This window comes from Trachurus trachurus (genome assembly GCF_905171665.1).
Source record: "Trachurus trachurus genome assembly, chromosome: 14".
Taxonomy (NCBI): domain Eukaryota; kingdom Metazoa; phylum Chordata; class Actinopteri; order Carangiformes; family Carangidae; genus Trachurus; species Trachurus trachurus.
In genome coordinates, this window is record NC_139903.1 from 7877929 (window position 1) to 8007361 (window position 129433).

The 129433-nt window shown below is 40.8% G+C and overlaps 9 protein-coding genes across 12 annotated transcripts in view; 2 read left to right on the forward strand and 7 right to left on the reverse strand.

Moving 5' to 3' along the window:
- Positions 1 to 9553, reverse strand: part of LOC310997337 (uncharacterized protein) — a gene marked incomplete at its 3' end in the record, with an annotated part of 36743 nt that extends 27190 nt beyond the window's left edge. The window contains exon 1 of the mRNA XM_083987012.1: positions 9471 to 9553. Coding sequence (XP_083843138.1) covers positions 9471 to 9494 — 24 coding nt within the window. The 5' untranslated portion in view covers positions 9495 to 9553. The remainder of the gene's footprint in view (positions 1 to 9470) is intronic.
- An 8746-nt stretch (positions 9554 to 18299) lies between these two features.
- On the reverse strand, positions 18300 to 42678 carry LOC310996856 (hexokinase-4-like). The gene is made up of 11 exons (XM_083986358.1): positions 42615 to 42678; positions 40338 to 40451; positions 31926 to 32088; positions 30591 to 30739; positions 29253 to 29372; positions 29074 to 29169; positions 28321 to 28420; positions 27672 to 27855; positions 25438 to 25593; positions 22503 to 22736; positions 18300 to 18962 (listed from the first exon to the last, which is right to left on the reverse strand). The coding sequence occupies exons 2-11, from the start codon at positions 40449 to 40451 to the stop codon at positions 18761 to 18763; spliced, it is 1518 nt and encodes a 505-aa protein (XP_083842484.1). The 5' UTR covers positions 42615 to 42678; the 3' UTR covers positions 18300 to 18760.
- A 4586-nt stretch (positions 42679 to 47264) lies between these two features.
- On the reverse strand, positions 47265 to 67357 carry uimc1 (ubiquitin interaction motif containing 1). Of its 3 annotated transcripts, none has more exons than XM_083986240.1 (23): positions 67300 to 67357; positions 66876 to 66982; positions 65849 to 65991; positions 65042 to 65126; positions 64793 to 64911; positions 63563 to 63746; positions 63248 to 63411; positions 61896 to 62552; positions 60958 to 61021; positions 60746 to 60855; positions 60524 to 60618; positions 58760 to 59042; positions 57276 to 57380; positions 57026 to 57081; positions 56664 to 56887; positions 55933 to 56006; positions 55049 to 55205; positions 54238 to 54525; positions 52070 to 52136; positions 51839 to 51974; positions 51629 to 51677; positions 50648 to 50681; positions 47265 to 48253 (listed from the first exon to the last, which is right to left on the reverse strand). In XM_083986240.1, exons 3-23 carry the CDS (start codon positions 65969 to 65971, stop codon positions 48046 to 48048), a joined length of 3282 nt encoding a protein of 1093 aa, XP_083842366.1. In that variant the 5' UTR covers positions 65972 to 65991; positions 66876 to 66982; positions 67300 to 67357; the 3' UTR covers positions 47265 to 48045. The 3 variants fall into 3 exon arrangements, with proteins under 3 accessions (XP_083842366.1, XP_083842367.1, XP_083842365.1); XM_083986241.1 differs by having other exon boundaries at positions 51869 to 51974; positions 66867 to 66982; XM_083986239.1 differs by having other exon boundaries at positions 66867 to 66982.
- A 3072-nt stretch (positions 67358 to 70429) lies between these two features.
- Positions 70430 to 73097, forward strand: LOC310996784 (15-hydroxyprostaglandin dehydrogenase [NAD(+)]-like). The gene is made up of 7 exons (XM_083986257.1): positions 70430 to 70608; positions 70730 to 70853; positions 71544 to 71650; positions 71721 to 71817; positions 72423 to 72499; positions 72604 to 72761; positions 72855 to 73097. Exons 1-7 carry the CDS (start codon positions 70516 to 70518, stop codon positions 72970 to 72972), a joined length of 774 nt encoding a protein of 257 aa, XP_083842383.1. The 5' UTR covers positions 70430 to 70515; the 3' UTR covers positions 72973 to 73097.
- Positions 73098 to 73885: 788 nt separating this feature from the next.
- On the reverse strand, positions 73886 to 76500 carry LOC310996627 (dispanin subfamily A member 2b-like). Its single transcript, XM_083986057.1, has 3 exons — positions 76378 to 76500; positions 74366 to 74586; positions 73886 to 74277 (listed from the first exon to the last, which is right to left on the reverse strand). The coding sequence occupies exons 2-3, from the start codon at positions 74576 to 74578 to the stop codon at positions 74092 to 74094; spliced, it is 399 nt and encodes a 132-aa protein (XP_083842183.1). The 5' UTR covers positions 74579 to 74586; positions 76378 to 76500; the 3' UTR covers positions 73886 to 74091.
- Positions 76501 to 79403: 2903 nt separating this feature from the next.
- On the reverse strand, positions 79404 to 80850 carry LOC310997338 (dispanin subfamily A member 2b-like; the record flags this gene model as incomplete). The annotated part of the gene is made up of 3 exons (XM_083987013.1): positions 79404 to 79589; positions 79681 to 79901; positions 80751 to 80850. The coding sequence occupies 3 exons, from the start codon at positions 80848 to 80850 to the stop codon at positions 79404 to 79406; spliced, it is 507 nt and encodes a 168-aa protein (XP_083843139.1).
- An 8523-nt stretch (positions 80851 to 89373) lies between these two features.
- On the reverse strand, positions 89374 to 95638 carry LOC310997339 (dispanin subfamily A member 2b-like; the record flags this gene model as incomplete). The annotated part of the gene is made up of 3 exons (XM_083987014.1): positions 95596 to 95638; positions 89650 to 89870; positions 89374 to 89559 (listed from the first exon to the last, which is right to left on the reverse strand). Exons 2-3 carry the CDS (start codon positions 89860 to 89862, stop codon positions 89374 to 89376), a joined length of 399 nt encoding a protein of 132 aa, XP_083843140.1. The 5' UTR covers positions 89863 to 89870; positions 95596 to 95638.
- A 9414-nt stretch (positions 95639 to 105052) lies between these two features.
- On the reverse strand, positions 105053 to 108457 carry LOC310997340 (dispanin subfamily A member 2b-like; the record flags this gene model as incomplete). The annotated part of the gene is made up of 3 exons (XM_083987015.1): positions 108398 to 108457; positions 105324 to 105547; positions 105053 to 105238 (listed from the first exon to the last, which is right to left on the reverse strand). Exons 2-3 carry the CDS (start codon positions 105537 to 105539, stop codon positions 105053 to 105055), a joined length of 402 nt encoding a protein of 133 aa, XP_083843141.1. The 5' UTR covers positions 105540 to 105547; positions 108398 to 108457.
- Positions 108458 to 112339: 3882 nt separating this feature from the next.
- On the forward strand, positions 112340 to 121349 carry spns3 (SPNS lysolipid transporter 3, sphingosine-1-phosphate (putative)). 2 transcript variants are annotated; one of them, XM_083987412.1, is made up of 13 exons: positions 112340 to 112442; positions 113429 to 113699; positions 113812 to 113877; positions 114143 to 114279; positions 114921 to 115072; positions 116166 to 116232; positions 116323 to 116465; positions 117200 to 117352; positions 117449 to 117638; positions 118536 to 118601; positions 118698 to 118796; positions 118920 to 119103; positions 120908 to 121349. In XM_083987412.1, the coding sequence occupies exons 2-13, from the start codon at positions 113450 to 113452 to the stop codon at positions 120982 to 120984; spliced, it is 1584 nt and encodes a 527-aa protein (XP_083843538.1). In that variant the 5' UTR covers positions 112340 to 112442; positions 113429 to 113449; the 3' UTR covers positions 120985 to 121349. The 2 variants fall into 2 exon arrangements, with proteins under 2 accessions (XP_083843538.1, XP_083843539.1); XM_083987413.1 differs by having other exon boundaries at positions 120911 to 121349.
- Positions 121350 to 129433: the final 8084 nt, after the last annotated feature.

Here is a 129433-nt window from a genome sequence, read left to right on the forward strand (position 1 = left end):
TGTCAACAAATCCTATTAAAAAAACAACTAAATAATTCATAATAACATCTTTAGAGCTTTAACAGAAACATAGAAGTCAACTTTTCTGCTCTTTCTCTTTCTCTCTCTTAATTACTTTCATTTCTTTTAAAAAAGTCACTAATTCAATGTCGTTTTTGACAAATCAATGAGAGGAAACGGTTCATTTGTTGGGAACTATTTTCAGCTGGAGGTTCGTCCACGTCACCCGGTGCAACAGTGAAACAGAGCAGCTCAGTTTTCAATCATTTTTGGGAACAATGGAGTTTCAGTTTCTGAGGCCGATGTATGTGACTCCTCTGCTGCCATGTTGGTTTGAGCCTCTCTATGAAATTTAGACCAAACGACAGAAACCAGACACTTTATTATGTGTTTGGACTTTTCATTCACACCTAGATGGGTTTTTTTGGTCCTTTAAACAATTGGATGAAACTCCTTCTTTGTAGTTAGACTTTTAAAAACAATGTTTTCACAAAGGAAAATAGAGTTTTTGGTTGGACAGGGGGGTTTGGACCGGGGGGAGGGAGCTGCTGCTGCTGGTAGAGACACCAGGCAGCGTGTTGCTGCAGGAGAAGCCGGTCCATGCAGCTGATTGGTTCATTCTGATCACATGACATGCAGTGCTTGCTTGCTAATATCCTAGAGCCTGTCCATACGGATACAGGTTTCAGTGAATATACAGGTACATGAGTTTGTTTTTTATCGTTTTAACATTTTGGGAGGGGGTGAAACTGTATTTTTTGGTCCCATCTCATTCTATTGTTTCCATGTAGGACCTCCTTCCTCTTATATTCTGTTTTAACATATTAACATTTTACATTTTAACATCTGTCCAGGGACTCAAGATGAAAAGATGGCCTTGTCGGCTAACTATGGTGCATCTACAGCAACGCTTATTGGTGTCCACTGTCCCTAAATGAATGAACAAATAAAATATAGCTAATAAATGAATAAATAAATAAAAATAGTGGTAAAATCTGAAAACACCGCTCCAGCGTTTACATGTAGACATCTAAAACTGATCTTTTGAGAAACGATGATGTCATAGGCTACTCCCGACCGCTCTAACCTGTAACCTGAGCCACAACGCTACACGTTACAGTCTATGGACGTAACAACAACACTGCGGCTGAATCTCTCCTGTTAAATCATCATCACGACTCCCAACATTTAACCCACTTCTAGCCAGGAAGCTTTCTGTCTTCTTCTCTGTTTCTGGTGTTGAAACAGGTGTGTGGCAGCGTTACAGCGCCACACACAGGCCTGGAGGACCTATACAGCACCAGAGTAAATATTGGACTCGTTTTTCACAAGACGCGTCTCTTCTGAACATTTTGACACTGAAATGGACAAATTTCAGACAAATGAACTTTGTTCCAGATCTGTCTCTGTTTCAACCAGCACAGCGTTTTCATTGCGTTATAGACAGAGATTTTAGATTTTAGAAACATGTGGCCTCAGTAAGAATAAAAGGAAAAAGACGAACATCATTGAACTCGCTCTTTAACACAGGTGTTTTTTCACCCTCGTGTTCATCCACCGGGATAAACTGCACACATGCAGCAGTTGTGTGTGTGTCCAGCGGAGCAGAGACAGGCTGAGCCGCTCTCCACAGCCCTGCCATTATAAACACTGCTCTGACACCGACTCCATCACTCTGATCCCTCTGTTTTGGAGCTACAGGCGAGAAAAAGACTGAATTACAACCGGGCTTCATGTGAAACACAATCTGCAGACGCACAGCTGCAACACACGAGCTGCAGAACCAGCCACAATGTTCAACAAACACGTCTCAGTGACTTAAAAACCCAGAGACCGGCCACTTTTTTATCATTAATATCACTGCTACATCTGCACAGGATTGAAACCAACAGTTTGTTCACTATCAAATAATCTGCCAATTAAGAGTCTGGTGACGACCGACCCACATCCCAACAGGAAATATTCTATTTTACTGCAAATTCCTGACTTAAGGAAACAGGAAAGTGAAAGATTTGGCTTTCAAAATGTTAAATTATTCATTGATTTAGAAATAAGCACTCAACAATCACAACCCAGAGCACAAACTATCAACATCTTTATGAAACTAGTTTGATTATTTCCACTGATAATCAATCCTGTTTGATTCACTATAGGCTTATACCTCATCGTATTGATTGATTGAAGTCCAAGTTATAGGAGGGGAATATTCAAATATCTGAGAAGATTAAACTTTAAACTATTATTCAATAGTTCTAGATTTAATTTTTGTTCATTAATAAAGCTCTTATGGAGTAACAAGGGAACAAACACACAAACAGAAACATGTTGTGAAACGATTATATCAGAACAGTTCCTGTTTAATGTTTGTTTCAATCAGCTGATTATTTTCGTGCATTTTTAAAGTGCACGACGACAGATCAGATTTTTCATATTAGCAGCAAAGAGGAGGAGGAGGAGGAGGAGGAGGAGGAGGAGGAGGAGGAGGAGTCACGTCACATTCGCAGGCTTGTTATCCATAGGAAATAAAAGGAGCCCAGTGTGTATAGCTACGGCTCAGGGTGGGGCCGCGATGCAGCTGTTACCCATTTACTCCTGATAGATGGCTCGTGAAGATTCACTAAATAAAATGCATATACAGTGTCTCTGCACCCCTCAACCCCCCCCCCCAAACTCCCCCACCACATCCCCAACTCCACCAAAGCCCCCCTCCCTCCCCTCCCCTCCCCTCAGTGTCACTCTGCATGCAGCTGCTGTGATGTTGCAGCAGCTTCACCTCCACTCAGAATATACAGTGGGTACGGAAAGTATTCAGACCCCTTTACATTTTTCACTCTTTGTTTCATTGCAGCCATTTGTTAAAATCAAAAAAGTTCATTTTATTTCTCATTAATGTACACTCAGCACCCCATCTTGACTGAAAAAAACAGAAATGTAGAAATTTTTGCAAATTTATTAAAAAAGAAAAACTGAAATATCACATGGTCATAAGTATTCAGACCCCTTTAAATTTTTCACTTTGCAGCCATTTGCTAAAATCAAAAAAGTTCATTTTATTTCTCATTAATGTACACTCAGCACCCCAGCTTGACAGAAAAAAACAGAAATGTAGAAATTTTTGCAAATTTATTAAAAAAGAAAAACTGAAATATCACATGGTCATTAAGTAACCCTTTGCTGTGACACTCATATTTAACTCGCATGCTGTCCATTTCTTCTGATCCTCCTTGAGATGGTTCTACTCCTTCATTGGAGGTTACAAAAGAACTTCTGCAGCACTCAAGGTTCCTAAGAGCACAGTGGCCTCCATAATCCTTAAATGGAAGAAGTTTGGGACGACCAGAACTCTTCCTAGACCTGGCCGTCCAGCCAAACTGAGCAATCGTGGGAGAAGAGCCTTGGTGAGAGAGGTAAAGAAGAACCCAAAGATCACTGTGGCTGAGCTCCAGAGATGCAGTGGGGAGATGGGAAAAAGTTCCACAAAGTCAACTATCACTGCAGCCCTTTGTATTGGGCAGGTGATGAGCAGTGCCTGGTTTTCTCCACACATACCGCTTAGAATTAATTGCAAAAAGTTCAATCTTTGTCTCATCAGACCAGAGAATCATATTTCTCATAGCCTGGGAGTCCTTCATGTGTTTTTTGGCAAACTCTATGCGGGCTTTCATATGTCTTGCACTGAGGAGAGGCTTCCGTCGGGCCACTCTGCCATAAAGCCCCGACTGGTGGAGGGCTGCAGTGATAGTTGACCATCTGGAACTTTCTCCCATCTCCCCACTGCATCTCTGGAGCTCAGCCACAGTGATATTTGGGTTCTTCTTTACCTCTCTCACCAAGGCTCTTCTCCCACGATTGCTCAGTTTGGCTGGACGGCCAGGTCTAGGAAGAGTTCTGGTCGTCCCAAACTTCTTCCATTTAAGGATTATGGAGGCCACTGTGCTCTTAGGAACCTTGAGTGCTGCAGAAATTCTTTTGTAACCTCCAATGAAGGAGTAGAACCATCTCAAGGAGGATCAGAAGAAATGGACAGCATGCGAGTTAAATATGAGTGTCACAGCAAAGGGTTACTTATGACCATGTGATATTTCAGTTTTTCTTTTTTAATAAATTTGCAAAAAATTCTACATTTCTGTTTTTTTCTGTCAAGATGGGGTGCTAAGTGTACATTAATGAGAAATAAAATGAACTTTTTTGATTTTAGCAAATGGCTGCAAAGTGAAAAATATAAAGGGGTCTGAATACTTATGACCATGTGATATTTCAGTTTTTCTTTTTTAATAAATTTGCAAAAAATTCTACATTTCTGTTTTTTTCTGTCAAGATGGGGTGCTGAGTGTACATTAATGAGAAATAAAATGAACTTTTTTGATTTTAGCAAATGGCTGCAATGAAATAAAGAGTGAAAAATCGGAATGGGTCTGAATACTTTCCGTACCCAGTGTACCTCAAAATTTCACTCCTGCGTTTATACGACATCCATACCCCCCCCCCCCCCCCCCCCCCCCCCACTCTTCCTCCTCCTCCTCCTCCCCAATACCCATAACCCACCACCACCTCCCTCCCTCCCCTCCCCCACCAGCAGCTCTGTAGCTCTGCAGACCAGCTGCAGCAGGCCCAGGATCAATTTTTAGACAGATACAGAATAAATATCACACCGCAGAAAATATGTACGCATCAGCCACATACACACACACACACACACACACACACACACACACACACACACACATAGACAGCAGGGTATTTTTAAAAAGCCACAGTATAATAATAATATTAATATACATACTATACTAATAATAAAAACGCAGAGACATTAAATCACTCATGGCGTCACCGTGGAGTGGAGGATCAAACACACACAGACACACACTCTGCATGGTCCTGTGGGGACAACAAAACTACACACACACACACACACACACACACACACACACACACACTAATGAAAAACAACATGAAGCTCAGCACCACGATGATGGTGAGCAGAAAAAAAAATGCCACTAATTTAGACAAGGTCACTGTTGAATGTCAAACACGCTGCTCCACATCCGGCCACCAGAGCTGCTGCTGCTGCTGCTGCTGTTAGTCAAGTCTCTGTGATGCAGCCAGAATAAAAACTACACAATAATATAAATATATATATATATAATAGGCCTAATAATAAAATATTATAAATAAATGAATAAAAAAAACACAAGAGTGACACAAGGTCTTTAACCAAACGCCTGTGCAGGAACATCACAAACACACCACAAGGTTAAATCATCATGAAGGAGAACGTTTCAACGATATATATACGTATAGGCCTATATATAAGATATCTGCTGTGAATATAAAGGTGAGAGTGTCAGTCTGAGTCTGAAACAGGACGGAGGAGAAGATCAGGTTTATAAGAAACAAACTCAGCCAGCCTGCGGCCGCTCCAGCTCCACGTTATGACATTATAGAGGTTTAATGTGGTTTATTAAACTCTGCAACACAGAACTCAGTGTGAATACGAAGCCACGCAGACACTCGTGGAACATTAAAACTGTTATTTATAAGTGTAATAAACTTATTTTGATCAAGTTTCAAGTTACACAGATGGGTTTTACCCACTAACTGAACGATTATTGTCATAATATTCAATATTATACGACACGATGAGGCTCTACAGACACCACAGGGATGTTATTATAGATGCATTTAAAGGACATCGTCGTGGTAACATATACAGTATAAGCAGCAGGAACAAGTGAGAGATCAGTGACGTGCACAGACACGTTAGTAACCACTGCAGGAAAGTCACAGATCGTTTTTTTTTTTTTATGGGATATTATTTTGGAGGAAAATCAGATGAAGCCTCTCCCACGATATGATGAGATTATTTATGGATTTGTGAACTTGATATCGGTTTAAAACACAAAGAGATCTGATTAAAGGCTGCGTGCGGACACAGTAGATATTAAACAGTTGGACACTGAGCTCCTGATACCCTCAATACATTATCACTTAATTACCCTGCAGAGACGCACTTTACATTTTAATTTATCGGTGCGTCACATACTGACCTGTTTTTAAGTGTCATTATTATCATTATTATTATTATTATAGTCACATAATGATATGATATGAGGAAAGATCATAGTAATAATGAGTAAAGGAAGATTAAATCATCCACAAGCAGCAACGCCATCAGCCCCTGGAGTTATAATAGAGATATCAAGAGGAATATTGAAAAGATTGACCTCAATATAATCAATATAATATAAGAATTAACAGAGCTGCAACTTCTGGTAATGATTAATGTGACAATCAACTTCTCAACCGATCATTAGATGTGTAAGATATTTAAATTATATATAGGCTATGTATAAATGGACAGATTTAATCTAACCAGTTTAAGATCTGGTCACTTTTCTGTTATCAATTGATCTATTGATCCTTGGAGCTTTACTATTTGTAGCCTATAAGAAAAAGTTGGGACAAACTATGACAGCAGAGTGAGATATAGTAGTTAATGAACATGTTTGCCTAGAAATGACAAATCAGTTATCAAAAAAAAAAAGTTGCCAATTGCTTTCCTTTCAACTTACTAATCAATCAAACTCCCTTTTATAGCTCTAATATCTGATCAGAAAGTCAAAGGAAACAGGTCACACACGAAAGACAGCAGCTGAGAAGCCTGCACCAAAAAAAAAAGATCAATCTTCTGTAATAAAAGCAGTTTCTGATTTGTGTTGTCAGTGTTTGAACAACTAAATCCACGACTGTTTCACAAACTTAGACCAAAAACTCTGAGACATTATTAAAAAAGCACTTATCAACAATCGGTGGAGATTTACCGTACTCTCTGACAATCAACTGATCAATTAATCTGGTTTCTGTTCTGGTAGGAGGTCAAAGAGATTGAGAACTAAGTAATTGATCGATTGTTTAGGAAACATTTATGAAACTAGAATCACATAACTTGGACATTTTAACATTCAAAACTTATTTATCAACCATCACAGGTGTCACATAGACTGATCACGCAACCAATCAACCCCTTTGATCTCCACATATAGATGCAATTTCACTAAAATATGAGAAGTTATAACCGGAGAACTTTGACCTAAATTCGCCATTTCACTGAAAAACTTTGACTTCAAACTATTATTTGATTACGGATTGATGTTGTGTCGACTGAGTTATCAATATTAAACATTTATAGGTTCAGATATTAGTTTGTATAAGAGCAGAGGAAACATGGAAACTATACAACAAAGTGAGATAAATGAGCTCTGCAGCCTCACAACCAGATCCACACACGTTTAACTTCATCACAGTGAGAATATTTGATAAATACGACTGTCACGTCAGCACAGAGTGTAATAAACATGTTATATGCGTGCTATAGGCGTGTTATATGATTTGTGTGTGTGTGTGTGTGTGTGTGTGTGTGTGTGTGTGTGTGCAGGCCCTGGGGGAGGGCCAGTTGAAGCTGTGTGCTCCAGCCTAGTGGTGGAAATGAGGCAGGGCTGAGCAGGCAGGAAAATAAAAGCCACATAATATAATCTGAGCACTGAGAGGCAGCCCTCTGTCTAAAACACACACACTGACACACACACACATACACACACACACACACACACACACACACACACAAGAATTTAAAATGGAAACCCTTAATCTGCACCCTGCCTACGTCAGTTCTCGTGATATTTCTGGGAATAATGCAGCGAGATATTTCTCTACACAGTCATTTTTTTCAGCACAGGAAGAGGAAAAAAAAAACTGTGGATGATGAATATTAATAATAAAATGTCTCCTGCTTTTGGACAATACGTAAATAAATAAACAAATAAACAGGGTAATGACCTTGGCTATATCCTGTTATTCAATAGAAAAAGAAAAAAAAAGGAAGTTTAAACAAAAAAAAACAATGAATGGTGCAATAAATTAATATTTAAACAGAGACATTATGAAAACATACAACCACCAGTGGAATATTAAATAACCTCCTTTAGCCACACATGGAGGATTTCTGTCAAAATAAATGGACTTTATCGGTTTTATTACTAAAAATCATTCAAAAATACTGCCTTGCTTATAGATATACATATGTCCTCTACATGTTTCTGTTTCCTGGATTTTTTTTTTTAAGGCAGCACTGATCCTTCGCTATTTCAAGTACAAAAACTCCGCATTTACCCTTCAAACACCAACACACACACACACACACACACAATATTAACATTCCTCCTTTAACTGTGGTAATTACGCCGGAGACAAAATGTCGGGGGGGTGGAGGGGGGGTTGGGTCGGAGAGGTAGGGGTGGTTGGGTGGTGTTGAGGAGAGAGAGGGAGGGGGGGGGGGGGGTATTTGATAATAATATCAATATGCTTCCTATAAAAGCAACAGCAGCACCACCACCACTGCTGCTGCTGCTGCTCCACCTCGAGCTCAGTATGTGTATTTGTGTGTTTTTTATGTGTGTTTGTGCTAAAATATGAACGATCGGAGTCAGAAATAAATATATAAAATAAAAATGTCGATGTCAGTGCTTTTTTTCCTTCATTTTGGTGGCTGCTGCTGTTGTTGAAAAAAGAAAATGTGGAGCAGCTCGAAAAGTTTCCTGATTTCTTTTTTTTTCTTTTTTTGTCGTCCTCTAGCCAGGCAGCCGGCCAATTTTTTTTTTCTTTAATTTCATTTAGCTCCATATTATTATTCTTATTATTAGCCTACTGTGGCTCTGTCTGTCTGTCTGTCGTTGTTGCTGCTTGGTTTTAGGTTTTAGGTTTTAGGTTCTGGTGGCAGCGGGTGTGGGGGTTGGTAGAGCCGGGGAGAGGTAAAAGAAAAAGAGCAGAAGAATTAGCAGAAGAAGCAGAAACAGCAGCAGTAGAAACCCCCGAGACTGTTGTCGACTCGACACGACACACAAAGAAATTAATCATTAACACCGCCCGAAAATATCAGAAATATTAAACTGTTTAATGGCTGAAGCTCCGGTGATAATATAGCTCGGTGTTGTCACCGATAGAGACAGACACAGACCGACCGTTTCCCCCCTTCCCTTCCTTCCGCCGAAAAAACACGAATATCTGCGGTTTATTTTCCACAAAAAAAAAAAGAAGAGGAGGAAGGGAGACGGTGGTTAAAAAAAATAAATAATAAAATCAATGAAATGAAATAAAAATAACGATAATAAAAGTTGAGCCCTGGTTGAATACTAAAAGTTGTCGGAGCAACTCTGGTATCCGTATGGGAAAACAATCAATAGCCTACATGGGAGCAAAAGTAGAAAAAAAAAATGAAATAGGGCTACAAAATAACGAAATCCCGGATCGTTTTCACGGCGACACACGGTGAGGATAAAATATTCAACCACACACACACACACACATAACACACACACACCGTCAACAGGTCGGCGCGACATTGTAACAAAACGACATTAATGTAGAAATTATATCGGCTCTTTTTTTTTTTTTCTTTTTTTTTTTTTTTTTACCTGTATTATTGCATTGTGCTCCATTGCAGTCCTGCATTCCCTCTGTGAGGCCCCTCTCTCCGGTTACACACCGCCGGGACTCGCCGACACACAAACAAACGCACCAGTTTCAGAGAGAGAGAGAAAAAAAAAAAAAAAAAAAAATAAAAGCCTGCCCTTTTTTTCTCTCAGTGTATGTGTGTGTGTGTGTGTGTGTGTGTGTGTGTGTGTGCTGAAATGGGACAGGATCTAGGTGTGGCCAAAGTTTGCCACAGAGTCTCCAACTTAATGCTAAAGTCACAGAGAAACGGCAGTTGGAGGAGCATCTTTAACTTCGGTAGACGTGACGTACTTCCGCCTGAAACGGAATACGAGGGGCGGGGCTTAACCACATACAGAGGCGGAAGTAACCTAATAATACTAATACTTTACTAAAAAAAATATATATATTTCCACAAAAAAAATGCTTCCACACAGTGATTAGCAGTACTCAGCTGTACTCATACAATAAAAGTATATCAGCATCAGATTACACTGAAACTACCAAAATAAAAGCCCCTCCCTCACTCACTCTGCTATTCATCCATTATAGTTACTGTGTTTAATGTAAACATTACTGTCTCTCTTTTTTTCTAACTAAAGTGTTGTTTATATTTTAAATTATTAATTTGAAACTGCACACTTAATGAATTAATGGATAAACATACAAATAAATCCTACCTTAAAGTAGCCTACCTTAAATTGTCAGATTATAGCCTATAGCCTATAGGCTACTTATATAAAAGTACCAGTGAAGTTATATGCCTACATATATATATATATATATATATATATATATATATATATATATATATAACTTCACTGGTACTTGTATGTGTATGTATATATATACAATTACATCACTTATTATAGGTAATTTCAACACTCCAGAAACAATTCAAACTTGTTAATCCTGTCTCATTGTACATTATGATTCATTAGTTTATGTATTTGTTGGTATATTTTGTATAATTAAAAAAAAATGGAAGTAGATAAATAACGTCGCTCACAAACCTGAGTAAATTCTTTCTGTTACATTCCTCCACTGGTAAGATAATAGGGAAAAAAGAAAGCAAAAATAGAGAGGAATGTGGCCATAGAGGCTATTTGTCATATAGTTAACAACTGATAAAACAGAATAAGAACTTGGAAAATATATTTCGTTTCAGTGAATGATTGATGAGAGGAATAAATGTGTGATTATGGACAAATTAATAAACATAACTACATAAAAACAGGTGCAACACTTCTATATTAACTAAATAGAAGTTTACTGTTAATCATTATAATGAAACATCATCATGGCAACTGATTAAAACAATAATCCTGTGAGCAGTTTTATGTTTGCATGTTTAGTGAACATGAACAAAGAGATGGACCACAACTGTTTTATGCAAAAAAAAAACATAAAAAAAACATATAATATATTATAAATATAAAGTCAATTCAACATAAAACTGAGTTGAATCACATTTCTCATTCTAGTGGAAACTTCTCATTCAGTGCAGTCACATGACAGTTGTGTTTCCACTCCTGTGTCACATGACTGCAGTTTTTTTCCCCCTGCCAGTTTAATACAATATATTTTCAACCACATGATGGAATAATTCGTTTTAATATCAATATCCTGCACCGTAATAAATGGGGGTATGTTTGTGGATGCAGTGACGACTGTGCAGTGTCTTTTTATTTCTAAAATAGCTGATAAGCTTTCATTTAATATGTAACTATGCAAAACAGACGCACTGTTCATTGTTTTATAAGTTACATTTTTATCCAGTCTTTGATTCACATGTGTGATAAAAAAAGGGCTTAAAACGTGTTGTTCTTCGATTAACAGTCGCTATACTTCCATTATATCTTAACTTAACCTTATTATTTGAAGAGTCGTACACCTCTAAACAGTTAAACAGAAAACATCCATGTTCACATGTTAATTCATCTGACAGGAAGGAAGTCACTACTTCTTTATGTAAAGTTAAAAGATGGATCCAACATCTATAACCCGAGACCAAACCAAAGTGACCATTTCCAAGTCCATCACTGTATCAAGTCCTAGTCCTCATAATAACCACGTGTCTTGATATTTACATTATTCCTCCTCAGTTTAAAAAGAAAAGATGATTTGATCTAAAATCTAAACCTTGTTTAATGTAAACAAAGTTTGTATTGAATAGAAGAACACAGCACAGAAGCTGCTGAAGTCTCCTCCCACTGTCGACACTGGTGACACTGAGTTGTTCAGGTGGTTTAACACAAGCAGATACTTCAGTAGGCTATTTGAATTATCTGGAACTTATTGAATTACATCACAGAAACCAAAAGCGAGACAGTGACGGAGAGACAAGACCGGTCTGGAGTACCACAACACAACACTAGTTTTGAGTTCTATAGTGGCACAATAAGAACATTCATACAACATTTACATATTAGCTTTACTCTGTGTGGTAGAAATATACTTCATTAATTCATTCATAATCAAAAAAGTAGAGATTGCAAAGGAGCGTTTGAACCACAAAGCTGAATAAAAGCAACATATATAATCCACAATGGTAGAAAACACATGGGTCTACATACGATGACCTGCAGAAGACGTGAAGGCAGCATGACCGCCTGACCTCTGATTGGACCTTTCTCTTGTCTTGTATAGTCCAATCAAAACCAGGTGTCGAAAAAAGAAAAAGAAAAGCAGGGTGTAAATCTGTTCTGGTGACTTCAGTCTCTCATTTTGTGGGAAGTCTGTGCTGAGTTTTCTGCAGTTTTCTGCTCTGTATCCGTTGTCTTTTTTTGTAAACCTCACCACTAAACTTCCTGTGCACACATTTTTCGAACCATTTAACAAATGCAAATCTGAGTGACTCATTTATCTTTGAATATGACTCCACAAGCTCAAAATCACCTGACCGATATCTGACCCTGCACAAACTGAACTGGAGAAAATGTCTACTGTCTCAGTCAGACATGTGGCATCGTGGTTGTGCATCTGTTGAATCACAGAGGTTTGAAGATTTTTAGGTGAATGTGGAAGATTATTTGCGTGAAAAATACTGAGTCTCTATTTGTTCATTTGTGGGGATCCCCATTCACTGTGCTCTAAAGTCAAGCAGTAACATTTAAAACATACATTTACAATCATGACATGAATAAGACAAGTCAGCAAAAAACATACACAAAATCTTTACAATACATATAGGCTAAATTACCATCCTAAATAACTTTAATTTTATTTTAGCCTATTATTATCATCATTATTATTATGATGATTCCTAAGTAAAACAACTTGTACCAACTTGAACGCCAATAATGTCTCAGATGCCAGAGCTATATTCTGCCGCTGTTTTAACAATGTTTGTCCCACTGTGGCTAATAGAATAGAATAGAATAGAATAGAATAGAATAGAACTTTATTAATCCTTTGCAGAAAATTATTGTGTCACAGCAGCTCCAATAGAATAGAATAAGATGATACAGATACAGATGAGATAATTAGGAGAATAAATAACTTATATAGCAGGCTATAGCAGTAATATTAATGAAACAGTAACAAAAATCTGTACAAAATTATAAGGAGACATAAAACATATTTACAGTAATTCAGTTAGTGCAGGGCGAACAATTGTGTAATGTAACGTATAAAGTGCAAGTGTGCAACTCTTTAATAACTATTATTTTTCTGTATTAAAGAGTCTGATGGCAGGAAAGACTCCCTGCTCCTTTCAGACCTGAACCTTGGTGGTATCAGTTATATATTCATATCTTTAAAAAAAAATTTTCATTCAGAGTCTGCAGCACTATGATTATTACTCACTATTGATTTGATTGCTAGATTTCTTAATCATTTATAATGTATAAACATTTAATCTACAGTTTAGTAGTCGTCACTATGATGCAGCTGTGATGTGGTGAGGAAGTGAACTGCTGTTACCGGCTCTCTCCAGTAGGGGGAGGAAGCACGTGTCTCTTTAAACTTACACAAAGCTGAAGTGAATCCCCCCTCTCCCCCCTCTCCCTCCTCTCCTCTCCCTCTCTCTCTCTCCCACCATGAGGCTCCTCCAGCAGCCTGACATTCATGTAGTGGCAGGCCCAGACTGGAGCACCGGGGCCGGGCCTTTGTGGTGTGAAGAGCGAGGCTGAGAGAACCAGCAGCTCAGTCAGTAATGAGCCTCTCTGTCTCTCTCTTGTTTTGATTGTGTTGAAAAATCCCAAGGTCAGAATAAACACAGGCCGGTGGGAAACAAAAGAAGCAACGTCAGCTGTTATTAAGGAGGATTTCAGATTAGGCAGACGATGCAGAGGAAGTTAAAAAAAAAGAAAGAAAGAAAAAAAAGTACATATATGACTGTGGAAATCCTTTATCTAAAGTTTAAAGTTATGTAACACAGCAGACCAGAAGTAAACAAATGTACAGGGAACATTTCATTGTTTAAATGTGTGCTGTAGCCTATAATGTGTGATGACGAAAACCTAAGACAGTTTAATAACACTGTATCATATTTTATTTAATTTTACAAAAAATGATCACAGTTTTTAATTCAAACTTTATCTGCAGCTTTCAGAGAAATGTAGGCTAGTGTTGTAAGAAACTTTAAGGCACATTTACATGAAAACTGAAATGAAATACTCACTACTTTGATAAAAGTAAAGAAGAAAATCAGTAAAATGGTTTTAAAGTATTAGAAATAAAAGTAAATAGGAACTAGTCACAAGATATTTTTACATCTCTGGACCTAAAATTACTGAAACAAAGTTCACAGGGAAAAAACAGTTTCGTTAAAAAGGTTTATTCTCTCTCATATAGGTGAGTTACAAGTACAAATTTGTAGTAAATGTATAGCAATAGCTCTTTTCTATCTGCTGTTATATATAGTGATTGTGTAAATGTGCAAGAATTTTACAGTCAAAGTTAGATTTCATTGTATGAACCAGTACAACAGTATCTGATACTTCAATAAGGAAATGGAGCCTGAGGAGGAAAAACACCATGAAACTCCATGACTGTGACCTAGTTTTCAAATTAAGGGCAGGAAACTACAATGACACTGGAGTTAAAAGGGAAATCACACTCACTCTTTGCTGTGATTGTACAGTTTTTTTGTTCTCTGATTCTTTTCACAGCCACATGAATGTTTCACAATAAAAGCCTTCACTGGGAAGTAAGAGGGGAACCACTGGGAGGCTTTTATTGTGAAAGTACAGTAACAGATGTGGTGGCGTTAAGTTTCACATTCACTGCAACAAAAACTTAACGTGAGAAATTATTCAGAAGTAAAGACCCGATTCTGTCTTAAAGTGACAGTTCAGTAAATTTACAGTATCTCAAGAGTCATAGTGCCAAAAACAATCAATCAAACAGCAACATTTCACAACAGCTTATTATTTACAGGGTAATAATTTTGTTTTTTGGTTAATCGACTCGAGGGAAAGAGGAACGAGGGAAGAGGAACTGAACATTTTAGACAAAAAGAGAAATAAATTATAGTCAAAGTCAGAGACTGCAAGGTAGATGTTTCTATTAAAGCTCCTTCAGAATAAAGGTAGATGTTTCTATTAAAGCTCCTTCAGAATAAAGGTAGATGTTTCTATTAAAGCTCCATACAGTATAAAGGTAGATGTTTCTATTAAAGCTCCTTCAGAATAAAGGTAGACGTTTGTGTTAAAGCTCCATACGGTATAGGTAGATGTTTGTATTAAAGCTCCATACGATATAGATGTTTGTATTAAAGCTCCTTCAGAATAAAGGTAGACGTTTGTGTTAAAGCTCCATACGATATAGATGTTTGTATTAAAGCTCCTTCAGAATAAAGGTAGACGTTTGTGTTAAAGCTCCATACAGTATAAAGGTAGATGTTTGTGTTAAAGCTCCTTCAGTATAAAGGTAGATGTTTGTGTTAAAGCTCCTTCAGAATAAAGGTAGATGTTTGTGTTAAAGCTCCATACAGTGTAAAGCTAGATGTCCATGTTTAGTGTGATTATAAAGCAGCTCTAGGTCCAGGTTAATACTGTGAAAGTATCAAAGCCTCAGTCCACAGAGAAATGCACACAGCCTGTATTCAGAAACTGAGCCTTAAAACCAGCCGTCAGGACTTCCTGTCACTTTGTGATGTCACAACAAAGCCCCACCCCCTCACCACCTGGATCCACCATCCATCCATCCAACAACTTCCAGGATTTGGTTCCTCTGAGTGTTTTATTCTCAGAAACCAGTCAGCCAATCAGAAGAGAGGAGGAGGCTCTGAACCTCTCTTCTGATTGGCTGTCACCTGTTGTCACTAGAGCTCCAGAGAGAAGCTGAGAGAGGAGATGGAAAACTACACAGAGATGTTTCTTATTTCTTCTCATGGATTTCAACATTTTGAATAAATTGATAATAATAAAATTAAATAAAGTATAAATTATAAAGACCTGAAAGAATAAAGTAATTATGATTTGCCACTAAAAACTGTCGACGTCGCTACATTAAGGGAATGAGACGAGCTTCAGCAGCGTTTCTCAGAGCTTCTCGATTATTGAAGAACATATAAAATATGTGTGTTGTGCTGCAGTCACAGTGGCTCCTGCACAGCAGCGGTGTAGTTATGGGATGTGAACCTCAGCTCTCTTCAATCATTCAAAGGAGCATGGCAACGTCCTGGTAACAGGGAAATAACAGGTTAAACAGGAGCACGTTGCAAAAGGCAGCTTCAACCTGACTGCAGTAAAATAACATCAGTGTGTGTGTGTGTGTGTGTGTGTGTGTGTGTGTGTGTGTGTGTGTGTGTGTGTGTGTGTGTGTGTGTGTGTGTGTGTGTGTGTGTGTTTTCTGCAGGATTCAAGCATTGATTAAAACCATTAAACCCCAGTTATGTTTTCCTGTGTGTGCACAGTCTTTACCAAAACATATTTCTCACGTCCTATAGACCGTCAAGCTGTTCCTCCCTCGTTCCCCATAATCTGATTTTCTCTCCACTGCATTAAAGCAGCAGCAGGAAACACACACACACACACACACACCCCATACACACAGTTTTATCAGCAGTTCATCATACACAGCAATTGCACAGTGAAAAATCACAGGTTGTGTGTTTTTTTTTTTTTAAGTGTTATTGTTGCTTGTTGTGTGTTTATTTTTATCAGCAAGAGAGGATAATTATTCATCCACATCTCCTGTTCCACATATTCACATTTTAACATTTTAACACTTTGGGGTTTTTGCAGCTTCATCATTTCTCTGTTAAACGCTGCAGCAGTGGAGCGGGTTTTGTCTGCAGAGAGGCGACGCATTAATAAATATGACTCTGCTCTGGCACCGAGCCGCCAGAGAGAGAGCCTCTTGACTTTCACAAAAATATAAAAAAAATAAAAATTAAAAATTACCCCCCATGTGGCCGGAGCAGGCTGCAGCAGCAGAGTGTCTGCAGCAGCAGCACAGAGGTGTAGTAGTGTCGTAGTAGTAGTATAGTAGAAAAACAGCAACCACACAGGCTTCAGGCTGCAGCTGCCATTCGTCCTCTGTGTGTCAGAGAGCTGCAGCAACACAACACAACACAGCAGCTGTCTGCATTGAACAGGGGGGAATAATCACTGAAATCACTGAATATTTAATACTTATCGCATTTCTCAAGTTTTAATTGTGTTTATTTCACCGTATTTATCCAGTTTAGACTCTTTATTGTCCATTTTCACTGTTGCTCAGTGTTAAGTTTTCTTCCCTTTCAGGTGTTATGTGTAATATTTCAGGGTGACAATAAATCTTCTTGAATCTTAAAATTAATGTCTGATGTACGGTGGCCCTGAGGACTCAACTCAAGTCATAAATGCATTTCAAATCTTCATCAGTGTGACAGCACACGCTGCAGCTGCAAGAACTCTCAAACACAACAGGAGTGTTTCTGGGGACGCTAAATGGTGACGGACCAAACTACAGGCTGATGATAAAGTAACAACAAGGATGGAAAAGGACTTGTTTTGTTTTTTTGTAAAACTTGTTTTATTTTTGGGAAAATTTCACATGCATAAAAGAAAATGGACTAACAGCAAACCAAACTTCACTTTTTTTTTTACAAGAACTTTATCAATACAGCACCATTATAAACGGACTGCTAAACCCAAAGGCACTAAAACCTAATTTTATTTAGGAAAAAAATATTTTTAATAAAATATTCCTTTTTTATTATGTTTTTATATTGATTGTCTTTTTTATGTCTATGTATGTATATATGTATTTGTATATATAAGTATAGATATATGATTTTTTAATTTACTTTCTATGGCTATGTATATTTATTTTTTGATATGATTTACCCTTGGCTAAACAGTTTTGTTATGTATACATAACAAAACTGTTTAGCCAAGGGTAAATCATATCAAAAAATAAATATACATTTATATTTATTTGTTTTTTTAACAAACTTTATTATATAAATATAATAAAGTTTGTTAAAAAAAATAAAAAAAATAAAGTAACAACATGTATCCGAGTCATGTGATATTGATATTGTTATAATTAATAAACCAAACCAACTCAGGTTATTTTCAAACACCACCAACTGAACTTCTAAAAGAAGCATTGAACATCAGACCCAAACAGATCCGTCATTTTTTCCTCTTTTTTTTTGTGTTTCCCCGGAAAAAAGTTTTGTTGTATCGTAGAGATGTCGCAGCTCATGTGTTGTAGCACGTTATTTATACCAGAGATTATAGACGGATGTGAAACAGAGTCAGAGGGAGCGATATAATCGATCAGGAGGTTGTTTGTGATCAATCACATCAAGAGCTGAGAGTTTTAATCCAAAGATCTGAAGTTGTTCTGGATTCTGAAAGAACTTTGTCATTTTTGTAAAGATTAAACAATTAGGATTCAACAACCACTTCCCCCCAGGTTGATGAACACAGGACAATTATGTTCATATTTAAAATACGAAATTTATTCAAAGAGACTGACAAACACTTAATCAATCAATCAATCAAACAAATCTCAGCTGCTTTTTCAACACTTTTCAATACTCCGCCTCCTTTCCCAACACATTCTGTCTGTTTTTTAGTGCTAACAGCTTAAATGTATGAGCGACAGCAGATAAATCTCATCAGGTCAATGTTAAATACACAAAGTCTATAAACTATTATTTCTCCCTTAATTCATTCATTCACTAACCGACACTGTTGTAGTTTTGAATTAACTTTATGTGCAGTAACAAACTCAACACGAGACAAAGTATAAACTGAACTCGTGTTAAAAGGACGTAACATGAAAATATAATAAACAAAACAAAACAATACTCTGATACTGTGTCTCATTAATCTTCCTCTTCCTCGTCTTCCTCCTCTTCCTCATCCTCGCCGTCGCTGTCCTCCAACAGCCTGGACTGGAGAGCCAGCCGCTGGGCCACAGCCGTTACCATGGCAGCACCCTTCCCGCTGCCGTCTTCCGAGACCAGGAAGGTGATGGTGCACTTGGGGGCGAGGAGGCGCACCGTCTCCTGGAGCTCCTCGCTGAAACTACAGGAGGGAAGAGGAGGAGAAAATGTTTCAACATCAAACTGCATCACATTTACTCTTAAAGGAATAGTTCACCAAAAAAAGTACAGTAATTCAGTGATGAACACTCCGGAGAAGTTTTTTATTCCTCAAAGTGCATCTGGAGACTAACGAAACAAAATCCTTATATGAGTCAATAACATCAGACACAAAAAGTCCATAAAACTACACAAAAATATATATATTTCAAGGTTTTTGTGCAGTATTATGGACGTTTTTGTGTCGGACACTATTGACTCTCATATAAAGTTTTCTTTTTTGGACTACGGACCGGCCTCCCGGGTCTCCAGATGCACTTTGAGGAATAAAAGAACTACTCCAGAGTTTTCATCAGCATGAGAGTGAGTCAATAATTAATTTAATGGTGAGTCAATAATGAATTTCATTTTTTTGGTGAACTATTCCTTTAAATATGTTTGTTTGTTGTTTTTGTTTTTTTTCAAGCAAAAAGAGTAATTGATTGTACATCAGGGGTATCAAACGTGCGGCCCCCGGTCCAATCCGGCCCTCAGGATGAATTTACCAAGTGTGAAAATTACATTGAAGACAGAAGAGGAATATTATGGTTGAAATTACACAAGAAATTTAAGGTTATTCATAACATGTTTTGTTAAAGGACAGTTCATTAACTGTAAACATCTTAATAATGAACTAAAACAAAGGGAGAAATTCAAAGTTCTTTGTATTAACAGGTTATAATGCTGTTATTATACTGGAATAACAGTGATTTTACTGGAGATCAAATTGCGCTGTTTGTGGCCCCTGAACTAAAATGAGTTTGACACAACCATAGACTGTAAAAAGAATGGACGTAGCGTCCGTGACGTCACCCATTGGTTTTGGGGAGTCGTTTTTGTGACTCAAATATGGCGGCCTGGACAGCGCCATGTTGGATTGGCCCGCCGAGAACCGCCGAGAACCCGCCCACTGGCCTCGAAGCAGCTGTCCACGGAGCTGCTCGGGCCTGTCACTCAACGTTTCCGCGCCCTAATTGGCCAGAGTTTTAACCTAATAACAGTAAAACGGTAGAGTTTAAAAAAAATTCACCCCCCTCAGAGTGTGTGCGGGGGTAGAAACTATCGATTGAGAAAAAAAAACGTTCTGACACCAGGCTTTTAACATGTTTACTGAGGATGTAAAATCGGCGATTTTAACATGGGGGTCTATGGGGAATGCTCCCTTCTGACACCAGCCCCCAGAGGAAGCCGGGGGGATTGCAGTTTTTTGAACGCGGAAGTGAGCTTCACTTCTCAGATCCACAACTGCCCCCTTGGACACAACCAGGGGGACTCGGACCCCTAGTGGTACTTGGTGTAATTGCAAGGGCTAGTTAAAACGATGAAATGTTTTGGGTTTTTTTTGAGTAGCCTAACTCTTACAGTCATTCATCATTTTACTAAAATAGTGATCGGAGCCGTTATTATTGCCTAAACTGCAGAAGCTCAGTTTAGCTAATTGGCATTTTCCGCCCAATTCTTTATGCTTTTGTGGGAAACTGGTCATATTTTAGTAAGAAGCCACATTTTGATGGTTTTGATTCCTCAAATATGAACCCCCCTCCTCCCCCTCCCCTAGTGTTTCACTGGGCATTCTCCATTCATTTTCTTAATTCGGCTTTTATTGTGAAATATTGCACAGGAAGATGGTGTGAAATGTTCAGTGTATTTTTGAAATCGCATATTTGCCTTCAGAACCGTTAATAAATATGCAATGCAACAAACAGCTATTTCTATTTCTGTCAAATTGGTTTGGGACTTTTTTTTTGCAGCTGGATGATTGACTGCAGTTGACTGGATCTTTCAAAATAAGAGCCTCGTCGTTGCCAAACAGCATTCCTTTAGATTGATTAATATAAAAAAAGTGTGTTAATGTGAGAGGAGACAATACTGGAGGAAACAGAAGTTGCAGGACTTTTATTTGCTCAACATGCTGTTCTCCTCACAAAGACAGGAAGTGTCAACACCCAAAACTGTCTCCGGCCTGCAACACACACACTCACACACGCGAGTATGATTTGATATCTTCCCCAATATTCACCTATAAAGACCAAGAACTCCTCCTTATTCATTTAGACTTTGAGCTCAAAGACGATTTGACTTTAGAAAATGATTCAACGTGGATATAAACTGTTATTTGTGCTCCGACCGTCCAAACTACCCATCGACCAATCACATCACACCTTTGCCACTGCTCCAAAGATATTCAATAAATGGAAAGATACTCCATGAGAGGCTGCTCCAAAGATATACAGTAAATGGTTTCACTTCCTGTCTCTCTAAATGGGCGTGGCCAACCGTCACCCCACCTCGTCTGTGAACGTGTGTGTGGATTTATACAATTTGTAGGTAGATGAAAGTGAGATATTTATATTTTCTTATGATAACATTAAATATTTACACTACTAACAGTCATATTTAGCATGACAAAAATAATTTAAATCATTTTCACGGGAGTTCGCGGCCGTTTGTTTGACGTTGCCTAGGAGATCTGTGCCAAATCTGGCGAGAGTGTGTCGTATAGAGACAGAGACAGGTCTGGAACAAAGTGGATTTTCTCCTGATGTGTCCGTCTGAAAATTGCCATTTTGGTGTCAAACTGTTCAGAAGAGATGCGGCTTGTGAAAAATGAGTCCAAAATTTACTTCAGTGACTGTGGGGAGAAAGACTCGACCATAATCGGTGTTCACGTTCAATTTTCCCATACACTCCAGGCTGCCTCTGGTCTCCCTAAAGGGGCGTGGCTGTGCAGAAGCCCACGTGACATCATCAGGGCCGTTGTATAGGGGAGAAAGGTGGTGATGATTCTAGGGGCCCAGCGCCCATAAAAAACCCCAGTAGTCTAATCTTTGTATGACTGATTTATTCTGCGTAAGACCCTGACTGATACTCATAGTACACTGTAAAAATTCTACATCTTTCCAAGAATATTTGTCTTATTTCTTGTCCAAATGTCTCATTTCTAGTCAAAACTAATCTCTTTCCACTTAAAATAAGACTGATCACCTAAAAATTTACTTGTTTTTAGATCATTTTCACTTAAATTCACAATAAATAGAAAAATCTGCCAGTGAAAGTAAGTTTTTTGTGCTTGTAATAAGGAAGAAAAACTTGCTCCACTATCAGATTTTTTCTACTTATTCCAAGTGAAAATCTGCTTGAAAGAAGTAAAAAGTGTCTAAAAACAAGCTGCTTTAAATATGATGTGTCTTATTTTGAGTATAATTTGATTTGTTTTGACTAGAAATTACATTTTGACTAGAAATAAGACAAATATTCTTGCTAAGATACTTGAGTTTTTGAACAAACAAAAACAAAGAAGGCTAAATAAAAACCGATAATACATACGTAGTCTAAGAAAAAAAAAGGAAAAGCCAGGGGGAGGGGCCCACTTTAGTATTCTTTAAAGGGGCCCAGAATTCCTAGCAACGGCCCTGGACATCATACAGGAAGCTGACTCGTCATGGAAGGTCTTGGTTTATAAACCGTCTTTGACTGCTCTTACTTTGGGTGTTTCCTGTACACGGTCCCGTCCACCCCCACGGTCGTCTTCAGGTGGGTCAGCCCGCGGTTGACTCGGATCCTGTTGGCGATGGTTGCCAGGGCGGCGGCACAGAGACGGGCGGAGCGCGAGGACACGGTGTCGCAGACCAGACGCACCACGTGGACGTCGACCAGGTCCCACTTCAGACCCAGCTGGGTCAGGATGTTCTTGCCGTTCTGCACACCCGTGTCCTCCCTGAAGAAGCACAGACACATCAACACCACAAAACACAATAAAATAATGTTTCTAAACTCATTAAATGGCAAAAAAACAACGGTTAATAGGATGAATTGTGCAGGTTCTTCACTTGTTTGTTCATAAAACGGCTCCAGATGTTCAAGCAGATGTGTCTTTACCGTCTGTGTCCTATCATGAATCATACTGGCGAAAGTGAACTCAGTGGTTTGTTCGGTCTCGCCTCCATGAAAATGTGTTGATTGAATGTTGTTGTTTAAAGCAGAAGTAAGCAGAATATTTGTGTTAATATAAGTCTTAAATAGTTGTATCTTCCGACAGCAATCACTTACATAGATGTAAGATGTTTGGTCCGAAACACGGGTCAGTCAGTCACTCTGCTGTGCTGTAAGCCGAGGAGAAAACTTCTTGTATACTTCCTTGTATCCTACAACCTTTATCCAATGAGGAGAGAGAACGGCATGAAGGGCTGTGTGTGCAGCCAAGGGATGCGCGTGAATGTGGTGACGTAGGGACAAGGACCAATAGATTCATGACGAGGGCGGGGACTGCCAACTCCATCGGCTGACAAGAAGTTAGCCAAAACGACCGGATCGCTTACTTCTGCTTTAAAGGAGACATATTATGCTGTTGCATATTTTATATATCATCCTTACAATGTTATAATGTCATGTGTCCATGCTGAACCTCTGCAAAGTTGCACAACATGAACTGTAGCGGTCCTGCCGCCCGTGATCCACCACTGAGATTTCACCTGGTTTCCAGTCTCTCTTAACGCTTGGTAACGAGATCTACGCAACATTTGTGCAAAACCTGACGTCAGGTTTTACCATCCAATCAGGACGAATCCCCAAACTGCAAAGGATTTGCACAAAACACACCCACGACACCCGCCCCCAACTAGCATCTATACAGAAAACGAAGCCAAAACGAAGCGTTTCAGGAAGTGGCTGCAGAGCGGATGAAATCAGGATTTTTCTTGACATCCGTACGAAACAACTAAGTAGTTTTTGGAGCTGAACTACTCTGTAGATGTTCAATGGTCAGGAAAAGAAGTGAAATATGCAGACTATGTCTCCTTTAATTCAGTGGTTTTCAAAGTGGGGGCTGCGGCCCACTGGGAGGCCACCAGGGGGCGCTAAGGGGGACCTCAGCAAAATTGTGGGAAAATTAGAAAAAAATGCAAGTAACAAAATAAAATCTGACTATAATTAATTAATATAAAATATAATGTAATGTATCAAAATCTACTTTTCCATGCTTATATTTCTAATCATCTTCCAGTTAAAACATCATTCATAAACTGTGGTTTGCACCTGACATCAAGCTGCTCTGCTCCTCAAACTAACAGGTAGAAAACAGAAATAGACAGAAAGGACAACAGACCAACAGCCCTGCCGTCCAAGACTCTGCTGCAAATTATAATTTATATACTGTAATGCAATATGATAATGATTGTTGCATTAATAAAAGTAATAAAATACGTTCAAAAGTGAATGTTTCTTTACATGGTTGGTGGTATTGGTGGTGGGTTTGCAAAGGGGAACCCCCTGGTTTAATGGACAGCACAGGATGTAATATAATATAATATAATATAATATAATCAGACGCTCTGGTTTTAAACTCCTTTTAAACGAGACACTGAGCTGAGGGACAATCGTCTTCACCCGAGGGTCAACGAGAGCTAACGAGTCCTGACATCGTCTGTGGAGCCGCATGTGACTCACAGATTGGAAGTGGCAGGAGGAAACATTTAGACGTTAGTGAGAGGATGAAGCTGCTCTCTCTCTGGCTGCTCGTGTGTTTTCTGCTGTGATGATGATGATGCACAGTGATAAACCACATCAGGGTGTTTTAAGGTAGTAGTCTGTGAGATAATGAGCTCATCTACAACAATTACAAGGTCATTAGCACCGACTGACTTTGAACGACACACCGTCTGCTCTCCTTTTCTATTGAAATGTAGGCTACATTGCTTTACTGGGTTTTGTCAATTTTAGTGGATCTTTCTTTTATTATATCTATACAGGTCAGGAACCACTGCGATACGCTGGGTTGTGTGTGGTCGCAGACTGTGCCCACAGTCCTGTATCCGTTTTAATGTTACTTCAGTGCATGCAGAGTTTGTTAAAGGAATAGTTCACCAAAAGATGAAATTCACCCTCATGCTGATGAATACTCCGGAGCAGATTTGTATTCCTCAAAGTGCATCTGGAGAAGCAAAAACGTCTATAAAACTACACAAAAACCGCATTTAATATTCCTCCACACTGCTCGTCCACTGCAATCCAAGTGTCCTGAAGGGAGATAGTCCAGAGTTTACTCGAAACGACGTCATTTAGGACATTTTTACAGCCTATACAGTCCTGTATTGATGCACGTGGGCGTGACCGGACTTGCCTAAATGACGTTGTTTCGGGTAAACTCGGGACTATATCCCTTCAGGACACTTGGATTGCAGCGGACGAGCAGTGTGGAGGAATATTAAATGGTTTTTGTGTAGTTTTATGGACGTTTTTGTGTCGGTCGCTATTGACTCTCATATAAAGTTTTCATTGGACTACGAACCGGCCTCCCGGGTCTCCAGATGCACTTTGAGGAATAAAAAACCAGAGTATTCATCAGCATGAGGGTGACTGAATTTCATTTTTTGGTGAACTATTCCTTTAAAGACATTTTGAATCCAAATATTAACACTCACTCCTCGATCTCAGAGATGAACCTGGTCTCGAACCGACCCGGGGACTGCAGGGCCTCCGACTTCTGTCCGTTAAACAGCAGCTTGTCCTCCGTCAGCTTCACCAGCACCAGACGAACCACCTCGCCCAGGTACATGCCGCTGATCATCTTCTCGAAGCTGCAGGAGGAATAACGTGGAAAAACATTGGTGTATTGGTAAATTATATCAAAGAAATGAGGGGGGAAGATTATAAAGCCTATACTGTTGTTTTGCAATGAACTATAATATCTTCAAACACTTGGTTATTTATATCACAACTGAGTGTCCACATTCAGTAACTCTGCAAATAGTTTCTCCAATAAAAACAAAAACACATTATATTATAGGAGCAGTTTTGCCTTGAATATGTGCAACAACAAAAAAAAAGAAGAACTGGAGATTTTAGCATCAACAAAAGTGCCCCCTCATATTCAGTCACAAAAGACACAGATTTAACATAGATTATTGTATTAGTATATGTTATATATGATAGAGAATTAAATAAACCTCAAACTGTTCCTTTAAGAGGAGATTAAACACATAAAACATTGAAGTGAGAGGCCTTGGGAGTGAATCAGGGGATTTGTCCATGAGACCTTGAGCAAAAAATAGTCTTTTTAAACAAAAGAAATAAAATCTGAAACACTTTGTAGTTCAGCTGTTTATTTACTGAAATCAAGAGGCTGAGTGAATGTTTTCTGAGCTGTTCATCAGGCGATCAAGGACCTCAACGATTGTGTGTGTGGATGAGCCAGGATTTTAAATCTGGCAGTACAAACCACACAACAAAGCAGTTTCCTCAGAGTACAAATAATAAACATGATCCGTGAAATGACATGTTACCGTCCTTGCAGTGCTTTGCTTGTTCCACTAAAGCTGTCAAATAAATGTAGTGGAGTCGTAAATGTTCTCAAAATTGTTATGAATTCGTCAATATGTTCGGTTTTTCTTTGTTTTTCATGGGACTGTTAAGCCTGAACTTAAATTGATGGAGCTTTTCACAGCTTATTAACAGTAGTTGTTGTGACTCTGGTTATAAAGAGATATTTTATTGTATAGCTGAACTTTCTATGCATACATAAAGCACACCTATTGTATATGAGACATCTTTTCAGTAAACTTCAAGTATTATTTAAGTAAGAGCCAGCCGAGTGTCCTCTTTTTTGGAAATCAAAATATGGTCACCCTATATAACATTAGTCAGAAACTAGCTACCATTAAAAGATTAAGTGTTACACTGGTTACCATTAGTTGGCTAAACTGTACATTTATGGTTATGCTATATTATATTAGTGAAATAAATGACATATTATGGCTGAAGTGGGACATTAGTTAACAGTTATTATATATATATAACAATTATATATATAACAATTATGAGGCTAAAGTTAGAAACTAGATCACATTAGATAATCTAAACTACAACTAAAGGCCTAAATCAGTGTTGTCAAACGTGTGGCCCGTGGACCAAAACCAGCCCGGCCGAGGGTCCAATCCGGTCCTCAGTGTGGAAATTTGAAATTGCACGTATTTTTATCAAGAAATTCAGGTTCTTCATAATATGTTTTGTGTATAGATAGTCTATTAAAGGGACAACGAGGAGTTTTGGAAAAGCAAAGCGTTTTCACACTACATTTATGAGCCTCCGCGCGCACCGTGAAATCCTTTGACCGGCGCAAGACAGACTCATGTTTTCATTCATCATCAATAATTAAAGTCAGAGGTTCGAAGACGATGACGATCACATACCGTCGTAGTTCCGACCTTAAACGGCGATTCGGCTGCGTTATTCTCATGACTCGCCACGAAACCGAAAGTAAAGAAACGCTGGTCGGCTCGACCAGCATCTCCGCCACCACTAATAATAACAAAATAACGATAGAGACAGAACGATATATTTATCGAAAATGGGCCCATTAACAAGTGTGGGTAGCGTAGTTTCATCCACATTAACGTGATACTTTTTTTTATAACCAAATAGAAACTCCTCGTTGGCCCTTTAACTGTGAATATCTTTATAATGTACTAAAAGATTTCTCCATGTAACTCTCCATATTTGTTCTATTACTACATATATAGTATATAGTTTTATGCTCTGTAAGGTGACCTTGGGTGTCAAGAAAGGCGCCTCTAAATTAAATGTATTATTATTATTAAATGTATTATAGTATATATACATATATATATAAAAACACTGTATCGATGGTCAAACATACGTGTGGACGCCAGGGTTGATGGAGTCCTTGTCTACAACTACATCAAACTCTGTCTGGATGTCGCTCAGGACGCCGTCGTCTCCAAAGCCGCCCCACTCCGTGTTGATGCACATCCGTCCGTCCTCGCCCTCCACTCGCTTCACGTTCTTCATCTCCTCCATGTAGCAGGCGTTCGTCCCCGTTCCTGTGGAGGACGAATGAGAGCGTTCGGTTTGATTCGTACATGGACGTTTCTGGATCTTGTTGTGGTTGTTTTTGATGTTATATAGTTGTATTGTATTTCTGTCTCTTTGTTGTAATTTTTTCGGTCTTTCTTGTTGTTTTCTGTCTCTTTGTTATTGTTTTGTGACACTTCGGTGTAATTTTTTCGGTCTTTGTTGTATTTTTGTGTCCCTTTATTGATCTTTTTTTCTGTCTTTCTTGTTGTTTTCTGTCTCTTTGTTGTCAACATGAATTATTAACATCACTTCATACAGAAGTTCTAGTCTTTGATCTTGGATATTCAGTGATCTAATGAGTCAACTATCTCTCTCTCTCTGGTGGGGGGCAGATTTTATGGAGGTAACCTGTACTTTTACCCCACATCCCATATTCCCCCTATATTACAACGTCCTGAAGCTCTTTACTCATTCAACATTTCTCTCATTACCGATGATCATGCCGATCTCACAGCTCTGGTCTCTGTATCCACAGCTCATCATCGTCCCCACTGTGTCGTTCACCATGGCAACTGAGCCTATATCATAATCCTGCAGAGAGAGAGAGAGAGAGAGAGAGGAAGAGAGAGAGAGAGAGAGAGACAGAGGGAGAAAGACAGGTGTGTTTATGTCTTTCCTATTTATAATCTGACTGCCAGATAAGCCGCACACCTACACACCTATCTATCTATCTATCTATCTATCTATCTATCTATCTATCTATCTATCTATCTATCTATCTATCTATCTATCTATCTATCTATCTATCTATCTATCTATCTATCTATCTATCTATATATCTATCTATCTATCTATCTATCTTAAACATGAAACCTCACATATGGTTTTGTCTTGAATCACGTCATGATCTATAATCTATAATTTATAACATGGAAGCTCTTGAGTTAAAGACAAGTTCCAAAAATTTATTGAGAGTTTCACAATTTCTCTTTGGTTCAGAAAAAAAACATGACTAGGCTGTTTATTAATAACTAATCATTATTCATTATAGGTCATTATTATTTTCATAATCAACTTATGAACCTATTTATGAATCGATTAAACGTTTTGCCTATAAAATATCAGATGATGAGAAATAAAAGGCATCAAAGTCTCACATCTCAGAGGATGATAAACCAGATGGTTCAAAGATAACCGTATAACTGATCAATATATAATATATATCCTTGTTATCGAGCACTGACCCCTCTCCGGTGAATGGCCTCCTTCAGCAGCTGCACCACATCTCTGCCCTCCACACCGGAGCAGTTGAAGCCTTTGGTCCAGCGGATCAGGATGCTCTGTGAGGACAGGTTGTTAAAAACACACACAAACACACACAGAGACACACAAACAGCCTCTACAGTGTGTGTGTGTGTGAGACCTTGTCGATCTCCTTCTGTTCGCAGGGGAAGGAGAAGGTGAAGCCCAGAGGGAGAGTTTGTCCCTTTAGTTCCTGAGATTCGAGGAACTCGCTGAGGCAGGCGGCGATGTGGTCGAACAGCTGGACACACACACACACACACAGATATTTTCAACTTTGACATCTGGAACATCTCAGAATATAAAGCTGCATCAAGGTTTGCTGTACGGTGGCCCTGAGAGCTCAAGACACTGCAACTTAAGAAAACACATGCAGGGGGAGAGTACACAGAAAAGAGACGGACCTGGTTAAAGACTAATACTAAGATATTAGTAGTAGGTATTAATATTAATATCTTAATCATGTGGTATTGACATTATAATAAAACAAACTTATTTTCATTCACCACTAACAGATATCTGTCCTGACAAACTTCTAGAGCCACGGAGCTTTTATTTGGACTGAAGTGCATTGATCCAAATCACTTCCTGTTGTGTTTGTGAGTTTCTGCAGCTCATGTGTCGTCACACTGAGGAAGTTGTTTTGTCTGAATTTGTAGCTTGTTTGTGTCTTTCAATGTGTTTTTATTAAATGGCAGTGAGTAAGTGACAGTTTGGCACCACAAATAATAATATACAGTATATGGGTGCAAAGTTCATCTAAACTGTTTGTTTGTTTTATATATAGTATATCCTATATTTTTTTCTCTGCCAGATATTTCTCTTAACAAGACCAAAGTTATTTGCATTTACTGTCGATGTGGGTAATACACAGTGTTTAGGAGCTTTGTTTTGAACTTTGGCTCCCAGTGCGATGCTTTTGGGTAGTAGATAGTTGGACCTCGATCCGTTTAAACTGCCTGGTGTAAGTGGTGCACCACAAGTCACGTTGTCAGATGTGGCGTCTTTTGCATTACTTTCAATGCGGACGAACATCACGTGCGCTTACAACCCAAAGTGATTCTGTAGCGGAAAGTGGCTGAAAATCACAGGACATGTCTGTTCTGATGATACAAGTTCGCAGTGTAAAATTCAAGCATGTGGGAGCCTCCTTTCATATTTATTAGAGTTGGGGAGCGGTATCTAACAGTAATATTCTCAGCTATCAGTGTATGTGCTTGTTTCAGGTTGTTGCAATAATAATAAACACACATTTACATAAAGCAAAGACATTTATCCACTACCATGTTGATAAGAGTATGAGACACTTGAGTAATATCCCTCTTAAGGTGCATTTTGAATTTAATGATGGAAAATTATGCGATTATTCGCGATTAAATATTTTAATCAATTGACAACCCTAATATACTATACATACATCTACACACATTTATATATTTATATTGCTGGTGTGTGTCACCTGATCTCCCGTCCCCAGCATCATCTCCTGGGGGATGGCACAGATCTGACTGTCCATCTTCAGCACCTTCTGCTCCTCCTCCACCACTCGCACATGAAGCACTCGAAAGTTTGTTCCTCCCAGGTCCAACGCCAGGAAGTCGCCTTTTTCTGAAACACATCAAACACATGATATTAATCCACAAACCATAAATAACAAAGACGTTGTTGTTGTTTGGTGGAAGAAACAGAAGATGCTCAAAGTCATTTTCAGCTTTGTTTACACAGGAAGTGTTTCATTATCACAGATCTATGATGTATTTTTGAGTTTTGCCGTTTTATCTTTGATGTTGAAAAAACAGGATCACAGAGTTTTTTTGGTTCTTTTTTTTTACAGCCCTGAGTTTTGTCTGCAGGCGTAATGAACATAAAAGTCTGAACTCTGAACTGTGCGTTCTGTAACGAGAAACACCTGGTTGAAACAGATGCACTCAGGCATGGTGCATGCTGGGAAATCTGCTGAGGCTGTTGTGTAATTTTGATGTGATGAAATGAAGTTGCACAACAGGAGGAAAGAAGTCGAAACGCCAAAGTTTGATATAAATGACAATCACAACGTCCTGATTATATTATATTATTGATTTTAAAGGGATAGTTCAACATTTTGGCAAATTGGCCCATTGCCATAATCCCTATAGTCATAGCAGTAGGTTTGTTACCTTTATTTGTCGGTGTAAGCTATTTTTAGAACGGAGGAGCGGAGCGGCAGGCTGCTCAGAGCTACACTATGGAGGCTAATGGAATTTCTTGGTTTCCCTCATCAAACTCATCAAATACAAAATCCCAAAACTCCAAAACGCTTTCGTGGACAAGTTGTGAGCTGCACATTCACCACGCTATGAGATAATAATAGAACGTTACGAGACAGAGTTGTTTTAGAGGTAAATTCATGCAAAACCGCTGATGCGCGTTGCGTTCAGGGACAGTTTTTCAGCAAGCAGACTCTGCATTTACCTCGAAAACGGCTCCGTTTCGTAACGTTCCATTATTATCTCATAGCGTGGTGATTGTGCAGGTCACAACTTGTCCACGAAAGCGTTTTGGAGTTTTGGGATTTTGTATTTGATGAGTTTGATGAGGGAAACCAAGAAATTCCATTAGCCTCCATAGTGTAGCTCTGAACAGCCTGCCGCTCCGCTCCTCCGTTCTAAAAATAGCTTACACCGACAAATAAAGGTAACGAACCTACTGCTATGACTATAGCGATTATGGCAATGGGCCAATTTGCCAAAATGTTGAACTATCCCTTTAAGTAACTGATGAAGCTTATTGATCAGCAGCAGCTTCGTCCTCTCACCCGTCCCGTCTGGCGTCGCCCTGACGAAGGTGGGCAGCATCTTGACCGCCGCCCGGTGGTGGGAGTGTTTCCCCAGACCTCGGCCCATGGCTCGCTTCAGCCGGGCGGAGATGTCCTGCAGCTTCTCCAGGGACAGATGGAAACTCTGCAGGTACTGCTCCACCTGCACGCACACACACACATAGAGATAAATATAACTCTGAGTGTATCTGTGCAGTCAGACTGATCAGCATCTAAAACCAGGTGATAATCAAACATTGCATGATGCAAAAAAACAAATAAACTGAAGTTGACTTTCAGTTTGGAGATGCATTTATTTCTACATCTTTGTATTGCCTCCTGTATTTCTTTTTATGTCTTGTATTTATCCTTAATATCTTAATTATATTCCTTATTGTTCCTTTATTTTCATGCTTGTTTTTATAGGTTTCCATTGCTACTTCTTATAGATGTTTTTACCTTTTGTCTTATCCAACAACTTTGTAAAAATTATTTTGTCTCAGTCTGTATTTTATGTTGTTTTAGTGCTTATTCCTTCCTTTGGGTTCTTGTGTCGTTCTTGTAAACTATTGTTTTTGAAGGCGTATAAATACAGGAATTAGTAATGATTACTTTTTTCCCCACTGATGAACAGAAAATATTAATGTTGTCTTAGTTTTGTAGTTTATAAAGTAAAGTAGAAAATCCCAGAGGTCACATGTTTGTCCACAAGATGGCAGCATTTCCTCACAGTCCAGACGCACATGCACACGCAAAGGTCAAGCTGAGTGAAATGTTTTTGCCTGTGTGTGTGTGAGTTAATGACTTCTACTAACTTAATTGAACAACATTTGAAAATCACACCAGTTTGTTCATTTTCTTTCATTTAATTAACAGTTTCTAAATCAGCTCAGCTCAGCGTTAACACTAAACATCTACACAGCCTAACTCTGGTTTGAACTAATTAAAAGTCTAAAACTCAGTCATTAACTCTTTATTTTGTTAGTTAAGTGTAGCTGCCCGTTAACTAGCTGTTTGCAGCTGCAGTGAACGCACCGAGCTCCTGTGTGCATTCAAATTCCTAATAAAGGCGTGTGTTGCTGAATTAAATGTGTGAGAGGAGGACGGTGACGGTGGTGCAGGAAGAAGCCGCCTGGTGCAGCAGGTTGAGTGTAACGATCCTCTGGAGATGCCAGCAACTATTCACATTCAACTTCCCGTTTCCTGTCAGAGCTGGAAAAAACACTGAACACTGATCTTTATCGAGGCCGAGGCTGATGAGTGCAGTACAGTGGATAGATACAGTGGGCGTGGTGCGTTCGAGTGCACTCGGGTCAACCTTAACTTATAAGTTCAGACATGTGATTGTGATTGTTGTTGCTATGGAAAAGGTTTCCTCTTTTTGTTGAGGCTCATGTTCCTGATGAGCGTTGTAGAGCTGTGGTGTTGTTAGCGCCATGTGTTTCTGGTTGTTGTGTTGTGTTGTGTTGTGTTGTGTTGTGTTGTGTTGTGTTGTGTTGACCCCCCCCCCCCCCCCCCCCGACACACACACACACACTCCACCCTGCCTTTCCTCCAGTTTCCTCTGGCTCATCAGGGCCTGGATGGAGGAGGAGGAGGAGGAGCACTTTTTGACTGCAATGAAACTGGTTTTGAACAAAGTTTTTTTGCATTGTAAAGGAACTGACACACCCTGCACAGGTAGGTGTCGGTAAAGGTGTAGGTGTGTGTGTGTGTGTGTGTGTGTGTGTGTGTGTGTGTGTGTGTGTGTGTGTGTGTGTGTGTGTGTGTGTGTGTGTGTGTGTGTGTGTGTGTCTGAACCAGTCACATTACCAGGACAACAAACCTGACTTTACAACTGTGTCCGGATGACACGTCCTATTTAGAGACTATAAATTAAACTAGTATTGAATCTAAAGCTCATAAAGTAGTTTGTTTTTTGTTTTTTTTGGCAGAGGTGGGGAGTCATAAACTTTAGGACATACTGTTAAAGGAATAGTTCACCCAAAATTCAAATTGTAGTTTCAGAGTCAGTGCGATTACTGACGCCGACGCAAATCGGGTGAGATTTGGACGGACCAGGAAGAAGAGCTTCCGCTACAAATAAGCTTGAAATATAGACTTATTTAATTTTTTTTCGGAACAATTTCGCATTTCGGGGCTTCAATACAAGACGGACATTACATACATACGCAGCATGGAGGTATTTGGATGTTTTTTGGTGTGTCTTTTTGTTACGAAGACAGTTGGTATCCATTTGCAATCGTTATATGGACATGCACTGCTACGCCGAGACCCCCTGTAACTCAGAGAAGCCACGGAGGACTCTGAAACTTCTCCCAGCCCTTAGTCGACATGAGGGTGAGTAGATAATGAGCGCAATTTGAATTTTGGGTGAACTATCCCTTTAAATATGTGTAATAATTCTGTACTTCTACTTTGCTCTGCACCAAAGATTACAATTCAGATTCATTAAATGTCACGATCACATAATAAATAAATAATAAATAATAATAAATTGTGTTTACAAGGATTAAAGCCGAGGCTCTGAGTTTCACCCAAAGAGCAGGAATACTTCAATAAGAAAAAAAAATCCAAGTTAGATCTGAAAATATGAAATAATGTAACCTGATGATTTTACATCAGAGGACAACATTTCAACATGTTGAGACAGTGTCCCTGAATGCACCGCAGCACAATGAGCCTGTGTTGAGACAGCGATTGTTTTGTTTGGTTGCTATTTCTCCACCGTGTTCGGTCTGACAGAGACGAGTTTCAACAGCCACCGGCTCCTCCACAGTCAGGTTCATTACATCTGATCGGGACAAGTCGATCAAACGACCAGAAAGAGACGCAGACTGCCTAAAACAACATGGCCGATCAACAAAGCAAAGTGTGCTGGAGGTGGAGGTGGAGCCACACAGCAGCTGGATGCACATCTGGACCAGATGTGTGGTGGAGCCTACAGGTTTGTGTTTATATAAACAGACACAGCTGCAAAACGGCCACAATGAGACAAATCTCCTCATTTTTACTCCATTATAGATAGATAGATAGATAGATATAACTTTATAGATATAACTTTTCATCCCGAAGGAAATTATTCGGCCAGGCCGCTCCAGAGGAAAAGTTAGGGAAAAATAAATAGAATACAAAGAGGAAAATATATGATAAAATATATCCAATGTCTAGACAACGAATATAAACGACAAAGGAGCAACCTAGATATAAGTTAAAATACTGTTAATTGGTTGTATGTATGTCATAATTTTCATTATCGTAACATTTTCAATTTTTCAATTCCTCTTATTTTTGCTCGTATGATCTTGTATAATCTTTTTATATTAAATGTAACAACACCTGAAGTTTTAGTATCAGTTTTACTGTTATTATCATTATATTGGTGCTGTAAAGACACTGTGCAATAATTAAGGCGTAATACCAGGATCAGGATCAGGATCAGGATCAGATCCAGGATCAGGACCAGTGTCTGCATGTTTGCACAACCCAGCATAAAAGTGTTAATACCCACGCCCTCCTCTCTGTCCTCCTCCTTTCCTCCTCTTCTTCTCTTTCTTTCCTGTACTTTTCCACAGACGTGTTTGTTTCCAGACTCATTTTTTTATTCCCCCACTCTTTCCTCACTCCCGTCTTGTTGCTACACGCTTGTTGGAGGAGGAGGAGTCACGACTTCATTCCTGCATCATGACGCTTCACTATTAAAAAGACTATTTTAAACTGACTTGAACCCTTTCTGCAGCAACAATATATACAACTGTGTGAGTGTGTGTGAGCAGCAACAATAGGCAGCAATTCAACACACTTCAACTAAAGTAAATGAAAAAGCTAAAAAGCTAAAAAAATATATATATATATTTTATACATGTTTAATGTTTAAAAGAAATGTTTAAATGTTTAAATTCTTCTGTAACAAATATTAACTGTTTTCTTGTTTTGGTTTTAGTCATTTTCAAAGTTAAAAAAAAGGAAATACCAGTGCTTCCTGTTTCTGATTGAGGATCAGATTTGTTTCTTTGTAACCTGATTATTTTTTGGATTTTATAACGAGAATTATTTTTCTTCTGATTTTAAAGACAGTTTAATCTGATCAAAGAAATAACTGGCAGATTAACAGATAAAATAATCACTCTCATCATTTTATTTGTGAGCTGCAGATGGGATCAATCATTTGAATCATTGATCATCTGATCCATTCCAGTCATAAAGAACTAAAGAGGCTTCAAACCTCTTGTTTTTATTTCTATTTTAGGTTTTCCTCATTACTGCAGACAGGAAGTGCTAATGCCTTGCTCCTGCAACTTTAAATGTGGACGACATGTAAAAAAAGAAAAAAGAAAAGAAAAGAGAAACATGCAGGAGTGAAGGAGGGAAGTTGTTGGGTGTGACTTCTCTGTTTTGTCCTGCTGAGGCAAACGTGACAAACTTCACATTATGAGGATAAAAAAATCCAAAAGTCTTTCATTACAACATCATGAGTAACATCTCATCACGGTTCACGTTGTCCCGTCCTGTGCATGAATCACACTCTGACATAAACTCTGTGATTTCCTAATCCGAGCCTCCTCCAACAGTCACTTCCCACCAGAGACAGTTTGTTCCCACAGAGTTGAACAGGATGGAAATTTTTCTTACACAATCACACTAACTCAGTCACTTCTATGTCACCACATACTTGGATGGATTGATGATTATTATTATATGACCATGACATCATCAATCAGCCTCCACATCTACAGCTCCCAACAGAAACACTTTAAAGGTATAGTATGTAGGAATTCCCCCCATCTAGCGGTGTGGTTGCATATCTGAACGTATTCTTGATGTTGCATTCACGTGAAATCGGGCAGATGTCAGACAGACAACAGACGCTGCATGTAACAGGATAAACAAGCCTCTATGTAAACAAGTGGTCCGCCAGCACGAGGCAAAACAATATACAGGCCTGACAATATGTTGTCATGGCGATGTCATAGTGTTTACCTGACCCACGTTTTACCGTCTTTCTCTCGTTGAGTAAAATGACATCCGGTTGGTTTGCCGACGGCCGTCTGCCTGACTGCACCTGAATACAACATCAGCGCCTCCGTCCTTCCTCACACTACACAGTGGTGACAGTTTTAACAGGCCGAGCCCACAGCTCCGCTGAGTTTCCATGGTTACCTATGGTCACGCTGCCACTGAACGTAAAAAATGGCGATGCAACATGGCCGCCTCGGTTCGGTGCATCGCCCACTTATGTATTTGTAACTACTTGTAACAACTCATTCTAAGGTACGAGAAAGCTTTCATTTGTATGCGGGTGTGATTCGACTTCAGTGAAATACGGATTTATGAAAGACATATTTGATTTTTGCTAATAAAAAGCCAAATAAGTTACATGGGGCTTTAAAGGAGCATTATCGCAAATCCAAATTCTTAATTCGGCCACTAGATGGAGCCAGGCGGAGCTTATCAGATATAAACAAGTGGGCAGCTGTCAGAGAGAGAGAGCAGCCTCGTTTAGTCCCCCCCCGACCCCTTCCTCCTCCCTCCTCCCCCCTTCCCCCTCCTCCTCCCTCACCAGGCTGAATGAACGTGCAATCGCGGGAAAAAGAAAACTCGCTAGTGGAAGCGGCAGCTCTACGTCCCGCACAACCACAACAACGACAACAACAGTTCTGCAACTTCCTCCTCCTTAATAACGCTGAGAGGACAGCTGAAGAAAGACACAGGGACGTGGAGACAAAGTGTTCTACCAGCGATTCAGTGACTGTAAGCAGCCTGACACTGCTCCATTACTATTTACTGTTGCATTTTTCCGGTTCGGAGGTCGGATTTGCGAGTTCCGAGTGCAATTGAACGCAGCAAGCGCCGGGCCGGCTTGGATCATAACAAAGACAAATTCTGCATTTGCCCCACGGACACTATACTGTTGGCGATTTTTTTTGTAAATTTAGTTATGGCTCCCCCCGACCCATCTTTTGCATATTTCAGCTTATTTTATGCTATTACTGCTGTATTTGCGATAATGCTCCTTTAAGTAAATAAATGAAAACATCAAATCTTTTGGCCACCAACACGTTAAGAGATTTCTTCAAGGTGTTTGAGATAAACTCATGTTTTGTGAGGTCACTGACTGTTACTCTGACATACTGAGTGTCTACTCAGTTCATTCTTGAGGCCAGGAGTCTAAGTTTAGTTTTGTGCGTAAACAGCAAATTTTAAGTTTCAACTTCAACACATGACTGTGGTTTCACTTTCACAAGGCCACGATGTGTTTTCGTGAGGTTACATGAACTGGACAACATGAAAACGACCTGGCCCCAGCTAATGGTCATAAAAAAGTATATGAACAATGAAATATGAATAATAAATATTGATATAGTATGTATTCATTAATTCTAAAAAATGTTTACTATTTGCTGTCAAATCAAGCAGTTTCCTGATTTTTGCATAATCTTTTGGTCACTTTCAATAATTAGTTTTTGACGTTGATTATTGGTCTTTTGTTATTCATTAGTTTCTATATGTTTTTTTTTTTGGTAATCTGGCAATGTACTTTAGTTAAGTTTGGTTATTTATGAAGTTAGACTGGTTTAGAACCAGCATGCACCTGGGCAGGCCTGGGGTTGTTTACCAGAGCAGGAGAAGCATCAGGAAACATGATCACTTTGTTCCTTTGTTGTTGGGGTGAGTAAATTATGAAGGAAACACAATGGCATCTTTGTACAGTGAATTATTTTTGCCTGCATAAACCACGTACCCAGTGCCGGCCCAAGCCTCCATGGGGCCCTGAGCAAAATTTGATAATCAGAACAGACATGTCCTGAGATTTTCAGCTTTCTATGATTATATTGTCAGCCTATAGCCTAAGCCAACCCTTTATTCTACAGCATCTGCTCTATCTGATGATACAAGTCAGGGTCCTGAAATGTGTGTTTATCATATGATAAACATTCTAGATTCCCATTCAGAGTTTGCAGACACACACACACACACCTGTTGCTATGTCGTCTGTCTCTCTGTCTCTGAGGAGGGTATTACCATATAAAGTAGAACCACCACTGCATGTGCTGACAGAGATATGATAAGTATTTTCTTTGTTTCATTTGTGGTTGAGACACAGTCACAATCTTGAGAACATTTACTGCACGACTCCCCTCAAAAAAAGGCACATGTTTCCATGGACAACGGTTCTCACACATTTTCAGGCAGCTAAACAACATCCAGTAAGTAAAACTGAAAGTAAAATTGAAATAGTTCACATCAAAGTGATACGTGACTTACACAGTCAACCACCAACCGACTAGCATTCACGACACAGCCGTTCTACTGAAATGCAACATAACAGTCTTCAGATCTCTCTAACCCTGTCTAAACGTTAGTGATTCAGGACAGGATGGCCAACCAATCGTAAGTGTTACCAGATCTCTCGTCGATTTCATATAAGTCATAAAAAAAATTGTTTTAGTTGCAGCTATGCATAAGACATAATGATCAGTATAATACAGTCCAGTACAGAAGCACCTTAAATATGACCCAAATAAGCCATATAAACTAGGGGTGGGAATCTTTGAGTGTCTCACGATTCGATTCAAAATCGATTCTCGATTCAAAACGATTCTCGATTTTTTTTTGTTGCAATTTTTAGTTTGCTTTTTTAACACCAGACCATGAAAATGTTGAATGATGATGATGTCCACAGACTATTATAATATCAGGAGCCATATTTCTATTCATATTTCTTTTTTCAAAAGCCTGGACTGAAGATGTGAATCTTTGGATGTCTCTATCCGACTTCTCAACAGGTAACTCCCACCATAACTTTTTCTATTAACCTGTTTTTAACTAATTTTATTTTTATATGTGTCCTTTTTAACCTTTGTTGCGAGTACTTGTACTTATGTGTGGTATGTAGGAATGTGCGATATTATTGTGTTGGGTATGTATGTCTGTGGTAGGGATGTGTGGATTATTGTGTTGCTGCTCCTGCACTGTTGATGTCCCCCTCAAAATTAAATCCATCAGCCATTAGATTTAAACAGAAAGTACATCAGCAGCAGCACTCTGTTGACATTAAATTGTGGTTTTTGTACAATAATAGGCTATATCTTTGCTCATATAGAAATCATTACTTATACATGCAGGGGCCCTAAGAAGGCGTTTAGTTCGCTTATGCCTTGCATGGGCCGGCTCTGCACCCATGATGCATCAGTGACCTCTTGATTTACTGAATTGAGGACAACTACAACCGTTATAAATTAAAAACTAGTTGTTGTGAGGATTTTGAAAGTTTTGACCATTTTTCCATAGACCTAATAACTATTACTGCTCCCAATACTGAAATCTTACACAGAAATAATGAATGTTGTGGGAATAACAGTGGGTCTCTCAACACAGGAAGTAAGTGTGACCTCTGCAGGTGACTCGTACCTGTCTGAGTGTGTCCGAGGGGATCCCGTCCACGTGCAGGTGGGTCGTCTCTCCACTCAACCTGGGCTTCTTGGAACCCTGACTGATGCTCTCGCCGTTTTCTATAGTGCTCATCTGTGCAGACAAAATTAACATGTCAAATATAAGAAAATTATATTTTCAATTGGCTCCACCAACAATAATTTAACACAACACAGCTGAACAATGGGAATGTCGTTAGGCTGGTTTACAGGTAGGTAGGCTATAGAGGCCTATAAAGTGTCATGTAAAAGTTTCTGTTAACAGTTCATCAGGTGGAAGACAGGGCCTAAAGGTAAACATGAAACACTCTTTTGCAATATTTTAAGCAATATCAGTTCTGTTTTCTACCGTTTTAGGGTAAAAAGGGGAAACAAAGCAGCAGCCTGCAAAAATAATGGGAAATCCAGGAGACTTGAGCTCTCAGATAACTTGACCAAGGTATCAGACAAGATATAGCCTAGTAGCCTACTATTTACACTCGATAGTTTCCAAAGGGGGGGCTAACTATGCAGGGGGGCCAACCTTTGCTGAGGGACATTTTCCTTTTCTGTAAAACATGATAATAAAAATAAAAATTGTATTGTTTAAAATGCAAAGTGAATGTGTCATATGTAACTTTAAGTCTTTTGGAGATCATTTCATCCTCCACTTGCTGAACTGTTTTCTTTTAGCATGTTAATAGCCTATTTTCAAATGAGTGCTTAAATCGTCAAAGCTTAAGCCAGTTGCTGTAGCCTACATTTTGTCAAAGTTTAGGTAAAGTCAGACTTTCTTGCTATCTGGTTTTTACATATCAATATTACACAGGAAAAACATTGTTATAAAATAGCAGTAGGCTATTACAGGTTAGTACAGCATGCTACTTAGCTTGTAGCTTGTGTGCTAAAATGCTAATCTAAAGATCAGAATTTAAAGTTTAAAAGCTGGAAGTAGATTTATTGGAGTTTGTTTTTTTTAACCTAAAACTGGTAAGTAAATGTTCTTGGTGCTAAAATTAACAGGAATGATTAACATGTTTAAGTTAGCAACTTGTCGCCTAGCCTACAGACATGCTAGCCATCAAAACCTATGGGCAAGTAGAAGCTAAGTGCTAAAAATATATATGAGTTCATATTAGTATTAATATTTAGTATCAGTAATTTAATTTATTTATTAGTGTAAATGACAACTGACTGGGGGCAAAGCAAAAATAAGCAGCAACATGCTAATTAAGCTAATTCAAAACATAGGCAGTCTACCACAGCCTGCGGTAAAAACTAACATGACAAATTTCAACACGGGTCAGTTACTTGGCTAAATAAAATCCAAACATGAGAAATAAAATAAATCAAATTTTGATATTAACATTGCATTGAAAAAGAAAAAAATTAGCATGTTTTTTCCAGCTCTAGCAGTGATAGCAAACCAAACCAATCCCAACTAATAGGAAAAGTGAACAATTCTAACTTCTTATTCAAAATTATACCTTTTAATTGATTGATAGACTTTTAAGTGGCAGTCATTCAGATCATCTCAACTATGAAAAAAAAAAGCCCTGAGGAAACACAGAGGTCGTGACACCTCTTTAAAGATCAAGTTACAGGAACCAGTGCGGTTTGATGAGATGAGACCACGAGACTCCGCCCACAGGTGACGTCACAGGATTCCTGAATGCAACACACCTGGATGCACCTACAGGCTTAGTGTAAAGGCCACGCCCCTGGCAGACACACCTGGGCTGAGACAGGAGGACACAGCCCATGCGTTGCTTCACACAGGTTTTAACGCAAAACCCAGACCATCACAACCACAGACTCGAGCCGTCACCTGAGACCCAGGTGTGTCCACCCGGCTTGGGACCCTCTGACCAGTCTGACCCATTTAAAACAAAGAAAACAAACACAGAAACACAACTAACATGTTTGACTGATCTGATCTGAAGTTGACTGACAGCAAACACACCAGACCAGTCGGTCATGTGCCTCCATTACTACAACTAGCTACAGTAATAATGTGAGGTAACACACAGCAGCTAATGTATGTTGTGTGTGTTTGCCTAGGGGTCCTTTAAATAGGAAGCAGAGGGTCCCTGTTTCCTGCAGCTGTAATAAAGTTCAGCAGCTTCTCACTGAAACCTGCACCCAGACTCAACAGTAAAAAGTTTTAATAAATAAATAAATAAAAACTAAGTAAAAGAATAGACTGAGTTTCTATTAGTTTAAAGATCAAACAATAGCAGGAAATAAGAAACTGTCAGAAGAAGTTGTTGTTACTCACCTTTAAAAAGTCCTGCTGCTGCCGCTGCTGCTGCTGAAACTGACAGGAGGCGACTTCCTCACCGACTGAGACTGTGAGAGTGTGTGTGTGTGTGCGTGGAGCCGCTATGCAAGTGTGTGTGTGTTTACACCATGGTTTACACCCACTTCATCATTAAATGTCGCAACATGTGGAGATGCGCTTCGCTTCGCTTCGCCGAGCGGAGGAAGAAGACGCGGACGCGGAAGCGGCAGCGCTTTTTACGATCAGAAACGGAAACTACCGATCACACGAACGCCGGGTTTAACTTCATCTAACGCTGTCATATGGTGTTAGTTTGTCTAAAAGAAAAACAAACACACAAAAAAATGAATAAAACATAGCTAAATAAACTGTTGTCACGCGCTCTGACTCCAACTTTTACTCCCCTCAAAAACCATGATGACACATGACAATAACGTGATTATTACACGACTTCACAATAAACGATAGACTGGAAACCACGTGAAACTGATGACACTTGGCCAACATTAGATAACAATAATTGATAATATAAGAGAAAAGTCAAAGGCGTTATCATGTCATCCTCTGGGGACCTGTCTCAGTTTTTTTTATGATTGGATGTAAGTGTTTTATGAACTGATGGACAAATATGACTGTTCATGTTTATTATGTTTATATAGTAGGCTAGGCTACTGAACGTGGGATAAAAGATTTAACAGGTGGGAAACACTCACATGTAGTTTTATTATGAGCTATTCTGGGCTTTCAGTCATGATCTTCATCAGCAGAGTGTTTGATCATCAGTTTTTAATCAGATTAACATGTTTTCTTTAATTCATTTTTTACTAGAACCGGTGGAGGAGAAGAGGACATCAGACAGAGCACTGTTCACTCTGACACATTGTGATCTGTCTGTTAAAAAATCTAAAATCCACCCAACAATACTATAGGACACAGCTTAAAGTTTGATAATAATTTAGAGGCTAAATTTGTGGCTAAGGTGTGGAGGCTGATGCACACCTAAAAAATCTTGAAAAACAGGTGCGTTGGAGCATAGGATAGGAGTGAACAAAGGAATAAAGGGGCTAAATTTGTGGCTGAATTGTGTCAAAAGCAGAAGTAAAAAGAACAGTAAGTATGCAGGGGTGGCCGGAGCCTTAGGTGTTTAAAAACAAAGTTAAGAAGGATTAAGACCGCATCATCCACCCCTCTTTTACTCCTATATGCAAATTGTAGGGGGTCTAAAATGTCCTCCACAGCCTCCACCAACTCTCTTTTGATGATCTTTTCGAATAGCTTCATAACCAATGAGATCAGGGCGATAGGTCTGATGGACTTTGGTGATTTAACTTTAGCCTGCTGCTCTAAGGAGCTCTTGAATATGTGGTGGAAAATAAAAGACAGTTGATCTGAACAGTGACCTGAGATGTTATCATCAGGAACTGGGCTTTTGTTAGTTTTAGTTTTACTAAATAAAATCCTCACATCTTCAACATCAAAATCAAGATTAAAATCAGGCAGTGTGTTAGAGGCAGTGTCTGTCAAACCTCGTCTGATCTGCTCTGCCTTCAAGATCATCCGTGTCAAACCTAAGGTGAAAATGATTAAAATTATCGGCTAGCTCTTTGTCTGAGTTAAAACCATCTAATCTTACTTTACTATTCTTCAACTTTTGAGTGCCTGTCATGGTTGACATGCCATTCCAGACACTTTTAAGATCCTTACTGTTGCATTTTTGTTCGATTTTGTCCTTATAATTAAAGTTTAGCTTTTTTAATTTCTGCTCTGACCACCCTTTTTGCCTCTCTGTGCTCCTCAGCAGTTTCCTTCTTATTGTTTCCTTTAAAGACTTATTTATCCCATGGCTTATTATTTGGGTAGATTTTAATCTGCCGTGTAGGAATACAGGACTCCTCACAGAAAGTTACATTAACTACACACAGTATAGAGGTTAATTCATGTATGCCCATGCATGCCCAAAGTACCTTTAAAAGCAAGTACTTTTTTACTCTTACTCGAGTAACATGTCGACTGAGCTACTTTTACTTGTAACGGAGTAAATTTTGACCAGTAGTATTTGTACTCTTACTCAAGTACTGGGGTCAATTACTTTGTCCATCTCTGGTATCCAACAAAAAATTGTCTGAAACAGATGACCAACTAGTGACACAACATATGCCACAGAGATCGGGACAATTACATGAATAATACAGACGAAAAAAGACTTATTAGACTCACAACAGTAAGCACGCTCACTTTCACCCTCCTGCCGGTCGCTACACGAGCAGCGCCCTCAGTCTGCTTGGTCAGCATTGAGGGGAAATCTTAAAGGCAACAGTGTCGTCCCAATTAAACACAGAGGATACATTGAATTTTGTCCTTGAGTTTCCTTGAAATGTTCACTGAATTAAAGTTGTTTTTTTGCTTGTTTAAATTTCAGGAATCACTTACAGACACATAAACACCTTAATTTCAAAGTTAAGGGATAGTTTAGATAAAAAACGGTTGCACAAAACACTTTAATCTTCTCCTTAACATGTTTGACTACTATTATTTCAGCAAAGTCTCTGTTTCCTGAGCAGCGGCTCCATCAGCTGATCAGAAACTGAACCTAGTGTCAGACTTAAGTGAAAAGGTCAAGTGAAGTTGTTCTGTTTCTGGACTGTAAACCTGCTTCTCAACCTGCTTCTTCAGAAAGCCTCTGGTAAAACTGTGGTGAAACTCAACCTTGTGACACTTGAGTCTTACAAAACAACAAGCTGCCGTTCACAGTGCAACAGGAAACACAAACCTCAACCGTTTGAAACACAGAGAAGCAGCGGCAACAAGAACAACGGCGGTGGCGGTGGCAGCAGCACAGTGGTCATTTCTCTGGAGGACAAAGAATTAAAGTGAAGTTGATGGTTTCAGATGTGAAAACAAGAGGCCGACAACATGTGTTCAGTGCATCACAGTGACTTTTTTTTACTTCTGCTAATTCAAACAAGCTGCAAACGGCCCTAAGAGTCTAAAGTGCTGATACAGTGTCGAGGCCACAGATGAAGAGGAGGGAGAGAGAGGAACGGAGGAAGGAGGAGCAGGTGGAGTTGTTTTTTTTTGTTTTTTTTTTATCAGTTCAGTGTCGATGCAGAAAATACTTTAATATAAAACTGGCCCACAGTGAAAAAAAAACAAACAAACAAACAAACAGCTGAGTTAAGGCTTGGCTCAAGTCTGTTCAGCTTCCAGTGGCAGAAAAACTACAAACCTGCCAGGTGACGGGAAACTTGAGATTCTCAGTTCGCAGGAGGACGACGACAAGCAGAAACTAAACACAAGACTCAACAGAACAGAAACCTTCAGTGTCGCCGACTCGTCGCCATCGTCGTCTCTGATCCAGTTCTGCAGCTGCCGGCTCAAACCGGTGGAGAAGTGAGAGAGTTTCTCTGTGTCTTGGTGTAAATAAACATTTTAAGTGCAGCAATGAATCTTAAGGGATAGTTCAACATTTTGGCAAATTGGCCCATTGCCATAATCCCTATAGTCATAGCAGTAGGTTCGTTACCTTTAATTGTTGGTGTAAGATGTTTTTAGAACGGTGGAGCAGAGACACGAGCTGCTCAGAGCTACGCTACGGAGGCTAATGGGATTTCTTGGTTTCCCTCATCAAACTCATCAAATACACAATCCAACAACTCCAAAACGCTCTGGTGGACAAGTTGTGACCTGCACATTCACCACGCTATGAGATAATAACAGAACGTTACCAGACAGAGTTGTTTTAGAGGTAAATACAGAGACTGCTTGACCAAAAACTGTCCCTGAAGGCAACACGCATCAGCGTTTTTTTCCCTCTAAAACAACGATGTCTGGTAACGTTCTGTTATTATCTCATAGCGTGGTGAATGTGCAGGTCACAACTTGTCCACCAGAGCGTTTTGGAGTTGTTGGATTGTGTATTTGATGAGTTTGATGAGGGAAACCAAGAAATCCCATTAGCCTCCGTAGCGTAGCTCTGAGCAGCTCGCGGCTCTGCTCCGCCGTTCTAAAAATAGCTTGCACCGTCAATTAAAGGTAACGAACCTACTGCTAAGACTATAGGGATTACGGCAATGGGCCAATTTGCCAAAATGTTGAACTATCCCTTTAAAGAACCTGGTTCACTGGATCCAGTTTCTCTAAGGTTCACTGGGGTTAAAGGAGGCGTTTACACTAAAACATCAGGGATTAACAGAATTACAACATTTTAAATATAAAGATGATTCATCAAGATCCACGTTTGTTCGTTGCACCGACACAGGAGGAAGCTGACGGACGTCCTCGTCCGTTTCTAATCTGGTTGATGATGAAATCGACTCCAGTAATTTATTACAAGAGATGTTGAGGAATCGTTCAGATTGACTCAGATCTGCATCCAGACTTTGACACAATGACTGTTTTCATTGGCTACCGCACTTTATTTAGCTTGTCTGGTGGTTTAAAAGTTAAATTTTATCTGTAAATGCACAAAAATGACCATTAATGGAAACTAATCTGTATTTATCACATATAATCAGTATTTATATATATTACAACACACTAGAATGTAGCTGTGAGAGGATCCAAGTGTTTATTAATGTATTAATGCTATAAATAGACAATAAATAAATAGTGAAACACTGCTGGGATTATTTAATAAATTTTAATGTGACGCCAGAGTTGTTAACAAAATAAAAATGTCTTAGTATCTTATTTATTTAATTTTTTTTTTTAACTCTGTCAAATCTGGTGAATCCAATTTATCAACTAAATGATTGCAGCTTTAATTTGCTCACAGCTCCATTATAGTGTGTTACAAACTAAATGTGCTAAATGTTTCTACACCGATTATAGCTGATAAATCTAAAATGATTTAATTTAGGATGTTTAATGTTTAGCTGCTTCGTTTGGCATCGACATGTTAACAAGTGTCTTTTACAGACGAGGCTGAAATCAGTCGGTAGCTTCTGCTTTTTTTATATATATATATATAAAAAAAAAAACAATTAAACAAAACAACGACAGAAAAAGAAAGCAGCACAGTGATCCGTCCACTGGCTGTTGAGATATTTATGATGTCAGTGGTTTTGTTCCCACAGCGACGGTGACACCACTGCCACCTCGTTGTTCAAATGTCGAAGCGAAGCTACAGTAACGAAGACGAGACGCTTCAACGCGCGTGTGTGTGTGTGTGTGTGTGTGTGTGTGTAGAGGTAGAGACTGAAACATCTGAGACGTCCACAAAAACGTAAATATATAAAACCTACAGAGGCACGGGACCAGGTTTCCTCTGCACCTGAGTTTGAACCTCAGCTCGAGTTTGTTCACCTGCACGAACGTCCAGAAGCGACGACCAACTGCCTCGTCGTTTCTGACCCGTTCTCCGTCCGTTAAGGCTCTGGTTTCTGTTCTTTTTTCTTTTTCTTTTCTTTTCTCCGTTTCTTCCTCGTCGTCATCTTCGTCTTTGGTTCGGCCTCTTCGTTCGCTGCTGTGGCGGCTGCTTCCTGAAGTCGACGAGGCAGTCGGTCGCCTCGGAGATCGGCGTGAACGACCTGATGGGGGAGTTGCTGATCCTGAACGTCGGGACGCTGCCGCTGCCGCCCGCCTCTTCACCGTCATCGTCGTCGTCATCGTCATCGTCCCGCAGATCGATCACCTCGCTACAGGTGGAGGAACGGACAGACGACAACATGAATCTGTTACTCAAACGCCCTTTGGACAGGAAGTTACCAGTTACCTTTCAGAATAAGAATAAGAATAAGTGTGTGGCTCTAACCCACGAAAGTTTTGGAAGACAGTTAAAGACATGGAGGGTAAAACTGCACCATCCCAACTTCCTTCCTCTCTCATGTGGGATGGAAACATTGTATCTGATAACAAACGTATGATTGACATTTTTAACCAGCATTTTGTTCAAATTTCCACTCCACCTGTTTCTGTAACACCTCAGGACCCCTCCCCTAAACTCTCTCCTCTGAGCTCTCCTGACCTAGTCCCCGCCCACAGCTTCTCCCTGCAGGATGTCTCTGTGAGGGAGGTTTTTGAAACCCTGAGCAAGCTTGACCCCAAAAAACCATCTGGGCCGGACGGTCTGGACCCCTTTTTTCTTAAAGCTGCAGCCCCTATTATTGCAGAACCCATCACCTATCTTTGCAACTTATCCATACAGTCAGCTGAACTTCCATCTGCCTGGAAGACGGCCTCAGTACGCCCCCTATTTAAAGGCGGAGATCAAGCTGACCCCAACTGCTACCGTCCTATTTCTATTTTACCATGCATAGCAAAAGTACTGGAGAGACTGATCTGCAAACAGCTGGTTCGCTTCCTGAACACCAACAATATCTTGTCTGATTTTCAATCTGGGTTTCGTGCAGGCCACAGCTGTGAGACTGCGACGCTCAAAGTACTTAATGACATCATCAGTGCTCTGGACTCCAAGCAATACTGTGTGGCCGTCTTCATCGACCTGGCTAAGGCCTTTGACAACGTTGTACATAAACACCTGTTGGTTCGCCTCAACTCCATCGGTGCTTCAAACAGCTCGTTAGCCTGGTTCGAGAACTATCTCACTGGACGCACCCAATTTGTGAAATCTGACTGTATTTCTTCACAACCCCTGTCTATCTTAAAAGGTGTTCCACAGGGCTCAATCTTAGCCCCAGTCCTTTTCTCAATTTACATCAATGATATAGTTAAATCAGCTGCCAAGTCATCTATTCACTTGTATGCCGACGACACAGTGCTCTATGCCACCGGCCCCTCCCATGCAAGCGCCCTGGAAACACTCCAACAGAGCTTCCAAGCCGTACAGTCTGGTTTCTCTGCCCTCGGCCTATCCATAAACTCCAGCAAAACCAAGGTCATGTGGTTTGGTCGTAAGCACGCTGTCCAAGATGGTACCATTCTGGCCGCTGACGGCCATAAACTTGACCTGGTATCCTCTTATAAATATCTGGGAGTCTGGATAGATAGCAGCCTGTCATTCGCTGAGCACTTATCCTCTCTGCAGTCAAAAGTGAAAGCCAGACTCAGCTTTCTTTACCGTAACCGCTCTTCGTTCACTGCCACTGCCAAACGCTCCTTGGTCCAGCTTACTGTACTTCCACTTTTTGATTACGGTGACGTCATATATAGATCTGCCTGCAAAGGGGCACTGGAACGGCTCAACGTGCTATACCACTCCGCCATTCGATTTGCTACCAACGCCCCGTACAGGACCCATCACTGTGACCTCTACACCCTGGCAAACTGGCCCCCCTTGGAAACCAGGCGCAACATTCACTGGCTGATGCTGGTATTCAAAACCCTCCTAGGTCTTACTCCTCCCTACCTAACCCAGCTTGTGCATCTGCGCCCTCCCCCTACACACAACACCCGTTCTGCCCCTCTCATCCTGTTAAATGCCCCAAGGGCGCACTCTTCCCTGGGCCGTTCCTCCTTCCAGGTTGCTGCCGCCGACAGCTGGAATCAACTCCAAAAATCCCTACAGTTACAAACTCTTACTTCTGTCAACTCCTTCAAACAAGTCATAACTAAATCCATAAAGTTTACCTGCAGCTGTCCCAGCCAGAGCTCTCTCTGATCCTGTCACCTCACTAACCTCACTAACACCGTCTGTTACTGTTGTTGTTTTGTTACTGTCTCATTTATGGTTGTCTAGTATCACTGTTTTTACTTTTAATGTCTCTGTCCTTACATAACTGGTTGTATGTCACTGTACGTCAAACTAACTGTCATTTTGTGGTATGTCATTGCATTATGTTGGCTTATTGTCTTTAGTCTTTCGTCTTCTGTGTCACTGTTGTTGTATGTGCTTTTATTGTCTATATTTTAATGTTACTCCCCCTCTCCCTTCCCCTTAGGAGGTCTTTCACCTCCTACCAGGCCATTGCCTTAATAAGAATGTATTCTTAGCAATTCTTGCCTGGTAAAATAAAGGTTTACTACTACTACATAAGATTTTACTCATTTTATCATATTTTTTTGATGGATTAATGTTCAGAGATACAAAATAAAAACATGATGCAAGTTAAAACAGTTAAATCCTGTCTTACTGTTGCGTTACTCTGGATCCTGATGGTCCGGCCTCTGTGAACAGAGCAACATGTCACGACAATCAATCAATCAATCAATCAATCAATCAATCAATCAATCAATCAATCGATCTATCAATCTCACCGACAGTTTAATACAGGCAAGAGGAACTTTGTGGTAAATTTTACTGCAGTTAACATTCACTTGAGTCCAGTGTTGAGTATGTTACTTTTAAAATTCAACTGTATGTAATGAAACTCAACACTGAATATGTTAAATGAATGAAATTGACGCTTATTAGAATAAATCATTATTATTATTATATCTATCTATCTGCATTGATGTGGGACAATGCAACAGACACCTATCAAATTCAGTGTTACAGATGTGTGAGTCAAGTACAGTAATGGCGCCGAGTAACAACACATTTCATTGTCAGTAATGGTAACGGCGTTATAACGGGGGAGCAGAAACTGATTTGATTTGATTTGACAGTAGCACCGTTACGGCGTGTTCACACTGGGCGCGAGGCGAATTTTTCACGCGATAAGCTTACATACAAAGTCAATGTACGGACGCGAATTTGTGCCGGCGGCGCGAATTACGCGAATGGCGCGACGCAAATGCAGCGAAATTCACCCGTTCGCACGAGTTCAAGATATTGAACTCAAGCGAAATATTTGCGCGAATGCCGCGAGTAAAAACAAATATTCCAGCAGGCAAACTCGAGCGAGTAGAGCGAGGCGAATATTTTACTTGCGCCCAGTGTGAACGCACCGTTAGTAATGCTGTTTATTTCTAACGCTGTTTAATTTCTAACGCTGTTATTTCCATCCCTGTACGGCAAAAAAACTGACTCTAAATATTTCAGTGGATATTATACACCAGTATGTTCTTATATAGTTTTGTATTTAATCAAATTGTGACTAAAATAACCCGTATAAAGGAGGACGGGTGGTCTAACAGGGACTGTTTCTTAGTAGTTGCAGTGAAAGACTCACCTGAGTCTCTGTTTTCAGTATGTTCCAGAGCCGACAGCAGGTTTCCTCTCTGCACACGGAGAGAACAGTTATTATATTAATTATACTTCATATATTATGATTAAATACATATCCGTCATTAACAGAAAGTTTTAAAATAACAAGAAATGTTGTACTTCTTTATCGTTTTGTATGAAATGTTTCTCTCAGTTTTTCAAAATAAAAGCTCACAGATGTGGCGGTGCTGTTTCTCAGACGTACGGCGTTGCTCTTGGACGGTCGTTGGCGGCGGATGCAGAGCTCGGTGTGTCGGCTGTAGTCTCTGAGAGGAACGGCTTTCTGACACACGTAACACTTCTCCTGGTTCCTGTGGAGACGACAACGGGGCCAAAGTTAGAGAGTCAAACGCAGGTGTAAAAACACGTGCAGGTGAAAACATGGCGGCTTCTTGGAGTTTCTTACTCGTCGACCGTCTCCTCGGCCGCTCCCTCTGGTCTCCTCGGTCTCTTCCTGCGGAGCCGCTGTGACACTGTGACGTAGAGAGAGAGAGAGCAGGGAGTCATCATGGTAAGCAACGACTGTAAATTCTCAAATAAAAGCAGAGTCTCAGTTAGAAGTCGGGTCTGTTTCTATTTTCTACAAGTTCTTGTGAATGTACTAAACCTCTCAAAGCCCACGATCGCCCGTTTGAGCACTTTCTAAACTGCTTCATTCCTGCTACAGTTCTCAACGGGACCGAAAATCATGAATGTTTTCGTGCTGAACCCAGAGCTCCTGGCCGTGTTGTTCGGCCCATTGAGAACGGTTTAACTGGTGCAGATTAGTGGCGTGCAACTTCACTGGCCACACAATTCACTCTAAAGCCGTTTTCCCACTAAAATTAGCGGGTCGACGCGGGTTTTTTAAACGCGGGTCGACCCGCTAACAATCGGCATTTGGCCCCTTTCCCATTGACCAAAATGAGCCGAGTCTGCCCCCCCGCTGGGGGATCAGACAGAGCATAAACCAGTCGCCCCGCTCTCATCCGCGGTGCAAGAGACACACACAGTCATGCCACAGCCGCCCGCCGCGGAGTGTCCGTCCGCCGAGGCAGACTCTCTGGCTGGCTGACCTGGAGCACCAGGACCGCGGAGGACAGAGAGTCTGCTGCGGCCGGATGACGGACCTCCGCGGCACAACACGTCAGTTAAACAGACTGTTGCTTCTTTTCTTTTCTTTTTTTCTATCGTTTTTGGTCAGTGTTCTCTGATGTTTTGATCCCAGTCTCGGATGAGAGCAGAGCGGAGCAGAGCTTTGTTTTGGTACGTGATATGAGACGCGACCGGCGCGATGACGTAGCGTCACGTAACGTTCAGTGTCATCACGTAAATTAGCGGGTTGACGCGGGTCTGGCGTTCCCACTGCAAGCCAAGCCGAGCCGAGCCGATTAAAGGCGATTTTAACCCGCGTCGCTTGCCGAGTCGTTTGACCCGCGTCGACGCGGGTCAACGCGGCTCGGTGCGCCTTTCCCACTGCCACCAAAAGCCGATTGTTAGCGGGTTTAAACGGGTTTTTTGGCCAGTGGGAAAGGGGTATAAGATTCGGTTCGATTAGATTAGATGATATGATGCATTTCGATGCATAACATCCTCAATTTTCTCTGTTGCCACACAGTCAGATACATATGATAACTTTTTATTTCCATACAATTAAATAGAGAGCAACAGGAGGAAAAGGCTGGAAAAAGGAAAAAGGAAATGTCCTCCAGAGATTAACGGATGCAACAAAGATTTAATGGTCCATCAAACAACAAAAAAGTGCAACCATGGTGATAAAATAAAATAAAGAAACAAAAATAAGTAAGATTATTTAAGAATAAGTTATTTTATTTTATCACCATGGTTGCACTTTTTTGTTGGACCAATAAATCTTTGTTGCATCCGTTAATCTCTGGTGGACATTGCCGTTTTTGATCAGTGTGTGAGCCTTTTCCTCCTGTTGCTCTCAAAAGTTTGTTGGCCTACGCACCTGAAAATAGGATTTTTTTTGGACAGTGAGCAAGAGCGCAAACACCTTTTCTCCTTTTTTTTCATTAAATTAAATAGAAAATATAATTTAAATGCATTTCCACAATACAGCAGCTTCCTTGGGAGTCTGAACACACAAAGAAGGGCCAGTCTACTTAAAGGTGCACTTGTTAACTTCTCAAAAACAAAACGTAAATCTTGGCATTGTGCTTTAAAATAAAATAAATCACTGTGAAGTCTCTGTGTGTGAACGACATCATCAAACTTGAATGAATTATTTGAATTCAAAAAAATCGATTATGTGACATAACTGCATCGATTCAGAACCGTCCCATTATGAAACTCGATGCATCTTCGAAACGATTATTTTCGGCGCCTCTAGTGCTGATTAAACTAGTAAATGACTATTTTAAACGGGAACAACAGAACCAGTGGAGAGGAGTTTCATCTTCACTGAGCAGAAGATTTGTTCTAAATTAAATAAAAGCCTGTCTCTGATAGAAGACGCGTCAGTTCGGTTCAGTTGATGCAAATAAAAGCCTGAGCTGCTATTGGAGGATTTACTGTATCTAAATTTCATGGTCACCCTGATGAGCAGCAGGTGTCAAAATAAAAGCCTCTCACCGTCCGGCTGCCTCTCGTCCACCATCGCCACCTCTCCGTCGCAGTACGCGGCGTGCAGCTCGATCTTGGTCGCGGGGAACGAGCCCTGACAGATGGGACAGTCCACCTGGGGCTCGGGGCTCGGAGCGACGGCCGCCGAGTCCGGAGAAGTCGACCTTGGAGGTTGCCCGTGTTTTATCTCCTCCACGTCTGGATCCTCCCTGTGAGCCGCTCCTCCTCCTCCTCCCGCCTCCTCCTCCATTCGATCACACATCGGGGCGTCGCCATCCGACTTTCCACCCGCTGTAGCTGCAAACAATCACACACTCAGTTTTCAGCCACATTTTCAGCTGCTACAGTCTGACGGACATTAGTTTTCACGCCATACACTGATTCATTCCCCGTCCCATTCATGCAATCAGTTTGTTTCCATGTTTATTCCTCTCTCTCATTCTCTCTCCCAGAAATCTGATTTAAAAATGTGCAGTCTATGGCTCTAATTTATGAAATAATCTCTTAAATGTTTAGAAATTATGACAAATTTATCATAGAACAGCAGAAACATTTTTTTTTTTTTGGAAACGTAATCTTTAGAAGGGTCTGAAAAAGTCAAATGGAGCTCTGGTAGCTGTGATAAATCATTTTCCAGGACAACTCAAGCTTTTCCAGGACATTTGACTTTTTTTTCTCATTTTCCATGTGTTTTCCATGACTGGAAAATTGGTGAACCATTTTCCAAGTTTTCCGGATTTTCCAGGACGCGTGGGAACCCTGAGTTTTCTATGTGTTATTGACTAAAATAGGAGATTTTTTTTTAAGTGTGCAGCCTCACCATCCACATTCTCGTCCACCTCCATCTTCTCCTCCTCCTCCTCCTCCTCCTCCTGCTGTGGTTGCGGCTGCGGCTGCTGCGGCTGCTGCTCGGCCTCTGGGGGAGGATCTCGGAGAATCAGCGTCACCTCAGGGAGACGTGGAGCATCAGGACGGAGCTGTGAAGAGACCAGAGCGACAAATACCAGACCGATGACACCGATGTGACCTCAGATTATCCGTCCATCTTCATCTTGGTGGTGCTGCTCTTCAAAATGAGATATTCGGTGAACGCATGTCTAATTATCATCAGTTCTCAGGTTATATTATATATAGTGTACATCAGTAGTAGACTAGTAGATCGATTTTTATATAATCTATTGTCTGATTCTTCTCTGCTGATTTGTTGTGTGTATGTGTCCTCTTCCTCGTTACATCAACCTGCTACAGATGGAAATCAGTTTGGGGCTACAATCTGGCATATTTACATTTAAATGTCCATAAATATGCATTGTCCCTTCTTTCCTAAATAAATAGAAATTGAAATAGCAGGAGCAGCGGTGATTAAAATAGTAGTAATGGTCTGCTGCATAATTATAAAGTATGTTAATTGACTCAATCACTGATGTTTATATTAAATAAATAAATTATATTCACCTGCTTGAACTTATAAGGTGTTAATATTGATGTATTGACATATCTAATATAAACATCCCATATTAATCTGATGTTTTCTCATGTTATTGATATCAATGGATCTGATTTTTTCTTTTAAATGGCAGAGACCATCGTGTTGGCGCCCCCTGGTGTTGTTACAGAAACAATGCTTGAGTGCAGCCACACACAAACAGCCAAGTTTAGTTTTTGGTCATAAAACTAATTTTTTCCCAGGATTCATGAACTCACCTCGTCTGCAGCGTCAGTGACCATGGTCAGATCTTGTGTGTCATCGTCATCATCGTGGTTGCTCAGTTGAGTTTCTGTTATTAGAAAAATAAGGAAAACATACATGATCAGACTATTGTCAGTTCAACCTGTAACAGAGTTTTTTTTTTACATCAGTATCATTAATTATTAATATACATGTCAAAATCTGATCAAGAAAATAAAATGACAAATGTTTGGTCCAAGTTCAATCACACAAGTGCATCACAAAATAATTTAGTCATGGAAATGTTTTGTTTTATTCATTACAAATAGCCTTTTTTTATTTTAATTTGGGTCATTGTGACTGACAGCTGATGAAAAAAATAAAAATCCAGTCATGGTAAATGAAAACATTTAAAAAGTTTCACTTTTTGAGTAAAAAAAAACAACTATTTCAAGCTATTTTTTCATTTATTTAAGTTTTTGAGGTGCATCTGTTTGTAAATTAGAAAAAAGCTAGATTTTAAAAACGTACAAGACTGGAACGTATGCACTGTTTTATTTTGAAAACGCAGCAAAACAACAGCGGGAAAACTAGATTCAGAGTGACATGTGATCTTTAACGGTACAAAATAAACATGAGATAATTCTGTATGTTGTTTAGGGTATCCTGGGAAATGTAGTTTTTTCCTGCAGCAAAAAGCAGAAAACATCTCCTGGAATAAAATGAAATTATAAGACAAATGTAGAAAAGTGAGAAGCTTCAGTACCTGGACAAACCTCACAGTCATCACTTTCAATCTGTCCGTCATTCTTCTCCTCTTCGACCTTGTCCTCCTTCACTCCCTCGCTCTTCTCCTCCTCCTCCACCACTTCCTCCACATCCTCCTCCTCTCCTCTGTCCTTCTTCTCTTCCTCCTCATCTTCCTCCTCAGCAGCTGGAGAAGCATCAGCTGGTTCACACAGTTTGTTTCTTCTCAGCCGGAGACCTCGTCTGAAAAGGCGTTGCGATAAATAAAAGGTTCAATAGGAAAACAGTTCAGCTGATAGTTAAGTTAATTAAATACATCACAGTAACATTTTACAGGTAGGAGATGTTGATGGGGTTCTTTAACCTCTTTTAAAGTTTTACCTGCGTGTCACCTGGTGTGGAGGAGATTCAGCTGCTGGCTCAGGTGAAGGGGATTTCTGAGAAAAATAAAAATCATAATTGCTTAGTTAGTTCAGTGATAAACTTTCAAACAAATGTGTGAGTTTTGGGGGTTTAAAAGTTTATTTTGTCCAGTGCAGTTGTGTCTCTCTGGAGCTAAATATCATACAGAGACACAACGTCAGATTTCAGACTTGACGCTTTAGTTTTCATCCTGAACCCGTTGCGTTACCTCCGGCTGCGGCAGGACGGGCTCCCCCCACAGGCTCTTCCTCAGCAGACGCCTCTGAGCCTGTTTCACGCTCCGGTCATACACCTGCATCTGCGCCAGTATCACCTGAGATGAGCACACATACACAAACACACACACACACACACACACACACACACACACACACACACACACACACACACACACACACACACACACACACACACACACACACACACACACACACACACACACACACACACACACACACACACACACACACACACACACACACACACACACACAGATTAGACTCTGACCTCAGTTAGAGATAAATTACGTCTCACACAATAGCTGTGTTTCTATTCACCCCTAGAAATGCATAAAACCAAAACATCACAAAAAAAAACAAAAAACAGGTAATGGAAACACCTAAGTTTCTAAAAACCTCTCAAATATCACCGAAACATTTTTACGCACTTTTTTCTCATTTTCCCAGATGTGTCGATATCAAAATGTATCGCAAAAGTGTAATGGAAACACTTTTTTAAATTCGCATTTACACATCATTTACACGCAAGACGATGACGACACACCGAAAAAACTTTGTTGATAGCTTGTCGATCCAACATGGCGGCAGATGCTTTAGTGTTCGATGCAGCATTAGAAAGTGTTTTAAAGTAGTTTAGACCGCAAGTTTATTTTGAAAAAAGGTTTAGCATTTTTTTCCTCATCGGATTTCTGTCGCTCTACATACCTCATCGGGTATGCTTGATACGATTGGCTAGACACATTTGATAGACAATCGTAGCGCCCAATAAACAGCTTTGGGCTTTCGTAAACCACGCCTCAAATACGAAAAAATGAATGAAATGATCGAAAAAATGAATCTCAATCTACATTGAGATGAGGTCTGGTTCCGTTTCCCTTCGCTCTCCCTCTCCACCGCCTGTGTTGAGAACAAGGGGTAGACAATATAAGTTTGCTTCTTTCTGCCCCCTTTCATTCAAGAGTTACAGTATTGTCATTATTTTTTATGAGTTTTATTTTATTTTTTGTTTTTATGCTCGATAAATGAATGAAATAAATAAATAGGAGTTGTCCCGTCACGTAACCACAGTTGTTAAATCACTAAACGCAAAATGTTTTGAACGTCCATCTTTCTTATAATCGAGTCTGACGGGTCGTGATGTTATGAGAGTTATGGGATCTTGCTGTTAAAAGTCTGTTCTTCGTTCACACTTTATAGCGTTTCTATTTTGATTAACATAATCAAAATTTTGATAAAATATGTGAGGTTCAGTCTGATAACTGTCCGTCATGTCCCTGTGAATAACCAAACAATAGCTCCTTCTGCTGTACAGAATTACGGCTCATTCGCATAAACACCTTTCAATGGAAAAAAAACTGCAAATAGAAATTTTACTCCTTCGAAATTTTAGAAATATCGCTTTTATTTCGTGAATATTTGTAATGGAGACCGAGCTACTGAGACAACAACTCACCTGAGTGTAGGCGTCGGGGTCGAGGCCGCGGGGGCAGAAGGGAACGCCCCAGTAGTAGTGAACCGTCGGCCCGTTCCCAGGCTCCCCGGGCGGGGCCGACGTCCTGCCGGCGGCGGCGGCGGCATCTTCCTGACTGCTGCTGCCGGCGGCCGGTGGTTTGAGACCAGAGGTGGAAGGGTGAGACTTGGAGGTGGACGCAGGCGAGGAAGAGGAAGCAGCAGCAGAGGAGGAGGAAGGTCCGAGTGAGACGGAGCGTTGGTTTGAGTCGTTCGACGAGACGAGACTGGAAACAAAAAAACACAAATGTTCAAATGTGATTTACATTTTCATGTTTGTTGCTGTTTCTGTTCCTGGTCTTGCACGGCTCCAGTTTGCCCCTAACGTTTGAGTATGTGCAACCAGTCAATTTAATGGGTTTTTTGTTTAACACCCATTGAAACGAGGAAGAGGCGACTCAGATAATCTGGAATCTGTCATTACAGGTGTCAGACCGATGTGTGTGAGGATCATAAATGAAAAGGAAATGTGAAGACTGCAAATTATGTCTTATATGCATCACATTTTCCCATTTGTTGTGGCAATGTTGAATGTATCGTCCCTGTTAAATAAACATTAAAATAAAAATAAAATAAAATATTTGCTTTGAAAGTCGATTTATTGTGTGTGCCCCCTAAATTTTCTGCTTGTGCTCCTAAAATTTGAAGTTAGGGGGCCACTGTGCTCCTAGTAAAACAAGCCCTGTCTTGAAACTGTAGTTTATGTGTAACTGTTATGAATAAATGTTAAATAATAACATTAGGATACAGCTAATGTGTTCGTTAATTAGAGACTGCAAACACCTCAGGACGCTTTACGGCAGCACAGAGAGAGAGATGTGGCAGTGAGAAGCCTCTGTACAAAACAGTGAAGAATAGTGGAGCTACACTGTGTTGCAAACAGTTGTGATTCATTTGAGATCTGCAGATTTCATTTTAACAGCTGTATTATTATTATATTATTATTATTTTTTTTTAACTTTGTTGTGAATGAGAGGTTTATTAAGCTTTATTCTGGCTTTCATCTGTCAGTGTGAGTGAGCGGTGTAGGCAGCATCAGAAACATCTGTCAACTTCAGGTTTTAACTTTCATTCCACATGGCAGTTCAAATGTGTTTGATGTTTATCTTATTTATTTTTTTATTTATTTCCTTTTTTTTCTTCCCTTCTTCTTTATCATTCTAATATTTCACTGTATTTTGTCTTACTGTACTTTAATTATTCACTCATGTTGCTATGTCACAGTCACACTTAGTTGTTTACTGTGACTACATCTGACATTGGTTGTCAGTAGGGAGAGTGGGATTCATGTCGGGGTTTTCTTTCACTCCAATGCAGACGCTCTGATGTAATGTCAAACTCATGTACTTTTCTGTACCGTTGCACAAACTGAATAAAGACATTTTGGGAAAAAAATCCTCAAGCAATTGACAGCTGTCTTGACCACACAGTCTGTTTTATCCTACCTCGTTTGAATGCACTTGAATGCACTTTGTCTCTGTATGCACTTGGAAATTAATTACTCTGCCCAATATGTGTTCTTATGTGTTGCTTTATGTGCTGTTTTTCCTAACAGAGGTTGATTGCTCTGTGTGTGTGTTTTATGTGTATTGGTATTGTATGTTTTTATGTATTTTGGACATCCTGGCTGCAAATCAATTTCCCAACCGGGACAATAAAGATAACTTTGAACTTTGAACTCAGCTTTGTTTTGTTTTTTTTCTTTTACCTGCAGTTGGAGCGAGTCGTAGTCACGTGGTTCAGACGGTCGGCCTGAGGAGGAGCTTTCTCCTCCGGGAAGACGGGGCTGGGAGAACCGGCCGGCTGCAACAGACGGAGGCAGGAACGGTGAGGACACGGAGACTGGTGCAACGTTTATTAGGAGGAAACACAAAGAAACAATGTAGAATATATGATCAGGGATTAAAACTCTTGTCGTGGCTCTCTGTACCGTGACGTCCTCGTCCTCTTCGGACCAGTGCAGCGTCATGTCGCTGGTCAGCTCCGCCTGCGACAAGTTCCACTCCTTAGATGTTGTTTCATGGAGATCCTGAGTTTCATCTATAACAATAAAACAGGAACCAGAGCCAGAGAATCAGAGTCAGCGATGTGACCTCTGACGTCAAAAGGCAAAAAGCAGCAGTGAGTTAGGATCGACGGTACCTGACTGAGAAGAAGAGGCGACGTTGTTCCACCTGCTGTCTGGTTTCTGCTCGGCCTCATCGTCCTAGAGCAGAGACAACAGAAGAAAAACAGGTTCAACTCTTCAACTACGAGTTTTATTAGAGTTTAAACTCCAACATAATTAAAAGTGGGGGCGGGACTAGATAAGCTTTTGCTTCTCCCGCTTTCCCTTTCGGCCATGTGTGACATGCATGTGAAATAAACAAATAAATAAATAAAGAGTTTGAAATCACAGTAAACTTGTGACAACAAACTGATTCAATCGTTGAAATAAAATAACTAAACCTAAACAATCGATGAAAAGAGAGAAATAATGCTTGATTGATTTATTAAAAAAACAAACATTTTCTGCTTTGCATTTATCATAAAAATTATTGTAATAACCTTTATTTATACACTAATGGTCAGAGGTTTTAGAAACCCCAACATTTTTCCAGTTTTTTAATTGAAACTCAAGGAGTTCAAGTCCAATGAAGAGCTTGAAATGGTACAAAAGTGAAAAGTGGTGAACTGCCAGAGGTTTTTTTTTTTTTTTTTTTTTTAAAAGGTTAAGTTACCCAAAACTGAATGTGGAAAAAAATAATTATAATAATAAAGAAAAAAGGGGCATGTCTGGGCCATGACACCCCACCAATGGACTACAGAAGACTTGGATTTTCATTAGTTCGTCCCATACTGAGCTGTGGCGTTTTCTTCCTGCAGCTTTAGACATCTCTATGAAAACTACAACTAATAAGCTGATGTTATCTGACTCTACTTTAGTTTTAATTAGTTTAGCATTGTTCATTTTTTATTTAGTTCTCGTTTTTGGAAAAAAAATTGTAATTTCTATTTTTATTTCCGTTAACCAAATCATTTTTTCACTGCGAGTCTTAGTTTTAGTTTACTGTAATAACCCCCGAGACACCTGAACTCACCTGCTTCAGACTCTGAGGATCCTGCAGCTCTGTGGCTGCAGGAGGGTTAGGGTTAGGGTCCTGGTCCAGATGAGTCCTCGGTGGTGTCGATGTCTGCGGGGGGTCGGGGTTCTTTGGTGGGGGGGCGGCGGGGCTCTGTGGGAAGACGGGGCTCTGCGGCCGACAGGACGAGGACCTGACGGAGGTTGAACTGTCCTGAGAGGAGGACGTGAACCCCGAGTGGGATTTACAGGCACTTGAAGCCGCGTCGCGCTGAGTCCTGTCGAACACGGGACTTTTCAAATACTCAGGACCCAGATCCGTCTCCTCCTCCTCCTCGTCCCCCTGATCCTGATCCCGATCCTGATCCCGATCCTGATCCTGATCCCGATCCTGATCCCGATCCTGATCCTGATCCGCCTCAGAGAGGACCGGACTTTTGGGACACGACGTGGGGTTACTTCTGGGAAAAGTCGGGCTCTTTGGTTGAGCGGGAGGCGACACCTGAGTGGAGGAGGCCCACGTGTCCTGAGAGCAGCGCACGAAGCCCGAGGACCTGCAGGTCTCCAACACGTCCTGGCTCAACCGAGGGACCTGGACCTCGGCTCTGCAGCCGGTCAGAGGGAAGACGGGGGATTTAGGGGGGTCGCCGTCGTCGATCTGGGTCGAATCAGAGCTCTGGTTCATGGAGGAGAAAAGAAATATACACATAACATAGTCAATAAATGTATCAACTGTTCATTAGAAAGATTTATAATCGCAAAAGTAAAACATTTCCAGCTTTTAAAACAAGGATTTGATGCTTTTTGTCACACAATCTTGTCAAACTTTATCAATTTTTGAATGCTGTGCTTATATTTTTAATAATTTTCTATAATCAGCACCTGTTCTTCTGCCACAAACAAGTTTGAAATATAGACTTTTCGGGGCTTCAATACAAGACGGACATTACATACGAGCAGCATGGAGGTATTTGGATGTTTTTTGGTGTGTCTTTTTGTTACGAAGAAAAGTGGTATCCATTTGCAACCGTTATATGGACATGCACTGCTACGCCGAGACCCCCTGTAACTCAGAGAAGCCACGGATAACTCTGAAACTTCTCCCAGCCCTTAGTCGACATGAGGGTGAGTAGATAATGAGTGCAATTTGAATTTTGGGTGAACTATCCTTTTAAGGACAAATGTCAAAGGGTTTGCTTCTTTTCTCTGTTAAATATCGTCATTAGCACGATCACAATGGACTATTTTTGACTGGCGAACACCGTGTAAAGAATCAACTGACTGATCAATGACAATAATAACCATTAGAGTGTGAAGCAGAGAGCCGTGGCAGATGTTTCAGATGTTTCAGATGTTTCAAATGTTTCAGACCTGTGGAGAGTCCAGACGCAGGGACAGAACCTCGGAGCTGCACGGCGACGCCTGAGACGGTTTCTGAGTCTGGGACATGTCCGGCATCTCCAGCAGAGGACTTAGTTCTTTCCTTTTCCGCTTTTTATTCCAGATATTATTTTCATCTCCGCTTCCTTTTACTCCTGGGGGAAAAAAACAAAAAACACACAGCCATGTTTTTTAATGGGAGCTTCATCATGTTTGGTTCCTTGCCGTGGATTGACATTGATTTATCTCCTTCTCGAACTTCTTTGATGTGTTTTCCTTTTAAACAACAACACACACACGACTCACCTCGGCTCAGGTCCGTCTCAGACGTGCAGACGTCCTGCGACGCTCGCTGATCAACGGTCGGCAACGCCGGCCTCCCGTTGGGGTAGAGGAGCTTCCGTCGAGAGCAGAGCCTGAGTGAGGCGTCACCGTCACCGAGGAGGCTCTGACTCTGAGAAGCAGGGCACGACTCAGACTGACCGACCATCTGAAAGAGAACAACAACAACAACATGAGAAAGATGCTTTTCTCCAGCTGCTTTCATAAAGCTGCTGTAATCCAAGAACTTTCATCTTGAAATGTTTTCCTTTATTAAGGTTGCATCTAGGGGTGGGCGATATGGCAAAAATATCATATCACGATTTTTAAAAAATAAAATCACGATTTCAATTTTATCACGATCTAAAATCGTCACATCGCCCACCCCTAGTTGCATCCAACTTTGGATGTTCTTTTTTTGCTGCTGTAAAATCTCAGATAATTTTAAAAACATTGTAGACACAACTACACTCCATACAGATCAGGGTTCCCACTCTTTTCTTGAAATAATTATCCAGGACATTTTCAGCTGCTACAATCTGACAGACATGTTATCACACCAAACACTAACACATCCCCCGCCCCATTCATGCTTTGGAGAAGTTCTCTTTAGACAGTTTTACGTTATTTTTGGAACAACACAGTAATGAGTTCATTTAATGTATATTTCACATTAACTCTCTGGGATCCGTCATCACGCAGACGTTATCAGATCACATGACGTCTTCAGTCGAAAGTGCAGTTTTGAAACTCTCTCCCAGTTTTTGTTTGACTTGGCTAGACCATGTAAAACCGGAGATACGTATCATGGTTTTAATTTGATGGCACAAAACATATTTATCCAGGGAATGGGATGGGAGCGGCAGCCGTCGCATTTCTTTCCATATATCTGGGAAAAGGTGGTCGAATCAGCCGATGAATACAACAGAAACGTCTGACGTGGATCGTTAATAAAGTCGGTTAAAAGGAAAAAATAATAATCAGATCATTATAGATGGCATGTTAAACACTTTTTTATGTGGTTTATAAAGCCAAAAATCCAAACTATTCAAAAACTAAATAGGCTCAGATTCCTAAGGGTTTTAATATGTACATTTATTGCAGCAGCGATTATAAAGGACAGCATTAATCCATCTACATGTAAGAGGTTCTCAACCCGGCCTCGACCTCTGTTCTGAAGAAATAAATATCATGATACCGTGACTCTGTACTCACGCTCTCCTGAATGGCTTTCATCATGGCTTCTTCTTCCTGCTGCAGTCTGAGCTCCCTGTCGCTGGCTTCCTGTTCGCTCAGACGCAGGGCCAAGTCCATCATCTCCTCCTCTGTCATCTCTGAAAACAACAACAGAGACACTGTCAGTCAGGCAGAAGTACTCTGGGTCGTTTTAACTGTCTGTGTGATCTTGTTCTGACATTTAACAGCACAAAATAAATAAAAATTCTGGTTTTGTGAGCTGCGTACCTTTCTCTTTGGACTGGTTTTCCCTCTCTCTCTTGCGTTTGTGTCGCACTGCAGAAGGTGACAGAAGCGATGACGAGAACTCATCCTGAAGAAACAAACAAACAAAAGGTAAAGACACACGCAAAAACCGTTGTTTTTTTAAAATTAAACTATAGGAAATCCTGCAGAAACTAAATTCACTCTTCATTTAAAGCAGAAGTAAGCGATCTGGTCGTTTTGGCTAATGCTGCGATCCAGGCAGGCTTTTGAAACCGTAAATTACAGCTTCAAGTCACGACTTACGACTTTGTAGCGTTCCAGGCAACCCACTCGTGTTTTACCTGTGAAAGTCACTATAACGGCCACTCGTACCAGATCGAACTGGTACGACTTCACAGGTCGGAAAAACACGAGTTACGAGTTGCCTTGAACGCACCATGACTTCTTGTCAGCCGATGGAGGTAGCAGTCCCCGCCCTCGTCATGGATCTATTGGTCCTCGTACCTACGTCACCACATTCAGGCGCATCCCTTGGCTGCACACACAGCCCTTCATGCCGTTCTCTCTCCTCATTGGATAAAACTTGTAGGATACAAGAAAAGTTTTCTCCTCGGCTCAGAGCAGAGCAGAGTGACTGACAGACCCGTGTTTCGGTCCAAACACTCTATGTAAGTGATTGCTGTCGGAAGATATAACTATTTAAGACTTATATTAACACAAAAATATCGCTTACTTCTGCTTTAACTACTAGTTTGAAATTTAGGACAATGTGGCAAATCACTGAGCTACAAGTCCGATACGCCCTTAGAGCAAACGCAGGTCGTCTACCTTGTTGTCTTCGTCATCGACAGCTTCGTGCTCCTGTGTGTTGCTGTTGTTGTTGTTGTATTGTTGGCTTTCAGAGGGAATAATGTCGCTCTCATCCTGGGTGACTTGCTTCCTCAGAGGCATCCTGGTCTTTCCCTGAGGGACTTTAAACCCACAGAGACACAACAAAAGATTCATGAGTCACATTTTAAACCCAAAAAAGAGCAAATTTCTGATGTTTTTTCCCCATCTTGCATCAATAATTCTGACACCTACTGTACTATGCCACTGGCGCATAATTGTGAAGTGGAAGGAAAATGATACATGTGTTCAAGATTTTTTTTTACAAATAAAAATCTAAAAAGTGTGGGATGCATATGTATTCAGCCACCTCCCCCGAGTCAATACTTTGTTGAACCACCTTTCGCTGCAGTTACAGCTGCAAGTCTTTTGGGGTGTGTCTCTACCAGCTTTGCACATCTACACACTGCAGTTGTTGCCCATTCTTCTATGTAAAATAGCTCCAGTTCAGTCAGATTGGCTGGAGAGTGTCTGTGAACAGCAGTTTTCTCAAGTCTCGCCATAGACTCTCAACAGGATTTAGGTCTGTAGGGCTTATCTCATAGCGTGGTGAATGTGCAGGCCACAACTTGTCCACGAGAGCGTTTTAGAGTTGTTAGATTGTGTATTTGATGAGTTCGGTGAGGGGAAAGGCGAAAATACCATTCACCTCCATTGTATTCGCTGAGCAGCTCGTGTCTCCGCCCCGCGGATCTCAAAACAACATGCACCAATAATTAAAGGTAATGAACCTACTGCTATGATTATAGGGGTTATGGTGAGAGGAGGATCTCACTACATGTTGAACTATCCCTTTAATGTTTGTATCTGTAAAGTGGTAAAATGTGGATAAATTCAAGGGGTACGAATACTTGTGCAAGGCACTGTACATCAGTAGTTCACAGAGGACTTCTACCAGAATAGTTATCATTAAACAGTTAAATTAACAGGTGCCATGGTTACTCTCAGCAGTAGTTACCTTGGTTACCTGGGCGGTGTAGATGATGATGATGGTAATGATGACGCAGCCTGTCCTCCTCTTCCTCTCATCTGCCCGGCGGCTGAAGAAGTGTGGGAACCAAAACAAACTCACCTCTGTGTTACAAAGTAAAAGGAGAGAGAGAGAGAGAGAGAGAAAAAAAGAGCTTAATCTGGTGATTAAACCAAATAACCACAAGTCCAGCTCACATTTAGAGTCTCAATCTCACGTTGGACTGAACCAAAACAGCGCGAAAACATCGAAACAAACTGCTACGAGTCACTTAAAAACTGTGACAAACATCCGTTTTTTTTTTTTACTGAAGTGTTTTAATAACCACATCGGTAACGAAAAGACAACGTCGTGTGTTTGGTTTAATGATTTCACCGGCAGCTACAAACAAAAACAAAATTTAGAGATTATAAACACTCACGTTGAAGGTTTTGCTCAATTTCGCGGCGCCATGTTTGTTTCTCTTCACGCAAACACGTGACGACGACGTAAAATACGTAACGACTACGCGCCGCCTTCACAGGCGGTCGGTTAAAGGAAACGTGTGGTGTGGTGCCTTCACAGACTGCAGAAAAAAGAACTCCCCGTCGGGGAATCGAACCCCGGTCTTCCGCGTGACAGGCGGAGATACTGTCCACTATACTAACGAGGAAGGCGAAAAGTACAGTAAGACATGTACAGTCCAATTCTGTCACTGCTGATCTACTGATCGATCGATTATTCAACGAGTGGATTGGAAAAGAACGATTTTCACCTCCTGACCTGAACGTTTCAACGTCTGAACTTTCGTTGGACGCGCACTTGGATGAAATTAAACCAAATCTTCTTCTTTTTTTTTTATTATAGGTCAATATTTTTGCAGTGTAACTTGATACTACAGAAACACAAGTAGTGTTTAACGAGCTTTATTCAACCAAAGCATTTAAAACATTTGCAAATAATATTTTTTTTTAAAAAAGGACAAATTTGCTAAAATAAATACTACTCACTGCAGAGTCTGTCCTGCCTCAGGTCTATTAATTAACGTGTTGAAACCATGGATGTATTATATTAACTGGTTGAAACCGGTTGAAACGTGCCTCTGAGCAGAGATGGAGCAGGTCGGACAAGACAAAAATTGGCTGTCAAGTTGTTGTCGGTGCAGACCGGGGAAGAGTCAACGGAGGACGGCATCGCTCTGCAGCCTAGTACGGTTAGTAGCAGCAGCAGCAGCAGCAGCAGAAGTTTCAGTCGTCATGTCAATTAGCTGGGTAGTCCTATAGAAATATTATGTGAGTGATACTCAGAGAGGCTTTGAACACGTTAATGAACAAAGAATCTCAAAAAACTTGCAATACATTTTTTGTTTGTCTTAATGTTCAACTAAGTAATTTTCATGGTGATATCTAAAGGTAAAAATGTTATCCTATTCACGTTATATTTTTGATTCTTCGGGGGCTTTTTTTCCTTCAGGACATGCTGAGGATACAAAATCAGTTGCGTTTGCTTCTGTTGCAATTTGTTCAACCTTTTTTCATAAAATGACTGGACTAATAGGCCCGACTTACGTTTGACATTTTGTTGTTGTTGTTAAAATTGTTAGTTGTTGGTAAAATATATCGGATGATCACTTTCTTCGATGCTGGCGCTGCTCTCTCACTCTTCACCCTGTATTTGTAAGGGAGTCACTCTTACCAAAATGTGGAAACAGCGCCCCCAAAACCCGCTTGTGGCCAAAAATATATTACATCCGTAGTGATAAGAACTACCATAGAGAATTAATGATAAAAGTTAAGAGAGTTAAGCTCTACTGTTCCTGGTCCTCGACAGCAGGTTGGCAGTAAATGCTCTTTATTAGGGTTAGTTAGGGTTTGTCATAAAACAGAGGGGGAAAAAAAAAAAAGTTCTCCCCGTCGGGGAATCGAACCCCGGTCTTCCGCGTGACAGGCGGAGATACTGTCCACTATACTAACGAGGAAGGGATGAAACAAGCAACTGCAATTACCCTTTTAAACACTAGGCGGCACAATTTTGAAATCATTTTTATTTAATTATATATATACGGTAATTAGGTATTTTATTTTTGTTTATGTGTTTTTTATTTTTATTTGTTATTATTAATCATAGGAAATATTACGAATCATACCGAATTTTTAATCTGACCTGTCAACTGAGGTGATTGAGATGATTCATTCATTAATGATTCATCTGATCCTGGCTGCGAAGTTAGTAGGGGGTAATTTTGACCTCACGGTGGCGCTGTTGGCCCGTGGATTACAGGTTAGTGGTTGTAGTGACATATTTGACAGCAGCAGCTGGGCTGTGTAAAATAACACTGTAAACATAAAACACACACCAGTCTGTTCACTCTAAGGGCAGATAATGCAGTATTACCTCATTCATAATGCAACACACACGTGATTAAACTTTCCTGCTGCCTGGTTTCTTTTAATTCTTTTAAACTAATGTCATGCTCCTCTAGAGTTAGGCCCAATCCCATTTCTCTTTTTTACCCCTACCCCTTCCCCTACCCCTTGCCCCTCGCCCCTTGAAACGGAGCTACAAGGGGTAGGGGTAGAAAGTCAACCCCTCCGAATTGGGACACCCCTTCAACAATCACATACGTCATCACGTAGTCTCACTGGCTTTAACGTAAGCTGATGCAGCGGGCTTTTGCCAGAAATCAAATAGCGTGTTCCATATAACTTAATAAAATAAGATAAAACTTAATGCAGACTGATCGGTTCATTGTAAAACATTTATTTACTGATGTAAATGTGGTGATTTCTGTACACAGAGCCCAGAGGCAGCGCTGCCTGCTCCTCTGACTGGTACACACATGAAGCTTCACTTTTCATCCAAATAAACTAATGCTACTGCCACAATTGTCAGATTTCATCAATGAGACCAACATTTAAATGCTGAAAAGAATTTAACATGCTGGTGGTAAACCTCTAAAAACCCGCGGATAAGTTAATTAACGACCGCCTTCTCTCCCGGCGGGACCGGGACGAGGACGTAATTTGGCCGGTGGAGCAGCGCTGCAGACCGGCTGCTGTCTCTGTGAGGAGCCGCTCCTCCTGGAGCTTCACTTCTCCGAAAAATCGTCGGAGCAAACTTCTAACCCGCCGTCATTTGGATAAACTAACCGCACATTTGGGACCTAAACAGTTACTTTCTCGCAAGAAAAAATATTAAAACTTAATAAAGTGACGTAATAACCGCGCTACAGTGAGAAATAAAACAGCTTTTCGTTTTACAGCCACCGCTGCCGGCTGCCGCAAGATGCATTCTGGGAAACTTTCATACCCCTCCGTTTAGTGTGCCTCTGAAAAATCTCCGTTTGGAGGGCTATGTAGCCCTACCACTTCCCCCTACCCCTCTGTCCTAACGGGGATTGGGACACCCCTACCCCTACACGTGAACGCGCAAAACGGAGGGGTAGGGGTAAGTGGTAGGGCCAAGGGGTGAAATGGGATTGGGCCTTAATGCCATGCTCTTTGGCCTCAATGGAAGGAAATCAATGACAACATTTCATGAAGTTAATATTTAACTGTGTCTGTAAATGCACAACATCTGATCTCAATTCAACACTTTTCTGTCTCTCACAGCAGGAATCTCACAGCTGACCTCCTCCTCTTTTCTTTGAACAACTGAAATGTCTTTAAATGGGAGAGTCGCTGTGGTGACCGGAGCAGCACTGGGAATAGGAAAAGCAATAACGGAGATACTAATGCAAAATGGTGCCAAGGTGAAAGTATTGCCTGCTGTTATGCTATGCAACAACACTGTCATGACATGTTGTGTGTTTTGCTGCACAATAGCTTGTACCATGTTCTAGCTGTTGACAAACCTTCACCTGGCTGTTACAGGTAATGATCCTGGATGTGAATGAAATCACAGGGAAGAGTTTGAAGTCAGCCCTCGACAAACAGTATGGACCAGAACGAAGCGCGTTCCTGAAGTGTGATGTTGAGTCTGAGGAGCAGGTCAAAGGTGAGATAAAGAGATGTTAGAAAAATGATCTTCAGGAAAAACACATTTATAAATAACTACAGCAGTGTTAGAACCATTTTGTATATTGCGGATAAGGTGATAAATAATTTTGATTTGTTGTATTTATCCTGATTTCATATATTGAGGTTATACGAATGCCTATTAGTTAATAATAACTGCTCTCTTCTTATTGGCTGAGATGTGTGTAACGTGATATGTGCGTACTTTTGTTTAGTTGTCAGTATGGAGATGAGGAGAGCATACTAGTTTTTTCATGATTATTGCCCTTTTTGGGATTGCTGCACAGTTTTTATTTTGTTGTAACTTGAAGAAAGGTTTCAATAAACCCTCGTAAGAAAGAACTGTGGAGTTTTGTGGCTTAAGACAAATGTGTCAACTACATTCTCGCGCTCCATAGTTTTAGTGTGCGTTTAAAAAAGTAAAAAGAGATGGAGCTACACTAACAAACAGTAATACATTGTCTTATTGGTGCCCTAACCCTAACCCTAATGAGGACCAGTGAACTCTTTTTTGAGGACCAGTGAACTCTTTTTTTTTAGATAAGACAATCTCAGTATAATAGAGGTTTTGTACCGGTGTGTGTGTTTGCTGCAGTAACATAAAACATTAACCAACTTCTTTTGCAGAATATGAGATGTTAACATTTAACTCGTATTTTCTGCTGTAAAGCTGTCTTTCAGAAAACTGTAGAAACCTTTGGAGGGATAGACATCGTGTGCAACAATGCCGGCATCCTGAACGAGGGCGAGTGGGAGAAAACTGTCTCTATAAACCTTGTAAGGATTTACAATGATTTTATCTCTGGCAACAACTGGCACAACTCCACAATATAACTTTCTGATCTAGAGCGGTGTTATCAGGGTGACCTACCTGGCTCTGCAGCACATGAACAAGCTGACTGGAGGTCAGGGAGGAATTATCATCAATACAGCATCCTTGGCAGGTATGAATGACCCACAATGCATTGAGGCACGTGCACAGAGACAGGTTTATAAATGTTGTGTGCATTCATTTTCACTGCATCAATGAAAGACCTGTGCTGTAGAGACTTATGAATAGTTTTTCAAACAAGGCTCTGAGGTAAAAGTATGTATTTATGCTCAACATTTCATTTTTGTGTACAAACTGCACACTTTACAACTACCAACACTGTTTATAATTTTTATTCTGTTCTTGTAAATAACTGTATATAGCCTACTCGTGAAATAATTTGGCACATAACTGTACTGAATGTCTCTATCTCTATCTTTGTTTTTTATGTTTGTTTTTTATTGTTTTATATTTCTATATTTGCATATTTTTCTACTTTTTCTTACCTTGTAGGCTACAATGCTACTGTAACAACCAAATTTTTCAAGTGTGGGATAAATAAACGGTCTTATGACGTGCATTTATAAGTTTTTCCTTTGCAACAAGAAACATGGTGGAAGAGAAATATCTCAGTCAGTGTCACAGGCGGAAGATTTAATGAAATATTAAAGGAGAAACTGCTGCATTAAGTCTTGACAGACTCTGTTAGGACTGAACTGATATGTCCCACATTTGCAGGTCTCGGCCCACTACCCAGCTGTCCCGTCTATACCGCCACGAAGCATGGAGTGATTGGCTTCACTCGAGCTATGGCAGTAAGGATGGTTTTCTTAAAATTAATTAATTCGTTCATTCTATTGCTTGCAGTTTCCATTGTGCCTCTTTGGACACTATTTGCATGTGTGAATCTGTTTATCAGGCTGCTTCAGCCGCCTCAGGCTACGGTGTACGCTTCAACGCCTTCTGCCCAGGTTTCGTGCAAACTGACCTCTTCTCCAACATTTTCAACCGACTGGGACAATTCTCCCAACTGGCTGGTGCAACTAATCAACTGGTGGAACAGTTTGGGATGTTAAAGTGAGTCTTTGCACAAAGCTTCAACTCTTGTGTTGTGTAAACCAATGTGTCCGTGCATGTTCACTGATATCACTGTACGTTTTTTTGTTTCAGTGTGTCTGAGGTGGCTGAGCGCGTCCTTGAGCTGCTAACAGACGAAACAAAGAACGGCGAGGCGCTGCTCATCCTTCCCAATATGAAGAAATACGTGACCTTTCCTTCATTTGTCTAGCAGCTCTGAAGCATGTATCATCACAGCTGCAGATACTCTCAATGCTTTAATGAACAAAAATTGTGTAAAAAAGTGCTTTGTGTACTTGTGCATAATACTATGTTCATTATAAATGTATTTGTTCACAAACATCATGGTGTCAATGGTTTTTGCCTTGTTCTTTTACACATTGTATGAAAAGCAGAATTACACGGAGGTGAAAAAAACACAATAACATTTTTAGATGTGTCTTTTAGGTTTCATTTGTGTTATTAAAGGTTTCAGAACAGAGGAAACCATGGCAGAAGTGAAGAAGTTTGTAGTTTTCTGGCGGTTGACAACCAGCAAGAAGTGCATTACTAAAAGAGGAAGTACGAGTGCTGATACAGCAGCTGCTCTGCTCTGATTGGTCAAGGGTGTCTCAACGCAGAACAGACAGATGTTTTTTTAAAGGTAGGGTTGGAGATCTTACTCTGGAGCATTTTTTACTGAATTGCTTGAAATCCTCTTCACACCTCGATAGCAACCAAATAATTGAATGCTTTTTCACAAAAATGAAAAAAAGTCAGGTACCTGTGGGACGGACAATCCTGTAAAAACAGCATCCAATCATCTTGAATGCCACGTTCAAGTCAGTTGGACCGTGATGTGTCAATCAAGCTGCTGTCTCTGTGTGACCAATGTTGTTCTGTGACCTGCCCTGAGTAGGCTTCGAACGACGATGCTAACCGTTTCGCCAAGAGGTCAATGACCACTTGGCAAGTGGGTTAGCACATTTTTTATGGGCGAGTGAGTGCATCCTTGCATCCAGTCAAAAAGGCCCCGCCCTCAGTCCTTCACAGCTTTATTTCTTAATAAAAGTGTAAACAGGTGCGATATCAGTCATTAGAGACCAAAAACAGGCAGCAACATGCTTATTTATAAACTTGTTTATTTGTAAAGTTGGACATTTTGAAATGGGAATCTGTGGTAATCAAACCAGAAAATGAACAGTACAGAAACAGTAAACAAACTCTGAATCACAGACTCACAGAAGAAACTTCTCAGCCAATTACTCATTTTTGGAGTATGTAAGTAAAAAGGTACAAAAAGGTTATAAATGGTGCCATGAGCATGAAGCAGATCCTGGACCGTGACCACTCAGATCCATTTCTTTGAGACAATACCAGTGATGATTCCTGCCCACAGTGGCTGGTCGAAGTACAGGTAAATGGTCACACCAAACAGGATGAGGAACAGGACGAGGGCAGCGATGTTGATATTACGGGCAGTAGCGCCATAATGAGTAGCGCTGCGAAAGTCTCCCATAGTTTTACTGTCTCTGGCCTGGAGGGAACAGAGTTCAGTGAGTCAGTCTGAAGAGATGGGACATACAGAGAGGGTAACAAACTCTGTGTTTTCATGAGTGACTCACCTTGAAGGAGAAGATGACCGCAGCGAGGCCGAGGCAACAGGGGGGGAAGTACAAGAAGCTGAGCAGGGACCAGATGATGTGGTCTCTTGGCGGGCGCTCCCTGGGCATGTTGACGGTGGTGTAGGGAACCATTGGAGGTCCTGGGGGCTGTGTGGGCAGCGTTTCACCCCCCTTCAGTGGAAAAGCCTCAACTGTGTAACTTGGAGGATCCATTGGCTCAGCTGGATAGAGAGGCGGAGTCAGTTAGTGATGTCACTGTGGGACCTGTAGAGCTGCATGACCTGATGAAGTCACACCATGGTGTGGCTTCATTAGAGGTTCAGTCTGCTAAACACACCACACTAACTGGTAAGCAGCTAGCCCAACCTGCTAACTGCAGTTGGAGACAACTACACAATGCTAACTGGTGAACAGCTAGCATTTACCTGTGTGAGTGTTGGACAGAGACTGAAGCCCTGCTATCTGCTACCAGACCATGATCAAGTCGACCATGGACCTTTGGCCAACGGGCTCTGGTACCAATACACCTATAAGCAACCTTGTGTTTGAACATGGTGGCCAAACTTAAGTCCAGTAACAAAGCACTACTTTGATTCAAATCCAGGGGGCTGCTCTTCCAGGTTTCTCCACCCTTGCCCACAGCATTATTAGGGATTTCCGGGGTGAAGCTCCTTCAAGGACACCACCCAGAGTCGCTGTTTGGGGCATAAGCAAATACAACATTCATGGCCTTCCCCATCAAAAACCTTATCCACATGGAGGGGACCCTCTCATTGGGAGAACTCCAACACTAACTTGTTCTCAGTCCTCAGTACCAGTGCACCAAACACTAGGGTACCAAATTCCGTAGCTACTTTTATTTTTACTAACCAAATTCCAACCAAAGTACCAGGTATTAAGTCAAACGGACATTTGTGTCAGCCGTTTTATACCGGTACCAGTTCCCAGGAACCAAGTATCAGTACCGTATTGGTTCAAATGTGAAAGTTACCGATCCCTCAGCCCAGTGCACTGGTACATGAAACATGGTTCAGTCCGAAACTTCACAGGTAAGATTTCATGCATGATAAAATACCGTAGTTCCTGCCACCGTGACACGTTGACACACTCAAATGGTGTGAAAACCATTTACTTCCCCCATCTACACACCAGCTACCCATCACGTGTCTTTCCTGCCCTACGTTATAGTTGAACGCAAACATTATGATATGGCTCTTTACTTACAGGAAACCAACACCAACCGAAAACCACAGAAGAATAAGACCAGACTCATGCCTGTTTTGGCTGATTAATAAGAGTCAGGAGGAGTTTTTTTTTCCAATAGTAACAATTAGAGTTATTTATTTTGTAGTTTCATGTACGTTTGTTTTCAGTTGTCTCCTCTGTAACTCATCAGCTGTACATTTATCTTACGTAATAACAAACATTTTAGAGATTAAATATGTCGTCCCAGTGCTGGAGAAACACACTCACTCATATTGCTGTTTATTTCATCCTTCATAATAATAATAATAATAATAATAATAATAATTATAACTTTGTTTGTATTGCACATTTCATACAATAATTGCATCTCAAAGTGCTTCACAATAAAAAAAATTGACATTAAAAGAACACAAGAACATTAAAAAAAACATGACAAGAAAAGAAAAAAGAAAATATGATCTTGCCCCATACTTTCACTTCTTCTCGGTTGAGGTAAATGGTTACACAATAAGAGCAGAGAAAGAAATCAAACAGGAATGGAGCATTGTTATGGCCCCATTTGGGTTTCTCAGACCAAATCTCTCTCCAAACTGGTCCCAATCCTCCATCATGAAGGACCAGACCAACCCTGACCCAGACCCCCTCCTCATAGCCAGAGGGCTGCAGAGCACGAGAGCCAGGACAACAACGCCCAAGCTTCTTTCCATTGACAAACTCACTGACTCATTAACTAAACCGTCCTAAAACACAAAAACCTGAGGCTGAACAGTGCACATGTGTGTATTGTTTGAGTGTGTGTAGGTTACCTGTGAGTCCGAAGAAGCAGAGGAAGAAAATGATCTGAGGCAGTTATTTCAGCAGTGAAATTTTCCACAGTTTTATCAGATGGGGGCACGGCTTCAGAGAACTACTCCTGTTGCAACATACAGAAGAGCAAACAAATAGTTTTCAGCTAAAGGCTGAGGGAGGGGGGATGAGTCTGAGATGAAGGCACTTGATAGGACAGAGACGTGTTATTTAAGTTTCAGTTTTACCATTTCTTGTGTCATGTAATTATTGTTCGTAAATAATGTGTTGACTAATTCTTTTGTTACAAAGCTCCTGAATAGGAAAATAAAAATGTAATGCACATAATGTCAAGACTGGTGTCAGAACCCAAATGCACAACCCAAAGGAAGCAACACAAAGTAGCAAAAGAAATGAGAAAACCTGACAAGGACACGAGCGCCGGGCATGGAGAAGTCACTGGTTCACTAAACAAGAGGAACTGGCACAGAACAAAGGCAGACACAGGAAACAATCAGGGCGGGGAAGACATTCCAGCAGGGGAACACAAGAGGAAGGGGCAAGTCACCTGAAACGAGAGGAGAGGTAAATTACAAAATAAAACAGGAAATCACAAGACAAGAGCGGAGTCTCTGGGCATGACATATAAGAGTAAAAAGAAGACTAAAGGAAAGTGTAGATCAAATAGTTTGAAAAATACAATTTTATGAAAAATAATACTACTACCAATGGTACAGTAACTTCTGCACATTGACTCAAGGCCTATGTATAGGCAAAACAAAACTCCAACTGTTTTCTGATAAATATTACTAAATAACTAAATAATACGATAGTATTATTGTAAGACAATGCATATTTTAGGAATACTATGCTTATTGAGACAAAAATCTAAAGTTTATCAGTGAAATTTAATTTGTTTTTAATATGTTGCAACCGTCCCTGATCCGTGTTGCAACTGACCGCAGGTTTGGGGGTGGGGGCTATAGATGGGAGGTGGCATGGTATTGCTCCATAAGGGGGGGAGGATACACTGCTCGTGATTGCAGAGCTCCACCTTCAGGGGCTGGACAATGACCAACCATTAGACATTAAAACAGAACTGGACTTTGACGACTTTAATGAAATATGTGACTCAGAATTACATAGAAAAGTGTTAAACTTACTTATTGTTGATTTAATGTGGACTTAGCCGGTGCATATTCTCATTTGCCCAGGTCATAGTATTTCAAAGGAGGTTAAATCGAAAGCAACTGGACTTAGTTATTTGTCTAGACAAATAACTAAGTCCAGTTGCTTTCGATTTAACCTCCTTTGAAAAAAATAAAATAAAAAAAATGTGGACTTACTGTGCATTCACACCAAAAGCTTCCAAATCTTCAAAAACCCCGGAAGTCATTCATTTTCAATGAGAGCCCGGCGACCTGAGTGAAAGCCTCAACTGCCATCAGCCACGCGTCCAAAGCATCCAAAGCTTCCAAAGCGTAACCAGACGAGAAGTTGAGTCTCGGTTAAAGCAGTAGGCTACTTAAGAACTTTTGATTTTGGTTGAGTTTGGCGGCGCCAGTGGCCCAAAGCGGTAGTGTTTTGCCTGAAGGAAGACTCCATTTCGCATGAGCACCAGCGTGTAGCGCCGTAACATCCTGATCTCCCGGTGCATGGAAATTAACAGAAGACGTCCAAACTAAGTTTCTGTTACCAGCGGATCATTTCACAGTAAACACACATACACAATCCGACGGAAAGGTGCCGCATTGCCTGCTCCCTCCTCGTCGTGACTCGCGAAAGTGAAAGTGAAACTTAAGTAAGAACTGGGTTCCTACCATGCTCCTCAAAGCTGCTTAGTGCCAGTGAAGGCGATACAGACCATAATGATACAGACCCCCTCAGGCCATGACAGAGGTGTCATTCAATATGTTGTAAGTCGATGTACCATCACAAAAGTTATGAAAATATTATATGAAGGCTGAAAAGTTCATTAGTGTTGGTTTAACTTTATGGTTATTGGCTACTCCTAACTATAGGGATTATGGCAATGGGCCAATTTGCCAAAGTGTTGAACTATCCCTTTAAGTTTTCAAAACATCTTATGTTGCAAGGAAGAGTTGCAAGTTGCAAGTATGACATGTCTTGTGAGTACTCTCCATTGTGCTTTAATACTGATGATTTTCTCTGTTCGGGGAGCTCCTCTCTCATGACTCTGCTGTGGGAGATTCTGTGCACGACTTGAATAAAGAGACATTGGCTTCAAGAAACTGAGCATGGTGATTTTTTAATCAAATCTAAACGAGGCTGCTCTCTCTCTCTCTGACAGCTGCCCACTTGTTTATATCTGATAAGCTCCGCCTGGCTCCATCTAGTGGCCGAATTAAGAATTTGGATTTGCGATAATGCTCCTTTAAGTTTTCACTCAATATTATGCTCTTGAACTGAAGAATTATTTTGAGACGGGACTTCTCGTAGGCGCCGAAATATGTTAATCGTCCTCCATTCACAACAGTGTACTGCCCACATCTTGGTGCAGCAGAGTACTTTCTACTGCAGATATTATACTTAGTGGCCATTTGTACCTCATACAACCCCACTTTAAAAAAAAAACTGAAATATCCCTTCAAGGGCACAATGATTAAATAACTATGGCTTGCATACTTTCTTGTCAGTTAGCACATCTTGCTCGAAGACAGTCACAAACGCCCCACTCTCAGTCCTTCATACCTTTACTTGTTAATAAAAGTGTAAACAGATGAGTCATCAGTCAAAAGAGACCAAAAACAGTGGCAATGTGTTTATTTATAAACGTATTTATTTGTGCTGTAAAGTTGGACATTTTAAAATGGGAACCTGTGGTGACCAACTCAACACTGGATTCACACTCTAGGGGTCAAACCAGAAAATGAACAGTACAGAAACCGTCTGCTCAGACTCTGAATCACAGACTTACAGAAGAAACTTCTCAGCCAATTACTTATTTTTGGAGTGTGCAAGTAAAAAGGTGCAAAAGGTTATAAATGGTGCCATGAACATGAAGCAGATCCTGGACCATGACCACTCAGATCCATTTACTTGAGACAATATTAAAAGTGACTCCTGCCCAAATTGGCTGGTAGAAGTACAGAGAAATGATCACCACGACCAGGATGAGGAACAGGACGAGGGCAGCGATGTTGATATTACGGGCAGTAGCGCCGTAGCGATCGGCGCTGCGAAAGTCTCCCGTCATCTTACTGTCTCTGGCCTGGAGGGAACAGAGTTCATTGAATCAGTCTGAAGGACACTGGAGATGTATGGAGATGGAAACAAACTCTGTGTTTTCATGAGTGACTCACCTTGAAAGAGTAGATGACCGCAGCAAGGCCGAGGCAACAGGGGGGGAAGTACAAGAAGCTGAACAGGGACCAGATGATGTGGTCTCTTGGCGGGCGCTCCCTGGACATGTTGACGGTGGTGTAGGGAACCATTGGAGGTCCTGGGGGCTGTGTGGGCAGCGTTTCACCCCCCTTCAGTGGAAAAGCCTCACCTGTGTAACTTGGAGGATCCATTGGCTCAGCTGGATAGAGAGGCGGAGTCAGTTAGTGATGTCACTGTTGAAGTGTGGGACCTTATGAATGGTGTGGCCTCATTAGAGGTTCAGTCTGCTAAACACACCACACTATATGCAGCTAGCCCAACCTGCTAACTGCAGTTGGAGACAACTACACAATACTAACTGAGTGTTGGACAGAGACTAAAGCCCTGGTTCTCCTTTCTAAACTGCCAAATGGTTTTTGCAATACTACTTGAGTCCACATGAAAATCCTCTTTCATAGCCTCTCCTTTCTATTCTTTCTACTCCTGAGGTTTCACTTCTGCAACCGCTGCAGCCGTCCTGGAAACTCAGACCATGATCAAGTCAACCATCAACCTTTGGCCAACGGGCTCTGGTACCAAGTAGCTACCAAGTAGGCTACACCTATGAGCAACCTTGTGTTTGAACCTGGTGGCCAAACTGTGCTCACACAGAAGTCCAGTAACAAAGCACTACTCTGGTTCAAATCCAGGAGGCTGTTCCTCCCAATCATGTCCTTGAGGTTCTTCCATCCTTGCCCACATGTGTCCCCCAGCATTATTAGGGGTTTCCCGGGTGAAGCCTCTTCAAGGACAACACCCAGAACCACTGTTTTGAGTATAAATAAACACAACATTCATGGCCTTCCCCTTAAAAACCCTTACCATGGAGGGGACCCTCTCATTGGGAGAACTCCAACACTAACTTGTTCTCAGTCCTCAGTACCAGTGCACCAAACACTAGGTCCAGTTAGGGATGGGTACCGAATTCCGTACTTTTATTTTTACCAACCAAATTCCAACCAAAGTACCAGGTATCGATTCATGTGAAGTCAAACGGACATTTTGGTACCTGAATGCACCTTTGCGCGACGTCTGTCAGCCATTTTATACTGGTACCGGTTCCCAGGAACCAAGTATCCTTCCCAGGTCTGACTCCACTTCTCACACATGGTCCAATCATTCAGGGTTTGGGAATTGCTCTTAGTCTGGCTCATCCCCTAGAACCAATTTGCCCTGGGAAACCCTACCAGGGGCCAATGCTCCGATGTTGGTTCACATTAAGAACCTGCAGTATCAGTGACTGCTGAGATCAAATTTGAGCTTAGCTGTTCAACTTTTATATATTTAGGATGTTATTCTGTTACTGTACAGTCTTTTCCCTTTCCCCTCATTTATTTAGACAAGGCTATGCCCACCTTATGCACAAGTGAAAGAAACATGGTTTCATTTTTATGCTGACGACACTCAGCTGTACCTGCCTGTAAATGCCACTGACCCTGGGAAGTTGAGTGTTTTATTAGACTGTATCACTGCTGTCAAAAACTGGATGTCGCAAAACTTTCTTCAGCTGAACGACAACAAAACTGAGGTTCTTGTTTTTGGCCTCCAGCAGATGACTAAGCAAATACTGTCATCTGCTGGGCCGCTAGTGGATGCCATCAAACCCTCTACTGAAAACCTTGGGGCCTGGTTTGATGGCAATTTAAGTTTTGAAAAACACACAACTAAACTTGTACAGTCTTGCTTTTATTATCTCAGAAATATTTCAAAGATTAGATCGTTTTTATCTTTTAAAGACACAGAAATGATTTTACATGCTTTTATTTAATCACGTCTGGATTATTGCAACAGTCTTTTTACCTGTCTTAATCAAAAATCCCTGGACAGGCTTCAGTCAGTGCAGAATTCTGCCGCCAGGCTTTTAACTAGAACCAGGAAACGCGAGCATATCACGCCTGTTTTAAGCCTACTGGCTACCAGTACGTTTTAGGATTGATTTTAAAATTTTATTGATTACTTTTAAAGCACTCAACGGTTTTAGTCCTGCATACATTGCTGACCATTTATCTCTGCACATTTCTGCCCGCACTCTGCGATCCTCAAATAAAGGTTTTTTAGCTGTCCCTGGGGCCCGACTGACGACAAAAGGGGAAAAATCATTCTCAGTCCGGCCCCCAAGGCTTTGGAATGATCTGCCGGGGGACATTAGGTCAGCTTCATCAATAGCTTGTTTTAAATCTCTCAAAACTTACTTCTATCGGAAAGCCTTCCCTGAATTTATCTGATTTTATTTGATGTCACCTAATTGTCACTTTGTAACATTTGTTTTGAAAAGTGCTATATAAATAAAGTTTATTATTATTATGGTTCAGTCCGAAACGTCAGAGGTAAGATTTAATACATGGTAAAATACTGTAGTTCCTGCCACCGTGACACGTTGACACATGTGAAAACTATGTACTTCCCCCATCTACACACCAGCTACCCATCACGTGTCTTTCCTGCCCTACATAATAGTTGAACACAAAATTATGATATAGCTCCAACCACAGAAGAATAAGAACAGACTCCTGTGTGAGTGCCTGTTTTGGCTGATTGATCAGAGTCAGGAGGTTTTTTTTTTTTTGTCCAATAGTAACAATTAGAGTGATGTATTTTGTAGTTTCATGTAGCTATGTTTAACGCATAATATACCTTCATAATAATAATCATAATAATAATTATAGTAACTTTGTATTGCACATTTCATACAATAATTGCAGCTCAAAGTGCTTCACAGTAAAAAAAAAAAAAAAAAAAAAAAAAAAAAAAAAAAAGTGACATTAAAAGAACACAATAACATTAAAAAAAACATGACAAGAAAAGAAAAAAGAAAATATTATCTTGCCCTATAGCATACTTTCATTTCTACTCAGTTGAGTTAGTGGTTACACAGTAAGAGCAGGGAAAGTAATCAAACTGTAATTTATATGGAGCATTTGGGTTTCTCAGACCAAATCTCTCTCCAAACTGGTCCCAATCCTCCATCATGAAGGACCAGACCCACCCTGACCCAGACCCCCTCCTCATAGCCAGAGGGCTGCAGAGCATAAGAGCCAGGACAACAACGTCTAAGCTTCTTTCCATTGACAAACTCACTGACTCATTAACTAAACCATCCTAAAACACAAAAACCAGAGGCTGCTGAACAGTGCACATGTGTGTGTTGTTTGAGTGTGTGTAAGTTACCTGTGAGTCCGAAGAAGCAGAGGAAGAAAATGATCTGATCGACAATTATTTCAGCAGTGAAATTTTCTACAACTTTATCAGAGGAGGCGCGGCTTCAGAGAACTACTAAACTGTCATAACATACAAAGGAAAGTTGAGGGAGGGGGGATGAGTCTGAGATGAAGGCACTTGATAGGACAGAGACGTGTTACGGTATTTAAGTTTCAGTTTTACTTTTTCTTGTGTCATGTGATTATTGTTCGTAAATAATGTGTTGACTTTATAGACTTTATAGATTCCTTTAACTGTTTGTTCACGTAAAGCAGCACTAATTCTTTTGTTACAAAGCTCCTGAATAGGAAAATAAAAATTGAATGCATATAAGAGCTGCCCTTCACTGTTTACCTGTGAGTTTTAGAATTGATTTTTAAAAATTTTGCTGCTCATTTTTAAAGCTTAGAGCTGATAGGCCAATTGATCCAGCACGTCGCGAAGCCTACCTGTGAGTGAGTAGGTTAGTTCCAGATAAACTAACTTTTTTCCAACTGGCTGATAAAAAAAAAAATACTGAGTGTTCATTTAACCATGACCATATGTCCTTCTTGCAGGAAAGATAGTGGAGGTATGCAAACAGTTTTGAGTGGTTAAGTTTCAAAAACATCTTCCTTGCAACGTAAGAGATAACCTGGCCGTTGCTAGGCAGTATGATGTGTCTTATATGAGTAGCCTACTCTCCATTGTGCTTAAATACTAATGACTTTCTCTGTTGGGGGAGCTCCTCTCTCATGACTCTGACCTTTTGTATGAATGAATCCAGTTTATATCACTGTTTTGTTGACTATCAAATGACATATGGTTAAAGCAGAAGTGAGTGATCCGGTCGTTTTCGCTAATGCTGCGTTCCAGGCAGGCTTTTGAAATCATAAATTACAGCTTCAAGTCACAACTTACGACTTTGTAGCGTTCCAGGCAACCCACTCGTGTTTTTCCGACCTGTTTTACCGGTGAAAGTCACTATAACGGCCACTCGTAACTTCCGACCCGTGAAATCGTACCAGTACGTCTTTTTGTACAGTCTATGTACCAGATCGAACTGGTACGACTTCACGGTCGGAAAAATACGAGTTTCCTTGAACGCACCATAACAGTCCTCGTCCCTACGTCGCCACATTCACGGCGTTCCTTGGCTGCACACACAGCCCTGCATGCCGTTCTCTCTCCTCATTGGATAAAAACTGTAGGATACGATAAATGTTTTCTCCTCGACTCAGAGCAGAGCAGAGTGACTGACAGACCCGTGATTCAGACCAAACACTCTATGTAAGTGATTGCTGTCGGAAGATATAACTATTTAAGACTTATATTAACACAAATATATCACTCACTTCTGCTTTAAAGCAGAAGTGAGTGATATATTTTTATATATTTATTTAACACAAATATATCACTCACTTCTGTCACTCACTCTATCACTCACTTCTGCTTTAAAGCAGAAGTGAGTGATATATTTGTGTTAATATAAGTCTTAAATAGTTATATCTTCCGACAGCAATCACTTACATAGAGTGTTTGGTCTGAATCACGGGTCTCTCAGTCACTCTGCTCTGCTCTGAGTCGAGGAGAAAACATTTATCGTATCCTACAGTTTTTATCCAATGAGGAGAGAGAACGGCATGCAGGGCTGTGTGTGCAGCCAAGGAACGCCGTGAATGTGGCGACGTAGGGACGAGGACTGTTATGGTGCGTTCAAGGAAACTCGTATTTTTCCGACCGTGAAGTCGTACCAGTTCGATCTGGTACATAGACTGTACAAAAAGACGTACTGGTACGATTTCACGGGTCGGAAGTTACGAGTGGCCGTTATAGTGACTTTCACCGGTAAAACAGGTCGGAAAAACACGAGTGGGTTGCCTGGAACGCTACAAAGTCGTAAGTTGTGACTTGAAGCTGTAATTTATGATTTCAAAAGCCTGCCTGGAACGCAGCATTAGCGAAAACGACCGGATCACTCACTTCTGCTTTAATCAACTGTTGTGCCAAAGCAAATTGATTCAGGTAGAAAAACTTATATGATACATGATGATAAACTACCAACACATAAAACCATGTGATGATGCTAGCTGAAAATTAGCCAATTTAATAAATCCATGAGTGAGACATGAGAACACCACACACAAAGATTTACACTATAATCTCGTCCCCCAAGCCAGAAATCTTGCGTGATCAAACATGATCTGTAGCCACACTGTTTTGTTATGCTATGTGCTCTTCAGTCAGCTCGCTTAATATTGGTTACATTAAATTTTAGTCACATTCCACTTTGTCGGCTCCCCCCACATACAAGAGGACTTTTGATCAAAATGGTCACATTGTCAGGTCTTACAATCTGACCCCCAGACAATCTAACTGGTTCTATCTGTCATTTAAATGTTAATTAAAACATTTTGTGTTGTATTTGATTTTGTTCTTGAGTTACTTTGTGTTTAGAAAAAAAAAATGCTTAATTGACCAATCCCCATGATGCTGTTACTAGTCCGACATTAGTTTTGGGAAGTGTGGTTGTCAAGCTAGCTGTCAGGATTCTAACTGTTTCAGAGTGGAAAAGGTAAGTGGATCAGTTTACCCCATTGATTTCTCTGGTTTGTCTCAGTTTACCCCTGAGCTGGGGTAACATCCTGATCTCCCGGTGCATGGAAATTAACAGAAGACGTCCAAACTAAGTTTCTGTTACCATAAGTTTCTGTTATCATTTCACAGTAAACACACATCCGACGGAAAGGTGCCGCATTGCCTGCTCCCTCATCGTCGTGACTCGCGAAAGTGAAAGTGAAACTTAAGTGAGAGCCGGGTTCCTACCATGCTCCTCAAAGCTGCTTAGTGCCAGTGAAGGCGATACAGACCCCCTCAGGCCATGACAGATGTTAGAATAAAATGTAACATATTGAGAGTCACTCTTCTTAGTTGACCTTTAGTTGATCTTTGAAGGTGTGAAACCAGTGACGGAGGATATGAAACTTGCTATCTTGCGCAATGCATATTTTGTATAACCTGCTTGTGTGTACTCAATAAAAGGAAGCTGCAAACTGGGGAGCGTTGGAGTTAGCAGAGAACACTCAGGAGAAGTGTTGCGCTCCCCTAGCTAGTAAAAAGCCACAATTGTGTTTGTCTCAGTCTGTTCAGTGATCCAACGGTGAACGAACGGGGTATTTCTACCCAACAACAGAGGTGTCATTCAACCTGTTGTAAGTCGATGTACCATCACAAAAGTTATGAAAATATTATATGAAGGCTGAAAAGTTCCTTAGTGTTGGTTTAACTTTATGGTTATATTGGCTACTCCTAACTATAGGGATTATGGCAATGGGCCAATTTGCCAAAATGTTGAACTATCCCTTTAAGTTTTGAAAACATCTTATGTTGTAAGGAAGACTTGCAAGTTGCAAGTATGACATGTCTTGTGAGTACTCTCCATTGTGCTTTAATACTGATGATTTTCTCTGTTATGGGAGCTCCTCTCTCGTGACTCTGCTGTGGGAGATTCTGTGCACGACTTGAATAAAGAGAGACGGCCCTAGTTTGGTGGCGCAGCGCAGGTGGCGCAAGGTAGCGCAGCCGGTGTAATGCAAGTTTCGACCAGCGCAGCCTAGTGCAAGGTCAGATTGGCAGATTGGCAGATCACGCTGCGCTGAGATAGTTGTGGCCGCGCAGCAGGGGGAGGCGTCACAGATTCAGCTTGGCGCAGTGGAAGTTTCGTGCGAAAATGTCCCGCCGAGGGTGCGCTGAAAGCTCGCCACCTCAAACCAGGTCTAGTCTCAGCGCAGGGCGAAGCGCAGCAGGTGCAGTGGAAGTTTGGCTGCCAGGTGTCACCAAGACCTCACAGGCAGGTTTCCACAGTTCCAAGCATTTCAATGCAATAAATATCCACAATAACCACTATTTAATGCAACTAATGGAATCAACACGTGGATTTATATCTATATAGATTGTCCCGTCACATCTGACGTCAGATCAAAGGCTGTCGGCACGCGTAATGGAAACTCCACCTGAATTAACACAGCAGGGACGAACTGGCACTGAAAAGCAGCTGTGGATGTCCCAAGAGCAGGACTGAGGGTGGAGGATGACGCTGCCGTGTTGAGATACGCACTGTGCCTTTGTGATGATCCGCTTTATTTATTTATTTACTTATTAATTTATTAGCGGGCGAGCGACTGCGTCGTCACGCAGCCATAATGAAAAACAAAACACAAATCATCATCTCTCTTAGCCGACCACAACAGCCTCTGTATCAGATAGTCAGTATATAGCCTATACTCAGCATCTCTCATCACAGAAAAAAAAAGAGAGACGGACAGACAGACAGAGAGAGAGAGAGAGAGAGAGAGAGAGAGAGAGAGAGAGAGAGAGAGAGTCCTTCACGCTGATATCATCCCTGTTACGCATGGTGTTTGTTTATGTTGTGATTAGTGTACACTACACTACAACAATGACCAACCATTAGACATTAAAACAGAACTGGACTTTGACGACTTTAATGAAAAATGTGACTCAGACTTACACAGAGAAGTGTTAAACTTCCAAAGCTTCAAAAACGCCGGAAGTCATTCATTTTCAATGAGAGCCCGGCGACCAAAACGTCAACTCCTGTCAGCTGCGCGTCCAAAGCCTCCAGAGTGTAACCAGATGAAGAGAAGGTGAGTCTCCATTAACTTTATGGTAATTGGCTATGACGCAGTTCGGCAGCTTGCACCGACAATTAAAGGAGAATTCCGGTCATTTTTTACCCCTAAACGTTGTCCTGATGGTCACCCAGTGTTGGGGGGAAACACGACTAAAATTGATGCAGGCAAACCGGAGTTACACCATGGCTACCCGGCGCTAGCGCTAGCGGCAATGCTAAAGTTAGGGGGCAATTTTTTCAACCAAAATAAACACTCAAAAAACAATCAAATATCTATGGTACATGACTCGAATCCTTATGACACACCACTGAACTCATAAACTGTACAGTATAAACCGGTATAAACAGTATAAACTTTGTGTTTTTGCATGTAGTCACTCACCTCAGACAGCCGAACTCTGAAACATCCTGGGAAAGACATTACTATCCGATTGCAGAGCGCCTGCTCTCCCCGCCACAGAAACAAACACTTTTTCTTGTTGTGATGATTTCTTTACAAAAATAAACGGTCAGAGATATTTTGGACATTAGCTTACCACTGCACTGCTCAACCGTTTATTTTTGTAAAGAAATCATCACAACAAGGAAAAAGTGTTTGTTTCTGTGGCGGGGAGAAGGCGTTCTGCGATCGGATAGTAATGTCTTTCCAGGACGTTACAGAGTTCGGCTATCTGAGGTGAGTGATTACATGCAAAAACACAAAGTTTACTGTTTATACCGGATACTGTACAGTTTATGAGTTCAGTGGTGTGTCATAAGGATTTGAGTCATGTACCATAGATATTTGATTGTTTTTTGAGTGTTTGTTTTGGTTGAAAAAATTGCTGCCATACTTTAGCGTTGTCGCTAGTGCTAGCGCCATCTAGCCACGGTGTAACTCCGGTTTGCCTGCATCAATTTTCGCGTTTTTTGCTCCCCCCCAACACTGGGTGACCATCAGGACAACGATTTAGGGGTCAAAAATGACCGGAATTCTCCTTTAAGGGTACAGTAACGAACCTACTGCTATGACTACAGGGATTATGGCAGTATGATATGTCTTATGAGTAGGACTCTTTATCTCTTTATCTGTTATGGGAGCTCCTCTCTCATGACTCTGTTGTGGGAGATTCTGTGCACAACTTGAATAAAGAGACATTGACTTCAAGAACCTGAGCATGGTGATTTTTTTTCACCCACACATTGTTAAGTTTTCACTCAATATCGTGCTCTTGAACTGAAGAATTATTTTGAGACGGGACTTCTCGTAGGCGCCGAAAATACAACAGTGTACTACCCACACCTTGTCGCAGCAGAGTACTTTCTACTGCAGATATTATACTTAGTGGACATTTGTACTTCATACAACCCCACTTTAAAAAAAAACTGAAATATCCCTTCAAGTGCGCGATGATTAAATAACTATGACTTGCATACTTTCTTGTCAGTTAGCACATCTTGCTCGAAGGCAGTCACAAACGCCCCACTCTCAGTCCTTCATACCTTTACTTGTTAATTAAAGTGTAAACAGGTGAATTATTAGTCACAAGAGACCAAAAACAATGGCAATATGTTTATTTATAAACTTATTTATTTGTGCTGTAAAGTAGGACATTTTAAAATGAGACCAAATCAACACTGGATTCACACTCAGGGTCAAACCAGAAAATGAACAGTACAGAAACCGTCTGCTCAGACTCTGAATCACAGACTCACAGAAGAAACTTCTCAGCCAATTACTTATTTTTAGAGTGTGCAAGTAAAAAGTTGGAAAAAGGTTATAAATGGTGCCATGAACAACAAGCAGATCCTGGACCATGACCACTCAGATCCATTTCCTGAAGACAATACTAGCGATGGCTCCTGCCCAAATTGGCTGGTAGAAGAACAGATAAATGATCACCACGACCAGGATGAGGAACAGGACGAGGGCAGCGATGTTGATATTACGGGCAGTAGTGCCGTGGTGAACAGCGCTGCGAAAGTCTCCCCTCATCTTACTGTCTCTGGCCTGGAGGGAACAGAGTTCAGTGAGTCAGTCTGAAGAGATGGGACATGTATAGAGAGGGTAACAAACTCTGTGTTTTAAAGAGTCACTCACCTTGAAGGAGAAGATGACCGCAGCGAGGCCGAGGCAACAGGGGAAGCAGTACAAGAAGCTGAACAGGGACCAGATGATGTGGTCTCTTGGGGGGCGCTCCCTGGACATGTTGACGGTGGTGTAGGGAACCATTGGAGGTCCTGGGGGCTGTGTGGGCAGCGCTTCACCCCCGTTCAGTGGAAAAGCCTCAACTGTGTAACTTGGAGGATCCATTGGCTCAGCTGGATAGAGAAGCGGAGTCAGTTAGTGATGTCACTGTTGAACTGTGGGACCTCATGAATGGTGTGGCCTCATTAAAGGCTCAGTCTGCTAAACACAACACATTAAAGCCTCGTTTCCACTGTCAGTACGGTACAGTGGTCCCCAACCACCGGGTTGAGGTTGAAAAAAAAAAAAAAAAAACGTTTGTTTCATCTATTTCACACTTCCGGTCGTTTTATTTTGAAAATGTTGTCACTTCCGTTTGTGCATCGTTCCAGCACTGTGCAATTGACAGGCAGGTCCACAGTCATACAGTAAAAGAGTGAAAAACACTCGTCGCCGGGCCTACATGTAATGTAACCAGGACAACGTACGTTGCACCTCCTCAGCACTCAAGACTCTGTTGCTAGTGTGGCAAGGTGAAGAGGGCCCGGGCGGGGACTGAACCCACACCTCCCGGGTAAGAGTCATGCGCGCTTGCCAGTCACCCAAAGGGACATCCCCTTGGCCAAGTAGCCAGGGCGCATGATCAATTGGGGGCATAGTGACAGGAACCTCAACTGTCACACTAGCAGACGTTTTTTTAAAAGGGCGCGGTTGTGTAGCCTAGAAATCTAGGACCCGTCCAGACGAATCCGTTTTTTTAGAATCCGGATAAATACTTTATCGGATTGGCCTCGCGTCCACACGGATCTGGCGTTTTCAGGGGGTGAAAACGGTATTTTTTGAAAACGGGTCCCAGAGTGGGAAAATTTGAAAACGCCGCCCCAGCGTTTTCGTCTGGACGGCCAATACGGATTTTTTCAGAAACGATGATGTCATGCCCCCCGCCGCTCTACCTGTAACCTGAGACACACAAACACACACACACACACACACACACACACACACACCGCTGCAGCAGCTGCTGCACACTGACAGTCTCGGCCGACTACCGTCAGGTCGCTCAGACGCTGCGGCTGAATCGCGCCTGTTTAATCATCACTGATCGTAATATTTACTCTGACACGACTCCCTGTCAACATTTAATCCCATGTTTGAGTTTGAATCATAGACTGTAAAAAAAAAAGTTTGAATACAGCGGGGGACTTCTTCTATTGAATTACAGCGGGGACTTCCCGTCTTCTTCAGCTGTTTTAAGTGTTTATGTGTGGCAAGCAGCGCTGCAGCGACACACACACTCTGAGGAGTACTCCTGGCCACTAGGGGGCAGTATCTTATTAGTGCTACACTGGCTCAGTTAGTAGTCGGCCATTTTGTGAGTAACTGTTTATTATGTTCCTGCTATGGTGGTTGGAGGTTCATCTCTGTTCATATTCCTGTAAGTCTTACCCCCAATTCCAATCCGCCCCCTAAAGACTCAGGCCCTGAACCCTCAGTGACTAAAGTGACGTCAGCTCTAAGTGACAGAGTGTGAGAGTCTGTGAGGGTCCAGATGCTGTAAACATGAATGGAACAGCACTTACCCACTCTCACGACATGTTACCTTGACAACAAAATGTTTTTAACTCCGCCCTTGGACCGATAAATTTACTGTACTTTCAATACGCACAAGGTGTGCGAGGGAGGCGGACTCAAAACAAAATATTCCTGGATCAGATCTGATCAAATTATCATCAATAATCACAAACTGCACGTTAACACTGACAGTAAACTTCTTCTTTTTTTTTGGCTCCTGTCCATAAACAATAAAGAGACTGGCGGAGCTCTCTCTGACTACTTGTGGTAATTTCTTTTTCTTTTAACACTTGCATTCCGACGGCATCCCATGTGTTATGGTTTGACTTCACAACGCTATGAACTGTGGGTAATTCCCCTACCCAAAGTCAGCATCGGTGCTGACTTACGGTAAGGGGGCAGTAAGGGCTCATTCACTGACTCACTGACTTGATGATCTGACAACGGAACAGCCCTCACACACTCACGGACTTCCCGTGAACGCGCCTCTAAGTCAGTGAGTCCGTGAGGGGTCGGATTGGAATTGGGCCTTAGTATTTTATTAGTGTGACTGCTGAAGCAGTCACACTATTGTTCTTCTGTTTGGCCATTTTCTTCCGCCTTTTTACGGTCTTCTTCTAGTCCTTCATACTTTGTGCTATTTCAACAATTCATATATCAAAACGTGCAGCTTTTTTTGAACTTTATTGGCATTACTTTTCTCTTTTTAACTATTTATACTTTTTCAAATATTTAACCTTTTCTGATTTTTTTCAGCTTTATAATGGGTGTGTATTGCGTCTAACGAGCAGAGCCAGAGTGGTGTCAGAGTGGATAGAGGCAAAAAAACATTCTAGAGTTTTTCTGGCTAAACTGTCAGCACGGCCACAAATTAAACTCTAGACAAATTATTTTCTCCAGTTTTGTAGCCACACTTGTCTTCTGGCTAAAATTCTGGTCAAAAATGCAAAGAGACTTAGATAATAATTTAAAATATTTTTTAAATGCAGCCAGGGAGCTCTCTGCTCTCATTAAGCTCAATGCATTTTTTTCACAGCAGCAGGAGAAGGAGCTCAACTTTGTAACTTGCTGTTAAGTGCTTTTTAATTCATTTTAATTCACCAAAAAATAGTCACAGGTCACAAAAAAGTCCTCTCCTTACTTGGTGTGGCTAATCTATACTCATTTCTTTTTATTTTAAGCATCATTGAAAAATCTCACATTCATCAAAGTCTCAATCTCTCTTCTACCCAACTCCACTGTAGTGTAGGGGTTAGGGTGGCTGCTTGCCAACCCTAAGGTCACAGAACTCTTGTTATGTTATGTTGAATTCTGCTCTCCTCCCCCGCCTTCAATTGGTTACAGGTGTTTGTTATCTCCTTGATTACTCATACCAGTTTGCAGCACATCATCACATAACAATGAATGACAACAGTCTTGAAAGCAGTGTGCTCTCTGTAGCCGAGTGGCAGAGTAAAGGTTTAGTGATCATATGGTCATGGATTCAATTCCTGCCTCGGTCATTTCACATCATTGCTTGACTTTTGATTCCAATTATTCAGCTGTCATTGGACAGTCTTTGATTCCTCATAGTATAAAGCTCATTGTAACTCAGGTTCTCTGTGGCCATATGGTTAGTGTGTTAGGTGTTGTGCTATTTCAACAATTCATATATCAAAACGTGCAGCTTTTTTTGAACTTTATCGACATTACTTTTCTCTTTTTAACTATTTATCTCTGCTCTCATTCAGCCCAATGCTGAGAGTTCTCCACAACTCTGTCTGTAGCCTAGTGGTTAGCTTGCTGGTCTGGGGACCTGAAGGTTGCTGGTTCAAATCTTGCCTCAACAACAATTATAGTGAATTATTTTCCCAGTTGTCCTCTGTTGACTTCTGATAACTTGCTTCATGTTGAAACTGCTGCTCTCAGCCTGAAATTCACAGAAATTTTCATTCTAAGTCATTCAAGCTTGACTCTCAAGCTTTCTTGATGTTGACAGTGTGCAGATCATTAACAGACAACAGTCTCTGCAACTGTGTGTGCACTGTGGCCTAGAGGCAGAGTGGAAGTCTAATAACCATGAGGTTGTGGGTTCGATTCCGACCTTGGTCAAACATTTGTATGGTGATCACTGCTTGCACTATTTGCTAATTCTGCAACAGCGTTCAGTTGCTGTCAGCAGTCACACCATTTCCATTCTTGGAAATGCTTTTTCTAGTTTTCATTACTATCAAGCTTGGTTAAGCTCATACTGTTACCTTTGCTACACAGTATCACATATTGATTAGCTATTTGTTTTAGCTTATGTTGCTATTCTGTGTATTGCTGCAGGGCTCCTTCATCGTTGTCATTAAATACCTGACCTGACATCGAGGAGTGTGTTTCTTCACACTCCACACACACGCCTGCAGTATGTAGGTACTACAGCGTTTTGGGCCGTTTTCAGGTGATCGTGTGGACGCAGATATTTCTGAAAACGATGCCGTGTTTACGGAGATTTTTTTCAAAACGATTAAGAAAAAGATCGGATTCAGTGAAGCCGCGTATTCGTCTGGACGGGGCCCTAGACGCACCCTAGCGGCAGCAAATATATTTGCTCCGTAGGTGGGTTAAACGAGCCATGAACTTTTTGAGTCTCGAACACCGTTTGTGTTCACCAATCACAGCGCTCTATCTGTTTAGAGAGTCGTTGGGCGGGCTTAAGGCGATGACGACATACTTTTTAATTGGCTTGTCAGGCTAACGTCATCCTGCTCTTTGCTCTGATTGGTCGTAGCGCTACCCTATTGCGTGCAGAGGCAGTTTGAAAGACAGCCTTCATCCCGCCCCCTGGATTGAGCCGAGGTCTACCGGTCGTTGCCAGACTATACATTTTAATGATATAGTCTGGCTTGTCAGGATAGCAGTTGTGTTGTTGCGCTGATGACGCCATATGCTCGACCAATCACCAGCTCACACTGCTTTGGCTCCTCCCCAAGGGAACCGGTCCTGCGTGCTAGGTACCCCAACCAGAAGGGTTACAAAAATGGTAACGGGTACCATGGGACCAGTACGGTTGCATGGTAGTGGAAATGCTGAAATAAGTTAAGAACATTAAAAAAAAAAGCATGACAAGAAAAGGAAAAACATTAAACAACAATAAAAGAAAGAAAATATTATCTTACCCTTTACTACTTAATTTACCTTTTAGGAGACCGGGGATGGTTGTAACAGCTCCCATAGCTTGCAGAGTGTTCATGGTGGAGTCACATTATGACACAGAGTTACCTCATTTGTTCTATACAAATAGGCTAGCAGTGCCTTAAACTTCTCAATCTATATCACAGAATTCACTATTTGATGTCAAATGCAAGGAATGATACTGCCTGTGAATATTCTCATTTGTCCAGGTCATAGTTATCTCGAAGAAATTTTAAATCGAAAGCAACTGGACTTGGTTATTTGTCTAGGAAGACGTTTCACCTCTCATCCAAGAAGCTTCATCAGTTCATGTTCGCATCTGACCAGGCTTGATACTGTTACAACCTACCCCACTACCAACCAGGGTAGGTTGCTACACAACCTGGAGTAAATTTTAACAGTAAGATTAAAAACTAAAAGCTGAGACCAAACCAAAAAAACATGCATCTATATAAGTTAGTTGCTAATCTTCAAACACTAAAGCATCTTTCTGTGGTTCAGTATGATCAAAAATAACTCATCACTGATGAATAAATGAAGAACAGTGACAGTGGTGTGGTTCCTAACATTATACTGATAATACCAGTGAATGGTGTAGGCCTACATGTATGAACGGAAACCTTCAGCAGGAAGTCAGCAGCAGCTCATAGTTGCACACTTAATAAAACAACAAAGATAAAAGGTTTTACAACCACCCCCACCCCTTTCCGCCATTGTTTAACTAGCTGTATGAGCATGGTTGAAACATACATTGACGAAATGACTAATATTTCCCCTAAGAACCCGCTCTTTCATCTTATCTCAAGTTACCTAATTCAAACTTCAACGGTATTGATAGTCAAAATTTAGACTTGGTCCAAAAAAGTTTTTTCGGCTGTAAAACTCACTTATTGACACAGCCATGCAAATTCACATGCAATGTCACGTAGTGAGTGGGTATTGGTGGAAGTGATACTGTTACAACCATTCCCGGTCTCCCTATACTTTCACTTCTACTCAGTTAAAGTTGCTGGTTACACAATAAGAGCAGAGAAAGAAATAAAACAGGAATGTATGGAAAAAACCACAAACACCTGAGGCTGAACAGTGCACATGTTTGTATTGTTTGAGTGTGTGTGTGTAGGTTACCTGTGAGTCTGAAGAAGTAGAGGAAGAAAATGATCTGAGGCAATTATTTCAGCAATGATATTTTCCACAGCTTTATCAGATGGGGCGTGGCTTCAGAGAACTACTAGACTGTCAGAACCATAGACAGAAGAAGGAATCTGAGACGAAGGCACTTGACGTGACTTGAGACATGTTTTTTAAGTTTCCGTTTTACCATTTCCTGTGTCATGTAATTATTGTTTGTAAATAATGTGATAACTTTATAGACTTTATAGATTCCTTTAACTGTTTGTTCACGTCCAAATGTAGCAGTTCTTATTTTGTTAGAAAGCTCCTGAATAGGAAAATAAAAATATAATGCATATAAGAGTAAAAAAAGAACACTAAAGGTAAGTGTAGATAAAATATTTCGAAAAATAAAATTTTATGAAAAAAGGTAATGGATGGGCCTAAAAGGGGAAACCATGTGGTCAATGAAAATAATATATGGTAATTCACTGAATGGATTTTCACAAGAAATGTAAACATATAAAAAAGAAAAGTTTAGTTTTATGTTATTTCTTGCAGAAACAACATTTTACAGTCAAGTAAACATTTAGTTAATTATGATTGACTGCACCATTTCCACTTTAATCCCTTTACAAAAGCTCTTTACTCATACTTAGCATCCATGCCATACCACTTCCAATTATCCCATGACAACCAATGAGCAGCAGAGTAACTTTGACCTTTTGACAAGCACAAACAACAGAGCCTGTGGAGGAGGACGAAGGGAGGGAGAGAGACGAGTTATTGAATCTTTGAGCCACTAGGTGGAAACAAAGAGACACAAGACAGCAGTGAAGTGTTCATCTGTGACATCACAAAAAGTGACAGGTGTCATAGTGAACCGTGGTGACTGATTAGATTAATGAGGTTCATCATCAGTCTGTAACTAATGCTGTGTGGTGAATATTTCATACGATTTGTAAATATTACAGGTTGCAGTTTTAAAACGAGACACGAGTTTCTCATTGGCTGTGTGTGGAGGTGAACCCAACTAGATGAGGCTGGGATTGCTTCAGCTCCTGCACCACTTCAGACTCCTTCCTCTCCAGTGAGGTGTTGTTCCATGTACTAGGTTAGCACTCAGTACTAGTGCACCAAAACACTAGGTCAGATCCACATTGCAAAATGTAGAAATCAGGGATGGGTACCGAATTCAGTACTTTTATTTTTACCAACCAAAGAACAGAATATTGATTCACGTTAAGTCAAACAGTTCCACATTTCGGTACCTGAACGCTGTTGTGAACATTTCCTTTAACTTGTGAGAGAGAAAATCATAAGTCCAGCAAAGAAGGGTTTCACTTAAGTACTTTATTTGATCTTGCAACAGGTGGACTGTCATACACACAAAAGTCTGTAGGAGAGTGCACACTGAGATTTGGTTACATCAGGTTATATAGGCACAAGAGCGAGAAGGATCCATGTGCTCCTCCTTGGAGGCGGCATCATACATTGTCCAATTACATTATTGCATTCTTGCAGAATAAGTTTGCATAGTTTGCACTAAGCGCTTTTGGCATATCTTGGGTTGGCAGGAAGCTTGTGGTTGTCTGTAACCGAGGGTCTGTTGTGGTTTTTTCACACCTCAGCGAGTTGACATCTCTTTGACATCTCTGTGTTTTGAATATGGAGACAACTGCTTGCTTAAGCGTAATCATCACAAAATAACAGGAGCCCAGTCGGACACCTGTATGCTGCCTCATGCACAGCAGACAAGTGCAACTTGCACTTTCTTCAAGGTTCACCTAAGGTTCATGAACATAGAAATTTCCATTTCACTTCCCCCCTTTGTTCATTTAATTAACACTAAATACCAGAGAGACAAACATTCAGTGTATCAGACATATCACCCTGTTTGAAGTTTAAGATATATCATCATATGAATGTCTTGGAAGGCATGCGTTGTTTTTTCATTGTGAAAGCACAACTAAACAGTGCTAAGCAGGTCACTAAAGTTGGGAAGAGGGGAAACAACTCAAATCACAACTCACATCGCTGGTGCTGTCTTCATAGTCAGTTGGGTCTGGATACAGATCTGCTGGTCTGAAATGGTTAGTTATAGCATCAAGAATGTCAATCAAGGCTGTTATATAGGGTCAGGAGCCAAAACACAGCACAAATCTGAGGACAGGTTCAAAGCTTTGCACATTCCTCCTTCAGAAGCAAATAGGAAGTCTATGACCATCTCGTGTTTATTATGACTTGGCCGTGATTCTTCTGGGCATTTGTCAACGCACAAACAGCAGCCGAGTTGATACTCATATAGTCGAACAAGTCTGCAGTTATATTGTCAATGGGGTCGGCCAAAAAGGTAACACCATACCATGGAAAGAGACCTATTCCCCATTTCTCTCCCAAAGATACACGGTAATGATACTTATCTTTGGTGCTGAATGAAGCCATATTTCTTTTGTCACAGAATTGTCAGATGTAAGGTTTGCCAATGGGATAATGTGCATGGGTGTAGTGAGACGACCTAAATAACAGCATCCAGCAAACTTTGGGGGTAAAAAGGTGTAGTATTGATGGCCACAAATCCATGCGAACTTTTAAACATACCTAATCCAGGGGTTGACAACACTACCTTTAATTCTGTGCGGTTAGGTGTAGTCAAATTAACTGTCATGCAAGAGGCGGTAGGGTTTGATACAGGCTCACATGCCTCAGACTTGGTACAGTTTGAGGTTCCCAAATAGATGGCGTCAGATGGGAAATTACAATTGGGGCATTTAGATGGGTTTGAGCATTCCTGGTTCATGCCTCGGCACAGGCAGTATGGAGGGGTGCCTTTTGCATGTCTTATTTTTTCAGCCTTCCCTCGTAGGGCAGGATCAGTGGAATTGTCAGGGAAGTGCCATGTCAGTTTACATAATGTTTTGCAGACAGTGGAGTCAAAATATTTTGTGTCCAGGCCTTTCTTTGTGGTTTTTAGGCATGTTGTTTCATTCCAGGAATCATTTTCACCGTTTTTAACAATTTCTCGGGACAGATAGATGAGACATCTCATGAAGATCTCTGTGGCTGGTTCTACATCTACTGGCAACACATCTTCCTGTCTAAGCGGATGGGGGAAACATGCTAAACACGAAGTATTGGGTGGAGCAATGTTTCTGACAGTGGATAGGAGCCAGTGATACCATTTGTTACCTTGCCATTTCTCGGGCACGTGTAATGTTTCGGGCATATATCACCAATCTGCTGTACTACGTTTTCGAGTGTTGGACCTGTCCGCAGTTGTCGTGGTTAAGGCAGGATTAGGAGTCGTGGATCTAACATGGTTGTCGTGCTGGGATTTAAGAACTTGAATGAAGATTGGACCTACTATTATAACGGCAATGATAATTAGGAAGATTATTGTACCTCTTATGCCACATAAGCCAGGGTGGCGGAAAGGATGCCATGGTCTGGGTTGATTCATGTTGAGGACACCATGTGAGATGCAACAATATTAACCATGAAGTGTGTTAAGTATGGTTGTCAGTGTAATCAGACACAATACTACAAACATACACAGAACTGTGAAATACCAACTACATCACTGTCACGTGGCCAGTCTCTCTGAAGTCTGCACGTTTTCTTCTTGTTTCTTACTTCGTAGGTTGAGGGTGTCTTCCACTGCCAAGGCAGCCTGTGAGGTGTGTTTTCTGCTCGACGAATGTGTATGTGTATAATGTATATCAACGCGGAGCAACCTAAGCGGCGCTTGGCTCTCACTTAAGGTTGTGCTGGGTCAACGCTGCCTGACCTCGATTGTGTGCTCGAGTCAGTAGTTGTGGACACGTCTGGGTTGTTGGGTATCAGCGGCACTTTTCTGCAGTTGCTAGCATGGATCCAGGTCGCCCTCCCTGCCACCTTGACGGCGGTGTGTGTCACGAGCAGCACCTGGAAGGGGCCTAGCCACCTAGGAGCTCGCCAGGACTTTCTTCTGAGATCTTTTACCACCACCAGGTCTCCGGGTTTCAGCTGATGGAGAGGTCCTGTGGCTGGTTTGGGGAGAGCTGCTGCAACTGTATTTCTGATTCTAGAGAGATCAGAGGAGAGGTTAGCACAGTATCTCAACATTTTGTCCTCACAGAGGCTCGTGGATGGAAGAGGATGTCCTGGGGGTGCGATTCCCACTGGAGGAGGAGCTGCAAACAGAATTTCAAAAGGACTGAGACCTGTTCTCGTTCTTTTCCTCATCCTCATGTACATCAACGCCAAGGGAAGCGCCTGTGTCTAAGACAACCCTGTGTCCGTGTGACAGTGGTGGTCCTGTCACTATGCCTCCAATTGATCATGTGCCCTGGCTACTTGGCCAACGGGATGTCCCTTTGGGTGACTGGCAAGCGCGCATGACTCTTACCCAGGAGGTGTGGGTTCAGTCCCACCCTTCACAAGGTGAAGAGGGCCCGGGTGGGGATTGAACCCACACCTCCCAGGGTAAGAGTCATGCGCGCTTGCCAGTCACCCAAAGGGACATCCTGTTGGCCAAGTAGGCAGGGCACATGATCAATTGGAGGCATAGTGACAGGACCACCACTGTCACATCCGCACAGATTTTTGCCAATTTTTTTTTCAATGTGCCATTTTCTCTTTACACGGCACCTCCACTAGCTGGGTGGTATGCACAGTGATTTTTCAGATCTATCCCGAGATAGTTACTGAGCTGGCGAACTGCTTCGTTGACAAAATGGGACCCATTGTCACTCGACAACCGTCGTGGGATTCCCCATCGAGGAATGATCTCTGTGATCAGTGCTTTTGTTACTGAACTGGCATCTTGTTTGGATGTGGGGAATGCTTCCACCCATTTTGACCACATGTCTACCATTACCAAGGCATACTTATTTCCCCCTGATGGACTGAGTTCAATGAAATCCATCATCAAATGGTCAAAGGGACCATGTGGTTGGGGGTGTGCAGCTGGCGCAGAAGTCTTAATGGCTCGTCCAGTGTTATGCTGTGCACAAATTACACACTTTTGACAACATTTTTCAGCACATGGTGCAAACCCCTTTGTAAACCAATATGTTTTCATCATGTCCATCATTCCCCCCTTTGAAACATGGTCAACCCCGTGTGTAAATTTACAAAAATGAGAGAAGAAATGTCGTGGGAGGCAAACTGGTCCCAATCATCCATCATGAAGGACCAGACCCACCCAGCGGCAGGGGCGCTGACTAGCATGTCCGATGATTGGCTTAGAGGAATTGAAAAAAAATATATGGTTGGTGTTGTGTTTTTAGACTTCTCAGCAGCTTTCAATATAATAGATCATCATTTACTATTAAAAAACTTTCCTGCTATGGCTTTTAACGATCTGCACTTACGTTGGGTTTACAGCTATCTATCAAATAGGGCACAAACAGTGTTCCTTAATGGAAGCTATTCAGAAACCAGAAACACAACATGTGGAGTACCCCAAGGGAGCTGCCTTGGTCCTTTTCTTTTCACTATTTTTAGAAATGATTAACCATGTGTTAGATAAAGCTAACATAGTAATGTATGCAGATGATTCAACCATATTTACATCAGCGCTAACTAATAATGAATTAGAAATCATTATTATTATAATGATATCACTGTAAAACAAGTAGCCTACATGAGACCAAACTTCTGGGAATAACAGTTGACAATAAATTATAATGGAAAAAACACATCAATAACATGATTGCAAAAATGGGTAGAGGCATATCAATCATGAGAATACATGCAACTTTTATGACATTTTGAAAACAGCAATTAAATCATCAATATTATCACATCTCGACTATTACACAGCAGTTTGGTTGAATGCTGCTGGATACATGTTAAGCAAACTACAACGTATACAAAACAGAGCTGCTCGCACAATACTCAAATGTGATTACAGGACAAATATTATCTCAATGCACAAGAAGCTCAACTGGTTATTAGTCAAAGACAGACGGCTATACTCATTGATTATAGTTATAAAAAAGATATCTACACTAAAATCACCAGCTAAGTTGTTTAAAAGCTTGGCCTTTACTGCAGAAAATCATAAATACATCACCAGGCATGCAAGCAGGAAACTTTACATTACCAAGGGCAAGATCAAACGCCATTAAACGCACTGTTCTATACAGAGGCATGAGAAAGTGGAATGCATTACCGATACATATTAAACTCACCACTGACTTAAACAAATTCAAAATATTAATAAAACAGTACCTTTCAAAGTAAGAATTATCATATGGTTACATGGATGTGTGTATGCATGTATATGTATATTTATGGGTATATGAGATATAATAGATATTAGGGCTGGGTAAAAATATCGATTCAGCAATGCATTGCAATTCTTTTCTCTGCAATTCAATATCGATTCAGCAATCTTCTGAATCGATTCAAGCCCCTGGCCAGTGGGGGCGCTGCGAGCAACACCCTCGTGTGATTCGCGCTGTACGGACGGGGGCCGCACTAGACCAAACCATAACAATATGGGAGTGAGTAGCAGCAGCAGCGTTAAGCCAGCACCTTCAAACCTGAAAGCAGATGTGGGGATTAATTTTGTATTTATAGGCGCCGATTCCGTGGGTGCTCCGGTGCTCAAGCACCCACTGACCAGTAGAAAAAGACGGCCACCGCACACTGATAAGACTCTGCTGATATACTTTATTAATGAACAACGCGTTTCGCTTTCAGCGTCGTCAGGTTGAGCCACCAGATGCGCATTTCTCCGTGCCGCGAAAAAGCTAAAGTCAGACCGACAACTGCCCCCTTGTGTTAAGCACACGTTGTTATTGATATTGTAGCGTCAGACCCGACAACAAGTCAACAACATAACACAAACTTATCTGACAGCTGCTCTCACTTCTTCCTCTGCTCCTCCTCACTCACTCACCTACACACAGACAGGACTCTGTCTTCCTCACACTCACCCCAGCCCCTCAGTTTCTCATCCCACCTGCCCGTACCATACACATTGACAGTCAGTCAGAAATCACAGAACTTAAACATCATAACAAGAACATTACTGCGGGGTCGCTACAATATTTTCAGTTGTGCAGTAGGCTATTATTAATAATATTGTTTTGTATTGTTTTATTACTCAAAATGTTATGAGTTATTTTCCAAGAGGAAAGTAACACATAGCCTAATTTAAATTTAGCTGCACTGTAGTTCAGTGTTAAAGCAGTGTCATATTTTGTTATGCTATGAGTTATACTATGGCTGTTCATAAGGCATGAAACTAAACAAATAATTATTAAGAAAAAAAAAATCTGGTACTCTTATTTGTGTATTTCTGCTTGATACTGAATCGATATCGAAGCATTTCAATCAATATCGAATCGAATCGATATCGAATCGAATCGTGACCTAATGAATCGAAATCGAATCGAATCGTGAGATTCTCAACAATACCCAGCCCTAATAGATATAAGATATGGTATATTAGATATAATGTATATATAATATAATATAATATATAGAGAGTATGTCACAGGTTATGTATGAATATAGGGATGTGTGTATATGTAAAGGTATGCAGATGTGCATATGAATGATATTGTAGTGTGGTATATGAAGATATGATCTATAACAGGTGTATAAATAGTATGTATGGTTGTAGTATGTGTATGTAGGTGTGTATGTTGTGTATATAGAGGTATGTATGTATGTACATAAATATATATATAGAGAGATAAATATTGTGAATAGGAATGATATGATAGTATAGAATATGAAGATATGGATCTATAATATAAATAGTATGTATGGTTGTAGTAGTAAAAGGTGCTGATATGAGATCAAGAATTGAGGAAGCTAAAACCTCACCTTGTTTTTCTTTGTGTTTTGTTTTTATAATGTTTATGTACTGATGTTTTTGTTTCTTTTGGTTTTTTGCTTTTATTATGTTTCTGTAATTATGTCGGACCCCAGGAACAATAGCTGTGGTTTTGCCGCAGCAAATGGTGTGTGTGTGTGCGTGTGTGCGTGCGTGTGTGTGTGTAGGTTACCTGTGAGTCTGAAGAAGCAGAGGAAGAAAATGATCTGAGGCAATTATTTCAGCAGTGATATTTTCCACAGCTTTATTAGATGGGGGCGTGGCTTCAGAGAACTACTCAGACTGTTGCAACAGAAAAACAAGCAGGAAATGTGGTGTTTTCATCTAGGGCTGTGGGAGAGGGGGTGAGTCTGAGATGAGGGCACTTGACGTGACTAGAGAAGTTTCAGTTTTACCATTTCCTGTGCCATGAAATTATTGTTTGTAAATAATGTGATGACTTTATAGGCTTTATAGATTCCTTTAACTGTTTGTTCACGTCCAAATGTAGCAGTTATTCTTTTGTTACAAAGCTCCTGAATAGCAAAATAAAAATATAATGCACATAAGAGTAAAAAAAAAGAACACTAAAGGTAAGTGTAGATAAAATATTTCGAAAAATAAAATTTTATGAAAAATGGATGGGCCTAAAAGGGGAAACCATGTGGTCAATGACAATAATATAATTCACTAAATGGATTTTCACAAGAAATGTAAACATATAAAAAAGAAAAAAGAAGTTTAACAACATTTTACAGTCAAGTAAACATTTAGTTAATGATATTAATATGATTGACTGCACCATTTCCACTTTAATCCCTTTACAAAAGCTCTTTATTCATACTTAACATCCATGCCTATACCACTTCCAATTATCCCATGACAACCAATGAGCAGCAGAGTAACTTTGACCTTTTAACGAGCACAAACAACAGGAGCCTGTGGAGGAAGACGAAGGGAGGGAGAGAGACGAGTTATTGAGTCTTTGAGCCACTAGGTGGAAACAAAGAGACACAAGACAGCAGTGAAGTGTTCATCTGTGACATCACAAAAAGTGGCAGGTGTCATAGTGAACCGTGCAGGTGACTGATTAGATTAATGAGGTTCATCATCAGTCTGTAACTAATGCTGCGTGGTGAATATTTCATACGATTTGTAAATATTACAGGTTGCAGTTTTAAAACAGAGTGACACGAGTTTCTCATTGGCCCTGATTTCATTGTTTTTACTTTCTACATGAAGCACAAAGTGTAAATAGTCTGTCAAACACTAACATTCGAACATATCTATTTGTTTATCCAGCTAAAATACATAAAGACATATTTTCTTGTCAATATCATTAACACATCTTGCTCAAAGGCAGTCACAAACGCCCCGCCCTCAGTCCTTTATACCTTTACCTGTTAATAAAAGTGTAAGTGAGTTCAATCATTAGAGACCAAAAACAGGCAACAACAAATTTATTTATAAACTTGTTTATTTGTGCTGTAAAGTAGGACATTTTAAAATGGGAATATGTGGGGACCAACTCAACACTGGATTCACACTCTAGTGGTCAAACCAGAAAATGAACAGTACTGAAACTGTCTGCTCATACTCTGAATCACAGACTTACAGAAGAAACTTTTCAGCATAAAGCATATCCTGGACCATGACCACTCAGATCCATTTACTTGAGACAGCACTGCCAATGATTTGTGCCCAGTAAGGATTGTAGAAGGCCAGAAAAATGGTCACAGTCACCAGGATGAGGAACAGGACGATGAGGGCCATGTTGATATTGCGGGCGGTTGTGCCGTAGCCATGGGCACTGCGATAGTCTCCCAACATCTTACTGTCTCTGGCCTGGAGGGAGATGGGATAGAGATGGATTCAGTGGAGGGTGAGGGTGAGGTGAAGGTTTTAGCCTGCGTTTTAAAGAGTCGCTCACCTTGAAGGAGTAGATGACCGCAGCGAGGCCGAGGCAACAGGGGGGGAAGATCAAGAAGCTGAGCAGGGACCAGATGATGTGGTCTCTTGGCGGGCGCTCCCTGGACATGTTGACGGTGGTGTAGGGAACCATTGGAGGTCCTGGGGGCTGTGTGGGGAGGGCTTCATCCTCCTCCTTCAGTGGAAAAGCCTCTGTGTAACTTGGAGGAGGATCCATTGGCTCAGCTGGATAGAGAGGCGGAGTCAGTTAGTGATGTCACTGTTGAACTATATGGTTTCTGAAGGGCTGCACGACCTGATGAAGTGGCCTCATTGAACGTTCAGTCTACTAATGGCCCTTTTGGGAGCGTACTGTATGTTCCCCAGGTCCTATGTTCCCCGTTTTTACCAAAAAGGGTCCTATGTTACCCGGTAGGCTACTGTTCAAGGTTCAAGGTTCAAGGTTTTTATTTGTGTCCCCGTAGGGCAATTATTGTTGCAACAAGTAAAAAGAACACAGATACAAGACACACAATTAAAAGGGGGGGGGGGGGGGGGGGGGGTACAGTGTGTTGAAACAACAACAGTGGCACGACTAAAAAAGCCCATAAATGACCGGAAAAGTGCAATCAGTGCGTATCCTCCATATCTGCATCATTATCAACATCACAAGAAACAAGAAACAGAGAACAGAGCCACAGAATATCAGTCAAACAGTCAGGTACGACTCCTACCCTGTACAGAATTCAAAAGGGAGATGGCTGTAGGGATCAAGGAGTGCTTGTACCTATTACTTTTTATACGAGGAAGTCTGAATCGGGAGCCAGAAGGCAAAAGGTGGAATTCAGAGTGTAAGGGATGGGAGCTATCAGAAAGAATGGCATTAGCCTTCCTAAATATCTGCCTAGATCTGTAAGTGTACACTGTTGGACTCCCAAAATCTTGCTGCTTGTTTTTATCCCTGCTGTTTTACTGGTTGTAATTGGCCAGAATTTTAAACCTAATAATAGTAAAACTGTAGAGTTTTTTTTTTTTTAAATCACCCCCCTCAGAGTGTGTGCGGGGGTAGACCAAAAAACGTAATGGTACCAGGCTTTGATCATGTTTACTGAGGACGTAAAGTCGGCTATTTTAACATGGGGGTCTATGGAGAGTTGTTCCCTTCTGGTACCAGCCCCCAGCGACAGCCGAGGGAATTGCAGTTTTTGAACGCGGAAGTGAGCTTCAATTCTCAGACCGACAACTGCCCCCTTGTGTTCGAGACTCAAAAATTTCCTATGGCTCGTTTCTAGACCCACCTACGGAGCAAATATATTTGCTGCCGCTAGGGTGCGTCTAGATTTCTAGGCTATTAATTACACTCACATAGTGCGAAATATTAAATATCAATGTAACGCTTTTGTCTTGAGCCAGATGACAGAGAGTTCTCCCTCTCTTGGGATGGCGATTGCAGCTAACTGCTTGCAGACTGTGATTTCTTGAACAGGAGAGTTTTTTGTATCTGATTCGTTTGATGATCCAATTTTAATAAATAGTTAACTAGCACGTCGTTTTTTGTCCTCTCTTGGAATAAACAAACATAGTTTTCCTGTTTTTTCAACCTGACAGACTCCACTTCTCACACATGGTCCAATCATTCAGGGTTTGTGAATTGCTCTTCGTCTGGCTCATCCCCTAGAACCAATTTGCCCTGGGAAACCCTACCAGGGGCCAATGCTCCGATGTTGGTTCACATTAAGACCCTGCAGTATCAGTGACTGCTGAGATCAAATTTGAGCTTAGCTGTTCAACTTTTATATGTTTACGATGTTATTCTGTTACTGTACAGTCTTTTCCCTTTCCCCTCATTTATTTAGACAAGGCTATGCTCACCTTATGCACAGGTGAAAGAAACATGGTTCAGTCCGAAACCTGAGCAGGTAAGATTTCATGCATGATAAGATAGTGTAGTTCCTGCCACCGTGACACGTTGACACATGGTGTGAAAACTGTTTACTTCCCCCATCTACACAGCAGCTACGTGTCTTTCCTGCTCTACGTTATAGTTGAACACAAACATTATTATATGACTCCAGTCTCCAACAACAGTTACTTACAGGAAACCAAACCAACACCAACCGAAAACCACAGAAGAATAAGAACAGACTCCTGCCTGTTTTGGCTGATTGATAAAAGTCAGGAGGAGTTTTTTTTTCTAATGGCAACAACATTTAGAGTGATGTATTTTGTAGTTTCATGTATTTTTAACGCATAAATACAGAAAGAGCTGCTTCTTGTTTTCAGTTATCTCCTCTGTAGCTCATCAGCTGTACATTATCTTATGTAATAACAAACATTTTGATTGAGATTGAAAATGTCGTCCCAGTGATGGAGAAACACACTCACTCATATTGCTGTTTTTTTCATCCTTCATAATCCATTTCATACAATAATTGCAGCTCAAAGTGCTTCACAATAAAAAATTAAAAAAAACATGACAAGAAAAGAAAAAAGCCCTAGCGTAGGCTACTTTCACTTCTGCTTAGTTGAGTTACTGGTTATACAAGAGGAGCAGAGAAAGAAACCAAACAGGAATATGGAGCATATTTATGCCCCCATCTAGGTTTATCAGACCAAATCTCTCTCCAAACTGGTCCCAATCCTCCATCATGAAGGACCAGATCCATGAACAGTGTGTATTGTTTGAGTGTGTGTGTGTGTGGTTACCTGTGAGTCTGAAGAAGCAGAGGAAGAGAATGATCTGAGGCAATTCTTTCAAATTATTATCTTGCCCTATACTTTCACTTCTACTCTGTTGAGTTACTGGTTACACAATAAGGGCAGAGAAAGTAATCAAACAGTAATTTATATGGAGCATTTGGGTTTCTCAGACCAAATCTCTCTCCAAACTGGTCCCAATCCTCCATCATGAAGGACCAGACCCACCCTGACCCAGACCCCCCTCCTCATAGCCAGAGAATGAGATGCACGAGAGCCAACGTCCAAACCTCTTTCCATTGACAAACTCACTGACTCATTAACTGAACCGTCCTAAAACACAAAACCCAGAGGCTGAACAGTGCACATGTGTGTATTGTTTGAGTGTGTGTAGGTTACCTGTGAGTCCGAAGAAGCAGAGGAAGAAAATTATCTGATCGACAATTATTTCAGCAGTGAAATTTTCCACAACTTTATCAGATGGGGGTGTGGTTTCAGAGAACTACTAGACTGTCATACAGAAGAACTGGCAAAGCAGGAAATGTAGTTTTCCAGCTAAGGGCTAAAAATGTAATGCACATAAGAGTAAAAAAAAAAAAGAAGACTAAAGGTAAGTGTAGTTAAAATATTTTTGAAAAATACAATTTCATGAAAATAATACTACACCCCTTGCCAAGATAATGGATGGGCCTAAAAGGGGAGGTGACGCTGGCCAATCAAATTAACATAATTCACTAAATGGATTTTCCCAACAAATGTAAACATAGAAGAATATGTTCTAAGAAATCAACACAGGATGGTAGAGCTAAGATTGTTCTATGACACACTGCATACTGCATTTGAACACATTTAATATTTTTTTAATGAATTTTTAATAGGCTACTTGTCATAGCCTAATGTAAATATGATCATTATAACTCAAGTCCTAGGTGCTCAAAATCAACACAGTATGGTAGAGCTAAGCTTGCTCTATTACACACCTCTTTTTATTGCATTTGAACACATTAATAGTTTTTATGATTTTTTAATAGGCTACCTGTCATAATGTAAATATGAGCATTATAGCCCAATAACCTAGGTCATGTGATTGAGAATCAGTGTAGGACAGTAGATAAAAGCTTGCTCTATGACACACACCTCTTTTAATTAATTGCATTTGAACACATTTCATTTTTTTAAATTAATTTTTAATACCTGTCATAATGTAAACATGAGCATTACAGCTCAATAACAATAGGCTACACAATATTGGCTCAAAATCAACACAGGATGGTAGAGCTAAGCTTGCTCTATGGCACACACCTCTTTTTTATTGCATTTGAACACATCTAATGTATTTTTTTTAATGAATTTTTAATGCCTTTCATAATGAAAACTAAATATTAGCATTATAGCTCAATAACTGCCAGGTCATGTTATCTATTGGCTCAAAGTCAACACTGGACAGTAGATTTGGGCTTGCTGTATGATGCTTTCCTGCTTTATTGCATTTTTACTTGCCTTTATCTTATGAATGTTTAATAGTAAGAGTAGTTCTCACATTTTACAAAATAAAATAACACAGACGTTTTATTTAATTATTTATTTATTTTTTCCAATTAATTTTTATTCACACATTAGAGAATGTTTACAACAACAAAACAGGGCATTTCTTAACCCCCCCCCCCCCAAAAAAAAATCATACACAGGCCACAGCCAAAACAAAAGAAAAAAAAACTGTTAAGTATATAAACAAACAAAAATGAATCAATTAAAAAAGAAACAACAAACAGGTAATAATAATAGTAATAGTAAAATAAATAAATAAATAAATAAACCACATTAGATGAGTAGATTATTTCATCGTTTTGGTTGGATCACCTCATTCCCTCATTCTTTGTATGCAAGAGCGATGAAGTCGCCCCATACCTCATTAAAGGCTTTTGGGGTTTTCTTCAGGTTATACTTTTTTTTTCTGGTGGAACATATGATGCAAGCTCATTTAACCGACGTTTTATTTTGAAAACCGGAAGTTCCCGCACGCTCTTGTAAATTAGCGCTGGCTTTCCCACTTTTTCTGTGCGTTTGCCATAAAGTCTGTAAGGGCACACCTAAATGTTGGAGCTGCTGGCTTGTATCTTTGGCTTGACTACGTGAAAACGAAAGACGGCTGGCGTGACCGCAGTAGTATTATTTACTGTATGCATCATGTCCTAGTGGTAGCTAAGCGTGTAGCTCCTGCTGCTGCTCCCATCTCTTTGCACAGCTGATTCTCATCTTGGACAATCAACACCACAACCTGCTGCTGCAGTATTTAAGGCAGGTTCATATCGCTGATTTTAATATTTTTTTATTTTCATTCTTCATTTAGGTAGGGGGATCATGTGGAGAAGGTGCAGCATTTTCTAACTTACAAAGCCAATTAATTGCTAGCTCCAGAAAATTGTTAGCTTACTTTTCCAGTAAAAGAAAAGTAAGGTTGTTGTCGTTTTTCCAGTTTTTCAGCCTTTTAAACCCTCCAATCACCCGTGGTAGCCTATAAAAAAATATAAAGGAAATTAATTATTAGCTACACCAATTCAAAAGACGACCCATTTCGTCCTCATATTAAATATAATAGAGACAGCTTTAAACTGTAGGTCCCACTAATGTTGGCGAAACACTATAGACTTCTACTGTGTTTTTATCTGTTAGCTAGTATAATAATAATAAAGTCAGTTTAATTTCCAAAATCACTGATATGACACACGGGGGAAAAAATAAAAAATAAAAGCCAAGGGAGAATCTAACAGTAATGGTCGTCAAGACAACAGCTGCCATGACGTCACCCGTTTCCACATTGGACCGTAGTAATGCAGGTAGACAGACACTAGATGGCAGCAACTGACAGGGTCATTTACTGTCATTATCATTAGTGCATCTACAAAAGATAAATTAATCAGTAGCCTAATTATTATCTATAAATAATACAAACATGAAACAATAAGCTATGAAAGAAAAAATGGTCACATACTATTTTCATTCAACACTAATTATGAGCTAAAGATGAGAAAAAAAATGTCACATCCTTATACTCAGGGTGTGCTCTCTCACTTGTGTCAAGGGTGAAGGAGGAAGTTCTAGAGAGAGGAAATGTATTTTTGACAAATGATAATGTGGTGGTGGTTGATGAGCATGCATGTTGTTGCTGTTTGTCCCCCCAGTCTCCAGTTATACTTAATATGACTCTGACTGCACAGGCCAAGTGGTGATGTTGACCACACAGAAGCGAGATTTTTGGTTTGTACATATTTGTTTAGTTGGATCCTCTTGACATACTGTATTGTAACAGTGGTTATGCTTTCTGCATGCTCATCCTCATTATAATATTCATAAAAGGATGCACAACAGCCAACAATCCACCACAAAACCTATAAAATACATGTGATAGCTCTAAAATACAGTCTATATGAAAAAGGAACTATTGAATCTACGAAGTTACAATAAAAGAGTCAGTCAATTTACATCAATTTTGAGGGGTAAGTTCTTGAGATAGGGAAAAGTGTGCTGCACAACATGATAGGTAACCAACCAGCTGTAACCCCAACCCTTACTTCAAAGAGGTGAAAGCGGTGAAGTAGTAGTACAGGATGACGATATCGGAAGATAAATGTTTTTTGTGGTCTCCTCTGAGGCTATGGGGTTGAAAATGAAAATATTAAACTGATCAATGATGATTATGAATGACGATTTACATTTTGTGCATGTGAATGTACTTTTACTGTATTCGGAAATCTTTCATACAGAAAATTGACATCACTTCCCTATCTGTAGTGAGTGTTCAGTTTGGAAACAAACATTTGTCATGGTTAGAGGGTGATTCAGCTTTTTTTTTACAGTTAGCACTTCACTTTTGCACGGACTTATATGGGTATCACATCAAAAAGTTACACCACACAGACGTTGATGAAACAAAAGCAGGGTTTTCTTGGTTCTCTTAGGGGCTGCCCCACTTAAACATTCTTACACCTCGTGCTATTACACAATACAAATATATTTAGGCCACACTTCTCAGAATTTGATGAGAAACAATAGCAGTCACAGGTTATTTTGAGTGGTGAGCAGCTCTACCTCGAATCTTTCTGTCGTGTAGCTATAAAGCTGTTCTTTGTGAACCAGTCCTGAATCAAATAAAGCAATCTAACATAAAGAATGAAAATGAATTTAACACGCGAGGAAAAATTGAATGATATTTGGCTTGTTTGCAGCATTGCATCACAGTGGAGATCTGTGTTAAAGCATATGACCAACCCAAAGTGGGCTGGTCCCTTCACTAACTCAATATCTCCTCAGGCATGTTAGAGCTGAGGCCTCTGTTAGCTTCCTCACTTCTGAGAGACACGCAGAGAACCACACCATCCTCTAAAACCTGCAAATATGGAATTAACTAACAAGACTATATAAACTAGACATCATCAACAAGTACGTGAGTAATCTTAAAAATCTAAATCTTAGTATGTGGGGACAGTTTTAGTAGCTGAAGCATTGTACCGTACTGATTTGAACATGTTTAACTGTATCAGTGCAGAATAAAAAAGAGACAGTCTTAGTTTCTTGCTGCCAAAATTTTACTAGTGCAGCTATGTTTCACTTTTCGGGAAAAGATTTTACATAACAATAGTTTCATTGTTGTCAAAACAGAAAGTATGGTGACTTTTTCTGTGAATACAGTACGGTCTTCCTGCCAGCCTGTGCAAAAGCAAAATACCACATGTGAAATGATTCTTCTATCTACACTCTTGTATCTCTTATTTTGTTACTCTGTGGCCTGACAAAGCAGCCTTTTTCTACAGCGGTTTGACCTCGGTATTTGTTTAATTGCACATCATACGCCCGGAGTCTTGCCAAATTTCCTGATAATGAGCTCTTTACTTTTTTCATTAACACCCGAGAGAGACTGTCTGCCGGTTTATTACAAACCAGTTTTGTAAGAACCGCGAAACAACTGAAGAAATCTAGTGAAATTCCTCCTTCTCCTTTTTTTGGCCATGCATGTTGACATAGTTACAACAATTTGTTCCTAATCTGTTGTGTAAGGTCAAGGTGTTTCTAAACATTCACTGCTTTCCATCAAACTAGATTAGTGGAGGAGCACAAGACTTCAAAAGAGACACTTAAGAAAAGCACTGCACTCCTGGACAAATGCACAGCATGGGAGAGACAGTCACCTATTGTTCTATAAATAATCCAATTAAACTTTAATTTAAAGTTGAAAGCAAGGAGTGCTGTAGTTTGCATCTAAAAATGTATTATGTACACTAGTGTAATAAAGTTCAGTCACTGAGCTCTATTGAGTCTTTTAATAACTTGTTCCCAAAATACCGTGCACACAGGGCAGCATTATTGTCTGGCGAGAATGCAGAGGGTGAATGATTTTTCTCTCACACCAGGTCATACATTCTCCATTTCCAGGTGAAGAGAGAGCTGTGCAGGATGAACGAGGCAACGGACGAGGCACCGGCGGCGGCGGCGGAGACGATGTCCCCCCAGGAGAAGGCGATGTCTCGATGGAGCGTGGGCTCCGGCTCGGGGCTGCACTACGGCTCCTTTGCAAACAGTCTTGCATCGCTTACACCGTTGACAGTGGAGAAACCAGCCATATCCCCGAGACGCGCCCATTTAGCCGTAGCTGTGCTGTGCTATGTTAACCTGCTCAATTACATGGAACGGTACACAATAGCAGGTTGGATGATGATGATCTTCTCTCTACACATGACAACAGCAGCTGTCAACAAACACTCTACTGCTGCTGAATTGGTGATAATAACGCATTATGTTTTTTTATTGTCATTTAGGTGTTCTCTCCAATATTCAGAGATTCTTTAACATACGAGACAGTACAGCTGGACTTCTACAAACAGGTATAATGATCTGTGACACACACACACATACTATTGCTCTTTAAGTTTTTGAAATCAGATCATTTCACCTTGCATTACTGCAAGTTAGATTATGCAACATGTGCTGCAAGTCAATTACAAAGCACTGTTGATTTTTGCAAGAGGTGTGTGGCATATTGTGGTTCTTTGCCTTGATACCTCTGCTTCCACTGACGATGTTCTTGTTGATGAAGCCAACTTATCCCATGATAAAGAAGATATTAACTTTTTTTACATGCACTTACAGTCTTCATCTGCAGCTTCTTGCTGTTGGCCCCTCTCTTCGGTTACCTTGGGGACCGTTACAACAGGAAGTACATCATGATTGGTGGTTTGAGTGTGTGGCTGGTGACTGCAGCGGGAAGCTCGCTTGTGACCGAGTCGGTAAGTGAGAAGTAAATGTAAAGTTCATGTACACTAAAAAGCAAATAACAAGATTGCAAAATGTTGCTTCCTTCCTTTTTTTAAATTTATTTATTTATATTTCACTTCTTTATTTAACAATGTCGCCATGCCTTTGCTCATCAAGCAGAAATGAATGAGCTGCATGTTAGTGCATTGAGTACAGTATACTTTTCCCCAGGACTACAAACATGCAAATACGGTGTCAATAGATGCTTAAAACAAATATTATGTGAGTCAAGAAAATAAATGACAAACATTGTTGTAAATTTGCTTTGTCTAAGGTCCATGATGTACACAAGGCACATTCATGAAGGTCAACAGAAAAATGCTACTTAATTCAAGTTTCTTATGTAACAGTCTTTTCCACAACAATGAAAGTGAGGTTGTTTAGAAAAGTCAAGCAGATGCATAAAGACAATAAAATAAAGAAACAAACAATAAAACATAGATAAATAAGGTTACAGTAAAAACATATTAACAGTAAATGAGACATTCACACGTCCTGGCTTTCCACCTGTTGCACATCTCCCCCTTATTTTTGTATGTAAGTGTACTGCTGTTCCTTGTGTTAGTTGTGACCATGGTGAAATGCCTCTGTGGTGCTGTCTTGCTCTCTTCAGTACTTCTGGCTTCTGCTGCTGTTGAGGTCCTTGGTTGGGATCGGAGAGGCCAGCTACTCCACCATCGCCCCCACCATCATCAGTGACCTGTTTACCGGTGGTGAACGGAGCATCATGATCTGTGTCTTCTACATCTTTATTCCTGTCGGAAGGTTAGACTCTAACTCAATCCAGGCCGTGCACACGCGTGTAATGTATGTGTGGCTTAAAGGGATAGTTCAACATTTTGGCAAACTGGGCCATTGCCATAATCCCTATAGTCATAGGAGTAGGTTTGTTACCTTTAATTAATTTAACGGCGGAGCAGAGCCATGAGCTGCTCAGAGCTACGCCAATGGGATTTCTTGGTTTCCCTCATCAAACTCATCAAATATACAATCCAACAACTCCAAAACACTCTGGTGGACAAGTTGTGACCTGCACATTCACCACGCTATGAGATAATAACAGAACGTTACGAGACACAGCCGTTTTAGAGGTAAATTCATGCAAAACCGCCGATGCACATTGCCTTACCTCTAAAACAACTCTCTCATAACGTTCTGTTATTATCTCATAGCGTGGTGAATGTGCAGGTCACAACTTGTCCCCGAGAGCGTTTTGGATTCGCTGGATTGTGTATTTGATGAGTTTGAGGAGGGAAACCAAGAAATCCCATTAGCCTCCGTAGCGTAGCTCTGAGCAGCTCGCGGCTCTGCTCCGCCATTCTAAAAATAGCTTGCACCGACAATGAAAGGTATTAAACCTACTGCTATGACTATGGGGATTATGGCAATGGGCCAATTTGCCAAAATGTTGAACTATCCCTTTAAGTTGCTGCAATGTGTGGCAGACTGATATGAGATTTGAAGGGTACCTGAGCAGCGATGCATTTACAAACAATGCTGGTGTAAAAGCTACACTGAAAAAACGCTTGGGGACTTTCCAGGTTCAGTGGAGCACATGCTGTGTACACTCGTAGGGTGGTATGAAGAGATAACAGAGAGCCATAACAAGAAAACACATGTCTCCTTCTGCAAGATCATTTTGACAATGTGCTGAAATACACAGAAGCTATATGAAATGACAAGACAGTAAAAAAAAAAGGTTGTTTTTCCTAGCAAATTAATTACTGAATAAATCCTGTAAGTCCTGTAACATCAAGACGCAAAGTTGTTCGTTTTTCCACAGGAGAATTTCATCTTATAGTTATTCTTGTTTGTCATTGTTATCATTCCAATGGTTTCTTTTTCATTATCTTTTCAGTGGGCTTGGATACATCGTAGGAGCAGGGTTAGCTAACCTCACAGGAGACTGGCGCTGGGCTCTGAGGGTGAGAACACATTTCTTGTTTATTGTACTTTATATCAACGTTAATTAGTAGAAACAGAGCGGGTGTCTTAACATGTGTCTGTGTTATCAGATTACTCCCCTCTTGGGCCTAGTGGGACTTGTCTTGTTGGTTTTCTTATGCCCTAACCCAGCCAGAGGCGCTGCAGAAACCCACGGACAGGGAGTTACTGAGCAGACCTCGTACAAGGAGGACGTCAAGTATCTTCTGAAAAAGTAGGATATGGAAATAATACTGGATTCATATGGTAAATACTGATTGAGAAAAGAAATAGTAACAGCATTAAAAGCATCTTTTTTAACATAAACTGAATAATAAACTTGTTGGTGCTATCTGGTGGATGTACTATGTAATAGCTTCACCTTTTCAACATGTGTTTGTCCTGGTACCATGTTTTTTGTTAAATATTCTGCACTGCAAAAACTCAAATATCTTACCAAGAATATGTGTCTTATTTCTAGTCAAAATGTAATTTCTAGTCAAAACAAATCTCATTAAAATAAGACTCATCACATTTAAAAGTAGCTTGTTTTTTGACACTTTTTACTCCTTTCAAGCATATTTTCACTTGAAATAAGTAGAAAAATCTGATAGTGGAGCAAGTTTTTCTTCCTTATTACAAGCACAAAAAACCTGCTTTCACTGGCAGATTTTTCTACTTATTTTAAGTGAAAATTAGTTTGAAACAAGTGAAAATTATCTAAAAACAAGTTCATTTTTAGGTGATGAGTCTTATTTAAAGTGGGAAGAGATTAGTTTTGACTAGAAATGAGACATTTTGACAAGAAATAAGACAAATATTCTTGGAAAGATTTTGAGTTTTTGCAGTGTGTATACCAATACAGTATATTGATTCTAAATAATACTGCTCCACTTTGCATTAATCACCCCAAAACAACCAGAGCATGTTTTTTTGATTAAAGTGTTTGATGTTTTTCTTTCCCTATAGCAAAAGCTACGTGTGGTCCTCGTTTGGAGTGACAGCTATGGCCTTCCTCACTGGAGCCCTGGCCTTCTGGATGCCTACGTTTCTGTCCAGAGCTCAGGTCACGCAGGGCATACGACCCGCTTGTACCAAAGAGCCTTGTGACCCCACAGACAGGTGCAGCATGCGTGACCTTCGATCTGCATCATCAATCATTTACCCAACTTCTGTAACGAGTTGTAACGATGCTATCTGCCTCTGCTCACTGTGCAGTTACATCTTCGGTGCCGTGACGGTGGTGACGGGCATTCTGGGAGCAAGTCTCGGCACTGGTTTATCCAGATGGTTTAGGAACAGGGTGTCAAATGCGGACCCACTCATCTGTGCAGTAGGCATGCTGGGATCAGCCCCTGCCCTCTTCATCACCATATTTGTGGCATCAGAAAGTATTCCTGCCACTTACGTAAGAGACATAAGTTTACTTTCAATTTTTTTTTTTAATGCGAAATATACTGTATAAATTCTGTAAATACACCCCAGAGGATACATAACAAACCTGTTAACAAATGTCCTAATCGACGTAAAACACATTATGAATTGATCCCAGGGCCTTTCTAAGTAATATGTTATGTGGGTGTGACATAGTTCCTATTATGCAATTATGGAAGTAAGACAGAAACTTAATATGACCAAGCCGGAACCGTGATGAAGAAACACACAGCTTTTGACTTTTGCGTTTGTTCCACTGGTGTTAAAAGTCCATGTGAGGTCAACATGAACCACTCGGACTAAACACTGAGCTCAAAGTCAGTGTTAAAGGGATAGTTCAACATTTTGGCAAATTGGCCCATTGCCTTAATCCCTAGAGTTTTAGCAGTAGGTTCGTTAGCTTTAATTTTCCGTGCAAGCTATTTTTAGAACGGCGGAGCAGAGACGCGAGCTGCTCAGAGCTACGCTACAGAGGCTCATGGGATTTCTTGGTTTCCCTCATCAAACTCATCGAATACACAATCAAACAACTCTCTGAGCCGCTCATGGCTCTGCTCCGCCGTTCTAAAAATAGCTTGCACCAACAATTAAAGTTAATGAACCTACTCCTAAAACCATAGGGATTATGGCAATGGGCCAATTTGACAAAATGTTGAACTAATCCTTTAAGTTTTTCAAAAGGGATTTTCCTCAAATGCACTAAACTTGATTTTGAATGCTGTCATGATACAGATGAATTCTTATGTACTTGACATTTTATGTGACACTTTAGTCTGGATGTGTCTCTCAGTAAAGGGCAAAAAAAAAAAAAAAAGTTTAAAACTGGTAAATAATTTATCACTTGCATGCTGAATGTGCTGTCTCATTTCAGGTCTTCATTTTCATAGGTGAATTATTGCTGTCACTGAACTGGGCTGTCCTTGCTGATATATTGCTGGTGAGTTTAAATGGTCTATTTAGGAATAAAAAGTGTATATATATATAAAACTGTAAAATTGAAGCTGACAGGTTGTTCTCCCACTTTGTATCTCAGTATGTTGTCGTACCAACCAGAAGGGCCACAGCTGAAGCTCTCCAGATTACAGTCTGTCATCTCCTGGGTGATGCTGGGAGTCCTTACCTCATAGGGACGGTGAGAATTATTTACAATTTCCCCCATTCAATTTCCTTTTAACTGTGCTGATTCATCAATGGTACTCCTGTGAGCAGTTTTTGTATGTGTGTTATTGAGCATAAATCCTGTTTTCACCAGTAGATCTCTGATGCTATACGCAAAACTAAAGATATGACCCATGCCTGGAGCTTCAACAGTCTGAAGTACAGCCTCATTATCTGCCCATGTGTGGGAATCCTGGGCGGACTGTTTTTCCTCATGACTTCCCTCTACATTACCGAAGACAGGAAGGCAGCACAGCAATTTATTGCAGGCATTGGAAATGGTTTGTATTCTCCTCCCTTAAACACACAACAACACCAAAACAAAATTTTACTTTTATATACAGTCAGTCGCCGCTGAAAGAAGTTGTGCGCTCGCAGCAGGACAGATAATCATTTGGATAATCAGTAAAGTTAATAATTTCACTTAATATGGCCATGAATAAATTAATTTCACCTGTTATGTGTTGCCCAAACGCAAATCTTGAATAGGTCTACGCTGTTTTCACATTTAAAAAAGTGTTTGTTGTCTTTGTACAGAGACAACGTGAGATTTGCTTGCAGTGAAATATATGAAAACAACATAAAACACAATTTAAAATGACAGTTGTTGTTGTTATTTAGTTTAAATGGATAAAGCTTCATATTTAAAAGTAGCGCAATGTTCAGCTGTCAGGAATTAAAAGCTGCCTCCTCTCTTGTCATATTTGCAGCAACACTGTTGCTTATGAAGAGGCTTTTTTGTATCGCTCATACTCTCTCCATTAAAACAACCTTACTAATTTAAAGTAACTTGCCCAACACTGATGGTGATACAGTAAAACCATGGCTCAAAGAGAGAGGGGGCCTCTGTAAATCCTGCAGTTCTTCTGAGCTTTGGCCACACACAAATACCAACAAACTGTGAGAAGGTCTAACAGGCTGTCTCTCTCTGTAGAGGATTTTTGTATGGATGACTCACAAGCACATGATTAAGTTCTTTCCATTGTGTTTGTCTGTGAAGGTCAGTGTTAAACGGTGTTCCTGAATAACAGCCCTCTGTTCAACTCACTTTACTACAAGATAGCACTCCTCCTAATGCAGTTAAGACCCAAATTCCCCTTATCTGTATCCATGTCCAAATAAAACACTGGCAGTCCAGTTTTTTGGCAGCTCAGAGGTAGAGATGGGTTAAAGCTGATAAAGACAACACTGTCTTCCTGACCTCATTCTGTCTATTATGTTGGACTGGTAAATGCATGTGGCAGCAACACCAACACAGCACCACAGTTGGCATCAGCTTTAAACATGCTCTCACATACACATCTCTGATTCTACACCTACTGTATGTGTGTGTCGTAGTGTTTCCTAAAGTTCTTACTTTTAATGTAACTGTAATAGTTTTACCATCTCAGTGACCTTTCCATTTGATTCCCGGTGTCAAAATTATCAGAAAAAGTGTGTTCATTCGTCTTTGTATCATGTCTGGTTTAGGAGTTATGAAAATTGGCGTAGATTATTGGTGTTTGAAATTCTAAGAAGTCTAAATTGGTTGCTCCCACACATTTAGCTTTGTCACTCATTCCATGAAATCCTTACAAGTTGTACCTCATTGGAAAGGTGACTAATCAGGCTAAAAGACAGCACCAACCGGAATTATTAAAAGGGAGAAATTATGGATTGAAAAAAATTTACAAACTTTTTTTGAGTACCGTATTTTATACTAAAATACTACTCGAGAGTTAATTTTTCTCTGATAAAGAATGGTTTTACCATCTCAGTGACCTTTCAATTTGATTCCTGGTGTCAAAATTATCAGAAAAAGTGTGTTCATTTGTCTTTGTATGATGTCTGGTTTAGGAGTTGTGAAAATTGCCGTTTTTGCCATTCGTGCGGACATAAATTCAAAATGGACACCAAAAAACCCCCATGGGACATTAGTTGACAACATGCAAAAATCTTAAGCAGACACCTTAAGGGTCCTTAAAAAACATGTTTCAAAAATGTTTGTGGACATTGGGACCTCTCCTTCCTACTAATGACATGAGTGTTTCCTACTGAAATCTAAAACATGTTTTGTTTTTGTTCGTTTCTGTGTGTGTTTGTTAGCAGAGGGTGCTCCAGCTCCACCGCAGCCAAATCCTGCAGCTGAGCCCTCAATGGAACTGAGCAACAGTGCTAAGTAAAACCAGACAAAAGGAACTGCACAGTTGATCTATCAATATTGGAAGTGGTGTGGAGAAGATGATGCTGATCAAAAAGCATCAACTCAGTGTTATTTATGTAGCACGAAATCACAAATTTGTTTCAGCGCTGTATATTCTGTGCCTCTATAGTCACCCCTCATCCCAAATCAGGGGAAATAAAGCAAAAAGAAAAGTGTAGGCACTGGCATTTTTATAGTATTTAAAACATAATAAAGTCCAACCTAATTTTCTCACAACAAATCAGTGTTGTGCCAAAATGGAAGCAGCTCACTGCCTGTCCTCTGAACATCGTTACAGTATTACCTCACAGTCAGGGCCACTGTGCTGTATACTTGAAGAGTAAATGCTTGTATTTTCTGAATGGAAATGTTGTTTTTAACTTATCAATAAATTTAGCTTGACAGGCTTTGTTAACCGTGTATCCAGATGTCTTTCATGTTGATTCACAGGCAACACCAGAGCCTCTCTAAAATGAAACAAGAAATGAGCTGATGCATGACAAAAATAATGGTTATTATACAGGTGCATTAGCCCATTAAAGCCTAAAACATCCAGTTCAAGAAATCCTTTGGCATCAGCCTTAAAGCCTGGCCTCGAGAGAGCTGCAATGCTGACGCCAGAATTTCAGAATGACTCCTCTCAAGCTCGTATGACTGTCATCCACCTGTTTTTCTTCTCTAAACGACCTGTATTTTGCTGACACCTATCAGTGCTCAGTCATATTAAGGCCAGTTCGGGCTGCGGTTTCTCTGCCTCAGTTTAAGTTCATGAACCCTGGGCAGAATATGCTGAATTTGCCCAAATATCCACATTGAGGATCATCAGATTAACCTCTCCGTCTATGAATGTTCCAGCCAGCGTGCATGCAGCTGCTGCCTCCTAATGAGGAGCAGAGGGGGCCCGAGGCTGGACCACCACATATGCACATCATGGATGGAGGAACTCCTCTTTGTATTCGTAACTGGAAATCCAGCTTATAACTCTGTGCTCACTTCTCATCTCAGCGATTGTTACAATGGAAGTGTCTCAATATGTTTTCCTCAATGTAAGGAGTGTTTTTTTCTTAAACAAAGAAGTCTGTTCTTTCTATTTCCCGTGTCCACAAGATGGCGCAGCTGCATCACTATGGTAAATGGAGGCTCGGTGACAAGACTGTAACAGGAGCACAGTATGCAGACTACAGCTGGCAGTACTGTATTTCCCTTTTGCTCGAGAGTGACCCCCCAAATATCTTTTCACAGATATTAGATCCTCCTCATAAAAGTGACACAGCTGCCTCTTACAGTTGTCTGTCTGTCTGATGCATCCTAAATGTTGTGTCTGCCGTGACACTTTGCTCTCCATTTGAGTGTGTTTTTACTCCTGATATTGGCTGCTGAACCCTAAACCGTGAGTGTCAGTCTGTGTGACCCCTGCCGAGTTCATGGAACACGATAGGTGGTAACATTCGTCATCTTAAGCTCGGCTGCTCTTGTCAAAGACGATCACCAGACCAGGCAAACAGGACATACTCACATACCTCTCTGTATGACAGCGGCTTGTCAATCCACGTCTAAACTGTTCAGACAGCTGTTGCAGAAGTGTCTAGCATCCCCTGGCAAATCCTAACAGCTGCATGTCAATGCATGTCGCCATTGTTTTGTGTTGGGGTAAAACCACACAGGGAGGTCAAGGGTCATTGCTCTTGTCACTCTCAGGTACAAGGTCATGTGATAATTGGGCTGCACTGTCATCATATCATTGATTGGTTTCAGTTCCTGCTGCACAGACCGAAGGCCGACGGCATCTTGTACCAGAACTGAGTTTGTTTGCCATTTTATGACATTTCTGGAGAAACATTTTCCCATAAGAGCTGAAGCTGTTGACTGGACTTGACATTGACGGACGGATGAAAGCTGCAGGTCAAGGACGCCGAGCCATTGTGAAGGGTTTCTCGTGGAATTCACTGGCACTTTCTTTTGTTTTTCACCATCTTAGCCCCATGTACTGTAGTAATTTACCAGAAGTTATGTGATTAGTCAGTATGCTGAGGGAATAGACTGGGCAGCGGTGCATGTATGTGGAATAACAAGCCAGCACACACGCACACTGAAAGGTATGTGAAAAACATTTTAGAGGTAACAGTTCAACCTGCAATTAAAAACACAATAGGTATTGTGCAGCATGTTTCTGAGCACTTTATCTGCATACCTCTCCGTTTCCCCTGTCGACCCTGGCTGCACAGGAAACTGTCACAATGGCTAATAAATTGTCCAGGCCGATCAATGAGGCAGCCAGGGGGGGAGAGCGGATACAGTCAGTGTTTACTCAGGGATGGCGAACATTTTTAGTCATGAAAACAGGCATGTTTTTGGGACATAGGCACTTGAAATAACACGCAACATGGGAGCAGTCCATAATCAGAGCGCTGTCCTGATATCAACAATAGCCAGAAATTGGTTCATGTGCACCATACGTATTTACTGTAAGAGAAGGTTTGTGGTATGGTGGATGAGCTGCAGAAAAACGATAAGAGAAGTCAGACTCAGAGCACATTTGTGGGTGTGATGTTGCTCTCGGTCCTTATCAGCTGTAAACTGCTGCGGTGACATGACATCATGCAGAGGAAGAGCCTCCTCCACCCATGGCCCCTTATTGGGAACATTACATCATATGGGACCTTCCTGTCTTCACACCTCAGCTAATAAGGACAAATTTATGTCACTGTTTCGTGTAGTGTCAGGGGAAAAAAAAAAAAAGAAGAGCAGCTGAACGAAGCCAAAGGACTATTGTTTTCATCTCGAGAGTATTATAGAGTCACTTGTATGAAATGCGCAGCTCTTTGTGCATTTCAGTATTGGATTAAACACTGAATGAAACGTGTTGATTGGACTGTTGGGTGGGCGGGGGTGATAATTCACACAGGCATGCACAGATGCACAAGATTTTATAAATTGCCGGCATTAATTAACACTGTGGTTTGGTGACTGTAAATGAAACAAAGCCACTTGCTGTCAAAGATTCAAATGTCACCAGAAGAAAAACACAGCACAGTGTTATTTCCAGCTTGCTATGAAAATGTGTGTGTGATATTTTAAGGGAATATATCAACAAAGTGGATGATTCTTCCTGTTTGTGTATGATTATGTTTTTAATAGGCTGTAAAGCAAACCAATCCTGCTTTTTCTTGCTGTCATGGGCTGTGACTTTGTCTGGAGCAGGGAACGCAAATGTGGACTGCAACGGAAATGCAGCCAAATCCGAGGTTTGCCCTATAATGGCATATGCACATTCTGGTCCTATGTATTTAGCATTCCTGTTTCGGAGGCTTGCTGGCCACTGGGCTGGAGAGAACTGATTCACAGACACAGCTATGGCAATGGGGTAATTACAAAGAACCATGCAGCCTATAAATATGAGCCGCAGCACCAGGCAGATCTGCAAGTTATAGTCTCGGCCACATAGTAGCTCAAATTTCTCCAATTAGGCAGAGCTTGATGTGAGTTTTTCAGCTGCATGAAACAAAATGCAGTTTAAGGGGAATTACTCGAACAAAAACCATCAACATGATGACATTGAGGCCGACGGTGGAGTCAGAGCTGGTTTTTACCTCCCAGACAGATCAACTACTGAGACTGATGACCCAGGACCAAGTCGTCCAGCTTGGATGGAGCTGTTGAATAAATAATTAAATGAGCAGATAGAAGACGCCATCTCTGCCACTGAACACTATATTTAGTTGCTGCACTATCTCTCTCTGCCTCCTGCTGCTTCTTTGTACAGCGTATAGCCCCCCCAAGATAATACGACCATGGAGCGGAGACATCCGTCCAGATCTATTCAAATCCTCAGCTGCTTCTCCACTCCACCAGACAGTCTGTTGCTTGAGTTTGACTGTGCACTGCAGGAGAGGGGTGGGGGGGGGGTGGAAGTGAGGTATTAGCTCTAGCAAGCTACTGTCAGGCACAGACAGTCCAGAGGTCAAGAGGTCACAGCGGATGAGAAAAGGTCAGAATGGCAGAGCCCACACCTCGACATCCACCAGAGCCGAGACGTCTCCGGCTCCAAAAACAAATGTATGTAAAGAGAGCGGATGTAGGGTGGTCCGGAGGAGTCCAGACGGTCAGTGAAGGCAGCATGCTCTCACTGCTGAAAGTCCCAGTTACTTGCAAACATGTTAATGATAACAGCCATTGTCTTAAAAGAATAGTTCACCCAAAATTCAAACTGCACTCATTATCTACTCACCCTCATGTCGACTAAGGGCTGGGAGAAGTTTCAGAGTTATCTGTGCCTTCTCTGAGTTACAGGGGGTCTCGGCGTAGCAGTGCATGTCCATGTAACGGTTGCAAATGGATACCACTTTTCTTCGTAACAAAAAGACACACCAAAAAACATCCAAATACCTCCATGCTGCTCGTATGTAATGTCCGTCTTGTATTGAAGCCCCGAAATGCGAAATTGTTCCAAAAAAAATTAAATAAGTCTATATTTCAAGCTTGTTTGTAGCGGAAGCTCCTCTTCCTGGTCCGTCCAAATCTCGTGCGATTTGCATTAGACTTATTTAATTTTTTTCTGAACAATTTCGCATTTCGGGCTTCAATAGACAGACATTACATACGAGCAGCATGGAGGTATTTGGATGTTTTTTGGTGTGTCTTTTTGTTAAGAAGAAAAGTGGTATCCATTTGCAACTATCATATGGACATGCAGTGCTGCACGGAGCCCCGCTGTAACTCAGAGAAGGCACAGATAACTCTGAAACTTCTCCCAGCCCTTAGTCGACATGAGGGTGAGTAGATAATGAGTGCAATTTGAATTTTGAGTGAACTATCCCTTTAACAAGGACTCTTGTTGGGGCAGCACATGCAAATATTTAGGCAATTTGACATGACAGTATCAGTCAAATAAAAGTGAAGCCATGTCAATAGTATCGGTTACACTTGTTACAAATGAATGGACACTCTTCTGTACTTACTGGCCTGTGTGGAATGAATCCAGTTAGATGCTTCATTGCCTGATCTGAGCCAACCAGTTCTACCAGTTGTATGAATTGATGACATGGATCAAACAGAAATGAACTAGAACATTTCTCTTCCAAGAATACAATCGAGTTTAGTTTGATGAACTGAAATGGAGGCCAGAGAAGTGACTCAGTGAAACAGCCATAGATCTCAAGGAATCTATTGTTGGACTTGCTCTTTTGACTTGTCCAGTTTCAGCCTCTATACCTGATGAAAGAAACCAGAAATGTCACCATCTACTAGAATACGAACGTGACATATATTGGACTTGTCAAACTTGACCAGACAGCACAAAATGGTTGTTTTTTCTTGACAAACACGAGGAGGATCTTGAACATATACAGTACATAGTGTTCTCAAGGAAACTGGGACACCTGGTTCTCGGTTGAGGAAAAGGAAACGTGTCTATTTAACTGTATGTAAACTTGGCTGGTCGAAGAAACAATGGGAGAAAAACACAGATTGTAGTGTAATTACTGAGTTGGACAAATTCCTTGATTACTTTAATTGCTTGTGCTTTGTTTTTCTTTTTTCATATAGTTGACAGAGGGAAATTAAAAGATATAGAATAAGAATTGATGTCTACATAAATTAAAAATCTTCCTCATACATTTTAAATAATAAAATGCACTCCACACTCCACAGCTTGTGGAAGAATTATAAGAGTGTAGGAGATGAACCATGTGATGGATTATTGTGTTTATTCAGAAAATTATACAATAATGACAAGCAGTAATTCAACTGAACAGTTTATTTTATCACTGTTAACTTTCTGCCAGAAAAACCAAGAGGAACATGCTGTGCACACTGAGGATTCGTGTGAACTTCGTCAGCCAAAAGAGGTGGAGACATGTGTACCCGAGCTACAGCTGATAGACACACGTGTCAGTGGGGCATTTAAACTTTACTGGCAGACACATGTTAGGACGCACGACGCGTCAGCATTATCATCCTGTGGGCTCCTGGCTCGTAGCGATTAGCAGGTTATCTCCCATCCTGCACTGGAGGCTTGGCCCTGAGCGGAGAGAGAGAGACAGGAAGGAAAAGCTGGGGCAGTGACTCAGTGGCTCCGGGCCACATGGTAGAATAATGCCAGAGATAGATAGGTCCATGCAGGTCCACCGAGCCACTCTGCTGCAAGATGGAAAAACACACAGGATCCCACAGACATGAGCAGCATATCAAGCACATCCCAAAAGAAAGAGGGAGGGGAAGAGAGGGGAGGTGGGGGCTCCAGAGAGGGAGACAGGAACAACTGTTGACTGCATGGGGCTTCCTCCGTCAGCCTCAACATCAGACCACTGGCTGGTTTGGCCCTCTTCTCTTTTCTTGCATCCTCCTTTCCTGGATGTCAGTGTGTGTGTGCAGCATTACATTACAAAAGCAATTCTTGTCAGTATCACTTGATCATTTTCTGCAGAGCCTGCCAGGCTGCATGCCGCTGTTTTTGCATCATACTTTCCAAATTCAAACAGAGCGGATTTTCAGACATCAAAGTTGTTGGGCAGTATAAGTGGATAATTGGTCCGAAAGTATCTCTGCAAAACAAATGCATCGGCACTCGGCAGGCTTTTTAGGTTTTTCCGAGCAGAGCTTTCTCATTCCAGCAGCCCTGAATAAAACAATACAGGTCAACTCAGTGCAAGTGAATGCATTCAGACCTCAACTCTGATACCCTTGTCGTCAATGCCAAACGCCGGCACAGCAGAGCCAAGCAGGCGTCCAGCCTTCTCGCCAACTGATGCCAGGATTCATCCTCCCTCGTCCTCTACATATCCACCCTCCCTCCCCCCATCCAGACATTGTTTAGACATTCACTTGTCTAAATAAAGAGAAACATCTTGTTCCATCTCTGTATGCTTCATAATCATATGTCAGTGATGTAGAATAAAGCTTCAGCAGCAACTTCAGCACAGTTCATCATATAAAGAGCTTATATATTGGCCGGTGTCGCCTTTGGCTTTCAGCAAAATCAGACTAAACTTGTCAGGACTGCCCTCTCTGCATGCCCACCTGTCACACACGCTGAACTCTCCACTCACGTTAAATCAACATCTCAGCTTGTCCTCTCACCTTTCTTTAAAAAAAAAGAAAGAAAAAAGACAAAAAAATCCCATTAGTAAATCTGGTTCAAACAAATAAAATCCCATTTACACTCCACTTTCTGTGGCATACAGTCAATCATAGCACACAATTAGCTGGAGATATTTCAGCTCCTTTCTGACAGAGCACAGATGGCACAGAGAGCATTCAGAAACAGGCCATGTAACTCCTCTAGGATCTCCGTCATCTCTGCCATCATCACCATTATCATTATCATGTCAGCGGCTCATTTCTTGAGACGTAATTGCATTGACAATAGGCTTAACATTTTTTAAATACCAAGACAAGATGTGCAGTGGTTCAGGACATCATCAGCTTCTTCCGCAGCTTTTGTTGTAAAGGTCATGGTAAATATTGATAATAATGGGAGTCAAATTAAAAATTAGGAAAGCAAAAAAAGACTGCAGTCATTTCAGGATTTCACTGTGGATGTCCTGCTGTAGACTATGTGGTGAAGTTGGGAGATGGTACTGTGTAGTTGCTGAAACTGTCCGGACGCTGCCAGTTTGCTTTGTGTTCATCTTTTCTTAACCGAACCGGATGATTTTTTTTTTCTCGGTTTATTCTGTAACCACTTGGAAAACCACAGACAAACACGTCCAACAGTAGGATTCCTCCAGTTTTATTCCCCGTTGACCACTGTGCCCTGGACAGCTCAGTAGTGCCATGAGGATCTATTGCAGTAAAAAAAAGGAAGAAAAAAAAGTTTAAAAGCAAACATGACTTATAAATAGTCAAAAAATGGTCAAATTAGGGGCTCGTAGACAACAGGTTTACTCTGTTACTCTTTTTTTTTTTAATAATTTAGGACAAACTTCAGCCAGAACTGGGTCAGAGTGAAAAATCTGTGGTTTACTGGATCTGCTATTCTGGCTAGTGAAAAATAACTACTGTTGTCTTTGGTGTAAACATCTTCCAGATGTGTAGCCTACAATGCAGGAAACCTGGCAGATGAGCAAAAAGAGAGAGACTGATATGAAGCTCGGGTTCACACAGGTGGTTGACATTTGCCCTGAGAACCAACTCTACATCTAACAGATAAAAGTAGAAAACCACTCTAAAATTACGTCTTTCTCAACGTGAAGTCAGTGTTTGCTGAGGACTCCAAGTCATCGCAGGAATTTCCCAGCAGCTATCAGTCGACACGCTGAGCACATCTCCTCCACGGATGCTGCAAACCACAGAAGGTTGGATATTATAGCCTACCTCTCAGTTATTATGTTGTTAAAAAACTAAAATTAGGGGATTTCCTTCATTTTCACCACAGAAAATAATAAAATAACAACATGCAATTATACACTACATGCTATATGAACACATTG

Coding starts and splice junctions, on each gene's coding strand:
- LOC310996856 (XM_083986358.1), bottom strand. CDS start 40,451: ATGAGCACTATAGAAAACGGCGAGAGCATCAGTCAGGGTTCCAAGAAG. Junction 29,373..30,590: donor TGCTGGGGACGGGAGATCAG/GTGACACACACC, acceptor GTGTGTGTCCAG/CTGTTCGACCACATCGCCGC. Junction 25,594..27,671: donor ATCAACCCTGGCGTCCACAC/GTATGTTTGACC, acceptor TTCCTCCTGCAG/CTTCGAGAAGATGATCAGCG.
- spns3 (XM_083987412.1), top strand. CDS start 113,450: ATGAACGAGGCAACGGACGAGGCACCGGCGGCGGCGGCGGAGACGATG. Junction 113,700..113,811: donor GGAACGGTACACAATAGCAG/GTTGGATGATGA, acceptor ATTGTCATTTAG/GTGTTCTCTCCAATATTCAG. Junction 113,878..114,142: donor AGCTGGACTTCTACAAACAG/GTATAATGATCT, acceptor ATGCACTTACAG/TCTTCATCTGCAGCTTCTTG.
- LOC310996627 (XM_083986057.1), bottom strand. CDS start 74,578: ATGGATCCTCCAAGTTACACAGTTGAGGCTTTTCCACTGAAGGGGGGT. Junction 74,278..74,365: donor CGGTCATCTTCTCCTTCAAG/GTGAGTCACTCA, acceptor TGTTCCCTCCAG/GCCAGAGACAGTAAAACTAT.
- LOC310996784 (XM_083986257.1), top strand. CDS start 70,516: ATGTCTTTAAATGGGAGAGTCGCTGTGGTGACCGGAGCAGCACTGGGA. Junction 71,651..71,720: donor AAACTGTCTCTATAAACCTT/GTAAGGATTTAC, acceptor TTTCTGATCTAG/AGCGGTGTTATCAGGGTGAC. Junction 72,762..72,854: donor GAACAGTTTGGGATGTTAAA/GTGAGTCTTTGC, acceptor TTTTTGTTTCAG/TGTGTCTGAGGTGGCTGAGC.
- uimc1 (XM_083986240.1), bottom strand. CDS start 65,971: ATGCCTCTGAGGAAGCAAGTCACCCAGGATGAGAGCGACATTATTCCC. Junction 59,043..60,523: donor ACGACTCGCTCCAACTGCAG/GTAAAAGAAAAA, acceptor TTTTGTTTCCAG/TCTCGTCTCGTCGAACGACT. Junction 52,137..54,237: donor GGACGAGAGGCAGCCGGACG/GTGAGAGGCTTT, acceptor TCTACGTCACAG/TGTCACAGCGGCTCCGCAGG.